This window comes from Saimiri boliviensis, chromosome 8 (genome assembly GCF_048565385.1).
Source record: "Saimiri boliviensis isolate mSaiBol1 chromosome 8, mSaiBol1.pri, whole genome shotgun sequence".
Classification (NCBI taxonomy): domain Eukaryota; kingdom Metazoa; phylum Chordata; class Mammalia; order Primates; family Cebidae; genus Saimiri; species Saimiri boliviensis.
The window spans coordinates 124079667-124223845 of record NC_133456.1 but is presented as its reverse complement, the minus strand read 5'-3'; the positions used below and the strand labels follow the sequence as shown (position 1 = coordinate 124223845).

General features: G+C 41.7%; 2 protein-coding genes and 1 pseudogene across 5 annotated transcripts; 1 reads left to right on the top strand and 2 right to left on the bottom strand.

The window, feature by feature from the left end:
• Nucleotides 1-63483: 63483 nt before the first annotated feature.
• On the bottom strand, nt 63484-95408 carry LOC120367569 (patched domain-containing protein 3-like). Of its 3 annotated transcripts, XM_039478635.2 has the most exons (6): nt 94986-95408; nt 94348-94470; nt 89208-89314; nt 77761-77875; nt 68263-71288; nt 63484-66552 (listed from the first exon to the last, which is right to left on the bottom strand). In XM_039478635.2, the coding sequence occupies exons 5-6, from the start codon at nt 68652-68654 to the stop codon at nt 66204-66206; spliced, it is 741 nt and encodes a 246-aa protein (XP_039334569.1). In that variant the 5' UTR covers nt 68655-71288; nt 77761-77875; nt 89208-89314; nt 94348-94470; nt 94986-95408; the 3' UTR covers nt 63484-66203. The 3 variants fall into 3 exon arrangements, with proteins under 3 accessions (XP_039334569.1, XP_074261350.1, XP_074261352.1); XM_074405249.1 differs by having other exon boundaries at nt 68263-77875; XM_074405251.1 differs by lacking the exon at nt 94348-94470 and having other exon boundaries at nt 68263-77875.
• A 90-nt stretch (nt 95409-95498) lies between these two features.
• KIF5B (kinesin family member 5B) lies at nt 95499-143381 on the top strand. Of its 2 annotated transcripts, none has more exons than XM_003938378.4 (26): nt 95499-96067; nt 104027-104114; nt 112840-112913; nt 113743-113847; nt 114359-114407; nt 115270-115325; nt 115408-115495; nt 115640-115764; nt 117174-117278; nt 117582-117727; nt 118427-118575; nt 119218-119411; nt 120903-120971; nt 122135-122341; nt 124556-124699; nt 130105-130293; nt 130893-131010; nt 131544-131605; nt 131699-131808; nt 132884-132985; nt 134277-134337; nt 134438-134509; nt 134669-134773; nt 135721-135937; nt 137064-137214; nt 140857-143381. In XM_003938378.4, exons 1-25 carry the CDS (start codon nt 95942-95944, stop codon nt 137192-137194), a joined length of 2892 nt encoding a protein of 963 aa, XP_003938427.3. In that variant the 5' UTR covers nt 95499-95941; the 3' UTR covers nt 137195-137214; nt 140857-143381. The 2 variants fall into 2 exon arrangements, with proteins under 2 accessions (XP_003938427.3, XP_010347355.3); XM_010349053.3 differs by lacking the exon at nt 140857-143381 and adding an exon at nt 138695-138873.
• On the bottom strand, nt 107069-107795 carry LOC120367574 (ubiquitin-ribosomal protein eS31 fusion protein-like; annotated as a pseudogene).
• Nucleotides 143382-144179: the final 798 nt, after the last annotated feature.

Genomic DNA, 144179 nt, shown 5'->3' with positions numbered 1-144179 from the left:
TACTTTAAAAAAATACAAAATTAGCCAGGCGTGGTGACACATGCCTGTAATCCCAGCTACTAGGGAGGCTGAGGCAGAAGGATCGCTTGAACCCTGGGAGTGGAAGTTGCAGTGAGCCAAGATCATGCCATTGCACTTCAGCCTGGGCAAGAAGAGCAAAGTTCCATCTCAAAAAAGAAAAAGAAAAAGAAAAAAAAAGAAAGAAAGAAAAGAAATTAAAGTGTCCGTTCATATCCTTTGCCCAGTTTTTAATGGGGTTGTTTTTTTCCTGCTTATTGCTTTGTTTAAGCTACCAAGGAAAGCAATTGAACAGAAATGCGAAGGGTAAGTAAAGGAAACCACAGAGTTCCCTAATACCAAGGGTGAAGCTTGTGGAAGGAAACACAGGCCTGTGAGGTTTCACAGGAAGGCTGGGGCAATGCTGAGGGCTTTTGTATACCAACCCCAGAAGTTTAGATTGTATTGTGTGATTTAGCAGGGAGTCACTGAGTAACTTTGTTTTGGGAAGTAAAATACAGATTAAGTATCTCTTATTCAAAATGCTTGATATGAGCAGAATTTCAGATTTTGGATTTTTTTTTTCAGATTTTGAAATATTTACATGTACTTCATGAGATATCTTGGTGTTAGGATCCATGGCTAAACATGAAACTCATTAATGTTTTAATGAAACCTTCTGAAGGTAATTTTATACATTATTCTTACCTTTTATACAATTCATACAATTTACACATTAACATTAACATTATTCATTAATGTTTCATATACACCTTATATGCAGAGTCTGAGGGTAATTTTATATAATATTGTAAATAATTTTGTGCATGAAACCAAGTTTGTTTTAAATACTTAACGTGTGGAATTTTCTACTTTTGGTGTCATGTCAACGCTCAGAAAGATTTTGATTTTAGAGCATTTCAGATTTCAGATTTTCGTATTAGGGACCCTCACCTGTAATCAGATTTGTATGTTGGGAAAAAATTACTCAAACAGGAGCAATGTGAAGGACCATTGGAGAAGAAAAGGTGAGAGGCAGGGAGGATGGCGTGAGAGCCACCAAGACCTACTCGGGCAGAACCCATGGAGAGGAGGGATGAGCAGGTAGAAGAGTTGGCTGGACTTGGGGATGAATGAGATGCGGAGGGGAAGACGGACCCCGAACCTACCAGATTTCTAGACACCCCGCAGTAGGTTCCACTCTCTTTCAGTCAAACCAGAACAGCATCCTTTGCAGCCATACTGACACTATCATGCAAATTGACAGGAACTATTTGGTTTCCAAATCAGGCAATTGTTGAATGCCTTGTCTTTGGAAATCAGTATTCCATTCACAGTACTGCATATGCCTGCTAATGAGTGTGACTTGAGCAGATGTTAAAATAATGTTTTGGGTAACTAGGGTGCTCTATGAACAAGGTTAGAATCTTCCCATTACAATTTTCCACCACCGCACACCTGGCGTCTTTGCTGATTGAAACTGTTTGATATCATTCACCATAAATCCTCCTTATATGGCTAATGCAGCATGAAATTATGTCAATTGAAGCAAAACATAATACACAATAAACATTGGCAAAACCTGTGACTATGACAGTAGCTTTGCATATGGAGTACAAAACAGGTTTTTGGTGGGTTTTTTTTCTTTCTTTCTTTCTTGGAACATGTGGCCAATTCTTCTTTTCTTAAGTGAAAAGCACAAAACAAAATAAGTAACATTTACTAAATGAGCATTGTAAAGTAAATATTCACTGGTGATGGAAATAGCACTAAGGTGCACAGAAAGGATCATGGATAAAGTTTTCTCTGATTTCCAGAAGGTGGTTTTGACAACCTGGTGTCTTGCAAGTCTATGAAGATCCACTACACCAAATACTCAAGACAAACCTGGGTGCTTCCGGAGCAGTCACCAAAGACACACAACTCTCCCATCCTCTGCAGACCTTCTTACTTCTTTGCTCTTACTGAATTTTTGAGTAATCCTTAACAATAACATTTATTGGGCAGGCACATTGGCTCACACCTATAATCCCAGCACTTTGGGAGGCTGAGGCAGGCAGATTACTTGAGGCCAGGAGTTTGAGACCAGCCTGAGCAACATAGCAAGACCTCTTAATATAAAAAATATAAAAAAATTAGTCAGGTGGTGTGTGCCTGTAGTCTCAACTACTCCGGAGGTTGAGGTGAGAGGTTCACTTGAGCCCAGGAGTCTGAGGTTGCAGTGACTTGCGATGACACCACTGCAATCCAGCCTGGATGACAGTGCAAGACCCTGTCTCAAAAATAAACAACAAAACAAAAAATCCACTTATTGAATACTTACTAGCAGTCTAAAAGCTGTGCACATATTACCTGAATCTTCTTAACAATATTATAAGGCAAGTATTATTATTAATTTCTTTTTTTTTTTTTTCCTGAGGAAATCAAGCCACAGAGAGTTCTATAAAGGATTCTAAAGTCAGACAGCTAGGAAGTAGCAGAGCGAGGATTCAGACTTCGAGAATCTTACGTGCAAGGTGACTCCACTACCTGTAAGTGGGGAAAGAAGCTTGATGACCACAGGGCCTGGAGTCGTATTTTGGGTTTATGCTTGAAATTGGGTCTCTAAAACCAGAAAACCTACCATGTTCTTCATATCACTGTAATACAGCTAGAAAAATAATTAGAAAGTGATATTTCATTTGCAAAAAATTTTAAAAATAGCTGGGCATGGTGGTATGTGCCTGTAAGTCCCAGCTACTTGGGACGCCAAGACCGGAAAATCACTTGAGCCCAGAAGTTTGAGGCTGCAGCGAGCCGTGATCATGCCAGTGTACTACACTCACCTGAGTGACCATGCAAGACCCTGTTTCCAAATGCATACATCTCAGAATCAGCGTTTTTGGGTGCTTATGTAGTATTGTTAAATTAATATGCATAGATAAGTATCCAATTCCAAAGAGGCTGGAAATGGCTAGAGCCATGTTGTGGAAGCTCTGGATGTCAGGTTGTGGAATTTAAACTTGAGCTGCAGAACGTCTTCCAAGAAAAGAATCAGCATGATGGGTGGGGCACAGTGGCCCACGCCTGTAATCCCAGCACTTTGGGAGGCCGAGGCAAGCAGATTACTTGAGGTCAGGAGCTTGAGACCAGCCTTGCCAACGTGGCAAAGCTCCATCTCTACTAACAATCAAAAAAAATTAGCAGAGCATGGTGTTAGGTACCTGCCATTCCGGCTACTCAGGAGGCTGAGGCAGGAGAATCGCTTGAACCCAAGAGACAGAGGCTGCAGGAAGTAGCTGTGATTATTTGGAGAAAAGTTAATGTGGGATAAAGATGGCGTCAGTACCCCTGGTCTTGAAAGCTGGCAGACGATTAGGAGTGAAAGATTCTTCGTTTATACAATGCAGAGGAGAGCTTGACTGTAAGTGTAGGAAAAAGCCTGATATTGATTCTTATTCTGTAGAGCTGGCTTACAAATTTCTAATTAATTTGCTCTGTTACCCAGCGTGGAGCGCAGTGGTGCAATCGTAGCTCACTGCAGCCTCCAATTCCTGGGCTCCAACATCTCAGCCTGTCGAGTATCTGGGACCACAGGTACGCACCACCGCACCTGGATGTTTTTACTTTTTTATTTTTGTAGAGACAAGGTCTTGCCATGTTGCCCAGGCTGGTTTCGAACTTCTGGCTTCAAGCGATTACTACCTCTGCCTCCCAAAGTGCTAGGATTGCATGCGTGAGCCACTGTGCCTGCCTGTAATAGTCTTAATTTTCTAAAAAGTCCCAGCGGACCCCGTTCCCTGTGAAGCTAGAAAAACCCTGAATTTCCACGGCCTTATCACTAGAGGGCAACCTAATCATACCCGCTCCGAGCGTAGTTCTCAGATTCGCAGCGTCGGTGCGTTTGCGGGGTTTATTAGGTATGCAGGCCCTGGGACTCCCCCTGAGACCTGCAGAGTCAGAATCTGCATTTATTTTTATTTTTATTTTTTTTTTTTTTGAGACGGAGTTTCGCTCTTGTTGCCCAGGCTGGAGTGCAATGGCGCGATCTCGGCTCACCGCAACCTCCGCCTCCTGGGTTCAGGCAATTCTCCTGCCTCAGCCTCCCGAGTAGCTGGGATTACAGGCGTGCGCCACCATGCCCAGCTAATTTTTTGTATTTTTAGTAGAGACGGGGTTTCACCATGTTGACCAGGATGGTCTCGATCTCTTGACCTCGTGATCCACCCGCCTCGGCCTCCCAAAGTGCTGGGATTACAGGCTTGAGCCACCGCGCCCGGCCCAGAATCTGCATTTTAACAAGATTCTCAGTGACTGGCTGGACTCCAGCTCCTGGGCTCCAGCGATCCTCCGGCCTCAGCCTCCCCAGTAGCTGGAACTACAGGTAGCGCCATGACGCCCAGCAGAAGTCACATCTTAAATAAGATTCAGCTCTGGCAATCGGTCCGCCTGGGAAACCAAAGGGCACCAACCCACCCCTCACAGCACGGTAGGAAAGGGGAGAAAGGGAGGGAAGGAAGCGGGGCTGTCTGTCGTCTGTGGGCAGGGCCTGGTGCTCCAGCCCGACTGGATCTGGTGGAGAGGAGCCGCGCGTGGGAACGGCCCCGTGCGTCTTCGCAGCGGTTCCTCAGCACGAGGGCGCCGGCGGGCTCGGGGCCGTGATCACTCCTGGCTCCGTGTCCGCTTTGGATGCTGCTGGAATCTCGCCAACGCACATGGCGTTTCCCCGGAGTTTCACTGCTCTCAAAGCGCAAGGCTGGGCTTGCCCTGGACGCCAGGAGATAAGATTGTGCAGAGGATACTTCCGGAACGGAAAACGCACATTCCCAGGGGAGTGACCAGAACCTGGACCATCTGCAGTGACGGTTCAACCATTCTCAGAAATCTAACGCAACGGTTCTCAATTTGCCAGCGCTTCAGAATGCCCTGGAGGGTTTCTTGAAACCTAGATTGCTGCGCCACCCTTGCAGTGTCGGATTCAGTGGGTCTGAGGTGGCACGGGAGAGTTCGTTTCTCCGGCTTCCCAGGGATGGCGATGCCGCTGATTGGGGACCACACTTTGAGAACAATTAACATGTCTTTCTATAGACATGAGTCAGTTCCCTCTCCCCTCTGCCCCCTCCCCTCCCCTCCCCTCCCCTCCCCTCCCTCCCCTCTCGGTGTGGTGGTGCGCACCTGTAATCCCAGCTACTGAGGGGGCTGAAGCAGGAACATGGCTTGAACCCGGGAGGCGGAGGTTGCTATGAACCGAGATCATACCAGTGCACTCCACCCTGGGCGACTCAGCGAGCTACGTCTCAAAAAAAACAAAACAAAACAAAACCCAACCTCTTGCCTCTACCTCCATAACCCCTGGGGAAATCTCCATGCCGTCAGGGCACCCACAATGCTTTCAAGGGTGCCAAGAGCACCGTAGCTTCAGCCTAAAGAATGTAAATCTTTCAGGTTACCCATAACCAGTAGCACAGTGTGCCGCCCCTGGGTCCTCCCACCTGAGCGGGATGTTATTGATTTTGATGATGTTAATTTCTCCTTACCTCCTTACATCAAGGTTTACAATTAACTTTTTTAAGGTAAGGTGTTGTGTTCCATTAAAATGCAAATAGTCTCGAGGGTGATGTCTTAGTCTGTTTGGGCTACTCTCACTAAATTGAGTGGCTTATCAACACCAGAAATTATTTCTGTTCAGGAGGCTGGAAATCCAAGATCAAGGTGCCAGCACACCAGGATATGATGAGGGTCCTCTTCCGGATTGCAGACTGCTGACTTCTTGTATCCTCACATTGTGGGAAGTGAAAGAGCTCTCTAGGATTTTTGTTTTTGTTTTTGTTTTTGTTTTTAGACACAGTCTCGCACTGTTGCCCGGACTGGTTGACTTACTGCAACCTCCGCCTCCAGGGTTCAAGCGATTCTCCTAACCCAGCCTCCTGAGTAGCTGGGATTACAGGCATCTGTCCCCACGCCTGGCTAGTTTTTGTATTTTTAGTAGATATGTGGTTTTGCTACGTTGGTCAGGCTGGTCTCAAACTCCTGACCTTGTGATCCACCACCTTGGCCTCCCAAAGCATTGGGATTACAGGCGTGAGCCAGGCACCTGGCCAGGGACTCTTTTATAAAGGCGCCAATCCCATTTGTGAGGGCTCCACCCTCATGACCTAATTACTTCCCAAAGGCTCTGCTTTCTAATACCATCATACTGGGTGGTTAGGATTTTAACATCGGAATCTGAGGGAGTCACAGACATTCACTCCACGTCAGGGGATAAGCCATTGCCAATCACTAAAGTTTGAATTAGGACTTAGAGTATTTTATAGTTTGGTTACATGGAAATCTGCGTCTCTATGAAGGGCTCACTATAACTTACAGTCAGAATGAGGACAAGAAACATCTGGGGAAGGACAAGGCCGAAAAGCAGATGGCAAAGGACACGCACCTTCATTCTTATGGTCCCTGGGGTATCCCTAGATGCGCAGTGAGACAGACCGGCATAATGTTTAAACCCTTTCCTCTTCCCGAAATCAGAGAATCCTGTTTAATTTTGTAAGAATATAAACTTGATCTTACGTATGTTTTAAGAATGATGGCATTTTAAAATCAGGAGAAGGGCACAAAAAAGAAAAAGAACAAAAAGAATTATGGGGCCGGGCGCGGTGGCTCACGCCTGTAATCCCAGCATTTTGGGAGGCCGAGGCGGGTGGATCAAGAGGTCAAGAGATCGAGACCAACCTGGTCAACATGGTGAAACCCCATCTCTGCTAAAAATACAAAAAATTAGCTGCGCATAGTGGCGCGTGCCTGTAATCCCAGCTACTCAGGAGGCTGAGGCAGGAGAATTGCCTGAACCCGGGAGGCGGAGGTTGCGGTGAGCCGAGATCGCGCCATTGCACTCCAGCCTGGGTAACAAGAGCGAAACTCCGTCTCAAAAAAAAAAAAAAAAAAAAAAAAAAAAAAAGAATTATGGCATTTCATGGTTACACTCAGCAGTCTTTTAAGGCCTCCTAAGAAATCACCACTTAAGACTAGAGTAGTCTGGCTTTGTCACCACTGAGAGTAGATTTCTTCATTTTATTTTATGATGTTTTTCTTCCTTTTTTTTTTTTTTTTTTTTTTTTGAGACAGAGTTTCATTCTTCTTGCCCAGGCTGGAGTGCAATGGCATGATCTGAGCTCACCGCAACCTCCGCCTCCTAGGTTCAAGTAATTCTCCTGCCTCAGCCTCCTGAGTAGCTGGGATTACAGGCATGCGCCACCACACCCGGCTAATTTTTGTATTTTTAGTAGAGACAGGGTTACTCCATGTTGGTCAGTCTGGTCTCAAACTCCGGACCTCAGATTATCCACCTCCCTCGGCCTCCCAGAGTGCTGGGATTACAGGTTTGAGCCTCCACGACACCCTGCCAGGAACCCTAATCTTTTATCATGAGAAGTAAACCTTCCTAACTGACCTTTGCCCCGGAGGGAAACATTACCATTATTATACAAGACAGTAAAGAAACCTATTCCTTGCTATGTCTTCGAAAAGAGTCAGGAACAAAGATAGTCACTGCCTCTCTTCACAAAATGTACAGAAACACAAAAGACCAATGGACTTTCAACACACCAGAGAAAATAAACACAGGTAACAAACACAAAAATACTGCAACGTCATTTCTTAAATACTGTGAACATTTTGATACATAGTCTTTACAGACTTATCCTATGCTATACTGATTACATGCTTTTACCCTCTCTAAATATATACTACTTTTGCATGTCATTACTTATTATTTTAAAACATAAACAGTTGCCTGTCAGTCCATTGCATGAATGTACCACAACTTCTTGACTAGTACTCTGACAGTAGATACTTAGAGAATATTTAAAGAGTTTAAATACAATTTACAGAGTTTCAAATATGAAAATAAAATGTGACATTTTAATGTTTTCTTTACATTTCAAGTCAACCAGTCTTTATTTGGGGAGAAAAAAAGAAAATGTGGCCTCTGCCTTAGGAAAGCTAGAAAAAATATAATTGAGTAAAAGACTAGCTTTTTATCACAAATTCCATCAAATATGACTAATTTAATGTAACATAACAGGAAGGCAATTTAAAACAGAAGAAATAACATGCCCAGAGCTGATTCCTGAGCCGTAAGTTTTATGAGTAAGCCAGGCCTCCTGAAAAACACAAAGATAAGAAAAAATATATATATATATATATATTTCCAAGTCCCACTTAATGGATTCCTTTCATAAAACTTAGAATAAAATTCATAGTTTAATTGTTCCTGCAGGCTAACAGATGCTAAACTGCTCTCATGCAATCCAGTCTGAGTATGGAGCTGACTACCGTTTCCAGCACAGTGTAGCGCCAGTAGTCTGGAACATAAAGTTAAGAACTTTACGGAAAAGTTCAAAATGCTATGAATTGTTAAGAACACATATTTCAAAGTATTTTGGGGAGTTGTGTGAGTGTGCATGCATCCACCAAAACAGTGCACAAGGCAACAATTCCTCCCTTCTTGTAAGGTATCAAACTCCCACAATTGAAAAAGACTGCAACCAACATGTTCAGCTGGAGGTCAGTGGCCAGGTCTTCTGTTTCTGTGTATTTTCATTCTCAGGTGTGGAGTTACCCCAGCGCACTCTGCAGACCATTAGCTGCATGCAAAAACAGATGTCCAAGGTCAAAACAGATTTCCAAGGTCAAAATGTTTTTTCATAGACTGGATTAAATAATCTTAAATTTCCTTCCTGCAGGACTTTTCAGAGCCATTAATAAGTTGTGTTGTTTGAGACATTCCAATACAGAATGCAGCCTTTCTAAACTTTCCTAAATTTTTTGAATATGGAATGCTTCTTTCATGGAGCATAGTGCAAGACAGAACCTGAGCTTGAGAAACACTGGCTAGGTACAATAGGGTGGAAATGGGATGATATTATGATGGTATTCAATGGTATTCCTCTGGGAACTTCTGTTTTGTTACGTTTTTGAGACAGAGTCTCACTCTGTCACCCAGGCTGGAGTACAGTGGCGCAATCTCGGCTCACTGTCACCTCCACCTCCTGGATTCAAACAATTCTCCTGCCTCAGCCTCCTGAGTAGCTGGGACTACAGGTGCTCACCACCACACCTGCCTAATTTTTTGTTTTTGTTTTTTTAGTAGAGACGGGGTCTCACCAGGTTGGCCAGGCCAGTCTCGAACTCCTGACCTCAACTGATCCACCCGCCTTGGCCTCCCAAAGTACTGGTATTACAGGCAATTAGACATCCCGCCCAGCCCTGAGCATCTTAATCATGTTCTTGAAAAGCCACCTTTCCCTATAAAGTCCAATAAGGGAAATACATGCCCAGAGGACAACAATGATTGAGATTTGACCTCAACCCAAACATAGTGAAAGATAATAGACCATGTAAAGAATGCTTTGTGCTAGATTAGGTCAAGTCTAGAGGCTAGTTAAAGGGCCTCCTCTCTCCTTTGCCTCATCTTTGATCTTCCCACTCTGCAGATGAGAAAATGTTGACCCAAAGAGCAGAAGAAAAGGGGGAAACAAGAAAGGTAATGCGTGTCCCATGCAAGGCTGTCTCAGGCACTGGCAGTTGCAGTGTGGAACTAACTGCATCCTTGGCCCTTCTGATCACACTTGCCAAGGAAGTTCAAAGAGGCAGTGAAGAAGAGTATCAGGGCAAAGAGAAGTGCTACCTAACCTGCCTCCTGGATGTGGGGCATTGCAAGCACTGGGCTTTCAGAAAGGAAGCCTCTCGCCAATCCATTAATCTATTCTGTCATTAACGTATATGGCATTCCTCCTGTATGCCAGGCCCTTGTCCAGGTGGGAGGGACACCACAGATGAAGTCTCTGTCTCCAGAGCTTCTGGGGCATAATGAAGGGTATCAAAGAGAAAAATTTCAAATTGAGTTTCAAAGATCAAATTGGCTTTTATCAGTGATTCATGAACTGGGCATCATCCAGACAAACAGAAAGGAGCTCCAGTGAGCTAAACAGAATGGGTGAGTTTTAGAGGCAGAAAAAAGTAGAAGGAAGTGGGAACAAGGAACAAAGAGTACAGTGGAGGCCAGGCGCAGGGCTCACACCTGTAATCCCAGCACTTTGGGAGGCCGAGGCAGGCAGATCCCCTGAGGTCAGAGAGTTTGAGACTAGCCTGGCCAAAATGGTGAAACCCCGTCTCTACTAAAAAGTACAAAAAGTAGCTGGATGAGGTGATAGGCACCTGTAATCCCAGCTATCTGGGAGGCTAAGGCAGGAGAATCACTTGAACCTGGGAGGTGGAGGTTGCAGTGAGCCGAGATTGCACCACTGTACTCCAGCCTGGGCAACAGAGCGAGACTCCGTCTCAAAAAATAATAATAATAAAGAGTGCATTGGTCATTTCAAGGTTACTTTCCTTTTAGGGATGTAAGCAAAATCTTGTTGGCTTAGTGAGATTTAGCTATTGTCGCTCTCCTGATTTCTTGGAAGGCCAGATCTTACATATAAATAACTTACGTTTCAATTTGGCAATGTGGAAATTCAGCACTGACTCCGCTTTGGGCTAGCTGTTTTTTTCTTTAACAAGGTGGGAGACAGACACTAATCAAATCAACAAATAAATATATGTTGAGGATATTAAGTGTTACAAGGAAAAAGAAAGCAGGAAAGTTTGTTTACTGTATCCTCAGTGACTGGTAAATAGTAGATGTTCAATAAATGTTGTTAAATCAGTCTAGAAAGAGGAGGAGGAAGGGAGAGATAGTAAGAGTCTCATTAAAGGGTACAAAATTATAGCTAGATAGAAAAAGTAAGTAGTTCTAGTATTTTATGTCATTGCAGTGACTATAGTTAATAATGTATTACATAGTTTCAAGTAGCTAGAAGGAGGATATTGAAAGTTCCCAACACAAATAACTGATAAATGTTTGAGATGATGGATATGCTAATTACCCTAATCTGCTCACTATAAATTATATGTATGGAAACATCACTACATACTCCATAAATATGTGCAATTATCATTTGTTTAATTAAAATGATAAAGTTAACAAATACAAAAGGGTTGTTAATGAATTACTCTTACTAGAATTTTTTTTCTATTTTTTGTAAGACAGAGTCTTTTTTCTGTCACCCTGTCACCCAGGCTGCAGTGCAGTAGTGCAATCTCGGCTCACTGCAAACTCTGCCTCCTGGGTTCAAGCAATTCTCCTAGCCTCCCGAGAAGCTGGGATTACAGACGTGCACCACCATGCCCAGCTAATTTGTGTATTTTTAGTAGGAACAGGGTTTCATCATGTTAGCCAGGCTGGTCTCAAACTCCTGACCTTAGGTGATCCGCCCACCTCAGCCTCCCAAAGTGCTGGGATTATAGGTGTGAGCCACCACGCCCAGCCTACCCTTACTAGAATCTTTTTGTCTTTTGAGACGGGGTCTCACTCTGTCACCAGACTGGAGTGCAATGGCATGATGGCAAGAGCCTCTGTGCCCAGCCCTTACTAGAATCTTAAAAGGTAACTATTATTATCTTTATTTTATATATTTAAAAATTGAGATTGAAGAAGGATTAAGTAACTTACCTAAAGTCACAGCTGATTGACAGAAGGCGCATAACTCAACCCAAATCTTCTTTCTCCAGAGCCCAAGATCAGAGCCACTATGTTATTATTTATACCACATCTCCCTGTCCTTATGAAGTTTACGATCTAACTAAGGTTTAAAGTGTAGGTTTGGGCTGGGCATGGTTGCTCACACCTGTAATCCTAGCACTTTGGATGGCTGAGGCAATTTGATTGCTTGAGCTCAGGAGTTCAAGACCAGCCTGGGAAACATGATAAACCCCATCTCTACTAAAAATACAAAAATTAGCAGGGCATGGTGGCATACACTTGTAATCCTAGCTACTTGGGTGGCCATGGCAGGAGAATCCCTTGAACCCCAGAGGTGGAGGCTGCAGTAAGCCAAGATTGTGCCACTGCGCTCAAGCCTGGCTGACAGAGTGAGATACTGTCGCACACACAAAAATAAATAAATGAAAATTTTTTAAATGTAGGTTTGTTTTGATAGAAAATAATAATGGAACCAGGCCAGGCACAATAGCTCATGCCTGAAATCTCAGCACATTGGGAGGCTGAAGTGGATGGATCACTTAAGGTCAGGAGTTGGAGACCAGCCTGGTCAACATGGTAAAACTCTGTCTCTACGAAAAATACAAAAATTAGTCAGGCGTGATGGCAGGCGCCTGTAATTCCAGCTCCTCAGGATAATACCTTGAACCTGGTAGGCAGAGATTGCAGTGAGCCGAGATGGTGCCACTGCACTCCAGACTGGGCAACAGAGTGAGACTCAATCTAAAAAAATTAATAATAATAATAATAATGGAACCATCTTTACAGGCTTATAGAGCAAAGATTCAATCATGTCTGTACACTGTCTATTGGTGGGATGGAGATGGGGCAGTAGCCTTCAGAGATTTGAAGTTGCAAAATTGGACAGATTAATGTTATGTGGCAATACCTCCAAAATTATTCAAAGGTGTTGTTACCAATCATAACTGGCATTTTTTTGACATAATAAAACCTAAGTTTTCACCAGTTTGTGAGCTTCAAGCTCAACCTTCCAAACATGAAACTTTCACCTTCATGTAAAAGATGAGAATGTGAGTATAAAAGGATGATCGTATCCAACTCCACACCAAGAACAAAGCTGTGCTCTACTTGTTAATTCACAGATTGTAAAATGCCATTTCCTCTACTGGGGTTCATTTCACATGTGAGTTTAGTTTTTCCTGAAGTGACATCTCATTTTTCCTCCTTACCGGGAAAAATATGTCCCTCATCCTCTCCTCTTCTCTGTCCTTAGACCCTCTCCCACCTATGAAATTCCATTAAATATGCAAAGATTTCCAACCCAGTGAGCTATGAGGAACTTGCCCACACAAGCTCCCGCAGGCATATTTTGTCCTTAGTCTTGCCTCACAGCCACAGGATAGGGTGCAAAGGGTGGAAATCAAACTAAAGTGAACAGCTCACAGAAGCTCATGTTCTTGCAGCAACAAGAGCCAGTATGACAACTGCAAAGAAAGAGAGACAGAGACCGGCGTGACGGTTCGCACCTGTAATCCCAGCACATTGGGAGGCTGAGGCGGGTGGATGACGAGGTCAGGAGTTTGAAACCAGCCTGACCAACTGGCGAAACCTCATCTCTACTAAAAATACAAAAATTAGCCAGGTCTGGTGGTACATGCCTGTAGTCCCAGCTACTCAGGAGGCTGAAGCAAGAGAATTGCTTGAACCCAGGAAAAGGAGGTTGCAGTAGCTGAGATCATGCCACTGCACTCCAGTCTTGGTGACAGAGTGAGACTCCATCTGAAAAAAAGAGAGAGAGAGAGAGAGAGAAAGACAGAGTGAGAGGTGGCCCATGTGCCACCTCCCAATATGGCAGTGGTGTGAGTGAAAGGAGCCAATAGTGTGTGAAGGCGAATGTGAGTTATTACTAATAAGTACCTGAAAAACTAGCCTGAGCATAGCACCATGTGACTCTTACTTTCACTAAAAGCCGAATTTAAATGGCCATGTCGGTCAGATTTTAAACATTTCTTGATTTAGACACCAGTGAAATAGCTATAAATGTTGAAACCCTGTAACATACACTTTCAAGAGATGTTTCTGCTTCTTGGCAAGTAGAACTAAGCAGTTTCATGCCCCAGGCATTCAGGGGTACCTGAGTGATTGCCCAAGGAATGAGAAAATGGTCCCTGCTGGGTGGGGCTCGCTCCCTGGGTCCTGGGTCTGTTTGTTTTTTTCTTGTTGTACTTCTTCTCCAGCAGGGCTAATTAATCTTTCATTTTTCTGTAGCTGATGGTCAATAGTAAGTTCCCCACGCAAAAAGCACAAGGTCCTTAGCAAAAGGAAATCTTTCACCAAAATGCCATCAATGCTCTTTTTTTTTTTTTTTTTTTTTTTTGAGACAGCGTTTCACTCTTGTTGCCCAGGCTGGAGTACAATGGCACGATCTCAGCTCACTGCAACCTCTGCCTCCCAGGTTCAAGTGATTCTTCTGCCTCAGCCTCTCAAGTAGCTGGGACTACAGGCTCCTGCCACCATGCCCGGCTAATTTTTTTATTTCTAGTAGAGGCGGGGTTTCATCATGTTGGCAGCCTGGTCTCAAACTCCTGACCTCAAGTGATCTGCCCTCCTGAGCCTCCCAAAGTGCTGGGGTTACAGGCATGAGCCACTGCACCCAGCTTTGCACTTTGAGATGTTAACTATCTCTCCTAACATCCTGTAACTTGATTTCATTGAATTTGCTCAATTTTTGAGTAACATATTTTGTGAGTTTTCAGGTTCTAGAGACTTGTATAGCTATCTATCTATCTATCTATCATCTATCTATCTATCTATTTGGTAGAGACAGGGTCTCACTATGTTGCTCTGCCTATCTATCTATCTATCTGTCTATCTATCTATCTATCTATCTATCTATCTGGTAGAGACAGGGTCTCACTATGTTGCCTGGGCTGGTCTTGAATTCCTGGCCTCAAGCAATCCTCCCTCCTCAGCCTGAGCCTCCCGAAGTGCTGGAATAACAGGCACGAGGTACTGTGCCCAGCAGGACTTGTATATTTTATAGATACAAGTCTCTAAAATATTTAGAGGGCTCGTATATTTAAAGAGCTTTATTTTGAGAGCTTGTATATTTTGCCTCCACTGGTGGATAATTGCTGTGCCTAAAATGAAGCCCATTAAATGTTGAGTTAGGTACTGAGAGGTGATCCAACTCCCTTATTATTATTATTTTGAGGTTCTTGTTGCCTAGGCTGGAGTGCAATGGTGCAATCTCGATTCCACCTGGGTTCAATCCATTCTCCTGCCTCAGACTCCTGAGTAGCTGGGATTACAGGTGTGCCACCACACCCAGCTAATTTTTGTATTTTGAGTAGAGATGGGGTTTTTCCATATTGGTCAGGCTGGTCTCGAACTCCTGACCTCAGGTGATCCACCCGACTCGGCCTCCGAAGGTGCTGGGATTATCGGCATGAGCCAATGCGCCCAGCCAGAAGTTTCCTTCTGTCACAGTTTGCTATTAGTTTTTATTTCGATTTTGTCGAAGACTTTCCTGTATCTACTGAGTAAATTACACAATTTTCCTTCTTTATTCTCTTAGTAGAGAAGTTACACTGTTTGCGTTTCAAATATTGAACCAACTTCACAATTTTGGAATAAACATAAATTGGAAAAAATAATACCACCAACTAATTATAGGATTATTATATAATATGCAGCATAATAACTGTCAGTACAGTAAGTGCTCAGTAAATGTTTTCAGCCATTTTTAAAATCACGAACTTGAGAGAAAAGGCTGAAATGTTACTTTCAAGTCTCCTGCAAGAGTTTACTGAGCAAATATATACAACTCCTGCATAGCAATAAAAATAAATAATTTTTTTAAAAATGCTTGCTGAAGATTCTGTCCTTTGAATTCTTGGGGAAGAGCATCTGAGTGACCTGTGGCCACTGAACTCTCCAACAGAGTTATTTCTAAGAATAGATTGCTGCAAATATGGGGAGCTCTTAAATATGAAACAAACATTGTCATCAGAGAGAATGCTGAGAACACTGCAAGATAAATAGAAATTTAATACTCAGGTGCTTAAGTAGTAGTGACAATAATTAATTTTCTTACTTTGTTACATTAAAAGTCACTGTGAGATAACAGAGAGAATTGAAGAAGTATTTTAAGATTTGAACGTGATCGCCTGGGTAGTTTTTAGAACAAAAGTTGCCATCTAGTGGCACTAATTATTAGTGCGGACACAGTCAAACAGGAAAGAAAAAAAAAAAAAGGGAAGTACTGTAGTATTTCTCTAGAGACTATTCTGTGCCAAGCATTGCGATAAGTACTTAGCCTTCTCCAATCTTCTTTATGATGAATGTGTCACTTCTGTCATGCCTCCTCACAAGCAGATCATGAGGAGCAAATGAGATTGTTTCTGTTAACATTTCATGGATAGAATAGGAGAAGCCAGAAAGAAATAGTCTAGAAGCGGAAGCTTCATTAAAAGACAGAGAGCAGTACAGAATGAGGAGTTCTAGGACTCATATATCAAGCGCCTTCTTCCCTGACCATGTGAGTTACATGAATCAGTGGAGTTCCACATTGTCTTGGACATAAGAAAGAACTTCATAGAACGCAGTGAGAACAGGGACCATAATGCTGATCATTCTTTTTTTTTAGGACAGAGACCACATCACATACTGTGTGCATTCTCTGTGGTCCATGAAGCCTCTTCTCTAAGAGCATTCATCCTGTTCACGAGGACTCCATCCTTATACCTAGTCACCTCCCAAAGGTGATTAGGTCCAATCACCTCCACACCTACAAATATGATCGAATTCGGAATTAAGTGTCAACATGTGATTTTTTTTTTTTTTATGATGGTGTCTCACTCTGTTGCCCAGGCTGGAGTGCAGTGGTGCAATCTTGGCTGACCACAACCTCTGCCCACCACAACCTCCGCCTCCCAGGTTCAAGCTATTCTCCTGCCTCAGCCTCCTGAGTAACTGGGACTATAGGCGTGCACCACCATGCATGCCCAGCTAATTTTTGTATTTTTAATTGAGCTGGGGTTTCACCGTGTTGGCCAGGCTGGTTTCGAACTCCTGACCTTGTGATCCGCCTGCCTTGGCCACCCAAAGTGCTGGGATTACAGCTGTAAACCACTGTGCCCAGCCTCAGCATGTGAGTTTTGAGGAGACTTAAACATTCAGTTCACAGAAGAAACTAAATGTCCCCTCTCCTCTGAGGGCAAGAGGAAGAAAAACATGCTGAGAAAGGTTTTGGGTCTGCCTCCTGCTCTGTCCACGAGCCTGTGTCCAGTTCGCTGGGAAAGGAACCCTGAAGACTTTACTAAGTAGTCACTTAAAGTCCACTTCTCCATCAATAACAGATGCCCCAGCCACCTTCGGAGAAATGGCCTCTTGCCCAGCAGGAGTGCAGCATGAGCACTTTTACAGGAATCACTGACTGGAGGAGGTGATGAACACTTGCAGTTATTTCAAACGCTAGAGCCTATTCAGACAAGTCAGTTACACTCACACCTCCTTTTCTGACTTGCTTTCAGAATCTTGTCAAAGGCTAGTAGTGTTGGGTGCCTTTTTTTTTTTTTTTTTTTTTTTGGTTCATTTACTTAGACTATTCAAGTATACTCTTTTCCTGGTAGAGCTTTTTCTGCTTTCTAGATAAAGATACCCAACGTCGAAAAAGTGAACAGCATGAGAATGTGGAGACTTAGGAGATGGAGCTTTGACCCCCGAAGAGGCCTTGCTGCTGTGTGTTGTGTGTCTTTTCTTCCTTGTCTGTTTAGTGATTTCCTTTTTTTTTTTTTTTTTTTTTTTTTTTTTTTTTTGAGACGGAGTCTAGCTCTGTTGCCCAGGCTGGAGTGCAATGGCGTCTCGGCGTACTGCAATCTTCTCCTACTGGGTTCAGGCAATTCTCCTGCCTCAGCCTCCTTGAGAAGCTGGGATTTTAGGCGCCGGCCACCGCACCCAGCTAATTTTAGTATTTTTAGTAGAGAAGAAGTTTCCTCGTGTTGGCCAGGCTGGTTTCCAACTCCTGATGATCCGCCCGCCTCGGCCTCCCAAAGTGATTACAGGCATCAGCCACCACACCCGGCTTTTCTTTTTTTTTTTTTTTTTTTCTTTTTTTTTTTTTAAGACAAAGTCTCGCTCTGTCGCCCAGGCTGCAGTACAGTGGCACAATCTCGGCTCACTGCAAACTTTGCCTCCCGGGTTCAAGTGATTCTCCTGCCTCTGCCTATGGAGTAGCGCCCACCACCATGCTTAGCCTTTTTTTTTTTTTAAGTAGAGATGGAGTTTCACTATGCTGGCCAGGCTGGTCCACAACTTCCGACTTCCAGTGATTCATCCCCCTCGGCCTCCCAAAATGCTGAGATTACAGGCATGAGCCACTAGGCTTGGCCTATTTTGTAATTTCTTATTTTCATTTATTTGGTTCTTTTTATCTAGCAGTGTTGTAGGAGTTATTAAGAAATTAGTGGCCGGGCGCGGTGGCTCACGCCTGTAATCCAGCACTTTGGAAGGCCGAGGCGGTGGATCACCTGAGGCCAGGAATTCCAGAGCAGCCTAACCAATAAAGTGAAAACCCGTCTCTACTAAAAAATCCAAAAATTAGCCGGGCATCATCGTGGCAGGCGCCTGTAATCGCAGCTACTCAGGAGGCTGAGACAGAAGAATTGCTTGAACCTGGAAGGCGGAGGTTGCAGTGATCTGAGATCGCGCCACTGCAGTCTGGGCGACGCAGCAAGACTCCGTCATTTATTTAAGGCAGATAGAGAGGAAAAGCGGTCCTTCGGAAGTTTGCTTCTTTAAAGCATCTCTGGAAAAGTTTATTGTAAAGCCCCAGTTCTTAGAGCCAGGCCGGCAACCTTCGATATGCAAACAACTGCCATTAGAAAGTGGGTCTGCCCAAACGGGGCGGTTCCTGGGCCTTGCTGCCCTTGCCCCACGTGTTCCTGGCAACATGGCGGCCCCTACATATCCCCATGTGCGTACAAGGTCCTGGTGCCCTGCATTTGCATATTAAAAGCTAGGGTGGGAGGACCAGCTTTTCCACCAGCTATGTGGATGACGTGCCTTGTCAAACCAATGCCCTGAGCCCTATGCAAACCAGATACCGCCTCCTCCGGCCTCTGTATATACCTGGCTGGTGCCAGGGGCAGGTGGGATTTCCTTTCTGGGCTCTGGAGCCCACTCCCACTGTCTCTGTATGGAGAAACTTCTTCCTTCTGTCTTCTCCTTTTCTTCTTGCGTATTAAACTATCCGCTCATTAAAACTACTCCATGTAGTCCGTTCTGTTTGTTTTTGTTTGTTTCCTAATTCGACTGGGGAGGAAGAACCTGGTGTTCCTCCATTCATCGGAGCTGTATCAGTAGCTCCACTTAACTGTAATCTCAAATGGCTAAAGATGTTGCCTTAAAATTTTGTTTTAAAGAGCAAGTTTATAGAAATTAGTGGTCTTGGCCGGAAGCGGTGTCTCACGCCTGTAATCCCAGCACTTTGGGAGGCCCAGGAGGACGGATCACGAGGTCAGGAGATGGAGACCATCCTGGCTAACATGGTGAAACCCCATCTCTACTAAATATACAAAAAAATTAGTCGGTCATGGTAACGTGGGCCTGTAGTCCCAGCTACTCGGTATGCTGAGGCAGGAGAATTACTTGAACCCGAGAGGCAGAGGTTGCAGTTAGCTGAGATCACACCACTGCACTCCAGCCTGAGTGACAGAGGAAGACTGTCTCAAAAAGGAAAAGAAGAAAAGAAATTAGTGGCATCATAACTGAAGTAGGAACTTGATTTTTGTCAAGTTAGGGCTGTAGGAGAAAGGAGAAAAAGTGTCCTCTCTACAGCCAAGACAAAGGTTCAGGGGGGTATGTTGGAGGCACACAACTTCCCTAAATTTAGGAACTTGTCAGAGAGCTCCAGGACTCAATAGGAAGTTACACTTGTAAGGGCCGTTGCCTGGCCGGGAGGCCGGACACACCCATCCCTGCACTCAGCACCTGACTCTGCACCCGGCACCAGGCTCTGCACTGGGCACCTAGCTCTGCCGCATGGCTCCCCTGGAAGGCTCCGGGTAATGCAACCCTGGCCAGCTCTGGCACCGGAAAACCCGACCAACAACCCGCCAACCAATAGTGGCCTTCCCCGTCTCAATCCCGCTCCCCTGGACCCAATCAGGGCGTCCTGCTGTTGCTTGGTCCTCTTAGCCATAACCCCCACCCCCCACCCCAGGAAGTCAGAGACTTCTCTGGCCCCTTTCTCTGGACCATAGAACCTCGCCAGGCAGCTGAATAAATTGGCATTTAACTTTCTTGTTTTTTTTTTTTTTTTTTTTTTTTTTGAGACGGAGTCTCGCTCTTGCTACCCAGGCTGGAGTGCAATGGCGCGATCTCGGCTCACCGCAACCTCCGCCTCCTGGGTTCAGGCAATTCTCCTGCCTCAGCCTCCTGAGTAGCTGGGATTACAGGCACGTGCCACCATGCCCAGCTAATTTTTTTTTTCTTTTTTTTTTTTGAGACGGAGTTTCGCTCTTGTTACCCAGGCTGGAGTGCAATGGCACGATCTCGGCTCACCGCAACCTCCACCTCCTGGGTTCAGGCAATTCTCCTGTCTCAGCCTCCCGAGTAGCTGGGATTACAGGCACACGCCACCACGCCCAGCCAATTTTTTTTGTATTTTTAGTAGAGACGGGGTTTCACCATGTTGACCAGGTTGGTCTCGATCTCTCGACCTCGTGATCCACCCGCCTCGGCCTCCCAAAGTGCTGGGATTACAGGCTTGAGCCACCACACCCGGCAAGGCATTTAACTTTCTTATACTGGCCTCAGTTTCTTCATTTTAAACTCGGCAATAACCCTTACAATACTCATAGCTCAGATTTATTACAGCCAATAATACAGAATAAAAGCAAGCGGTAAATAGACATGTAGTGGCAGAGTCCAGCGAGGTCCCACACAAGTTTCAGATGTCCTTCCTTGCCTGAGACCACAGGAGTGCTTTCTCTTTCTGGCAGCAAACTGAAGGAACATGTGTGGAATGTCTCTGTCCAGGGAAACCCATTGGAGTATTAGGTCCAAGGTTTATATGGAAAGGAAGATCCCATAGGCATATTCTCTCTCTCTCTCTCTCTCTCTCTCTCTCTCTCTCTCTCTCTTTTTTTTTTTTTTGAGATGGAGTTTTGCTCTTTTGCCCAGGCTGGAGTGCAGTGGCGTAATCTCAACTCACTACAACCTTCACCTCCCAGGTTCAAGTGATTCTCCTGCCTCAGACTCCTGAGTAACTGGGATTATAGGTGCCCACCACCATGCCCAGCTAATTTTTGTATTTTTAGCAGAGATGGGGTTTCACCATGTTGGCCAGGCTGGTCTCAAACTCCGGACCTCGTGATCTCCCCACTTCCACCTCCCAAAGTGCTGGGATTAAAGGTGTGAGCCACCCTGCCCGGCACATAGGGATATTCTCTTAGCAACCAGCCATGGCAACCAAGATTGAGAACCTAATACAGAATCTAGCTGCCCATCCTCAAATCTTGATTTTATATATATATATATATATATAAAATCAAAACAAAAACAAAAAAAACATATATATGTTGAGGAGTCTCACTCTGTCACTCAGGCTAAAGTGCAGTGGCATGATCTCAGCTCACTGTAACCTCTGCCTCAGCCTCCCCAGTAGCTGGCATTATAGTCATGCACCGGATAATTTTGTATTTTTAGTAGAGACGGGTTTCTCCATGTTGGTCAGTCTGGTCTTGAACTCCTGACCTCAGGTGATCTGCCCACTTCCGCCTCCCAAAGTGCTGGGATTATAGGCATGAGCCACCATGTCTGGCCGGTATTTATATATGTAAATAAATATTTATGTTTTATATATGTGTGTGTGCGTGTGTGTGTGTGTGTGTGTGTGTGTGTGTGTATTTAAAATGAAGGCTGGGCACAGTGGCTCATACTTGTAATTCAGTGCTTTGGGAGGCCGAGGTGGGAAGGTACGTTGAGGCCAGAAGTTCAAGACCAGACTGGCCAATGTAGTGAGACCCTATCTCCATAAAACATTTTAAGAATAGCCAGGCATGGTGGCTGCATGCCTGTAGTTCTAGCTACTCGAAAGGCTGAGGTGGGACCATCACTTGAGCCCAGGAGTTTTGTAGCCCAGCTGCAATGAGCTACGACTGCACCACTGTTCCAGCATGGGTGACACTGTGAGACCCTGTCTATAAAACAAAAGATGAAATTTTTTAAAGAATTAAGAAACTCGCCAGGCGCGGTGGCTCAAGCCTGTAATCCCAGCACTTTGGGAGGCCGAGGCGGGTGGATCACGAGGTCGAGAGATCGAGACCATCCTGGTCAACATGGTGAAACCCCGTCTCTACTAAAAATACAAAAAATTAGCCGGGCATGGTGGCGCGTGCCTGTAATCCCAGCTACTCAGGAGGCTGAGGCAGGAGAATTGCCTGAACCCAGGAGGTGGAGGTTGCGGTGAGCCGAGTTCGCGCCATTGCACTCCAGCCTGGGTAACAAGAGCAAAACTCCGTCTCAAAAAAAAAAAAAAAAAAAAAGAATTAAGAAACTCAAGAAATTTCTGTGGAACAAAATGCCCATTCGCCCTTGATACCTCAAGTTCTACTCTGCTCTCTAATAAGGGTAACAAACAAAACCCAGACCTAAAACCACTTGTCAGTAGGACAGTTTCTTGTGTTCTGTTTTCCATTTCTTCTGTGTTACAACCTGAAGCTTCTAACACTATGCGCACGTTCAGGTTCCCTGTTCCTGCCTGGCTCTTGTTCTTTTCAGATCGTCAGTTAGCAGTTGTGTTGCTAAGTACAAATCGCTTTCATTCCCCTTATTAGTCCTGGACCCCAGAGAGGTGGCCTTTCCCCTGAGGTGGGATGTGTGGCTAGGCAACTGTTCAGTGTGTGTACATCACAGGAGAGGCCCTGGGGCTTGGGACTGTGCTGAGGTTCCAGACGGGGCCTCTAAGGAGATGATGCCCTTGACTCTGTGTTTGCCTAAACAAACTTTCCCTTCCCTCTCTGTTTCCTGGACACTCACCAGTCACAGTGACTCCTGAATACACCCCTGCTTGGACAAGTGGGCTTCTGTCGCCTGCATGGCTTGGACTATCTCTAACCTGCAAAGGAATCACTGTCTTCTCTCTGCATCCGTTCCACTGACAATAAAAACTTTCAGTTTTCTTTTCTTTTTTCTTTTTGACAGGGTCTTTCTCCATAATGAGACGAGATTTCACTGTGTTGCATAGACTGGTCTTGAACTCCTGGTCTCAAGTGACCCTCCTGCCTCAGTCTCCCAGAGTGTTGAAATTACAGCTGAGAGCCACCATGCCCAGCCCATGTAATGTTAAAAAGTGGGGAGGCAGAGATTGCCGGCAGTCATCAATATATGGAGACTATGCATTGGTTTGACCTAAAAAGGCAGTATATCTTGAAGCAGGGGTTTACAGACCACCAGCAGATTCAAAGGTTTTCCAATTTGCTATTGGTTAAGGAAAGGAAGCTTTGTCTAAAGTCTTGGGATCAGCATGAAAGAATGTTAGCTCTAACCTGTGGACATGACTTCCTCCAGGACCATCAGGAAGAAATTTAGAACAAAGAACAGTGGACAGAGTTCAGCCCTCAGTTTCCCCTCCTCTGAGGTCTGTGTGCCGCTGGATTCATCTGGTGGAGGACTGGGATTCTTAAAAACTGAGAACTCAGGGCCATATGTTAAGGCGGTATCTTTAGAGGGAACCAAACATCCTATAGTCTAACTTCCTTGCCTGTCGTTTTAAGCTACTATTACCTTCTTCCTTATCAAGTTGCTCACTTACTTCTGAGAGCTAGCTAGTGTCTGGAACTTCCCTCGGAGAAACCCAAGATGTTCCCTTATTTCTGTGTTGTAGGGGGTTGGGCACAGCAGGTCAGAGGGGTCCCCGTTCCATGTCAGGCAAAGCCCTGCTTTCCTTTCCTTCACATCCTTTGCGGGAGGGAAAAAAAAAAAAAAATTTTTTTTTTTTGAGATGGAGTCTCGCTATGTCGCCCAGCCTGGAGTGCAGCGGTGTAACCTCGGCTCACAGCAACCTCCACCTCCTGGATTCAAGCTATTCTTCTGCCTCAGCTTCCTGAGTAGCTGGGACCACAGGGGCACACCACCACACCCAGATGATAATTTCTGTTTTTTACAGAGACGGGGTTTCACCATATTGACCAGGCTGGTCTTAAACTCCTGACCTCGTGATCCACCCGCCTCAGCCTCCCAAAGTGCTGGGATTACAGTCGTGAGCCACCGCACCCAGCCCACAAAGTTCTTCTAGAACTCCAGTTTCCCCCTGGGAAGTGACTTCCAGACATCACTTCTACTCTCATCTGGAAAGGAAGAGCGAACACTTCCCAGGCCCCCAGCTACCAAGGGAAGAGGCTCTCCTCCCCACACCACGCTAGCCGCACGAAACACACAGCAGAAGAGAACAGGACACACACCTGTCGGTTTCATCAATAGCGGGGACCCAGCCATACCCTCATCACCATGAACTCACATGCTGCAAACACCCCAGACACAGGCTGCAGAGCAGTTTCTATGCTGGCTTTGCTGATGGGACTCTCCAAGGACTTCAGCTTCTTTCAGCCCTCCATGCATCTGAAGTTATTAGTTTTTCTAGAAACAGTAGTTGAGAGTTTGGGTTCCAGCATCCGAGGTCTGAGGGTTTTGTTTTGTTTTGGTTTTTTTTTTTTTTTTTTTTTTTGAGACAAGAAGATCTTGCTCTGTATCCCAGGCTCACTGTGGCCTCAACCTCCTGGGCTCAAGTGATTCTTCTGACTCAGACTCCTGAGGAGCCCGGACTGCAGGTGTGCATCACCATGCCCAGCTAATTTTTTGTATTTTCAGTAGAAACAGAGTCTCACTTTGCCCAGGCTGGTCTTGAACTCCTGTCCTCAAGCTATCCTACTGCCTCAGCTTCCCACAATGCTGGGATTACAGGTGAAAGCCACCCCACCCAGACAGTTTGAGTCTCTTATTCCTCCACTTACTGTCTCTGTGCCTTGGGCAAGTGACTTACTCAGTTTCCTCCTCCATTAAAGGAATAATAATACATACCTCACTCATTTGTTGAGAGGATTTATTAAATCATCTATTTAAAGTGCTTGGCACAGTTCCTGACACACAGCAAACACACAAAATTTCTCAATAATTATATTATTTAATTAAGTAGGTTGACCCACATTTTTCTTACTTTTCATGAGGCCATATTCATTTTACCATCCCTCCACCCATCCAAGCCCCTGGCCCCACTGCACCAACTCAGCTCAGGTATTGCTTTTGAGTTCACTTGAGGTCCCTTGACCTCCTCCTATGTCACGGAAGTATAATGTGGGACAGTTTTGAAGTTTTGTTCCAGTTTCTGCCTTTTTTTTTTTTGTTCTCTGTATGCATAGGCAGCCTCAAATTCCGCCCTAACAAGCTCAGGGTCAGGTGATTATGGATTTAGGTTCTTAGGGTGGGGAGTGGGTGGGCTGATGCCCCCTGAAGGAAGCTGCTTTTTCCCAGGAAGTTCCCTCAGAGCAGATCCAGCTCTGCGGAAGGATGGGCAGGTCTAAGAAGACACATTTTTGAGATCATCTATGTCGCAGCCCACCTAAACCAATTTGGTCATTCACATTTATTAGTCCCTTTGAAAAATGGAAGCTGGGCACAGTGGCTCACATCTGTAATCCTAGCACTTTGGGAGGCTGAAGCAGGAGGATCGTCTGAGGTCAGGAGTTCGAGACCAGCCTGGTTAACGTGGTGAAACCCCATCTCTACTAAAAGAATATGAAAATTAGCCAGGGGTGGTGGTGTGTGCCTGCAGTCCCAGATACTCAGGAGGCTGAGGCAAGAGAATTACTTGAACCCAGGAGGCAGAGGCTACAGTGAGCTGAGATCACACCACTGTACTCCAGCCTGGGCAACAGAGCAAGTCTCTGTCTAAAAAAAAAAAAAAAAAAAAAAAAAAAAAAAAAAAAAATTAATTAATTGAAAACTGCTCACCACAAAAAGTAGGTGATTATGATTTAGTTTGTTACTGAAACCGATTTGCAGTTTGTTACAATGAAAGCAAGTCTTGGAGACTAGAGCTCTGTCCCACCTACAAATATTTACCAGCAAGCTGGCAAGCAACAGCTGCAGAGCCTGTTCTGTAAGTTCTATTGAATGGCAGCTCTCTGTTCTTTCAGGACCTTGCAAAAAGATATTTACCTAAGGCCGATTCAACAATATCCCAGCAGCTGGACCGCACAGAATGACTGAGGACCAGGTGGGGGAAGCCTCTGAAAGCCCAGGACACAGGGCTGTGCCCAAAACCTTGGGCACCAAGCAAAGTATAAGGGTTACTAGGCTTGCAGTGGCAGGAGGATCACCAGAGAACAATGTCTGAAGCCAGTCCACAGAGCTTAACCCCAGCCATCCCACCAGTATAGTCACATATAAATCCACCACTCAATTAACAAAGCTAACCAAAGGGCTTAGGGTTTCCTCTCTGAATAGGGGCTCCTGATTAACCTTTCAGATGCTAACTAAACATCCCCAAACTGTGTGTTTCCAACTGAGAACTGTGAAGATCAAACCTAAAACACAGGCACACACGCACATGCACGCACGCACACACACACATACACACAACCTTTGCTGAAGTACAGTACTTAAAAGTAAATCAGACAATATAAAAGCTTACAGCTCTTCAAATTCTTTTTTGTGCTAAGTCAGAAAAAAATGGCACAACTTATACCTAACCACGAATTTTGAAAACAAGCCACAAGTTCACATCTGGGCTCTGTCCTCTGACTTGTACCAGTAACATAGACAGCCACCTCCCCGACCCCCATCCGTCAGTTGGCTTCCCTGACACCCTGCCTCCAGGTTTATCCTCTGATTGGGGACTCAGGGCATTTAGGAGTCCCTAGAAGGACTTCATATGAAGATGCAGGTAACTAGAAGACCCTTAAAAATTAGCGCTTCAGCCGGGTGTGGTGGCTCACACCTGTAAACCCAGCACTTTGGGAGACCGAGGCAGGAGAATCACCTGAGGTCGGGAGTTTGAGACCATCATGGCCAAAATAGAGAAACCATGTCTCTACTAGAAATACAAAATTAGCCAGGTGTGGTGACACATGCCTGTAATCCCAGCTACTCAGGAGTCTGAGGCAGGAGAATCGACTGAACCCGGGAAGCGGAGGTTGCAGTGAGCCGAGATTGCACCGTTGTGCACCAGCCTAGGCAACAAGAGTGAAACTCCATCTGAAAGAAAGAAAGGAAAAGAAAAAAGTGTCCCTGAAGGTGGCCCTGGGAGAGGAGCCCAGGCGGAGACGGTCCCAGATCATGCAGGAGCCAGGAGTGAAGAGAGGAGGCATGGACGCCCGGATATGGGAGGAAGCAGAGGAAACCAGAAGTCAGGAAGGAGCCGTGCAAGATTCTGTTGAGCTCACAAGACCTTGAACATGCTCACAGATTAAATGTTCATCAGCTGCTTTAGCTGTTCACAGCTTTTCAGATTAGCTGCCCCGAGTGTGGGCGGCTTTTCAATAAGCACTGCTGATTAATCATCCTGGAGAAGCTCTGGCAGTGCCTCTCCTACGTTCAGTGCCAGTTAGAATTGCCCCAGGTGCTGATTTGTATGCAGATTCCAGGTCCCCATGCCCAGAGGCTCTCATTCAGGACACCTGGGGTGGGACACAAGAATTCGGATTTTTAAGAAGAACCACAGGTGACTCTATCGTACTTTGACCCCTACATAGCACCCTCTAGGTGTGGAGCACTTCTTTTCCCAACAGGAATATAGCTTTATTAATTAGTAAATTTATTAAATACTATATATTCAATGTAACATTTGAACAATTCTTGTTTTTTGTTTGTTTGTTTGTTTGTTTTGAGATGAAGTTTCACTCTTGTTGCCTAGGCTGGAGTGCAGTGGCACAATCTCTGCTCACCGCAACCTCTGCCTCCTGGGTTCAAGAGATTCTCCTGCCTCAGCCTCCCGAGTAGCTGGGATTACAGGCCTGTGCCATCATGCCCAACTAATTTTGTATTTTTAACAGAGATGGGGTTTTTTCATGTTGGTCGGGTTGGTCTCAAACTCCTGACCTCAAGTGATCCACCTACCTCGGTCTACAATTTTTAAAAGTGTAAAGAAAATAGGGTACAGTGGCTCACATGTGTAGCCCTATTTACTCAGGAGGCTGAGGCAGGAGGATCACTTGAGCTCAGGCTTTGGAGGCTGCAGAGAGCTAAGATCATACCAGTACACTCCAGTCTGGGTGACAGAGCAAGAATCTGCCAAAAAAAGAAAAAAAATAAGAGTAAAGAGTAACTGAAATCCTATCACCTGAGATGTTTGATTATCTTATTAACAGTTTAGATACTGTAATTTTAGGAAATGTTTGGGCGTTGTTGAAAAAACCTGCACTTTGAATGAAGAGACCTTCCAAACAGGCTTTGTGTGAGCAACATGGCTGTTTATCCACCTGGGTGCAGGTGGGCTAAGGCTGAAAACGGCACTAGCAAAGGGCAGTGGGATAGGAGTTGGTTTTACAAGTTTGGGTAGTTTTTGGGGGGCAGGGCTGTTGCAGAGTAAGTTCAGTTACAGTGGTGGGGGTAGGGGCAAGGAGTATACATGACCGCAAGTTCAGTTACAATGGCAGGGTTGGGTGAGAGGTATTTACATTATCCTAAGAACATTAAGATGGCAGGGTTGGATGAGGGGCTTGTCCAGGGAAGCTCCGCCCGGCGAGCAGGGACCATGGCGAACGCAGGCAGGGGTGGGAGACTTTGGCCGAATCAAGCAGCACTTCGGACTCTCAGGCTCCAGGCTTGCATATGGAGACCTGACAGGCATGAATACATATGCGTGTGTTTGCAGAAGCAGGAGCGTACGTTTCATGGGATTTTGTTTGTTTGGGACAACAGGGTTGTCCAGGCTGGTCTTGAGCTCCTGGCCTCAAGTGAGCCTCTTGCTTCTGCCTCCCAAAGTGCTGCCTACCAAATGAGGATACTTAAACACTGTCTTTTCTTTCTTTTGGCTCCCCAGCCCTTGCTTTTATTCTCCCCCACCCCTACCAGCATCTCCACCACTCTCTGGTGTGTGTTCTTCCATATTTTTCTCCTAGCTTGCATAAGCAAACATATCTGTATTGGACTCTGTCACTGTTTGACAAAAATGGATTCTTTTTTTAAAAAATAGAGATGGGGGGGGGCCTCCCTATATTGCCCAGGCTGATCTCAAACTCCTAAACTCAATCAATCCTTCCACCTTGGCCTCCCAAAGTGTGGGGATCACAGGCACGACCCACCGCTCCCAGCCAAAAAAAAATGTTTTTTGGGGGGGAAGGGGTTTATTTTTTGAGACAGAGTTTCACTCTTGTTGCCCAGGCTGGAGTGCAATGGCATGGTCTCAGTTTACTGCAACCTCTGCCTCCTGGATTCAAGAGATTCTCCTGCCTCAGCTTCCCAAGTGGCTGGGATTACAGGGGTGTACCACTATGCCCGGCCAATTTTGTATTTTTGGTAGAGATGAGGTTTCCCTAGGTTGGTCAGGCTGGTCTTGAACACCTGACCTCAGGTGATCCACCCATCCTGGCCTCCCAAAGTGTTGGGATTACAGGCGTGAGCCACTGCTCCCAGCTGAAAAAAAATAGGTTCTTTTTTTTTTGAGACAGAGTCTCACTCTATCGCCCAGGCTGGAATGCAGTGGCATGATCTTGGCTCATTGCAATCTCCACTTCCCAGGTGTAAGTGATTCTCCTGCCTCAGCCTCCTGAATAACTGGGACTACAGGCACATACCACCACACCCGACTAATTTTTTTGTATTTTTAACAGAGACGGGGTTTCACTGTGTTAGCCAGGTCAGTTTTGATCTCATGACCTTGTGATCCACCCACCTTGGCCTCCCAAGGTGCTGTGATTACAGGTGTGAGCCACTGTGCCAGGTCAAAAAAAAAAAAAAAAAAAAAAAAAGGGTTCCTATTTTATATTCACTACTCTGTGATTTTGCCTTTTTTCACTTACCGTTACCTCTCTGAAACCTCTTTAAATCTGGGTGCAGATTTAATGGTTCCTTCCAATGGCTACATGATATCCCACGGCAGGGCACAACTCAGGTGTTCACTATTTCTATTATTCTGCCAACAAAACAGTGCTACAAGACATGCCTGGCTGACAAGGAGTTTATAATATTTCAGGCTAACCTGTCCTGTTGAATATATTAGCTCTGACTGTATAATAAACCACATCAAAACTTAGTGGCTTAAACCAATAATCATTTGACTTAGCTGAGGATCAGCTGGGTGGTATCATTAAGGTCTGGGCCAGCTCTGCTGATCTTGGCTGGGTGCCCGTGTGTGTTTTTGATCAGCTGGCAGTTGGCCAAAATGTGGGTTGGCAGGCTGGGTGGCCTGGGGGCAGGAGGGTCTCCTCTGCTCCGCAGGGGCTCTCATCCTCCAGTAGGCTGACCCCAGCCTTTCACATGGTGCTCCCAGGATTCCAAAGAACAGCAAGAGAGGCAAGCCCAGGTGTGCATCTCTGCTTGTGGCGTGGTCGTTTTTGTCCCACTGACCAAGACAAGCCATGTGGGCATTCCCGGAGTTAGCATGAGAGATAGTGACTAGTCAAAAACGTGGGGCCAGTGCAGTGGCTGACACCTATAATCTCAGCACTTTGGGAGGCCAAGGCAGGAGAATCACTTAAGGCCAGGAGTTTGAGACCAGCCTGGGCACCATAGCAATACCTTATATCATTAAAAAAAAAAAAAAAAAAAAAAAAAAAAAAAAAAAAAAGGAATATAAGTACAGGTGGAGAGGAATTATGTTAGACATTCTTTTTTTCTTCTTCTTTTTTTGAGATGGTGTCTCACTCTGTCACAAAAGCTGGAATGCAGTGGCACCATCTCTTCTCACTTCAACCTCTGCCTCCAGGGTTCAAGCAATTCTCCTGTCTCAGCCTCCCGAGTAGCTGGGAATACAGGCACATGCCACCATGCCTGGCTAATTTTTGTATTTTTGTTAGAGACAGGGTTTCACCATGTTGGCCAGGCTGGTCTTGAACTCCTGACCTCAGATGATCCTCCTGCTCCGCCTCCCAAAGTGCTATGATTACAGGTGTGAGCCATCGTGCCCAGCCGTGTTGACCATCCTTGTACGCGATCTACCCTATCTGCTAAGGGGCTCTAAATGTTTAATAGGAAATGAAAATCTTGGGAAATTTGTGAATCAGAGGATAGGAGCTTGTCTTTTCCTGCCCAAAGATTGGTTCCAGTGATGTGAAAAGGTTAGCGCATTTCTAATGATCCAAGTGTTGCAGAACTTACTCTGGGACTCCCGGGACGTGGGCTCTGGAAGAACTGACACCGTCTGGCCTGTCTTCCCTCCTTCCACAAAAGCTCCCAGTGGAGACCGCTCCCAGCAGCTGCTCTTCACACCTGCTCCTGTGAGGCCTCAGGAAATTTCCTCTTTCTCTGGCTCTCATATATCCAGGAGTTTTATATATATATATATATATATATATATATATATGTATATATATATATATATATATATACATATATATATATATATACATATATATATATATATATATATATATATATATATATACACAAACATACCGCCTGTTGGCCAGGCATGGTGGCTGACGCCTATAATCCCAGCAGTTTGGGAGGCCAAGTGATGCAGATCATTTGAGGCCAGGAGTTCACAACCAGTCTGGCCAACATGGTGAAACATTGTCTCTACTAAAAATACAAAAATTAGCTGGGTATGGTGGCATGCACCTGTAATTCCAGCTACTCGGGAGGCTGAGGCAGGAGAACAGCTTGAATCCGGGAGGCGGAGGCTGCAGTGAGCTGAGATCGCACCACTGCACTCCAGCCTGGGTGAGACAGAAAGAGACTCTATCTCAGGACAGAAAAACAAACAAATGTAGCACCTATGGAATAGCCTGGTTAAAGAAATTGCTCTTCATAGAACCCCAGCCTCCCGCAAGTATTCCTTTCTGACTCTGACTCTTCACTGCTGCCTCTAAGGGTCATCCCAGGTCTCCAGCTTGTGACATCACTGTAGGCAATGCCAAAAGCATTAGACTTGGAGGACTTGGGTTCTGGTCCTGTGTATTCTCAGGCCAGTTGCTTTTTTTATTTTGAAAGCAGATTTTAAATCATGCATAATGCAAACATCCAAAAGGCATCACAGTTCCAATGTTGGTCAATTATGTCTCTGGATTTCCCTCTCTAAATCTGTTAAGTAAAGGAATTGTTGAGGAGAATGCTTCTCAAAGTTTAATGTACCTGTGAATCACCTGGAGATCTTGTTAGACGCGCAAAATTTCAGACCTCACCTGAGAGAACTGACTCAGCATCTGTGTATTAACACATGTTCCTGTTCTGCCGGGCATGGTGGCTCACACCTATAATCCCAGCACTTTGGGAAGCTGAGGTGAGTGGATCACCTGAGGTCGGGAGTTTGAGACCAGCCTGACCAACATGAAGAAAATCCATCTTTACTAAAAATACAAAATTAGCCGACGTGGTGGCACATGCCTGTAATCCCAGCTACTCTGGAGACTGAGGCAGGAGAATTGCTTGAACTCGGGAGGCGGAGGTTGCAGTGAACTGAGATCATGCCATTGTACTCCAGCCTGAGCAACAAGAGTGAAACTCCATCTAAAAAGAAAACCACAACAACGAGAAACCAAACCAAACCAAACCAAACCAAAAGCTCTTGTTCTAGAGCTGTTTTTTTCAACCTAGACTGTCCAGTAGAATCTCCTGGGGAAGCTTTAAAGTATGAGTGCTGGGTGCCCCTGCCTAGAGATTCTGATTCACTTGGTCTTGGGTGTACCTTGGGCATTGGGCACCGCTAGGCTTGAAGGGCTGGGGAAATGGAGGCTAGAGGGACCTGGAGGGCGTGGTGTTAGAAGAGGACTTGGCCACTGCTAACCTGCAGCCTGGCCGGGTAATGGCAAGGGGGAGTTAATATCCCAATCTCCCTCTCCTCCTACTCTCTCATTTGCTGCCGGAGTGTCTCATGCACTAGACCCAGCTGGATTCCAGAGCACAGGGAAGCACGGTTGAAGCAATCCATAAACGTCATCTCCTGGGGCACGAGATGGAATAAAGAAGGATGGAGAATGGGTCTGAAAAGGCAAATGGAAATGATCCAGCTGAGCGCACTGACACACACCTGTAATCCCAGCACTTCGGGAGGTCGAGGTGGGCAGATCACCTGAAGTCAGAAGTTCGAGACTGGAGAGAAACTCCTGGTGACACCCCCATCTCTACTAAAAATACGAAAACTAGCCAGGAGTGGTAGCACACACCTGTAATCCAAGCTACTTGGGAGACTGAGATATGCTTGAACTCAGGAGGTGGAGGTTGCAGTGAGCCAAGATCACGCTGCTGCACTCCATCCTGGGCAACAGAGTGAGACTCTGTCTCAAAAAAAAAAAAAAAAAAAAAAAAAAAGAGCAATCAGACAAACAAGAAAAACACAAAATTCTCCAGCAGAGGATGCTTGTTTTAAAATGCAGATTTAAGGGGGCTGGGCATGGTGGTTCAAACCTACAATCCCAGCATTTTGGGAGGCTGAAGTGGGTGGATCACCTGTGGTCAGGAGTTCAAGACCAGCCTGGCTAACACGAGGAAACCCCATCTCTACTAAAAATATAAAACTTAGCTGGGCATCGTGGCACATGCCTATAATCCCAGCTACTTGGGAGGCTGATCGCTTGAATCCAGGAGGCAGAGGTTGCAGTGAGCCAAGGCTGTGCCACTGCACTCCAGCCTGGGTGACAGAGTGAGAATCTGTCTCAAAAAAAAAAAAAAAAATGCAGATTTAAAATCATGCATAATCCAAACATCCAAAAAGCAGCACAGTTTCCATGTTGGTCAATTTTTCTCTGCCATTTTCTGTATTCATGATGATTGGTTTGTGAGTGTTTGTGATCACACTGTATTTAAAATTGTATATTGTAATTTAACATTACACCATGACAACTCTCCATGCCTTAATTCGGTCTCTGTAAGCCTTACTTTAAATTTAAGGCTGTGTAAATTGCATTAAGCTTATTTATTTAAAGGCAATAGATTGTTTTGTTCTTTTAAATAAAATTACATTGAACTCTTTGTGCAACAAAAAACATAAAATGCAGATTTCTGAACCCTGTAACTTTTCTATTTGTTTTAACACATGATATTAAGAATGTTGTTTAGGCTGGGCATGGTGCCTGTTATCCCAGCACTTAGGGAGGCCGAGGCAGGTGGATCACCTGAGGTCAGGACTTCAAGACCAACCTGGCCAACATGGCCAACATGTGGTGGCATGTGCCTGTAGTCCCAGCCGCTCTGGAGGCTGAGGTGGGAAAATCGCTTGAACCTGGGAGGTGGAGATTGCAGTGAGAGCCACTGCACTCCAGCCTGGGCAACAGTAAGACTCCATCTTAAAAAAAAAAAAAAAAAAAAAAAGAACGGTGTTTAACACCAGTTGTGGTGGCTCCCACACCCAGAGTGTGGGTAATCCCAGCACTCTGAAGGCCGAGGCAGGCAGATCACTTGAAGCCAGGAGTGGCCAACATAGCAAAACCCTGTCTTTACTAAAAATACAAAGAATTAGCCAGGCATGCTGGCACATACCTGTAATCCCAGCTACTTGGCGGGCTGAGGCACAAGAATCACTTGAACCTGGGAGGTGGAAGTTGCAGTGAGCAGATATTGGACCATTGTACTCCAGCCTGGGTGACAGATTGATTCTGTCTAAAAAAAAAAAAAAAAAAAAAAAAAAAAAAAAAAAAAGCATTTAAGCAGGGTGCAGTGGTGCACGCCGATAGTCCCCTCTACTTGAGAGGCTGAGGCGGGAGTTCTGCCCTGGAGTTCAAGACCAGCCTGGGCAAGACATATTAATAGCAAGACCCCATCCCAAGGGAAAAAACAAAAAGAATGGTCTTTAAATATTTACCAGAGGAAAATGGAATGTATTCTTGATAAGGACTCTACATGACATTAAAAATTCCTCTGAGGATTGAGGCAGGTCCCAAAGGCAGCATCCTGGAACAGCTCATGGCTTTCTTGGGAAGGCAGGGGTCGTGGTGAGGCTTCTGCCAGAAATGGTGTAGGCGGCAGCCGTGGACCTAAGGGAACCAAGAAGGGAAGGAGACAGCAAATGCTTTGTAGCAACTGCAGCTAAGAGAGTGTGGGCACCCGGGAAGCACTGTGGTCCCTAGAATCCTGCAGAAGGCTGGGAGAATCTGAGGCAAAATCATTTCTTATGATCAAGCCAGTGGAGAGTTGTGACATTGGACGTTGAGCATCAAAATAAAGTATAACCTCCCCTGTGGCCACAGGTGGTGGGATGTCAGACATTTATGTTACATAAAGCATTTTTCAAGTTCTGAAAGTAAAGAATTGTGAAGCCAGAATTCTATATCCAGTGAACATAATCTTCAGAAATGAAAGGGAAATCAAGACATCCTCATATGAAACAAAACTAAGAGAATTTGTCACCAGTAGACCTGCTTTAAAAGAATGGCTAAAGAAGGTTCTCTTGGCTGGGTGCAGTGGCTCATGCCTGTGATCCCAGCACTTTGGGAGGCCAAGGCAGGTGAATCACCTGAGGTCAGGAGTTTGAGACCAGCCTGACCAACATAGAGAAACCCCTGTCTCTACTAAAAATACAAAACGATTAGCTGGGCATGGTGGCACATGCCTGTATTCCCAGATACTGGGGAGGCTGAGGCAGGAGAATCACTTAAACCCAGCAGGCGGAGGTTGCAGTGAACCCAGATTGTGCTACTCCAGACTGGGCAACAAGAGCAAAACTCTGTATCAAAAAAAAAAAAAAAAAAAGAAAGAAAGAAAGAAAGAAAAGAAAAGAAAAGAAATAAAGAAAAACGAAAGTTCACTTAACAGAAAAGAAGTAATAAAAGAACAAATATTGGAATATCAGAAAAGAAAATAATAACATAACAAAAGTAAAAATAAGAGTAAATACAGTAGATTTTCCTTTTCTTCTGGAGTTTCCTAAATTGTATTTGACAGTTAAGGCAAAAATTATAACAGTGTCAGATGTGGTTCCAATGCGTGAAGAGGAAATAGTTAAGACAATTATCCTACAGTGGGGAGGTGAAAGGAATGTAAATGAAGGCAAGGTTTGTACGCTTCACTCAAACTAGTAAAATGTTGACACTAGTAGACTGTGATAATGAGTAGTACAGTGACATTTGTAGCAATGTAATAGTTCAATGTTTTGATTGTTACATGAATATCAATGCTAGTTATATGACTCTGATGTGGTAAAATAATATAGAAACACACACACACACACACACACACACACACACACACACACACACACTGTCCCAGTGTTAATTTCCTGTTTTTGATATTGTACTATAGTTACAAAAGATGTAGCTATTGAAGGAAATTAGGTGATGGCTACACAGACTTCCCTGTACTATCTTTACAACTTCCTGTAAATTTATAATTACTTTAAAATAAGGATTTTTAAAAATAAAGTGAATGTAGTACAACCATGTTAAAATATGAATGGAAGGCAGGAGATGTTCCTTAAAATGTGGTATATCTTAATCAGGACTTTCTTAGTTACAAGTGGCAGAAACCCGAATTCAACCAGTTCAACCACAAATTTATTAACACACATAACTTCATCACTTAGTTTTGCTTCTATCTGTGGATTGGTCTCTTCTCTTTTCTTTTTTCTTTTCTTTTCTTTTCTTTTCTTTTCTTTCTTTTCTTTTCTTTTCTTTTCTTTTCTTCTTTTCTTTTCTTGAGACAGAGTCTAGCTCTGTCACCCAAGCTGGAGTGCAGTGGTGTGATCTCAGTTCACTACAACCTCCACCTCCTGGGTTCAAGGGATTCTCCTGCCTCAGCCTCCCAAGTAGCTGGGATTACAGAGGCCTGTCATCACACCCAGCTAATTTTTGTATTTTTAGTAGAGACAAGGTTTCACTGTGTTGGCCAAGCTGGTCTCAAACTCCTGACCTCATGATCCCCTGCCTCGGACTTTCAAAGTGCTAGGATTACAAGCATGAGCCACTCGCTGGACCAGGACTGGTTTCATTTGATCCTGCAGCAGTCAAGCCTCCTCCGAGGAACATGACTAAGGATTAGCAATCTTAGAGCTTAAGATCCAAGAACAAGAGACTCTCTTCTCTATCTCTCCTAGCATCCAAATGTAACACTGGAGACAGCCAAATATCTCCACAAACTGGAGAACACTCCAATTTGCCTGGCTTGGTCACAGGCCTATCCCTGGGCCGGTCACGATGGCCTGGAGGTGGAGTGTTGAATGACAGTCCTTCTCCTTACCCCATCCACCAAATGGAATATCGAAGAAAACGCTGTAATAGAAAAAGGAAGGGATGTCGGCCAGCAAATTCACTAGGAGTCCACTCCAGAGCATCTGGTGTCCTGCAGGGATTACAGAAGTGAGAGAATGGTGAGAGTTTCTCATACAAGTGGAATCATACAGCATTCGTTTATCTGGCTTATTTCACTTAACGTAGTGTCCTCCAACTTCATTCATGGGGTAGCATGTGACAGAGTTTCCTTCCTTTTCAAGGCTGAATGATATTTCGTTGTGTGGATACATCACATTTTGCTTAGCCATTCGTCCGTGGAGGGACACTTGGGTGGCTTCCACATTTTATCTATGTCAATAATGCTGCTATGAACATGGTTGTACAAAAATGTTAGCATTTTAAAAGGAGAGAAAGACCACAAGAGAATATAAAACATCACATAAGGCCATGAGCAGCAGCTCACACCTGTACCTTCCCGGCACTTTGGAAGGCTAAGGTGGAAGGACTGCTTGAGGCCAGGAGTTTGGTACCAGCCTGGCCAACATGGCGAAACCCCTTCTCTACAAGAAATATAAAAATTAGCCTGGCATGGTGGCACATGCCTATAGTCCCAGCTACTTGCAGGGTTGAGACAAAAGGGTCTCTTGAGTCCGAGAGATTGAGGCTGCAGTGAACCTGCCCTGCACCACTACACTGCAGCCTGGGTGACAAAGTGAGACCCTGCCTCAAAAAACAGAGAGGGAGAGAGAATGAGAGATAGGAGGGTAAATAAGAGAAATGAGAGAGGTAGCAGCAGGGCTGGCCAATCGTATCTCCCGGGCAAAGCCATTCCAGGTCCTGTGGGTGAACCAACACAGCTTCCAGGATGTATTTGAAATAAAAGTCAAAAGAGCTTCCGAAACTTCAAAAAGCTTTTGTGAAAATTCAGATTTCTGTGTTGAATTCAGAATCCCTAGCAGGTTGTAGGCAGATGGTAAACATGAGTGATTTAACTTCTAGTTAGAAGGAAAACAAGGTAAAAACCACAGGACATTGCTTTTACTTCATGGACCCATTTTCAGATAAGACAAGGCTGAATGAGGCTGTCAGAAAAACAACAGGAAAAACCGAAGGGAAGGACATGATGTCATGCGAGCCTTCTGTCATTTAAGAGAACATTTTGAAGGCCATCATCTGGTGATAGTTAAGAGTTTAATTTTTGCTTCTCACAGCAACTTGTGTCAGAGAAAGAAAATGCTTCTGCATGCAGATCCCACAGTTCTCGGAGAGAAGGCTGTGCAATACTTCTGTTAAGTGACTTGGTAAGGTGGGCGCAGTGGCGTGTGCCTATAGTTCCAGCTACTTGGGAGGCGGAGGCAGGAGGAACACTTGATCCCAGGAGTTTGATTCCAGCTTGGGTACATAGTGAGACTCTGTCTCTAAAAAACAACAGCCAGGTGTGGTGGCTCATGCCTATAATCCCAGCACTTTGGGAGGCCGAGGCCAGTGGATCATTTGAGGGCAGGAGTTTGAGACCAGCTGGCCAACATGGTGAAACCTCATCTCTAATTTTAAAAAATACCAAAATTTGCTGGGCGCGGTGGCTCAAGCCTGTAATCCCAGCACTTTGGGAGGCCGAGGCGGATGAATCACGAGGTCAAGAGATCAAGACCATCCTGGTCAACATGGTGAAACCCCGTCTCTACTAAAAATACAAAAAATTAGCTGGGCATGGTGGCATGTGCCTGTAATCCCAGCTACTCAGGAGGCTGAGGCAGGAGAATTGCCTGAACCCAGGAGGTGGAGGTTGCGGTGAGCCGAGATCGCGCCATTGCACTCCAGCCTGGGCAACAAGAGCAAAACTCCATCTCAAAAAAAAAAAAACAAAATTAGCCGGACGTGGTGGTGCACACCTGTAATCCCAGCTGCTTGGGAAGCTGAGCCAGGAGAATTGCCTGAACCTGGGAGGTGGAGGTTGTGATGAGCCAAGATTATGCTTCTATACTCCAGCCTGGGCAACAGAGTGAGACCCCGTCTCAAAAAATAAATAAATAAATAAAATGAAAATAAAGCAACAATGAAACACACACAAAAAAAGTGTAGTAGAATGGTTCTGCGTGCTTCCTCAAATCTCTCAGGTGTCCTGGGTGTTACTGTTGACAGGTAGCTATTAAGCACCTCATCTATAAGAAATAAAAACTAACGAGGCCAGGCACAGTGGCTCACGCCTGTAATTCCAGCACTTTGGGAGGCCGATACAGGCGGATCACAAGGTCAGGAGATCGAGACCATCCTGGCCAACATGGTGAAACCCTGTCTCTATTAAAAACACAAAAAGTTAGCAGGGTGTAGTGGCACGTGCCTGTAGTCCCAGCTACTCTGGAGGTTGAAGCAGGAGAATCATTTGAACCTGAGAGGCGGAGGTTGCAGTGAGCCGAGATTGCACCACTGCATTCCAGGGTGGGCAACGGAGCGAGACTCTCTCAAAAACAAAAGCAGAAACAACAACAACAAAAAACAATACTAAGCAGGACCGAGGTCTTTTCATTTTTGTGTTTTTGTTTTGTTTCGCTCTGACCCTCTGTGTTTACAAATACAAGCATACATCAAAATGCCAGCATTTGTTGTGCAGCTACAGGACATCCTGCTAAAACGTTTTATCTCATTGTATCACCACAACAATCCTAGGAAGTGAGTGATATTATTATTGCCACTTACAGAGGAGGACGGTAGGGTGTAGATTCCTGTGCAAGCACAGGCCTGACTCCAAAGGCTGCATTCTTCACCTCTTCCCCACGGCTTTCTGCTGAAGAGGAAGCTTCGCTATTGTCTCCAAATACAAGGGAATCTGCTTTCTTGCCTGTACACAATTGGCACTTTCTTGGGGTGGAAGGATAAGTCAAAGAGGACTTTGCATGATGCTGTGATGTTCCCTACCAAATATAAATTAAAGCTCCCAGTGACTTGCTGTTGGTTGTCAAAACAGAGATTAACAGTCTGAGTCATGGAGTCATTTATTTCAAATTTGGCTTCTGCGCCCATTGTGAAGTAATTTCAAAAATGGGCCACAGGTGTGGGAACGGCTTGAGTGACGTCACGATTAGGCAACACGATCCCACCCTGCGAGGCTGAGACCTAGATTCAAATGGAGTGCTTGTCTGTTCGTCCCTTCTTCGCTACAGTTCAGGTTAGATGAACTGCTTCCCGATGGTGGTTTTTATCTCTTAGCTGCGCAGCTGCCTGTAGCACTCTCATCTTTCAGGATGAGTTGCCAACTTTCTATTCTGGCCTTCAGAATTAAGACAAAGAATCATCCTCCAAAGTCATGCCAGGCCTGTTATTTTTTCTCTCTCTCTCCCTTTTGGCATTAGTGTTTTAAATGGAAACCTGATTCACGTGTCACCAAAACACACAAGAGAGTGCTGTATCAGAGGAGCTGGACAAAGCTTGTCTCCTGGTATCCTGTTTCAGGAGTGAGCACCCCACCTGCTGAAAAGGGAGCCTCAGAGAGAGGCCAGAGAGGCAGCTCCTTGGCAGGGGGTGGGTGGTGGGTGGAATTTCTCTGAGACCCCAAGGGAACATTTTTTATTTTTTCGAGACAGCGTCTTGCTTTGTTGCCCACACTGGAGTGCAGTGGTGTGATTGGAACTCACACTGCAACCTCACCCTCCCAGAGACAAGTGATCTCCCACTTCATCCTCCCGAGTAGCTGGCACTACAGGCATGTACCACCAGCTAATTTATTTTTTGTTTCTTTGTAGATTCGACATCTACAAAGATGCCCAGGCTGGCCTCAGGGTGGCCTCAAACTCCTGGCCTCAAGCGATCTTCCCTTGTTGGCCACTCAAAGTGCTAGGATTACGGGCATGAGCCACCATACCTGGCCAAAGGGGACATTGTTGACCAGACAACGTCCTGAAGAACCAGAGTGCCGGGCCATGACAGTTCTGTGAGGTTTGTCCTCTCTAGAATGAAACTGACAGGATTGAGTGATATTAAATATAACAATATTAAGATTCAAAAAGTCTTTACCATTGTTTCAACAATCCCACTACTAGGTATCTACTGAAAAGTAAAGAAATCATTGCATCGAAAAGAATCTCCCACACTCATATGCTTATGGCAGCACTATTCACAGCAGCCAAAATAAAAAATCAACCTAAGTGACCATCAACACAGGATAAAGAAAATATGGTATGTAGGCTGGGCATGGTGGCTCACGCCTGTAATCCCAACACTTTGGGAGGCCAAGGCGGGCAGAGCACCTGAGGTCAAGAGTTCAAGATCAGCCTGACCAACACGGGGAAACTCCATCTCTACTAAAAATACAAAATTAGCTGGGCATGGTGGCGTATGCCCGTAATCCTAGCTACTCAGGAGGCTGAGGCAGGAGAAGTGCGTGAATTCGGGAGGCAGAGGTTACGGCAAGCTGAGATCACGCCATTGCATTCCAGCCTTCGCAACAAGAGCAAAACTTCATCTAAAAAAGAAAAGAAAAGAAAATGTGGTATGTATACACTATGGAATACTACTCAGACTTAAAAAGGAATGAACTCATGACATTTGCAGCACCGTGGATGAAACTGGAGGCCATTATCCTAAGTAAAATCACTTAGAAAATAGAAAGTCAAATATCGCACGTTCTCACTTAGAATTGGAAGCTAAGCAATGGGTATGTGTGGACATACAGGTGGAATATTACACTGCAAACTCCAAAGGATGGGAAGGTGGGAAAGGGTGAGGGTCAGAAAATTACCTACTGGGTACGATGTTCACAATTCAGGTAATGGGTTCACTGAAAACCCAGACTTCACCACTATGCAATATATGCTTCTAAGAAATCTGCACTTGTATCCCCTAACCTTTAAAAAAAAAAAAAAAAAAAGGCTGGGTGTGGTGGCTCACACTTGTAATCCCAGCACTTTGGGAGGCCGAGGCAGTTGGAGGGAAATTACTTGAGGTCAGGATTTCGAGACTAGCCTGGCCAATGTGGTGCAACTCTGTCTCACAAAAATATAAAAATTAGCCAGGTGTGGTGGCAGGCACCTGTAATCCCAGCTACTCCAAAGGCTGAGGCAGGAGAATAGCTTGAACCTGGGAGTCGGAGGTTGCAGTGAGCCGAGATCGTGCCATTGCACTCCAGCCGGGCTGGCAGAGCAAGTCTCCATCTCAAAAAAAAAAGAAGACTATAGGTTGAATCATTGGATGCACATGGACACATAGTATGGAATAATAGACACTGGAGACTATAAAACATGGAAGGATGGGAGGGGGCGAGGGCTGAAAATAACCTATTCAGGCACAATGTTTGTTGTTTGAGTGATAGGTACCTGGAAAGGCCTGGCTTCACCACTATGCAATAGATGCATGTAAGAAACCTGCACATGTAGGCCCTAAGACTATAAAAATAAGCAAAAAAGAATATAGATTTAAAGGTGCAGGCACCGCCTCCTACAAAAAAAATCCTCACTAATGTATAAGCATCTGACCTAAGATCCTTTTCTGAGATCAGATTTGGTTGTGGCAGGAACAAAAGGTCACCGATCCCAGAAACGAGAGGCTAGATCAAATTTAGGTCACAACTTACTACTTACCTGGTAAGTTTTTTTTTTTTTTTTTTTTTTTTTTTGAGATGGAGTTTTTCTCTTGTTGCGCCCAGCCTGGAGTGCAATGGCGCAATCTTGGCTCGTTGCAACTTCCGCCTCCCAGGTTCAAGCGATTCTCCTGCCTCAGCCTCCTTAGTAGTTGAGTAGTTGGCCACCATGCCCAGCTAATTTTTTGTATTTTTAGTAGAGACAGGATTTCACTGTGTTGGCCAGGTTGGTCTTGAACTCCTGAACTGACCTCAGGCGATCCACCCACCTCAGCCTCCCAAAATGTTGGGATTACAGGCGTGAGCCACTGCTCCCAGCTCCTGGCAAGTCTTACTTGCTCTGGAATACTCTAATTCTAATGTCTGCTCCCTTTAGGGTTATCGGTCTTGGGAAAAAAAAAAAAAAAAAAGAAACATTTTTTAGTGTATGTCCTATGCAATATTTGGGATACACTAAGATATCATTTGTTTTTCCATCAGCATTTTTATTTTTATTTTTTTGAGACAGTCTCACTCTGTTGCCCAGGCTGGATTGCCATGGCGCAATCTCAGCGCACTGCAACTTCTGCTTTCTGGGTTCAAGCGATTCTCCTGCCTCACCTCCTGAGTAGCTGGGATTGCAGGCACCTACCACCATGCCCAGCAAATTTTGTTATTTTAGTAGAGATGGGGTTTCACTATGTTAGCCAGGCTGGTCTCAAACTCTTGACCTCAGGTGATCCACCCACCTGAGCCTCCCAAAGTGCTGGTGTGAGCCACTGTACTTGGCCTGAGGTTCATATTAACTGGGCATCTGTGTCTTACCTGACAACTCTAGTTTCTTGACCTGAAAGTTTTCTACGGAGTATCTCACAGACAGAAGGGATGAGATTCCATCACCAAGCATCCTGACGTCAGAGAATGGGCCCAAGGCCTCCCTAACCCAGCAGCTTAATATGAACTTGGAGCTGCACTCAGGAATGTCTGAGCAGGGCATAAAAAGAACACTTTTCACAGAGAACCCAAAAGGGCCAATCGATGTTGGGAGTGGTCACCAGGTCTGAGAGTGACTGTGACAGGATGGTGAGAAGGAGGAGGCAGGATGGAGCTTATGCTACACTTTGGGACATGTATATTTTTGGTCTATACAAAAAAAGTTTTTTTTGATTAGCTGGGCAAGGTGGCACATGCCTCTGGTCCCAGCTGTTCAGGAGGCTAAGGTGGGAGGATTGCTTGAGCCCAGGAGTTCAAGGTTGTAGTAAGCAATGATTGTGCTTACTACTCTATTGCACTCTGGTCTGGGCAATAGAGCAAGACCCTGTCCCCCCAAAAATAAATTTAAAATAAATAAATAAATAGTCTCTGGCTACTTTATCTGTCAGGCGTAGCATCCTGGACAAGGAATCTGGCTCCTGGTCAAATACTTACGTGTGTGTGTCTGCGTGTGTGTGTGTCTGTGTGTGTGTCTGTGTGTGTGTTTGGCCCAACCCCAGGCAGTTACATAGGCTTTACCTGGCAGGCCTCCCTGGGAAAAGCTGTCCTCCGCACACCAGGTGTGGTGCACAGTCAGGGGATTACAGTCTTCGAAGGGAGCTGCAGTTGAGGACTCAGACCCCGCGTGCCAACCGTGCTCCTACACAGAGCAGCATTCCTGACCCAGGTGCCCCTTCCTCATGCGAGGAAGACCTCTTATCAGGGGAGACAAGCAAAAATGTGAAGCACTTTTTGTCTACCCTGATGGTATTCAGCACTTTTCCACTCCTCGTCTTTGTCCCAGACTCCCTATGCCCATTCCAGTCCACCAGGTCCATAAAACTGCAGGAGCCCTTTGCTCCAAGTCCCTCAGTAGCGAGACACCTTCCCTGTGTGCTGTCTCTGCACTGATACAGTGCACCAGCCAATGCTCTATCTAAGCTGCACATCCACAAGGGAGATGGAACCAGGGGCACTGGTGTTTTCCTCCATTCAGCATCTTGCGTACCCTATCGCAGTAAGTGAATAGAGGGTGGATTCTTTCTTTATTTGGTTTATATATTTATTTATTTGACAAGGTCTTGCTCTGTCACCCAGGCTGGAGTGCAGTGGCACAATCACAGCTCACTGCAACCTCAACCAGCCTGGCTCAAGTGATCCTCTTGTCTCAGCCTCCTGAGTAGCTAGGACTACAGGTACATGTCACCACACCTGGCTATTTTTTAGATTTTTTTTTTTTTTTTTTTACAGAGTCTTGCTATGGTGCCCAGGCTGGTCTTGAACTCCTGGCCTCAGGCCATCTTCTTGCCTCATACTCCCAAAGTCCTGGGATTACAGGTATGAGTCATCACACCCAGTCAAAAGGAATATCCTTGACCAGGCGAGGTCCTGAAGAACAGGAGTGCCAAGGCCTGTTACCACCATACCCAGCTAATTTATTTATTTATTTTTATTTTCAGTAGAGATGAAGTCTCACTGTTTTGCCCAGGCTGGTCTAAAACCCCTGACCTCCAGCTGCCCTCCCACCGTGGCCTCTCAAAAGGCTGGGATTTCTAGGCATGAGCCACCATACTCGGCTTAATGTCCTGAAGCATGAGGGCATAATGACTCCCTAAATGCAACGACTCTCAAAAACGCTGGTTCTTTAATGAGGCCATTTAAGAATCAGAGTTCTAGCCTGGCACAGTGACTCACACCTGTAATCCCAACACTTTGGGAGGCCAAGGCAGGAGAATCACCAGAAGTTCAAGATCAGCAACATAATGAGACTCCATCACTATAAAAAAATACAAAAATTAGCCAGGTGTGGTGGTGCATTTCTATAGCTCCAGCTACTTGGGAGGCCGAGAAGGACGGATCACTTGAGCCCAAGAGTTCAAGTTTGCGGGTGAGCCACTGCACCTGGCCGAGACTCTCACTTTCATTTTAGTTTGTTGTCTCAATCAGCTACCCTGACCCCTGGCAATTCAGTCCTCTCCAGCTCAGCAGTGCTCTTGACGACACTGCCCAGACTAGTTGCCCTAGTAGTGTCATAAGTTACAAGGCTCATTCATTCATTTATGCAATAACATTTAATTCAGCACCCATTATGGGTTGGGCACTTGCTGGGTGCCAGGGACACAAAGATGAGTAAGTCCTGTTCCATCACCGGCATGAAGCCAGTTCCAGTTGCGGCATGTTGATTGATTCATTAGGATACAATGTAATTCCTTCTTCCATCAAGCATTTATTGAAAGCCTGGCTTCTTGCTTGCGACCTCATATAATCCTTGCAATGATACTTTGAGATAAATGTTATGATTATCTTCATTTTACAGATTAGAAAACCAAGGTTCAGAGAATAAAATACTTTGAGTGAATATTTTAGGCCCTCTAACTAATAAGTGATAGATCAGGATTCAAACTCAGGACTTGTGGTTTAAATTTAGTATGCTCTGTCTCTTTCATGCCACCTAGAGATAAGCTCTAAATAATGACACAAAGGAAGGAATAGATTCTTCCTGGGTTAAAGAAGGGCAATGTTGCAATATCTTAGGACTTCAAAAAAGTAAAATGCTACATACAATTACCATTTTTACTATCATAATTTAAACTCTTACTGCTTTTAATTAATAAAGATAAAAGTTGTGTGTCATCCATAAGCCATTGTGCAAAGCCCTGACTTCTCCCTGGGATGGAAAGTTCCCTTGTCATGAGCTTTATTCACAGGTGGTCCCTCTGGGTTATGTGCTGATGACACCACTGGTCAAGGCCATCGTGTGAGTGGCCTTCTGCAGGTGGGTTCTGGAAAAATCTGTGCAAAATGACCCGCTAAACAATGACTTTCCAAAAACGCAGATTCACTAATATGGCCATTTAAGAATCGGAGTCCTAGCTTGGCGCAGTGGCTCACACCTGTAGTCTCAGCATTTTGGGAGGCCAAGGCAAGAGGATGACCAGGAGTTCAGGGCCAGCCTGGGAAACAATGAGAGACCCCTTCTTCACCAAAAAAATGCAAAAATGATCTGGATATGGTAGTGCATGCCTGTGGTCCCAGCTACTTAGAGGCTAAGGCAGTGAGCTACGGACTTTGAGCCCAGGAGTTTGAGGCTGTAGTGAGCTGTGATTGTGTCACTGCTTTCCAGCCCAGGTGACAGAGTGAGATTCTGTCTCACTCTGTCAAGAAAAGAGAATCAGGTCAGGTGTGGTGGTTGATGCCTGTAATCCCAGCACTTTGGGAGGCTGAGGCTGGTGGATCATCTAAGGTCAGGAGTTTGAGACCAGCCCGGCCCAACATGGCAAAACCCCGTCTCTACCAAAATTACAAAAAAATTAGCCAGGCATGATGGCAGGTGCCTGTAATCCCAGCTACTTGGGAGGCTGAGGCAGTAGAATCGCTTGAACCTGGGACGTGAGGTTGCAGTGAGCTGAGATTGTGCCATTGCACTCCAGCCTGGGCGACAGAGAGAGATGTCTTCTTAGGAAAAAGAGAGAGAGAAAAGAAAGAGAGAGAATCAGTCCAGGCATGGTGGCTCACACTTGTAATCCTAGCACTTTGGGAGGCCAAGGCAGGAGGATCTCTTAAGTCCAGGAGTTTGAGACCAGCCTGGGCGACGCAGCCAGTGTGGTGATGCCGCCTGTAGTTCCAGCTACTCAGGAGGCTGAGGTGGAAGGATGGCTTGAGCCTGGGAAGGCTGCAGTGAACCATGATGGAGCCACTGCACTCCAGCCCAGGTGACAGAGTGAGATTCTGTGTCAAAAAAAAAAAAAAAGAAAGAAAGAAAAGAAAAGACAGAGAGATCGAGAATCAGAGTCCTATCTGGACATAGAGGAATCTGCCTACTCCACCTCCCTGGGTTGAAGGGAAAAGCTAAGCGTGGGAGTTTGCAGACTGACAATAAAGGGTGCAGCACAACTCGGAGCTACATGCTAAAGTGAGCATGATGTCATCGTCTCCTCCTTGAAACATTTCCTCTGTTTCCATGAGTGTGAAGGTATTGGGAAATATTTAAAATAAGTGCTCTTGTCTGGGGCTCCGGGACGTATCTGATTCCCGACAGAGACAAACGCATAGAGGCCAGCCCAGCACATGCCCATCACAGGGTGGCTTCCTACTTTTGTTTGTTCATTTCACCCCACTTCCCAGCCTTCTTCCTTTCCGGGCTTCTCATGAAAAACAGCCTTCCCTAAGGACCCCAGAGGCCCTGCCCCTGTGCATCTGCCCCTGAAAAAATTCTGCAGCCACAGAACAAATGCAATTTTCTTATCTCAGGTCACCTTCAAATAAACTTGAATCAGCCACCGGTTATGACATTTGTTTCCCTCTTAGATCTCTGCTCCTCCTAAACAATAAAGCTTCAAGGTGCCAACAAGGAAGAGTGAATTTTATTCTGTCAGATTGAGTGGTAGCCAACTCGTGACCTCATTCAATTTCAGCCTTCCCAGTCATCAAACTGGACTTGTATAAGCTCTGATGATCTGAAATTAAGTTTACTGGAGAAGGAGTACAAAGACCTACTAAGTATCATGAAGCTCTTGTTAGCTATTGAGTAGTAATAGTAATCATTAGAATCGCCATTTATTTGTATCTCTTCTCTTTATAAGCATCAATTAAGCACCTACTGCATTCGGAGCCCTCTGCTGGTCACCCATGGGGGTACACAGACAAATCTCTTTCCTTCCAGAATTTAGCACGTTAAAACAAGCAAGCCAAGCAGAGTACTAGAGAGGAGAGGCAAAAGGTGTCCTCAGTGGTGTCCATGTTAGTTCTGAACAAGGTGTCACAGAACCTTGCAAACCAAAAATAAAATTCTAAGGCCCACCCACCATCTGAATGGACCCCTCCTTTCAGCCAATTGTATTTGTAAGTTAACCCAAAAACACTAGTTCAGGCCATGATGGAAAGGGGCATCGGACATGCCTCCTGATCCCCTCCTCTCTTTGGAATTCAGGAAAAACCAACCAGCATTAACAACAACACAGACCTTAAGTCTGAAAAGAAACATTTGCAGTCTTTTCTCTTTGAAGCCTACTACCTGGAGGCTTCATCTGCATGATAAAACCTTGGGCCACAACCCCTTATCATAACCCAAACATTGCTTTCTATTGATAACTTTTTCAACCAATTGCCAAACAGAACATTTTTAAATCTACCTGTGACCTGGAAGCCGCCCCACCTTTAAGTTGTCCCGTCCTTCCAGATCAAACCAATGCGTATCTTACACATATTGATTAATGTCTCATGTCTCTGTCAAATGGATAAAAGCAAGCTAGACCCCGACCATGTTGGGCACATGTCACCAGGATCCCCTGAGGCTGTGTGATGGGTACATCCTTAACCTTGGCAAGATAAACTTTCTAAATTGGCTGAGTCCTGTCTCAGATGCTTCTGGGTTAGCAACAGACACCCCATACTTACATTTTGAATAGACCAGCAAGACCAATGCTGGCTGGGTGTGGCGACTCACGCCTGTAATTCAAGCAATTTGGGAGGCTGAGGTAGGCAGATCACTTGAGGCCAGGAGTTAAAGACCAGACTGGCCAACATGGTGAAACCTCATCTCTTCAAAAAAATATACAAAAATTAGCTGAGCATGGTGGTGCGTGCCGGTAGTCCCAACTACTCGGGAGGCTGAGATGGGAGGACTGTTTCAGCCCAAGAGACAGAGGTTGCAATGAGCCCTGCTTGTGCCTTCGTACTCCAGCCTGGGCAGCAGAGTGAGATCTCATCTCAAAAAAAGACTGATATTGACCACAGCTGGCTTCGCTCATGTCTCTTCAGTCATCAGAGAGGCCAGGCCCTGGCCAGTCCCCAGCCACCATGCTGGACTTAAGGCATGTGGGCAATTTGCTTTTTGCCAAAGGCCAACAGGGTTTATTCCAGGTCTGTCAATGGCACTTTGGAGCTTTAAGTGCAGTCATTTTTAATTCATGAAATTCAGAGGAGACACTGAATGGGTTGGCTCTCCAGCCCTTAACAGGCTGGCCTGAGCATTTGGGGGTGGAGCATTTTGTAAGGAATTGGAGGAGCCACGCCTGGGAGCTGCCTGGGCAGGGAAAAGAATGACTCAGCTTGAGCCACTGAGATTAGACAGGAAACAGCTGATTCTCCTGCTGTGGTGCTAGGCGGGACTGCCTTGCAGGGGGGTGGGAGGGTGAGAGGGACGACACGTCGCCTTGGGAATTTGGCATGACTTTTACTGGCAGCTCTTTTTCTTCTCTTCCTTGGGTTCTTCCTGGGGATTTGGGGAAAGAGTTGAGCAACAGGCTGAGTTAAAGGAGACAAAATACGAAGGAAATGAGGAGCTCTGCCAGGCTCTCTCTCAAAATAGGCCAGCAAATTCATCCCACGGAGGCTCTTAGGCAGTCAGGCGGAACCAGGAGGAGCACATGGCACAGGAGAGATCCTTACCACACTGTAAAACGTGAATGTGCTTTTCTTGCACCTGGTGAGAAGCCCCCAAAGCTGTGGTGTTCCAGGAACTGCCGGCAGCCTTCAGAGATGCTCTTGCATGGCTTCTGTCAATCAAGGAAAATGATAAGACAAGTCTCTATCATTTCAGGAGGTTTATTTGCCAAAGTTAAGGACACGCCCATCACACAGCCTCAGGATGTCCCCATGACGTGTGCCTAAAAGGTGATTGTGGCACAGCTTGGTTGTAAACATTTAGGGAGACATGACATCAATATGTGTAAGAAGTACATTGGTTTGTCCAGAAAGGTGGGGACAACTCAAAGCAGGGAGGGGGCTTCCAGGTCAGAGGCAGGTCTCTCGCCTGAGAGACAAATGGTTGCAGTCTTTGAGTTTCTGATAAGTCGTTCCAAAGGAGGCCATCTGAATATGCTTTTGTTTCAATGAGCAGAGGGATGACTTTGAATAGAATGGGAGGCAGGTTTGTCCTGAACAGTTCCCAGGTTGACTTTTCCCTTATCTTAGTAATTTTGGGGACCCAAGATTTTCCTTTCACACTTCTCTAGGGTCCAGGCACCGCTGAGTTGGAGTCTTGCCTCAGCCATTGTGACTCTTTTCTTTTTTCTTATAGACATGGAGTCTCACTGCTGGGCCCAGGCTAGTCTCGAACTCCTGGCCTCAAGCCATTCTTCTGCCTCAGCCTCCCAAAGTGCTGGAATTACAGGTGTGAACCACTGTGCTCTGTCTCCATTATGACTTTAGCTTATTTCCATTCTTTGTGTCTCAGAATCCTCATGTGTAAAATAAAGTTAACAATAGAAGCACCTATAAGGCTGTTTGTGAGAATTGATGAATCAAAATGAATAAGGCATCTAGAACAATTCATGGCTCAGGGTAAAGGCTTCATAAATGTTTATTTCTTTATATATTTTCTGAGACAGAATCTCACTTTGTTGCTCAGGCTAGAGTGCAGTGGTACAATCTCAACTCACTGTAACCTCTGCCTCCTGGGTTCAAGCAATTCTCCTGCCTCAGCCTCCTGAGTAGCTGGGACTACAGGGGCATGCCACTACACTGAGCTAATTTTTGTATTTTTTGTAGAGACAGGGTTTCATTATGTTGGTCAGGCTGGTCTCAAACTCCTGACCTTGTGATCCACCCACCTCAGCCTACTGGAATTATATGCTCGGGCCACTGCTCCCAGCCTGGCAAGTGGATTTTTAAAGGCAAAAAGAGGGAGACAGGGAGTGGGCTAAGACAAAGTTGTTTGTCAGAAATTTCCATTGGTTTACAGAAATAACACTGATTAGATATACACTGTGAAGCTTTAGGGTATGGGTTATGGTGTCCCATGTGGCATTATTAGATTAACTTATAGTTACCTGTGGCAACAGCAAGCCATTTTAAGAGATGAATACACAGCTCAAAGCAGGGAGCAGGGCATGATTGTAAGACAGCCAAATGCCCAGGCAGATAAAAAGGGGTCCCGGGAGAATCTTCGACCTGCCCCACAAGCGTTTACATCAGATGCTTTTTGTGCAGATGAGGGAACCTGCCCCGGGCCTTGTCTGAACCTGCCCATATGTGCACTGGGGAAGGGGCGGAGCCACAGGCAGTAGAAGGAGCCTGGCCTCTTCAGTTCCTGTGTAGTGGCCTGAGTTTCAATCTGTGAGGTGGGGGGCCTGTTATCAGGACTCCATCTCACTTTGCTGATTTCTTTTTTCTCTTTTCACCCAAAAAAATCCTGCTCCACTCACCCTTCAATGTGTCTGCATGCCTAAATTTTCCTGGTTGTGGGACAAGAACCCAGTTATAACTGAACTAAGGAGCCAAATTCTGCAACAATTGCTGCCTCGTTTTAATGTGTCTCTGGGCCCAATAATTAAAAGAACTTGCATTCCTCAGAGAAAAGTTCTTCTCTTTCCTCTTAATATTTTTCTTAGTTTTAAGAAGGCATAGGAAAGATGCATTTCTGTAGGAAATGACTGTACCTATAGCCCAATCTAGATGCAGCTCTTTCCTTCTTCTAAGCCTTAAGGTATTTGGGGGTTCAGTGAGGGTGGTAGGAAGAACTGTAAGAGAAATTATAAAGATAGTTATAGGAAATAGTCACAAACCTTGTTGGAAGGCTGGGGCGGGGGGGTGCGGTTGCATAGTTTCAGTAAAAGGTCTGGCTGAAGGCAACTTAATCCTCTTTACCTTGAGTTAATAGCAGAAAAGCAAATAGCATAGGAATGCAAGGGAGTTTATCTAAATAGCTTGTTTACTTATGTGGTTCTAAGACTAACCTTTGACCATCCAAGGGTGCATGATTGCTTTCTACTCAGGGGTAGGCATTGTTAATTACCTTCTAATGGTGTTTACTCACAACCTTTGTTATTTAATCTGTACTAAATAAATGTGACCTTCACTGGCTGACTGAGGCAATCCTGCAGACTGAGGCAGCAAAGCCCCTTAGGCAGACTGACAGGAAAGAGATCTGTGTGAGTGTACTTTATTCATCTGTCGTACAAGCCTGGGTCTGCAGGACAGACCCAGGCAGGGGTACGTTTCCTCTGTTGATGAAAAGAGTCAAACTTTGTAAAATATTTGAGGAGATTTATGCTGAGCCAAATAGGAGTAACCATGGCCTGTGATGCAGCCCTCAGGAGGCCCTGAGAACATGTGCCCAAGGTGGTAGGGTGCAGCTTGGTTCCATACATTTTAGGGAGGCATGAGACTTCAATCTAATACATTAAAGAAATAAAAGGTTTAGTTCGGAAAGGCAGGACAACTGGAAGCAAAGGGTCTGAGTGGGGGAGCCTCCAGGCTGTAGGTAGATTTAAAAATTTTCTGGTTAACAATTGGTTGAGTTTCTCTAAAGACCTGGGATCGATAGAAAGGAAATGTCTGGGTTAAGATAAAGAACTGTGGAGACCAAAGTTCTTATTTGCAGAGGAAGCCTTCAGGTAGCAGATTTCAGAGAAAATAGGTTATAAAATGTTTCTTATCAGACTTAAAGTCTGTGTTCATGTTAATGCCAGAGGGGCATAATGAGGCACATCTGATACCCACTTCCTGTCATGGCCTGAACCAGTTTCTCAGGCTAAATTTTAAGAGTCTTCTGGCCAAGGAGGAAGTCTGTTCAGATGGTTGGGGGGGGCCTTAGAATTTTATTTTTGATTTACACCTCGGTTGTATAGAGCAGTACTTCTTACACTGGAATGGTACATAAATCACCTGGGATTGTCATAAAAAGCAGATTCTCTCTCAATAGGTCTGGACAGAGCTGAGATTCTGCATTTCTTCCAAGCTCCCAGGTGGGGTTCCTGCTGCTAGTTCACAAACACGGTCCCAGGGATCCATCCAGCACAGTCCACAGAACTTCCAGTGATGATGGAAATCTCTACCTGAGCCACTAATCATATGTGACTATGGAACAACTGAGATGTGGCTATTGAAAACTGAAGTTTTTATTGCATTTAAATGAAATGTAAATAATTACATATGGAGTGGCTACCTTACTGGACAACACAGCTCTAGACTTATGCCTGGAAGATTCAGGTTATGATCTAAATTCTTGTTAGAGTCACAGACCAAACCATGATCAGGACCACATATTACATCTTAGACAACAATGAGGACTCAGCAAAAAAAAAAACCTGTACAGCTCAGCCGGGCACGGTGGCTCAAGCCTGTAATCTCAGCACTTTGGGAGGCCGAGGCGGGTGGATCACGAGGTCGAGAGATCGAGACCATCCTGGTCAACATGGTGAAACCCCATCTCTACTAAAAATACAAAAAATTAGCTGGGCATGGTGGCGCATGCCTGTAATCCCAGCTACTCAGGAGGCTGAGGCAAGAGAATTGCCTGAGCCCAGGAGGCGGAGGTTGCAGTGAGCCGAGATCACGCCATTGCACTCCAGCCTGGGTAACAAGAGCGAAACTCAGTCTCAAAAAAAAAAAAAAAAAAAACCTGTACAGGTCTACCCAGACCATCTACACGCCCATAGCATACAGTCAACACATGGGCTCTAATATCTGTAAATGTCAGTTAAATAACCAGATAAACATCCTGGGAGAGCTGTCTAACTGAGTTCCTTCCCTCACCTCTGGACTTGGGACACGAACCACTGTTGTTAGTCTGTGTGTTAGTAAAAAAATAAAATAACAGCAAGGTATTTAATTAACATTATTTCTGTAATCTCCTCAGCTCCATAATTTTTACTTTTCAATAGTTTCCTTTGTATGCCTTTAGGGCATGCCCTTGATATCTATGAACAACATAAAAACAGGCATTATCTGCACTTAAAAAATGGAAAGTTTGTAAAAATTGAGACACATTAAAAGATCTTTATCTGACTACATTGTGAAATAATAATAACTTGGAATGTTTGATACACAGGAATTTTTCTCAGTTTGAAAATTATTTCTAAGTGTTTCACTTTCTTCTGGGTTGTTCCAAATAATCATTGTGCTTTCTTTTTGTTTGTTTGTTTTATGTTTTTGTTTTTGTTTTTGTTTCTGAGATGGAATCTTGCTCTGTCACCTAGGCTAGAGTGCAGTGGCATTATCCTGGCTCACTGCAACCTCTGCCTCTGAGGTTCAAGCGATTCTCCTGCCTCAGCCTCCCAGTAGCTGGGACTATAGGCATGTGCCACCAGGCCCAGCTAATTTTTTTTGTATTTTTAGTAGAGACAGGGTTTCGCCATGTTGGCCAGACTAGTTTCAAACTCCCCATCCCAGGTAATTCTGCCCACCTCCACCTCCCAAATTTCTGGGATTACAGGCATGAGCCACCATGCCTGGCCCCAGATAATCTTTGATTTCTGCCAGTGCATTCTTGAATGAGTTGGATGTGTCAAACATTCTGGATAAATGGTGACAAGCCTTACACCCATATCGGTGACAAATAACTGACTCTGATCCAGAGCACGCAGCCAGGTTCTGAGCAGATGCCAGGGACCGGTGCTTCAGAATTGATAGGAAGAGGAAACCAGCCCTGTTTTTCACTACCTCTTGCTGAGAAATGTATCTATGCTTTTACTTGCTTTTGGTGTTACATGGAGGAGATCAGTTTCTTTTTTCTTTTTTTTTTTTTTTTTTGAGAAGGAGTCTTGCTCTGTCACCCAGACTACAGTGCAATGGCATGATCTCAGCTCACCACAACCTCCGCCTTCCGAGTTTAAGCAATGGAGATCAATTTCAATTGTCTAAGTTACTGTACTGATTTTATAAATGACTCTGCATTTAACAGGACACCTTGCATTTTAGCATATGAATGGTTGAAACCATAATAGACAACACTTGATATGTAGGGACAAAATGAAGAGCTATTACATTAGTTATGAGAACTCTCTACTGCACCATAGACTGTCAAATTGAATTTAATAGCAAGGAGTTGATAGCAATCATAAAATAATAGCAATGAGTGTCTACTTTTTATTTCATGATAGGGGAAAGTATTTTCTATATCCTTATTGCTTTTATTAAAATTATTCTAGGGTCTGGGTATAGCGGTCATGCCTGTAGTCCCAACACTTTAGGAGGCCAAAGCAGGTGGATTGCTTGAGCCCTGGAGTTCAAGACCAGCCTGGGACACATAGCAAAACTCTGTCTGTACAAAAATTTAAAAAATTAGCTGGGCATGGTGGCACACACCTGTAGTCCCAGCCACTCAGTAGGCTGAGGTGGGAGATCACCTGAGCACAAGAGGTGGAGGCTACAGTGAGCTGAGATCATGCTACTGCACGCCAGCCTGGGTGACAGAAAATGATGCTGTCTCAAAAAAAAAAAGAAAGAAAGAAAGAAAGAAAGAAAAAGAAGTTTATGGAAATGAGATATACTGAGGAACTATCCAATAAATGCCCCCATGCCATACTGTTTTGAAAATAACATGTGTTGAATAAGAATGATTCCATTCTTATTCAAGGACAACACTGAGTTTCGTGCCATAGTGAAAAGGGGGACCTTTGAGTCAACATTCACATAGAAATCACAGTGGGATTAAACATTAAATGCCTTTGATGATGGACTATGAAATACACACACCTTGGACGTTTTATTATGACACAGCACTTAGCAGATTCAACATTAACTCTCAGATGAGAAAGAATGCTAACAGCCCAAGGAACAAAGGAGTATTCTTCTCTTTTCTTTTTGTTATTGTTTCCTCCCCTTTCCTAATCTCCCTTTCTAGCTCTCTCTGCTTTTTAACCATTAGAAAACTTTTTTTCTTTTTTGTCACCCAGGCTGGAGTGCAATGGTGCGATCTCAACTCACTGCAACCTTTGCCTTCTTGGTTCAAGCAATTCTCCTGCCTCAGCCTCCTGAGTAGCTGGGATTGCAAGTGATCACCACCATGTCTGGCTAATTATTTTTATTTTTATTTTTAGTAGAGACAGGGTTTCACCATGTTTGCCCGGCTAGTCTTGAACTCCTGACCTCAAGTGATCTGCCAGCCTTGGCATCCCAAAGTATCAGGATTACAGGCATGAGCCACCGCACCTGGCCTAGGAAACTTTTATTTCATACTTTATCTATCCCATATCTTCTTCTACTGGAAAGACATGTCCCCTTCACTGGGCATCAAATGTATGCAGTGCTGTGCAAGATGCAATAGAAAGGTATAAAGGACACATACGACGTTCCTTCTCATAAGCGACTTAGAATGTATCTGGGGAGACAACCCTGCAAATATGAAGTGATATGTTTATAAGGACAATAAGTGATTGAAAACTACTCACCCATCACATAGGAAGACCTGGGTGGTTGACTACAAGGAGGAGAAGGGGAAAAAAATTCCTTGAGGATTCATGATATAAGGCCGATGGCCTGGAAGTAACTGCAATAAACCAGGCCAATATAGTGAGTGTCTGGGAGGGGCTCAACTCACCTCTAAGGCTATCTTGCAATGATAGCTCTTTTAGGCAAGCAGTCTGGGCAGACAAGGCTGCACAGGTGACGGATCCTAAAAAATTGTTCTTTTTTTTTTTGAGACGGAGTTTCGCTCTTGTTACCCAGGCTGGAGTGCAATGGCACGATCTCGGCTCACCGCAACCTCCACCTCCTGGGTTCAGGCAATTCTCCTGCCTCAGCCTCCTGAGTAGCTGGAATTACAGGCACGTGCCACCACGCCCAGCTAATTTTTTGTATTTTTAGTAGAGATGGGGTTTCACCATGTTGACCAGGATGGTCTCGATCTCTCGACCTTGTGATCCACCCGCCTCGGCCTCCCAAAGTGCTGGGATTACAGGCTTGAGCCACCGCACCCAGCCGAAAAATTGTTCTTAAGGAAGAAGGCTGGATTGAAACCTGCTAGGAATGGCCAGGCTAGCTTCAGCTCTTCAGCCATACGTGGGCCCACTGAGATCTGAGAGATCAAAACAGACACCCTTTCATCACTAAACTGGATTCTAAGGTTAAGGAAACAAAGTTACCTATGAGTCGAGGGTTTGGGCTGGCTGGCATGGCAAATTTCTAAATTCCTACAGCTCTAGGCTTCCTAGCAATAGGAGCTCGGACTCCTGCTAACTGATTTACAACCCGGACCAGTACAACTCTGTCGGACAGAAGACCGGCCTTACCAACATTCCTTTCTGACAATTGCAGATCTTAAACCAGTTTTAGCAACTTATAATAGAGACTGCATACAAACTGTCTTTGTGTCCTACAGTTCACCTTTTGATATAAAGAGTCAAATTCTACCTCATTTTATTTATTTTTATTTATTTACGTATTTACTTTGAGATGGCGTTTTGCACTGAACCCAGGCTGGAGTTCAGTGGCACAATCTTGGCTCACTACAACCTCCACCTCCTGGGTTCAAGTGACTCTCCTACCTCAGCCTCCCCAGTAGCTGGGATTACAGGCGTGTGCCATCATGTCTGGCTGAGTTTTGTATTTTTAAAGAGACAGGGTTTCACCATATTGGCCAGGCTGGTCTCGAACTCCTGACCTCATGATCCGCCCACCTTGGCCTCCCAAAGTGCTGGGATTACAGGCATGAGCCACTGTGCCCAGCCAATTCCATCTCTTTTTAATATTAAAAGCCTGCCCCAAAGTGAACACGAGATGTATGTTACAGACATATTTGCTCATTGCACACACATTCAGCTCCCCTCATAAATATGTATGGTTTTCCCCCCAAAATTACTGAATATGTATGTCCCGTGAAGCAAAAAATCCCACCTGCCCTTCCGTTTTTAAAGAGTCATCTTTGCCTTCTGATGTGATGTCACACATCAGAGATTGTCTCTTCTCATTTTGCAAACTGATACTGACAATAAAGCTCTCCTTTCTACTACTGAGCCATGCTGGTGGTCTTTTGGACAATACCCTGAGCTGGGTCTCTTCTGCTAAGAAGAAACAAAGAACTACATATATGGGTCACAAACCCAAGAGTAATGCAGGGATCTGTGATTGGACCTGCCTGAATCAGGCCGATGCGCCCATGAGGACCTCAAGCAAACACTTCTGGGTCCTGGGAAACTGCAAGTATTTTCATTTTATTAGCTGCCTTTCAGAGAACATGCTGGGCCACGTGTGGTCATGTCTAAGCCTAGGGAAAAATGGTGGGCTACTCTTATGGTAGTTCTCTATAGCACCTCTTGGAGTTATATCTTTGCATTGCGAATTGCATTCTTTTCTTTTCCTTTGAGCATATCAACTATTTCCTTTTTTAATTTTATTTTTTAATTGACAAACAGTAATTGTACATTTCATAGGTTATGTAGTGATATTGCCATACATATAAGGTATGGTGATCAGATTAGCATAATTAGCATATCCAACATCTGTGAGTTGCATTATTTTTAAATTTTATTTTACCATTATTTATTTATTTTATTTTTATTTTTAGAGGCAGGGTCTTTGCCTTGCCAAAGTTTTGGGAAATACAATAACTAAGGAATAAAAAACGAGTGTGGCCTTGATGAATAATAAAATCTTAGAGAATAAAAAAAAATTACGATGATTTAGGCATTTTTATAAATTCACTGCTTTAAATTAGTGGGATCAAGTTGAAAATGACAGATGTTGAAATGTACAGTAACAGAGGGTGAAAATATAAAAGCATGTTGCTTCTTAAATCCTTCCAGTTTGAGAACTAAGGGATGCCAGTGAGATTTTCTGTGTGGCAACACAGACTTGAAATGTTAAAAATTCACACAAACAATTGTTTCCTTTGCAAATGTCTAGATTGCTCTCTGTTCCACTCCACTGGTGAATAGACCTTTGTCCCAATGTCCTTGACACACGGCCTTTGTTGAGATCCCTGAAGGGTTGAGAGGAAGGGAGAAGGGTGGCATAATGTAGAGTAGTTTCGAGGACAGAACCCTTCTCAACTCAACTCAATGCCTTTTGTTAGAATCCCAGGACAAGCCGGGGGCGGTGGCTCACTCCTGTAATCCCAGCACTTTGAGAGGCCGAGGCAAGTGGATCGCAAGGTCAGGAGTTCAATACCAGCCTCCAGCCTGGCCAGCATGGTGAAACTGTCTTTACTAAAAATACAAAAATTAGCCAGCTGTGGTGGCATGCACCTGTAATCCCAGCTACTCGGGAGGCTGAGGCAGGAGAATTGCTTGAACCCGGGAGACAGAGGTTGCAGTGAGCCGAGATTGAATCACTGCACTCCAGCTTTGGTGACAGAGCAAGACTCATCTCAGGAAAAAAAAAAAAAAAAAAAAAAAAAAAATCCCAGGACAAGTACCAAATGACGGGACTGGTGTGAAAACTCATGCCTGTAATCCCAGCATTTTGGGAGGCCAAAGCAGGAGGATTGCTTGAGACCAGAAGTTAGATACCAGCCTGGGCATCATAGTGAGACCTCCATCTCTACTAAAAATACAAAAATTAAAAAAAATTTTTTTTGTATTTTTAGTAGAGATGGGGTTTCTCCACATTGGTCTGGCTGGTCTCAAACTCCTAACCTCAGGTGATCCACCTGCCCTGGCCTCCCAAAGTGCAGGGATTACAGGCACGAGCCACTGTTTTTTAAAAGCATTTAAGCATCAGCTTTTGCCCTTCCAAGCCCTGCACGGGCTCCTAACTTGGCAACTTCAAGGCACAGTTTGATCCCAACTTTATCTGGGGCCACCTCCCTCTTTGTCAAACTTCAAAGAGTAGGATGTAGGGAAAAGCAAACATTCTTTTTTTTGTTTTTGCCAAAATTCTTTTTTTGAAATTTGTTTTTCTGTGATGTCTGGGAGTTTCTAGTGAGAACCGATAAAGTAAAATAAGACAATCTCACTCCAGCTTTTACCTTCAAAATCCCCCTTTGTCACCTGTGCTTCTGCTCACCATCAAGCAGCTAGTGTTGTGTTCCGACGTCTTCTTTCTCCGCATTCCTACCCTGGCACCAGCTGCAAGCACGGTCAGACATTGCCCCTATAGGCCTTAAAGACTGATGAACAAAGATAGCCAGATACTCTCTTCTCTTGTGGGGAAATGAGGTTGGGGCCCGTCTCCCTGGCAGAGACTCCCTAGTATGCTGCCTTCCACTTTGAGCCACAATCACCATTGTTCCCGCTACTGAAAGTGGCAGCTCCTCCCACACGAAGTCACTATGCTGCAAGGACCCTTTCTTCCTTAATGCTGCAAGCCAGTAGCCTATGTCTGTTAGCTCCTAGGGACCCCTGGCTTCAAATGTCTTACCCAGGGACATCGTACCCTGTGGTGGGAGCAAAAGTTATCATTTTTTTAAATTATTATTTTTATTTTACTTTAAGCTCTGGGATACATGTGCAGAACATGCAGGTTTGTTGCATAGGTATACACATGCCATGGTGGTTTGCTGCCCCTATCAACCTGCCATCTAGGTTTTAAGCCCCACATGCATTAGGTATTTGTTCCAATGCTCTCTCTTCTCTTGCCCATCAACCCCTGACAGGCCCCAGTGTGTGATGTTCCCCTCCCTGCGTCCATGTGTTCTCACTGTTCAACTACCACATATGTGTGAGAACATGCAGTGTTTGGTTTTCTGTTCTTGTGTTAGTTTACTGAGAATGATGGCTTCCAGCTTCATCCATGTCCCTGCAAAGGACATGAACTCATTCTTTTTTATGGCTGCATAGTATTCCATGGTGTATATGTGCCACATTTTCTTTATCCAGTCTATCATTGATGGGCAAAAAGTCACCTCTTTGCTCCTAGCAAGCTTTGCCCAGAGCATTCTGTTTTGTCTTTGTGTCTAACAACTCACATGAAATTGCTTTCTGTCCTGAGATAGCACTTTCAACACGATGCTGCTTTGTAGTTATTAAGTAAGCACAACATAAACAGAACTGCTGAGGACAGTCCACATTTATGTTTTAATTTGGTGGAGTATTATTGTTTCTTTGTCATTTGCTTGAATCACCATCTTTGGCTATTTTAGGAAAGTGCCGAAAGGGAGCAGTTTCCTGATCCACCTGATAAAGTCTGGGCCTGCACTCTCTCTTGGAGTCCACAGGATTGAATTTAAAGAGCTGGAAGGCTCGGTTTCAACAGAAAAGGATATATTGAAAAAAGGCAAAGTGAGACTCTGTCTTTTAAAACAAAACCTGAAAACTTACCTTGAAAAAGGTTTCATGAGTAAAGCCACCTAAGGGAGTTTATTAAATTTTTATTCTTTGTTTTATTTTTGTTTTGGGTAAGAGCAATCCAGATTTCTCTTCAGAATATAATTTCTTTTTTCTTTTTTTTTTTTTTTTGACGGGGTCTCCCTCTGTCATCCAGGCTGGAGTGCAGTAGCATGATCTTGGCTCACTGTAATCTCCACCTCCCAGGTTCAAGTTACTCTTTTGGCTCAGCCTCCTGAGTAGCTGGGATTACAAGCGCCCACCACCAGGCCCAGCTAATTTTGTATTTTTACTAGAGACAGGGTTCCACCATGTTGACCAGGCTGGTCTCAAACTCCTGACCTCAAGTGATCCACCCACCTCAGCCTCCCAAAATACTGGAAGTACAGGGGTGAGCCATTGCATCCAGCCAGAATATGCCTTTTGGTACCATTATTGGCCAGACTTCATATTCTCTTTTACCATCAGCAAGCAATTTTGTTTTCTAGTTATAATTTATTTATAAGCAGAAGGTGTTTTGTGGAGACCTCTGGTTATTAAGCATAGCTCGAGAGTATATTGTATTTCTGGAATTGTCTCATCTTTCTTTTAAAACCTACCTAAAAAGCTACAATGATTGATGTCTGAAAGACTTCAAGCTTCTTAATATGGCTCATTACTTTAATGAGAAAAAAAGATTATTATAAACTTAGTTAAAGCAAGAAAAAGAGCTTTCTATTGGAGTGGTTATTTCACAGTTTTATATCAAAATTATTTTATTTTAAAGGGAATTACAGATAAACCTCACAAGGCCAGGCACAGTGGGTCATGTCTGTAATCCCAGCACATTGGGAGGCTGAGGTCAGAGCATCACTTGAGGCCAGGAGTTTGAAGCCAGACTGGGGAACATAGCAAGACCTGTCTCTACAAAAAATTAAAAAATTAGCTGGGCATGGTGGTGCATACCTGTAATCCCAGCTAATCTGGTGGCTGAGGCAGGAGGACCACTTGATCCAGGCATCTTGGACTGGAGTGAACTATAATTGTGCCACTGTAGTCCAGACAAGACAACAGAGACCTGTCTCTGAAATACAGAACAAAATACAACAAAACAACAACAAAAAAATTATGCTAACATGGGATTTTCTTTGTGAACGCTTACTGCCTTGGTTTCTAAAGGGCAGTGGAGTCATTCGTATCTGATCCACTAATATTCATCTTTAAAATTCCTGAAGATCCAATTAAAATGCCCCTCATTCCCTCCTGAAGCCTCTTCACCTTCTAGTCACCCCTGCCACACACATAGATATTAAACATCTGTGTGACATATGTGACATCCCCCAGCACAACAGCATGTGCCCCCAATCTGTTCCAATCTGTCATAATCCTTTATGCACAGTCTCAAGTCACCTAGTAGACTATTTGTTCTTTGAGTTCAGGGACTGTGTTGTACTCTTCTTTTTTTTTTTTTTTTTTTGAGACAGAGTTTCTCCTTTGTAGCCTAGGCTGGAGTTCGACGGTACCATCTTGGGTCACTGCAACCTCCACCTCCCAGATTCAAGTGATTCTCCTGTCTCAGCCTCCCAAGTACCTGGCATTACGGGCATGCACCACCACGCCCAGCTAACTTTTGTACTTTTAGTAGAGATGGGGTTTCGCCATGTTGGTCAGGCTGGTCTCGAACTCCTGACCTCGGGTAATCCACCCACCTTGGCCTCGAAAAGTGCTGGGATTACAGGCATGAGTAACCATGCCCAGCCAAATGTTGGGCATCTTTTATTTTGCATCTTCCACTGTACCTATGACTGTGGCTGGCACATCCAAAAAGAAATTAAATACTTGCTGGATTTAACTTAATTCAGTGTCTCCATGAAATTCCATTACCCTCATAGCATTCTTTAGAAGGTTCTATTTTTACTCCAGAGTGACAGTGCCCTGTAACTGTCACTCTGGAATTATTGCAAAAAGGAGAGAAGTTTAGAAGGGACACAGTAACACACATGACATTTGCCTTTGTTGTCTTCCTGCTATTTTTAATAAACATTTTCCCTAGGTGCCCAATTCTGCCATGGAACACCTACCTTGGCACCTCATAAGGGTCCGCTCAGGGCCATCAGTGCCTGTGACTTTTGTATTCATTTGTTTCAAATATCTTTTATACTGACTTTTTTTTTTTTTTTTTTTTTTGAGACAGGGTCTTGCTCTGTTGCCCAGGCTGGAGTGCCATGGCAATTGGCTGGACATGGTGGCAGGTGCCTATAGTCCCAGCTACTCAGGAGGCTGAGACAGGAGAATCACTTGAACCTGGGAAGTGAAGGTTGTGGTGAGCCGAGATCGTGCCACTGCACTCTAAGCTGGGCAACAGAGTGAGACTCCATCTCAAAGAAAATAAGGTACAGGAAGGAGGAAAGAGCAAGAAGAATTGCTGAATTTTCTTACCTGAACTCTGACCTAGAGTCCAGTAAGTTCTGAAAGTTCTCCCAGGCCCCAAACCCCTGAAATTTTCCTAGCTGCTGCCATATGCCATTGGCTTGGTAACAGTTGCAGCCTCTTCTCAGTCACAAGGGTTTTTTGTTTTTTGGGTTTTTTTTTTGCTTTTGCTTTTTCACTTTTGCTAACATTTAAAAACTTTTAAAATAAAGATTTCCAAACACAAACAGAAGTAGAAAGAATGGTGCAATGAACTCCCATGTACCCGTCACTCAGTGTCAAGAATTATCAGTGAGGTTCCATCTGTACCACCATCCACTCCAACAATTATTTTGAAGCAAATCCCAGACATCGTATATATTCATCTTAAAACCAAGGATTCTTTTTTCTTTAACATAAACACAATACACAATACTATTAACACCTAAAAAGTCAACAATCATCTCTTAATATAAAATATGTAGTCCAAGTTCAGCTTCCTTCAATTGTCTTTTTTTTGAGACAGTCACCAAGCTGGAGTGCAGTGGCATATTCTCAGCTCACTGCAACTTCCTACTCCCTGGTTCAAGCGATTCTCCTTCCTCAACCTCCCAAGTAGCTGGGACTACAAGCGTGCACCACCACACCCAGCTAATTTTTGTATTTTTAGTAGAGACGTGGTTTGACCATGTTGGCCAGGATGGTCTCGATCTCCTAACCTCGTGAACCACCTGTGTCGGCCTCCCAAAGTGCTGGGATTTCAGGCATGAGCTGCCACACCCGGCTCCAATTGTCTTATAAATGTTTTTTCTAATAGCTTCAAGTTTCATATGCTGATAGTGTGTTAGAATATTTTGTTTCTATCTTTAAATATCCACCAATAAGCAGGGTGTGATGTATGCCCGCAGTCCCAGCTACTTGGAAGGCTGAGATGGGCGGATTGCTCGAGACCAGAAGTTTGAGGCTGCAGTGACCTATGGTTATACCTGTGAGTAGTCACTGCACTCCAGCCTGTGCAAAATAGCAAGACTCCATCTCTTAAAAACAAAAAAACTCATCAATAAGTATCCATATATTTACTATGTGGTCAGCACTGTTTTAAGCACATTAAGGAGCTAAGTGCCCATGCTGGGGAGTGGTGAAAAATGGAATCAGATAGACAGGATACGGCTAAAGAGGATATTTACAAACAGCAGAGGAGTTTCAACTTGATTTGGTAGAGAATGGAGAACCTCTGAATATTTTTGAGCTTGGCGTGACAAGAGGAACTTCAGCTTCTCCAGTGAATGACACATTACTGTGACAATTCCCTTCACCTTTCACAATGCCTGACTCCTTGAAGAGTTGAAAGAGCAAGGGAGGTTATGAGCCTTCTATACAAACCTCAGTTCTGATGATGAGAGTATAAAGATAGAAACTTGCCTTTATAGTCAAATGTCTGCAAAGCAAGGGATATACATAAAAATATAAATGGAAATGAAATATAAATTGTATTTAATAAGATATTTTGATGAAAAGTTTTAAAATAGTAAAATAAACCTTATGCATAGCATTAGTGTAAACAAAGAGCATTCATTTTTTTGAGATGAGTCTTGCTCTGTTGCCCAGGCTGGAGTGCGATGATGCAATCACCTTTCACTGCGGCCTCAACCTCCTAGGCTCAAGGGATCCTCCCACCTCAGCCTCCTGAGTAGCTGGGACTCCTGGTGTGTGCCACCACACCTGGCTAATTTTTTATATTTTTTGTAGAGACGAGGTTTCACCGTGTTGTCCAGGCTGGTCTCAAACTCCTGGGCTCAAGTGATCCTCCCCGCCTGGACTCCCAAGTTGCTTGGGATTACAAGTGTGAGCCATCGTGCCTAGCCTCAAGAGCATTCTCAATGGTCAGGAAAAACAACATCATAGAAAATAGCTTTGAAGACCTAGAAAGTGAGTGTTTTCTGACATCTTCTAAATATGCATCTTAAGATTTTTAATTGTATAAATCCTAACCAACAGCCTAAGAGCTAAATATACAGATGAATACCATATAAAGGCAATCTAAGTCTAGTTATTTTTAACTAAGTGGATTATAAAATGAACCTAAGACCTCATTAGAGGTCAAGTTTTTGCAAAGATATAAAAATTGAGCTAGAGTTGGCAGGGACATATGTGGTAGAATTTTGAAACACTTTGTAATCCATGAGTCAGTGCCTCTGGAATGTTGGAGAAGAAAGAATGGCAGTAATCAATCCAAGAGGACCCAAAGGCATGCACTCTGTAGGCTGTTCCAAGCCTATTTTAGCAAGTGCACATGTCTCCAAAATAAAAGGTACTCTCCAAGTGGTGAGATGGCATCTGGATCATACAGGGTTTTGTGTTTTTTTTTTTTTTTTAACTCATTTAAAATCATTGAAATTCAACTAGACCCTCCAAAATCTTCAGAAGAAAAGAATGAATTTCAAATTTTAGAAAGCAGTTTAAGAAAAAGACATAATAGGACTGAAGTTTATCATTATACATATTTATGATCAGTCTTTGGTATTATTAAATGAAACTGACAGATGTTTTATAAAAACACATGTATTCTGGGCAGCTTTCCCTGCTGAAGGGCTGAGAGATGGACCCCGGGGCAGACAGCTGGGCTCAGAGCCGAGCAGGGTGGGGATGGATGAGGATGTGCGACCATCCAGAAGATCCTCATCATCGTTGAGAGTGGGGCAGGCAAGTCCAGCCTGCTCTTGAGGTTCACAGATTATACTCTCGACCCAGAACTTGCAGCAGCAATAGCACGATGTGACTGCAAACAGTATGTGGAGAACGGATGCCAGGTGAAACGCAGGGCTCACTGTCACAGAAGTTGCCTCAAATTCCAGGTGTCTGGAAAGAAATGTAAAGTGGACCCCCTGCTACAAATATATAATCAGTAAAATGAAGTCTATGATACATCAAATGTGCCAAGGGAAGATAACGGTAAACATATGTCTCTTTCCTGCTGTCTAAACTGGTAATTCAATGCTCTGTTCTGTATTTGCTTCTTCCAGGCAATCCAGGAATCACATGAATTGTCTATTCACAGATGAAGGGGTAAAGAAACTGCTGTGCAGTTGCACAATGGAATACTCTTCAGCCATAAAGCTTCAGGAAATCCTGTCATCCGCAGCCATGTGGAGAACCCTGTCCATCCACAGAAGGGATCAGAAAATTCTAGTATATATACTAATGGGAATAGCCTTCAGCCATCAAAATAATAAAATTATGTCATTTGGGCTGGGCGAGGGGGCTCACACCTGTAATCCCAGAACTTTGGGAGGCCGAGACAGGTGGATCAAGAGATCAAGAGATCGAGATCATCCTGGCCAACGTGGTGAAACCCTGTCTCTACTAAAAATACAAAAATTAGCTGGGTGTGGTGGCACATGCCTGTAGTCCCAGCTACTTGGGAGGCTGAGGCAGGAGAATCACTTGAACCCAGGAGGTGGAGGTTGCAGTGAGCTGAGATCGCACCACTGCACTCCAGCCTGACAACAGAGTGAGACTCCATCTTGGAAAAAAAAAATTATGTCGTTTGGAGCAATACAGATGAACCTGTCCATCTGCAAAAGAAGAGATCAAGAAACTCTAGTATGCACACAAGGCAAAACCCTTCAGCCACCAAAATTGTGAGATATGCCACTTAGAGCAACACAGTTGAACCTCTGAGGATGCCTCCTCCTCCACAGGCAGATGAAGGCCGTGGCTGCTGCTCCTGCCTGGGTCGTGCCCTGACATCCCCACCGCTTCTCTATTTATACATCTTAATAGGGTTGCTGACCCAGCAATAGCTGAACAGCTGCTATGTATCTCACACTAAGCCAAGTGCTTCCTATGTCTCTAACTTGAAAATTGCTGAGGTAGTTACCTTCTTAATACCATGGAACTTTTACTTAAAAGTTTGTTATTTTATTTCAGAGAGCTTCAAGCAAGTTATAGGGGGATACCCAAAACCAGTGAGGACTTTAATAGGTAAAGTAGAATTTCAGAGTACTATGATTTTAGGAGAAACCAAACCCCAAAATTAAACATGAAGATCAGTGTTTGAATTGAACCGGTCCGTCTGGTGGACACAGGATTTGTGTTATCAACTAGAGTGTTACTGAGGATTCACAATTTCTGGCATCCATTGGTGTTAAGAAAATTGAGTTGAATACCAAATACAGTAGAGCACACCCAGCCTAGAGGCAAGAACTCCATCAAGCAGTCAGGTAGTGCTTTTGTTAGGGTTCTGGGTGCAAGTCTTCCTCATCCCTCCCACCTTCTCCTGGCCTCCCTGTAGACCCGAACCGCCAGGCACCTCAATTTTCTTAAGGCCAGGCTCTTCTTAATGTTGTTAAATTGGTCGAGAAAATGGATGATCCACTGTTTGCTCTGCACTAGTACCACAGCCCGGTGGCTTTAACCTGCAGGAGTAACTGACCCATTTCTAGGCTGTCTCCGCTGTAATCCCAGCACTTTGGGAGGCCGAGGCGGGTGGATCACGAGGTCAAGAGATCGAGACCATCCTGGTCAACATGGTGAAACCCCATCTCTACTAAAAATACAAAAAATTACCTGGGCATGGTGGTGCGTGCCTGTAATCCCAGTCCTCCAAAGAAGCCGGTCAGGTAGAGGAGGTGTCCACTGTGGTTGGAGATGGGGAAAGAGATGCTGCTCAGGTTGAGCGTTTTGTCCACCTGCCAGGCGTACAGGAGCAGGTTGGGGGCCACGCAGAGCGCCCTGTACCTCTCACAGGCCTGCTGGTACTGGATCTGGCTTCCGTTTTCCTGCACCACGTGCAGATCCTGCACCACAGGCGGATCCTGCACCACGCGCAAATCCTGCACCACAGGCAGATCCTGCACCACGCCATCTAGTTTGCTGACTTCTGCAAAGGTGGCCGAGTCCAGCAGTGAGTGGCTGTGGGAGACCACCAGAAGCGAGGTAAAATTGGCTTTCGTGCTCATTCTGGAGAGGGAGAAGCCGCAGGAATCATTGTTGGTGAAACGGCCCTGCAGGAAGCATGCGGACCTTGGCAGGTGAAAAAGAAGCCGCGGGCCAGATCTCCCCCGACTCAACCATTTCCTGGAGAAATTCTAGGGAAGTCTATTTGAGCTTGCCCCGAGCTGCAGGCAGAGGCGACGTTTGGAGCACGTGGTTCGCTCCTGTTGCCCAACTAATCTGGAATGTGTTTGTGGCCTGCCTGGCCTCTCAAGGGTTCAGCAAATACGAGGATCGCTTCTTCAAGGCCATCAAATGCGTGCCTATCCTACAGACTCGCAATTTATCGGGAGAATTTGGGGGTTTCTCCTACACACACGAATAGCACAGAAATTCCACGTGTCCTGAGAAACAGAAATTCCATGTGTACCTTTCCTGGGGTTCACCCAGTAGCAGTTTCAGGTAAGGCTTTTGTGAACCTGATGCACTTGGCTTAGCTATTATTTTTATTCTCTGTCCACAAATGTAACATGAATATAGATTCTCCTGGTAAAAACAAGTAAACACAGAGAATGAAAAGTGGAAAAAAGTCTAAACCTTTCTATCCCATTTCTCTTAAAGGAAGTGTTAAAAAGTGGGTCTATAGCTGGGCGCGGTGGCTCAAGCCTGTAATCCCAGCACTTTGGGAGGCGGGTGGATCACGAGGTCAAAAGATCGAGACCATCCTGGTCAACATGGTGAAACCCCGTCTCTACTAAAAATACAAAAAATTAGCTGGGCATGGTGGCGCGTGCCTGTAATCCCAGCTACTCAGGAGGCTGAGGCAGGAGAATTGCCTGAACCCAGGAGGCGGAGGTTGCGGTGAGCCGAGATCGCGCCATTGCACTCCAGCCTGGGTAACAAGAGCGAAATTCCGTCTCAAAAAAAAAAAAAAAAAAACAGTGGGTCTACATCCTTGCAAACCCTTTCTATGCACATACATGCATATCAAAGCTATAGCAAATATACCTTTTTCGTAATTATTATTGTACTATTTGTATTATGCAGATTACATTTTTCATCTACGTGGCAGAGGACTTGAACATGTCAGTGCGTATAGATTTATTTATTTATTTTTGACCAGGGTCTCACTCTGTAGCCCAGGCTGGAGTGCAGCGGTGCAATCTTGGGTCACTGCCACCTCCACCTCTCTGGTTGAAGCGATTCTCCTACCTTGGTTTCCCGAGTAGCTGGAATTACAGGCATGTGCCACCACGCCTGGCTAATTTTTGTATTTTTAATAGAAATGGGGGTTTCTCCGTGTTGGTCAGGCTGGTCTCAAACTCCTGACCTCAAGTAATCCACCCACCTTGGCCTCCCAAAGTGCTGAGATTACAGGTGTGACCACACTGCACCCGGACTTTTTTTTTTTTTTAACTGCTCTATACTTTTTCAATGTATTAATGAAACATAATCCAGCCAGAATTTTAATGATGGAACCATAGATTGTTTAGACAATTGCTTTTATAAACAGCATTCAGTGAGCAAATGTCTTTTATTTAGCCTATACTCAGGAACCATATCTGTGAAATAATTTTTTAGAGTGGATTCACTTAGGCCAAAGGATAGGTTATTTTAAATTTTTAGAACTATTGAGAAATTAAAACTCAAAGAAGTGGTATTAATTTGTATCCTCATAAGCAACATATGAATTTGCCATAGCTTATCCCACAATGTCAGCAAAGCATTTGGTCCATGCCACTGGTATCTTACTTTGGTTTAATTTTAAATTTATTGCTTAGTATCCTTATCTTTCTTTTTTGGGTGAACTATCATATCTTTTGTGGGCCTAATCCATTCAATAGTTTTCCTGTTGGATTGCTGAGATTTTCTTCTTGGTTTACAGGGACGATTCATATGCGAAAGAAGTGACCACTTTACTTGTGATCAGAGTCACAGGTGCCCTCCCCTCCACCTCCATTTTGCTCACTGTCTAGGGCTTAGTTGTGCAGTTCATTAATGAATACTTTTCTTTCATGAGTTCCAAGTTTTTTGTCATAATACATTTTTCTTTTTTTGTGATTGAAAATACACCACATGGATTCTGATCACGAAAAATGCAGACAATAGCACAAGGACTATTTCCGAAGACCTCATCTTGTTTTTGGTGATTTTCCAGATGGATGCACAAGACTCAGTGACAGGGCCTTAAGATTCATTGCAGCAAAGCATACTGAACAAAAATAGCAAGGAATGTGCAATCAGAGGAGTCCAGGGAGGATCCTGGGAGGCCCAGCACAGGCCTCTGATTTTCTTCCTCATTCACAGCCACACAGGAGCACTTTCTCTCTGGTAGAGCTGTCTGGTATGTATGAGTCACAGAATCCAAGGGCTTTGCAGCAGGTGAGTCACAGAGGTACCTCCTGCTATACAACCAGTCATGACAATCAACACTCAAGCTCCCAGTAAAAAAACCCAAGTGCCTTTATACCTGTGCAAAGCAACTCAACAAACCAGTACAGTGTGGCCCATTGCTCCAAGTATATGTAGCAAAACCATCAATCACAGCCAGATGCAGTGACTCTCACCTGTAATTCTAAAATTTTGGGAGTCTGAGGCAGGAAGATCACTTGAGCCCAGGAGTTTAAGACTAGCCTGGTCACCATAGCGAGACCCTGTCTCTATGAAAACAAAATTAAAAATTAGCTGGGCATGGTATTGCGTGCTGGTAGTTCCAACTACTCAGGAGACTGAGGGGCAAGAATTACTTGAGCCCAAGAGTTCAAGGCTGCAGTGAGCTATGATCGCACCACTGCACTCCAGCCTGGGTGATAGAGTGAGACTCTGTCCTAAAAAGAAACAAAAACTATTAGTCACTATCATAAAGAATATTTCAGAAGCCATATTTTCAGTTGTTAGCCAAGAGTCGATCATGGGGTCCTTAGAGACGTGTAAGGACTAAAAATACAGACCTGATGTGATATTAGTTTGTTGCAAAAGTAAATTGCAGTCTTTGCCATTACTTTCAATAACTCCTTCATCAGAGATATTCTGGAATGAACCAAAGGCAGCAAGCTTGTAAGATGGTATTACTCCTTAGAGTGTGCCCAGCATGCTCTACCTCCCTGCTTTTCCCATGTTTCTCCCTGTGCCTACTTCTTCTCCTGTCCTTGTTTCCAGATCCCATATACCTTTCAAGCTTCCAAAACCTTTGGGACAAACTCCCAAGACTCTCATGCTCAGCTGGTAGCCATCACTTGTATAGTCAGGACTAGCTGTGCAATTTGTAGGATCTGGTACAAAATGGAAATACCCAGTCCCTTGTTAAAAATTTATTAAAGAATTTCAGGACAGTGACAGTAAAGCATTAAACCAAGAGCAAGGCCCTCCCTGGTGCAGGTCCCTGTGCAGCTACACAGGTTGCAAAAGCCTGAAGCCAGCCCCGATTCTTTCTTTCATACGGGGTCCCAGTCGGTCGCCGAGGCTGGAGTACAGTGGCTCCATCGCTGCTCACTGCAACCTCGACCTCCCAGGCTCCAGCAATCCTTGGGACTTGGAGAAGCTGAAATACCACCATACCTGGCTAATTTTTGTACTTTTTGTAGAGACAGGGTCTCACTATGTTATCCAGGCTGGTCTCTAATTCCTAGGCTCAAGTGATCCTCCCTCCTTGGTCTCCCTAAGTGCTGGGATTACAGGTGTGGGCCACCGTGCCTGGTCTTGTGGTGGGTTTTCACTGGCATATATGAGACAGCTACAGGAAAGTGGAAAGTACCCCCACTCACCCTCAACTCCAATCACTCCTACATCCACTCCTCACCTACAAGGTGACCTTGGAAAGTCATTTTGTCTCCAGACTCCATTTCCTCCTCAATAAAACAGGAATGATAATGATACCGTGTTTATGGGGCAATTGTGAATGTTGAAAGAGATATGCACGTGAAAGCGCTTTGTAAAGTAGAGCACTATGCAAATATTAGCCTTCTCTCTGGGGCTATGTCCATCTAGATAACAAACACTGAACTATTATTTTCTCTCCCTTGGACAATACTGGAGGCACACCAGCAGACACTTTGCTTTGTTGTTGTTGTTGTTTTGAGATAGAGCCTTGCTCGGTTGTCCAGGATGGAGTGCAGTTGTGCGATCTCTGCTCACTGCAACCTCCACCTCCCAAGTTCAAGCAATTATCATGCCTCAGCCTCCCCAGTAGCTGGAATTACGGGTGCCTGCCTCCATGCCCAGCTAATTTTTGTATTTTTAGTGGAGACGGGGTTTCGCCATGTTGCCCAGTTTGGTCTTGAACTCCTGAAGTCAGGTGATCTGCCTGCCTTGGCCTCCCAAAGAGCTGGGATTATAGGCATGAACTGCCACGCCCAGCCAATGCTTTTCGTTTTCACCCTTTCTCCCCAGACATGAATACTTTTGTTATTACAGTAGTACAACATATCCTCACGTTATGTTTCTCCAATTACAAAATGTAGTTACATCTACACTTGTTATTATGGAGGAGACCCATTTGTGTCAGCCGGGTTGAGTAACTTCTGTGCATGGCTAATCTTACGCACTTTGTGTTTTATTCCAATTCAGTTTTGGAGAATGTCATTTTCAAAACTTGTCACTTTGTCACACCATAGAATACTTGCAGTCACCTCTCTACAGAATACATTTTAGGCTGGTTAATCTCTCACCTTCCTAACTACTGCTATGTGCACATAAAGATCTTGATAAATATTTGCTAAATAAATGAATTAGCAAAAAAAAAGAAAGAGAGAGGGAAAGAAAGAAGGAAAGAAAGAAAAGAAAGAGAAAGAAAGCAAAAGAAAGAAAAAGAAAGAAAGAAAGAAAGAAAGAGAGAAGGTCATAGTCTGGAGATACAAAAGGATTAAATGCTGAAACTGGTTTATGATCACCAAACATGATTCCTTTAATGTCAGAAATAGTAGTTCTCCTAGTTGCTACTTCAAGACTTCAAACACACAGAAATGCATCCCAGTATTATAGCACTGGATCCCAGAGAAGATGAGGTCCTGGTGGGGCTGACACAGAATAGGGTGGAACTAGGTGAGCCACTGATTGGCCCACGTGCATCATCATTCCCTCAATGGGAACAGTGCTCCAGCCTTAGAGTTCTGGGTTTGCTCCAATACATTCACAGGGGTCATCCCCAGGCCAGATTAGGGACTCAAGGTCAGTTCAGGAAGGGCCAGCCCAGAAGTCTGTGGTCCTTCCACTTCCTGAGTCTCCTCTTTACAGAGCCCTCTTTCTTCTTCCTTCACTACGTAACTAACACACAACGAGGGCCACTGCTGATCCCTCCTGGACCAAATTCAATCCATGGGTCATCTCTAGGACTGACCCCTTTCCCATGCAACACTCAGGAGTTGAGCTGGTCCTCTTAGAAGTACTGACATGTGTCCGTGATTCTGAAAGGCTAGTCCAGCTTTTAGAGGCAGCTTAAAGAAACAAATATTTTTCATTTTCAAGCTTTTATTTCCTATATATAGTTGGGCCAGGTGTGTAAGAGAGACTCACTAAATGTGTATTGACAAGCTGAGTAAAGTTTCCACTCTGATCTACTCAGAAATGAAGAGCTCACAAGTTCAGAATGTGTCTGTGACCCCTAGATAAGTCTCTTGGCCTGTATAGCTGGAAACTACCCAAGAAATTCCAATAAAATAAATTACTTGCCCTAAAAATGGATGCGTTCCATTTTTAATGTTGTAAAAGAAACAAGTAAATGCCTCAGAGCATACAGCCTTTGGGATGACTAAGAAACACAGCATTGTGATGACATTAAGGCTTTAAATGAGAACTGAGACTCCTCTGCAAAGTCTTTGAGCAAGTTAAAATTTGTATTGCTTGTGCTCCTAGGATCCTGAGATAATAGAGTTAAAATAATTAAAGTGTGGTTATGGCAACCCTGACAGCTTTCACGATTTTGGAGATTGCGATTACTTGGGTATGGTTTGAGTTTATTTTCCCCCAAAACTCATGTTGAAATTTGATCCCCAAGGTGGCAGTGTTAGGAGGTGGAGCTAGTGGGAGGTGTTTGGGCCCAGGGGGTGGATCCCTCGTGAATGGCTTGATGCTGTTCTCATCATACTGAGTGAGTTCTTGGATTTGTCTTGGATTAGGTGTCTTAGGAATGGATTAGGTGTCACAAGAGCAGGTTGTTATAAAGCCAGGACATCCCTCAGGTTTTGCCTTTCTTCACACATGTCCACTTTCCCTTTGATCTTTCCACCATGTTTTTGTTTGTTTTGTTTGTTTTTGTTTGTTTTTTTAAAGACAGAGTCTTGCTCTGTTGCCCAGGCTGGAGTGCAGTGCAAAATCTTGGCTTACTGCCACCTCCGACTCCCCAGTTCAGGCGATTCTCCCGTCTCAGCCTCCTGAGTAGCTGGGACTAGAGATGCACGCCACCATGATCAGGTAATTTTTTGTATATTTTTAGTAGAGATGAGATGTCCTCATGTTGGCCAGGGTGGTCTTGAACTCCTGACCTTAAATAACCCACTCACTTCGACCTCCCAGAGTGCCAGATTACAGGTGTGAGCTGCCACATCGGGCCTCTCCATCATGTTTTAACCTACCCTGTGCCCCTCATCAGAAGCCAAACAGATGCTGGAGCCATGCTTCTCATACTTCCCAGCCTGCAGAACCAACTAAACAAACCTCTTTTCTTTAAAAATTACCCAGCCTCAGGATTTCTGTTATTGCAAAACAAATGGATTAAGACATAGGTGATCTTCAGCCTGAGCGCTAAGTCCTCCTGCATCTATGTTCAGAATGCTTCAGTTGTGTACTTGTTTAATTAAATAGGATAGTAAGTCAAAATGTGTTATTTGGGGGGAACTCATATTTCCTAAGAGGAGTTTTGGTGAAATAAATGTTCAATGGTAGACCATCCTGGTCAACATGGTGAAACCCCGTCTCTACTAAAAATACAAAAAATTAGCTGGGCGTGGTGGCGTATGCCTGTAATCCCAGCTACTCAGGAGGCTGAGGCAGGAGAATTGCCTGAACCCAGGAGGCGGAGGTTGCGGTGAGCCGAGATCGCGCCATTGCACTCCAGCCTGGGTAATAAGAGCAAAACTCCATCTCAAAAAAATAAAATAAAAATAAAAATGTTCAATGGTTAGAGATTTTCCTTCTCATTGCAGGGAATGGCTTTTCTCAGTTAGGCAATGATAAAACTTCCTATTATAAGGAAAGTAGAGCATAGTAACATCATGTAGGCTGGGCATGGTGCCTCACGCCTTTAATCCCAGCATTTTGGGAGGCCGAGGCAGGCAGATCACCTGAAGTCGGGAGTTCGAGACCAGCCTGACCAACATGGAGAAACCACTTCTCTACTAAAAATACAAAATTAGCTGGGTGTGGTAGTGCGTGCCTGTAATCCCAGCTACTCAGGAGGCCGAGGCAGGAGAATCACTTGAACCTGGGAGGCGGAGGTTGCAGTGAGCCAAGATTGCACCATTGCACTCCAGCCTGGACAACAAGAATGAAACTCCATCTCAAAAAAAACAAAAAACAAAAAACAAAAAATCATGTATTAAAATGGAAAAATCAGTATAAGCTTTTGATTTTAAAAAAGAAACATATTTTCTAGCTCTATCACTCTTGAATTTGGTCCCACAGCAACAGCAGCACGTTTACATATCACAGCTGTTGGTCTCTAATACTAAAAGATACGGACTCCTAGAGGACAGCTGATTCCTCGTCTTGGGGCAAGAAAAATCAGGATGGTTTTTGGAACTTCATGTCTTGCCAAAAAGCAAGAATGTCTGTAAGGATGCCAGAGCAATGCTAAAGGGCAAAGCAACTTACTTAAATGGTTTCCAGTCATGAACAATAAACGTTATTGTTAATAATTTAATTAGAAAAAAACAAATCTATAAAAGGCCAAGGGTTTATGATACCCAAAAAAAGGAACATTAGCTTAAATTATACAAAAGGTAATGTGCTGCAAAAGAAGTGTGATTCTAAGGAGATATGTTTTATTTGTATTGAGTTTAATAAATAAAAGAGAAAGTATGTTTTCTTTCTTTAAGTTTGTACCTATTTATTGAGTATGGATGTATAATTCTGTGTAAGAAAAATGTTGTTGGATACAACACTGTTAAAAAGACATTGCAGAGACTATACAAAAGACAGGAAGAATTACTGTCTCCAGTGATCACACACAACAGGGAAGGCAGGAGTTTAACAACCACTGCAGCTGGTTACACATAAGATGCAAAAAAGAATTCAATAGCGTTAAATGTGCCAAATGTCTTACAGAGGAAAGCTAACGGTGCAGCTCCCAGGTAATTAAACTTCTTGATGGTCCTACTGGTTATAGTGAAATACAACAAGAAATGAATATGGTTTTCTTATGAAAACAGACCAGGTGAATATATAATAGCAGAACATGTTATCTAACACTAGCCAACCAGGACTATCAAGAAAAGGTAAGCAATTTGGATTTTAGTTTGTTTTTGCGTTTTAGAGACAGAGTCTTGCTCTATTGGCCAGACTGAAGTGCAGTGGGGTGATCCTAGCTCACTGCAGCCTCCAATTCCTGGGCTCAATTGATCCTCCCATCTCAGCATCTCAGAGTTCTGGGATTGCAGTCATGAAAAAGAATGAGTTCATGTCCTTTGCAGGGACATGGATGAAGCTGGAAACCATTATTCTCAGCAAACTAACACAGGAACAGAAAACCAAACACTGTTCTCATTCGTAAGTAGGAGCTGAACAGTGAGAACACATGGACACAGGGAGGGGAACATCACACATCGGGGCCTGTCGGGGTAAGGGACAGGGGGACAGAGAGCATTAGGGCAAATACCTGATACATGTGGGGCTTAAAATCTAGATGATGGGGTGCAGCAAACCACCATGGTACATCTATACCTATGTAACAAACCTGCACGTTCTGCACATGTATCCCAGAACTTAAAGTAAAAAAAAGAAAGAAATAAAAAGTTCTGGGATTACAGATATGATTCTCTGTGCTCTTCGCAAAGTAAACTATTTTGAAGGAAGATAGAAAATTGCAAAAACTGAAACACAGGCTAAAAATGATCTTGAAAATTTTACTGAGATGAAAAGTGGAGCTTTACTGTAAACAAGAGGTTCAGCCCCCATGACCAGGGATCAGATTTGACTTACCTAAGAAGCCCTCTAGTCCTGTGCTCCAATGAATAATCTTTGATTAGCCACATCTTACAACCTTGGCTCATCTATGAAGTATTTTTCTTTTGGATTTGGTAAAATTACTGCAATCCTGGTAATGTATTGAAAAAATTGTTATGAAAACTCAGGATGTTATTAAAATAAAAATAGCTATAATTCAAAAAAGGTATAAAAACAACTACAAACATGATAGAGTTAGTCTGTTATTCTGATGGCTCAAAAATAATTTAAATATAATAATACATTTTATAATCATTTGTGTGTTTTATTTACCATCTGAAGTGTTTGAAATGTCTTAAAAATCAACCATACTAATACATATATTTGTAATTACAGTTTAAAATTGTTTGGGGAAATGTAATTAATTAAATTTAATTCTTAAATGTTCAAGAAAATTTGTTTTCAAATATTAGATATATGAAGTTTAATAATCTGAGCATTAAACAAAGTACAAATAGCTGGGAGTAATCTTCTCCATGTTCCAAAGCTCCTGGTCATTGAAGAATGTACCCAACAGTTCAGAGGAGTGATCGTATGGTTAGCCTTTGTGTCCCCACCCAAATCTCATCTTAAGTTGTAATCCTCATAATCCCCACGTGTCAAGGGCAGGGCCAGGTGGAGGTAATTGGATCATAGGGACGGCTTCCCCTCTGCTGTTCTCATGATAGTGAGTGAGTTTTCATGAGATCTGATGGTTTTATAAATGTCTGACATTTCTCCTGTTTGCACTCACTCTGTCCTGCCACCCTGTGAAGAAGGGGCCTGCTTCTCCTTTGCCATCCACCATGATTGTAAGTTTCCTGAGGCCTCCCAAGCAATGAGGAACTGTGAGTTAATTAAACCCCTTTCCTTTATTAAATTACCCAGTGTCAGATATTTTTTCATAGCAGTGTGAAAATGCACTAAAACAGTAAGTTAGTGGGGCATTGCTATAAAGACACCGAAAAATGTGGAAGCGAATTTGGAACTGGGTAACTGGCAGAGGTTGGAAAAGTTTGGAGGGCTCAGAATAAGACAAGAAGATATGGGAAAATCTGGAACTTCCTAGAGACTTGCTGAATGAATGGTTTTGACTAAAATGCTGATAGTGATATGGACAATGAAGTCCAGGCTGAGTCTGTCTCAGATGTAGATGAGGAACTTATTGGGAACTTGAGGAAAGGTGACTCTTGGTATGCTTTAGCAAAGAGACTGATGGCATTTTGTCCCTGCCCTAGAGCTCTGAGGAACTTTGAACTTCAGAGAGAGGATTTAGAGTATCTGGCAGAAGAAACTTCTAGTCAGCAATGTTAAAGATGTCATTTGGGTGCTGTTAAAGGCATTCAGTTTTATGCATTCCAAAGAGATGATTTGGAATTGTAACTTATGTTTAAAAGGGAAGCCAAGCATAACAGTTTGACAAATTTGCAGCCTGACAATGCAATAGAAAAGAAAAACCCGTTTTCTGAGAAGCAAATCAAACTGGCTGCAGAAATTTGCTTAAGTAACAAGGATCAAACTGTCAATCTCCAAGACAATGGGGAAAGTGTTTCCAGGGCATGTCACAGGTCTTCTTGGCATCCCCTCTCAACACAGTCCCAGAAGCCTGGGAGGAAACAATTGTTTCGTGGGCTGCACCCAGGGCCCTGCTGCTTTGTGTAATCCTGGGACTTGGTGCCCTGCATTTCTGCTATGGCTAAAAGGGGCCAAGGTAAAGCTCAAGATGCTGTTTCCGGGGGTGCAAGCCCCAAGCCTTGGGTGGCTTACATGTGGTGTAGGGCCTCTGGATGTACAGAAGTCAAGAATTGAGGTTGGAGAACCTCTGCCTAGATTTCAGAGGATGTACGGAAAGGCCCATATATCTAGGCAGAAATTCACAGCCAGGGCTGAGCCCTTATGGAGAACCTCTGCTACAGGAGTGTGGAAGGGAAATATGGAGTCAGAGCCCCCCTCCCCCACCGCAGAGTCCCCACTGGGGCACTGCCTCCTTAAGCTATGAGAAGAGGGCCATCCTCCTCCAGAGGCCAGAATGGTAGATCCACCAACAGCTTGCACCATGCACCTGGAAAAGCCACAGACACTCAATGCGTCTGTGAAACCAGCCAGGAGGGAGGCTGTACCCTGCAAAGCCACAGGGGCGGAGCTGCCCAAGACCATGGGAACCCACCTCTTGTATCAGCATGACCTGGATGTGAGGCATGGAGTCAAAGGAGATAATTTTTGAGCTTTAAGATTTGACTGCCCCACTGGATTTTGGACTTGCATGGGCCCTGTAGCCCCTGGTCAAGTGAGAAAATTACATTACAATTCACCTTAACGTTTAATCTTAATGGCACTAACCATTAAATGTATGTTCATCTACTTCATTTCTTTCTTTTTTTTTTTTTTTTTTTTTGAGACGGAGTTTCGCTCTTGTTACCCAGGCTGGAGTGCAATGGCACGATCTCGGCTCACCGCAACCTCCGCCTCCCAGGTTCAGGCAATTCTCCTGCCTCAGCCTCCTGAGTAGCTGGGATTACAGGCACGCACCACCATGCCCAGCTAATTTTTTGTATTTTTAGTAGAGACGGGGTTTCACCATGTTGACCAGATGGTCTTGATCTCTTGACCTCGTGATCCACCCGCCTCAGCCTCCCAAAGTGCTGGGATTACAGGTGTGAGCCACCGCGCCCGGCCAGTATCTATTTCATTTCTTAGATGTTCACGAAACTCTTAATTTCCCAGAAATTAAGTCACCTTGTCTACGGACTTTTGACGTGTGCTGTGCCTTCAAAAACTGTTTATATAAAACATTTACTGTACTAACATATTCCATAAGTTAGGTTAACCAAACAAGTAACCAGTAATAAACTATTTTTACATTAACTTTGGGAAGCAATAGCTACCATGGAAAACAAAAATACAGCAGTAAATAAATAATCTTTCAGTGCATTATAGTGGATTCATATCACAAAGAGAAAAGAAGGCCCAGCACAGTGGCTCAGGCCTGTAATCCCAGCACTTTGGGAGGCTGAGGTGAATGGATCACCTAAGGTCAGGAGTTTGAGACCAGCCTGGTCAACATGGTGAAACCCTGTCTCTAGTAAAAATACAAAAAGATTAGCCAAATGTGGTGACACACACTTGTAATCCCAGCTATTCGGGAGGCGGAGGCAGGAGAATCACTTGAACCTGGGAGGTGGAGGTTGCAGTGAGCCAAGAACGCACCATTGCACTCCAGCCTGGGTGGCTGAGCAAGACTCCATCTCAAAAAAAAAAAAGAAAAAGAAAAGAAAAGAAATATGAAAACATATGTGACTAGTGCTATTCTGTACATTATAGGACTTTGTAGTGGCTATTGCCACCATAATACAGGCTGAGAAGTGTCATCAGTCTAGGTCGTGTACTGGGGTCATTGTCAGCACTGGGAAGTTTGTTACTCAGAGCCACTTAAAACGCATGCTGGTAGATTACTTGAGGTCAGGAGTTTGAGATCAGCCTGGCCAACATGCAAAACACTGTCTCTAACTAAAAACACAAAAATTAGTTTGTCATGATGGCATGTGCAAGTAATCCCAGCTACTGAGGAGGCTGAGGCAGGAAAATCTCTTGAACCTAAGAGGCAGAGGTTGCAGTGAGCCAAGGTCATGTCACTGCACTCCAGCCTGGGGGATAGAGTGAGACTCCATCTCAAAACAAAAACAAAAACAAAACACATTCTTCACAGTAGTCTTCAGAGGGAAGCTCTGTCTAGAGGGTATTGGCAGGGCTCATGTCTGAATTGAGAGCTCAAAATCTCTGGAATTGACCAAGCTAAAAGAAAGATTACTAGTTTTTTACAGATGCTGAATTAGTCTGTTTTCATGCTGCTAATAAAGACATATCTGAGACTGGGCAATTTACAAAAGAAAGGGGTTTAATGGACTCACAGTTCCACCTTCCTGGGGAAGCCCCACAATCATGGTAGAAGGTGAAAGGCATGTCTCACATGGCAGCAGACAAGAGGAGTCAGAACCAAGCGAAAGGCATTTTCTCTTATGAAACCATCACATCCCATGAGACTTATTCACTACCATGAGAACAGCCCCCATGACTCAATTATTTCCCACTGGGTCCCTCCTATAACACAAGGGAATTATGGGAATTACAATTCAATATAAGATTTGGGTGAAGACAGAGCCAAACCATATCAGATGCCACCTGAGATCTGGTGGCAGAGTGGAACCTCCAGGAATTCTCAGATGAAGGACCTGAGTGCCAAAGTGCCCATATATTTACTTATTTCAGTTGTATTGATTCTAAGTAACTATACTTAATGCATGTATACTGACACTGTGAAATAATCATTTCCATGATCAATTCTGTATTCGCTGATTCCACGCTTTCAGAAACTTCAGAAAATGATGTTTGCTATCTGAGTCCAGACTGGTTCTCAAAGATTTCATTTTCTTATTTCTTTCCTTCCTTCCCTCTCTCTCTCTTTCTCTCGTTCTTTCTCTTTTTTTTTTTAAAGATGGGGTTTCACCATGATGGCCAGGCTGGTCTTGAACTCCTGACCTCAGGTGATCCACCCACCTTGGCCTCCCAAAGTGCTAGGATTACAGGCGTGAGCCACCGTGCCCAGCGCTCTCTCTCTCTCTCTCTCTCTCTCTTTCTTTCACAAGGTCTCGCTCTGTCACCCAGGCTGGAGCACAGTGATGCAATCACAGCTCACTGTAGCCTCAAACTTCTGGGCTAAGGTGATCCTCCCACCTCAGTCTCCCAAAGTGCTCAGATTACAGGCATGAGCCACTGTGTCTAGCCCAAGATTTTATTACTTTTGTAATTTGTACGCTTAACTCTCTGCTTGTAATATGACCATTTTTTGTTTGTTTTACTGCTAAACTCAACGCAAGACAATAGGGTTTGGGGACACCTCCGTCTATTGACATAGTCACTATTTGCTAAAAGTGGAAAGCAAGTGAGGAAGACAGCGCAGCACTCACCACTGCAGCCGAGTAACTTCAGCCCTGCAAGGGTGTGGCAGTGGAGAGAGTAGCTGGGATTACAGGCACCCACTACCATGCCTGGCTAATTTTTGTATTTTTAGTACAGATGGGATTTCACCATGTTGTTTAAGCTGGACTTTAACTCCTGACCTCAAGTGATCCATCAACCTCAGCCTCCCAAAGTGCTGGAATTACAGGTGTGAACCACTGCGCCCCGCCTCTTGCCGTCATTTTAATTTTGCAAATATTGCATTAAAATATTTCTCTTGCTTACTGAGTTTTTGGGGATCCCCTTAATTTTATGTCTGAGGCAAGTGCCTCACCCAGCTCACCCTGGTCTGAGTTGCACCATCACCCAAGGCAGAATCCTGGGAATAATCCTAAATTCTTTGTTCTTAACCCCATCCCACGTCCAATCTCCAAGTTTCATAGAATCTAGTCTCCTTCTCTCATTGCTCTCTTGTTCTCTATTCCCATTTGTTTCGTCTCTCATCACTCCTCTGTGAGATGACTGTAAGAGCATTCTAAGTAGTCCATCCTAACTAGTCCACCTGTCTTCCCTCCAATGCATTCTCCAAGTCACTGCCAGCGTGGCCTCTTTCTTTGTCTTTTTTGAGACAGAGTTTCACGCATGCTGCCCAGGCTGGAGTGCAGTCGCTGATCTCGGCTTATCACAGCCTCAGTCTCTCAGGTTCAAGCAATTCTCCTGCCTCAGCCACCCAAGTAGCTGGGATTACAGGCATGTGCCACCACGCCCGGCTACTCTTGTATTTTTAGTAGAGATATGGTTTCTCCATGTTTGTCAGGCAGGTCTCGAACTTCCAACCTCAGGTGATCTATCCACCTCGGCCTCCCAAACTGCTGGGATTACAGGTGTAAGTCACCACACCCATCCCAGTGGGGCCTTTCTTGAGACAGAGTCTAGCTCTGACACCAGGCTGGAGTGCAGTGGCGCAATCTAGGCTCACTGCAACCTCCACCTCCTGGTTCAAGTGATTCTTCCGCCTCAGCCTCCCGAGTAGCTGGGACTATAGGCGCGCGCCTCAACGCCTGGCTAATTTTTGTATTTTTTAGTAGTCAGGAGTTCAAGATCAGCCTGACCAACATTAAATAATCAATAATTTTCAAAGACAGCAAAGAGTAAAGCCATATTTAAGAAAGAAATATCCTAAAAAAAATCAATTTACGGGAATATGACTCCTGCAACAAAGACAAATGTTTGAAATACTATGCAGAACAGCGTAACTCCTCATTTTGTTGAATATTTTTATTACAAAATAGAATCTTTCTAACCAGAAAATCTACCACCATGTTTCCAAAAACCAAGAAAGAAAGAAACAGCTTACCCTCAGAGAAAAATCTAAGACTCCCCTTCTGGCAACATGAAGCAGAGTGTTCGAAATTGTAAGTTTATCTTAATTGTAAGGATCCCAGGATCCCGATAATCAGGGTAGTTATCTGAGCTGCTTTCTCTTCATTTGGCCTGGAATGGAGATCCCAGGCTTGGGAGGAATACCTGCTGCGTTTACCCCTCACCATGCAGCCTCTGAGGTCCTAGTTCTGTGGGTTTTCTTTCACTTTTCATCTTCTTAATCAGAAAGTATTCTAAATAACAATTTTTCTGAGGTATATAATTGAAAAATTCATTTGGAATAACAGTGAAACTATAAACTTACTGTGAAATTATTATATTTTTTAAAGTATAGTGTTATATTTAGGGAAAAGCATATTGATGTCTGCAATTTAATTGGAAATGCACCAAAAAAAAAGTGAATCAATGGATGTATAGAGTGATAAATAGCTGGGTAAATACATGATAAAGAAAGGATAGTGAAATCTTAACTGTAGAATCTAGGCGGGAGGTATACAGGTGATCACTATAAAATTCAACTTTGCTGTAAAATTTTAAATTTATAAGGTGAAGGAATATGTAAATAGATTAATGGACTCTTGGAAGCTTTTGGCTGTGCATGGTGGCTCACACCTGTAATCCCAGCACTTCGGGAGGCCAAGGTAGGTGGATCACAAGGTCAGGAGTTCGAGACCAGCCTGGCTAACATAGTGAAACCCCTTCTCTACTAAAAATACAAAAATTAGCTGGGCATGGTGGCATGCATCTGTAATCCCAGTTACTCAGGAGGCTGAGGCAGGAGAATTGCCTGAGTCCAGGAGGTGGAGGTTGCAGTGAGCTGAGAAAATGCCACTGCACCCCAGCCTGGGTGACAGAGTGAGGCTCCTTCTCCAAAAAAAAAAAAAAAAACAAACTTTCATCTTAGAGAGTCCAGAAACATACCCATGAATATATGGAATCTTGTTGTATGACAGAAGCATCATAAAGTTTTGGGAAATAATGAATTATTTAATAAATGGTGCTGAAGTCTGTTCATTGAGAAAAATTAGATTTCTATCCCAATTAGCCTTACAGTCTAGTCTTTTCCATTGAACTCTAAGCTTCATGAGGGCAGAGTCTAGGTCTGTTTTTCCTCCTATAATCCCAGGGTATGATGCTTAGTAGGAGGCCAATAAATATTTGCCAAATGGTCAAATGAAAAATATACGAATGAAGACCTCAGTCTTGGGACACATGCTGTGGATTGCAGGATCCCTGTGATCTGTGCTGTTGCCGCTAGCATTGAGGAAAGAGCCAAGCAGCTGAGTCCAGAATCTGCCCACTTCCCTGCTCCTCCTTAGCTGAGCTGAAGCAACTGTCATACTGAGATAGGGCCTCACTATGTTGCCCAGGCCAATCTCAAATAAGCAAACTTAATGATGAGTGCTATGAGGTTGTCCTGGACTTTATTCAGGGCTGACGGAGCTCCCTGAAGACTTGTTTATTACTTTGGATTTGCAGGAACAAAGTTTGTAGCTGTTTGACCTCCCTAAGGCTGTAACATATGGAACGGGCGAGCAGGATTTGAGGGAGGGGGGAGAAATAACGATGTAAAAATAAATGATTGATCGGAGTCCATTGTATATACATATAATATACATCACGTATATATGCATTATAGATATGTATAAATATGACACATATATGTTTGCATGAAAGTGTGTGTGTGCCTAAAGTGATAGCAAAAATTTCTACCACATGCTTAGCCAGATCTCCCATACATTTTCCTTACAGCCCTGAAAAAGGAAAGCAAGTTATTTCACAGGGAATCATATTTGGCAACTGATACTTTGAGCTACTTTCACATATTGATTTGATGACTTTGCTGTCAGGACACACACTGTACTTTGATTCTGGAGAGTCTTGTGCTTATTCTAAGTACACCAATCATAAAATGAAAAGGCTGCATTTGAATTATAGATACTGCACTTAGAGTTCCCATTTTGACTGCCAAATCAATCAAAGTGTGTTTGGTTCCATTTTATGATAAACATCAGTACATACTTTTCAGTATAGTCGAACATTTTTTAAGTCTACATGAGTCTAAAAGTCAAAAGGATATGCTGAATAAAAAGTGTTGTACAGATCTTTAGTTTCCTCCAGTATAACAGAAGGTAAAGTGGATACTTCACAAATATTCTCTGTATCACTGTGTATTATAGAGACTGTGTATTACATAGACAACTAATACAAAAATGTATGCTTCCCACAGAGTAGGAGTGCATATTGTTTTTGCTTAGAGAAGCCATATATTCAGCATAACTCTTCCATTTAAGACATAAATTCAAATATTCTTTAGGGTGCATCAAAGAAGATGAAGTGTGACTCATAAAATAACTACTTAATAACAAAGATTCTTCAGAATAAACCATCCTAAAAAAAAAAAGATTCTTCCCACCTAGTATCTTTGCTTTTATTATTGATCTGAATGAAATACGTTTTCCTTTTCATGGTTACCCCATTTATCAATAGTGAACTCAGCTCCTTTATCTCATGAGCATTAGAACTACTAACTGCAAATGTGCTGAGTACAAATCACTTTGAGAAACATCCAACAATCATACTCATTTTAATGTTGCCAATAAAAGATTTGATGCCTAATAGGTTCATCTAGTAAGCAAGCTATTATAACACTATTTTACTGACAGTACTATTCAATTACCACCCGTAAATGATATATTTACAGTTCCAGGATCTTGAAAATGATCAGAGCCATTGTAAAGAGTGTGTTTATACATTCTGCATATTAAATAACTTAATGATTACTTTGAGTATTTGTGCAGCTGAAAGATAGGGGTGAGGCTGCAATTTTCCTGATTAAAGTAGTACATTCCTGCAAAAGACGTAACTGCAATAGACATGTTACAACATGAACACAATTAGGATAAGAGAAACATCAACATCTTGATTTAAAGTGGCTATTTTAATCCTGTCTATAAGATGTCTATAATAAAACATCAGACTATACTTTTACATAACACTTCAAGGACTCCAAAATAAGAGAGAAAATTATATTACCTTTTTCAATAGCTGTATTGATATAATATAAATCAATGCTTTTGTCTTGATTCCTAATCTTGTGGAGTGACCGTAATAAGCAGAACTGAAAAGAGGGTGGACAGTGGTGACACATCTGGGTTCAATATTCCAAAGATTCACCGACGCTAAGAAACACATTTAGGGCAGGGCATATTTGTTCACACCTGTAATCCCAATACTTTGGGAGGCCAAGACAAGAGGGTCACTTGACCCCAGGAGTTCGAGACCAATTCCATCTCTGCAAGAAATCTGGCCAGGCACAGTGACTGACCCTTGTAATCCCAGCACTTTGGGAGGCCAAGGCAGGTGGCTCACCTGAGGTCAGGAGTTAGAGAGCAGCCTGGCCAACATGGCGAAACCCTGTCTCTACTAAAAACACAAAAATTAGCCAGGTATGGTGACAGTGCCTGTAATCCCAGCTACTTGGGAGGCTGAGGCAAGAGAATTGCTTGAACCTGGGAGGCGGAGATTGCAGTGAGCTAAGATCACATTGCTGTACTCCAGCCTGGGCAACACAGCGAGACTCCATTTAAAAAAAAAAAAGATGTTTTTTTAATTAGCCAGATGTGGTGGCATGTGCCTGTAGTTCCAGCTATTCAGGAGGCTGAGGCAGAAGGATTGCTGAAGCCCAGTAGGGCGAGGTTGCAGTGAGCCACAGTCACTCCAATCCAGCCTGTGACAGAGCAAGACCCTGTCTTGCTATTGTCTATTTGCAGAAATAGACAATATGAAGGTTTCCTAAGTGTCCTGCAACATTGGTGTCGTAGATGCTGTGCAGTGCCATGCCAACCAAGCTCCCAAATTCCCCATTTATGACCCAGACAGTGGTGGCTCTCAGTCTCCTGGAGAATTCCCTTCTATAGAAGGGAGCTGCTTCACCTAAAATCATGTCCATTCCCCAGGGACAGCAGCCTGCAAGGCCCAGCCCCTTGCCCCAGTTAGCACAGCCGTCCCTGCTCCACAGATTCCCCCATAAGATCAGCTGAGGCCTCTGTGCCAACTGCATCACAGTCCAACATCCCTGCTTAATCCTGCTATTGACAGCTCTCCCCAGATAACCTTCTGCAAGCAAATTTCTGCCTCAGAGAATTTTCCCCATCAAATTCAACCTAAGACACACAGCAAAATTCTTTGATATGATTAAAGATAATAATTTTTGGCCAGGCACAGTGGCTCATTCTTGTAACCCCAGCACTTTGGGAGGCTGGGGCAGGCAGATCACTTGAGGCTAGAAGTTTGAGACCAGCCTGGTCAACATGATGAAACCCCATCTCTACTAAAAATACAAAAATTAGCCAGGCATGGTGGCATGCGCCTATAATTGCAGCTACTGCAGAGGCCGAGGCACGAGAATCACTTGAATCCACAAGATGGAGGTTGTGGTGAGCTGAGATCACACCACTACACTCCAGCCTGGGCAACAGAGTGACATTCCATCTCAAAATAATAATAAAGATAATTTTTAGGGGGCCGGGCACGGTGGCTCACGCCTGTAATCCCAGCACTTTGGGAGGCTGAGGCGGGTGGATCACGAGGTCGAGAGATCGAGACCATCCTGGTCAACATGGTGAAACCCCGTCTCTACTAAAAATACAAAAAATTAGCTGGGCATGGTGGCGTGTGCCTGTAATCCCAGCTACTCAGGAGGCTGAGGCAGGAGAATTGCCTGAACCCAGAAGGCGGAGGTTGCGGTGAGCCGAGATCGCGCCATTGCACTCCAGCCTGGGTAACAAGAGCGAAACTCTGTCTCAAAAAAAAAAAAGATAATTTTTATGTCATTGTAGATTACTGCTCTGTTAAATGGGTTTAAGTGAATGGACTGGTTGTGATAACATTCCAGTCAGTTTTCTTTTTTTTTCATTTTTTTTTTGGTCCTGCCAGTTTTCTGTAGATCTATCTGCTTAATTCCAGGTGTGTGGATTTGGCTTTACAAATGTTAACTGAAGAAGGAGTCTGTAGGCTGACCATGGTGGCTTACGCCTATAATCCCAGCACCTTGGGAGGCTGAGGCAATGGATCACCTTAGGTTAAGAGTTTGAGCTACTCACAAGGCTGAGGCAGCAGAATTGGTTGAACCCAGCAGCCGAGATCACGCCCCTTCACTCCAGCCTGGGCTACAGAGCGAGATTCCATCTCAAAAAAAAGAAAAAGGAGTCTGAAAAAAACATAAAATATATATAAGTCTTGCTTTTAGAAAAATAGAATTAATAAGCTTGTCAAATCACAGTAAAAACATGAATAAATAGGAGAGACTCTCCAATTTCTTCCTCAATTATGTCCATTCTCCTTATAATTATTAACATTGGGTGACTTGCTGAGTGAGAATGAAACCTTGGTCACTGAAGACATGAGGAGGCAGGGAGCGGTGGCTCACACCTGTCATCCCAGCACTTTGGGAGGCCGAGGGGAGAGGACGACATAGCAAGACTCTTTCACTACAAAATGGGCTACAGAGTGAGACTCTGTCACTACAAAATATTTCAAAATTAGCTAAGTATAGTGGCACATGCCTGTAGTTCCAGCTACTCAGGAGGTTGAGGCAGAAGGATCACTTGAACCTAGGAGCCTGAGGCTGTAGTACACTATGATTGAGCCAGTACACTCCAGCCTGAGCAACACAGTAAGACCCTATCTCTAAAAAAAACACAAAATACAAAAATATATGAGAGAAGCTGCTACGCCCAGTCAACCAATGGTACATTTAACCTAATGTTCTGCATATGAGAGGCAGATTTTATTAAACATCTTGACAGTCATCCCTGATATCAACTTCAAATTGTCAGGAAAGTTTTCCAAAATATCCATTCTTCGTGTTCTCATGGCCCTGCTTTTATAGAAACTATCCCTATGGTTTCTACTATCCTAGAATCCTGGTCCTTTTCAATGGGAACCTGTTCACATTTGTATCCCACCCCTTTTGAGCAGAGCGTATTAATTAATAGGCACTCATTGAATTCCAATCTCAATGAGTACAGAGGACTTATTAGCCTTTGTGAGATCCTGAACATTGAGCTAAACATTATTGAAGGAGATGACCCACTGTCACTGCTCTCCAGTAACTTATATTCTTGGGGTGACAACATACGTAAACAACTAGAGAACCAGACACAAACTGAGGCACATTAAATATGGGAGATTGAATATTCACATTTCTCTTCAATCCTCCTGAAGTGCCACTAAAATGATAGTAAAGAAATACCAGGCCAGGAGTGGTGGCTCAAGCCTGTAATCCCAGCACTTTGGAAAGCTGAGATGGCCAGCCTGGCCAACACAAGGAAACCCTGTCTCTACTAAAAATATGAAAATTAGCCAGCCACGGTGGCATATGCCTATAATCCCAGCTACTCAGGAGGCTGAGGCAGGAGAATCGCTTGAGCCTGGGAGGCAGAGGTTGCAGTGAGCTGAGATAGCACCACTGTACTCCAGCATGGGTTACACTGCAAGACTCTGTCTCAAAAAACAAACAAACGAACAAACAAACAAAAAAAACAGCCAAAAACCAAAAAACAAAGTACCAAAGTCCTAAAGCCACGATGTAAAGAAAACTTGAAAGAAGACCATACGCACACAGGATTTCAACAAAATGTTGGAAATGTTTAACTACCTAAATAGCCCAGAAAAAGCTAAAAACCTAAGCTTGCAGGCAGAGTGTCAAGAAGTAAGCTCATTCTCTGTATAGAACACCAGAAAGCCTGGGGAAATGTAGACTCCAGGAGGCTGAGGTGCAGGGTAGAGCTGAAAATAGGAGGGTTTAGTCAAAAATGTATATAAAGAAAAAAAATTGTATATAAAGATCTGTTGAAATGCAATTACCCCCACCAAAAGTGCCAGAAGATTGTCCCTTCCCCCAGCACAACAGAAAGAAGGAAGCTCACTCCCTAGGGAAGTTGAACCAGGGAGGCTGTGAACTCGGGGACAGGGACGCCACACACATGAAGACAGGGTGAGCCGCCTTACTGAAAACAGGGAAACAAAACCTACAAACTGAATGCTGACATTGCCTAACCTCATTCACTCTGAGAAAACTGGCAGCCAGACTTACGTTAATCTGGCAAAAAATTAGAGAATTCTTCTCTGGGGAAACCAACCAATTCAAAAGAAAGTTATGAAATCTCACTGGGTCTATACTACCCAAAAAGATCTATAGATTCAATGCAGTCCCTATCAAAATACCAATGACTTTCTTTACTTTAAAAGAAATTTTTAAATATTCAGAAATTCATATGGAACTACAAAATAATTCAAAATAATCTTGAGCAAAGAGAACCAAGCTGGAGGCATAACACTACCTGACTTCAAAATATACTGCAAAGTTATAGCAACCAAAACAGCACGGGACTGGCATAAAAGTAGACACATAGACCAGTGGAACAGAATAAAAAGCTCATAAATAAATCCACACATTTATAGTCAACTGATTTTTGACAACAGTGCCAAGAACACGCAATGGGGAAAAGACAGCTTTTCAATAAAAGGTATTGGGAAAACTGAATATCCACATGCCAAAGAATGAATTAGACCTTTATCTCATACTATATTCATAAATCAACTAAAAATGGATTAAAGATTTAAATTTAAGACCCAAAACTATGAAACTAATAGAAGAAAATAGAGGGAAAGCTCTATGACATTGGTAGGGGCGATAATTCTTTTGGATATGGCCCCAAAAGCCCAAGCAACAAAAGCAAAAATATTTTTAGATAAATGGGATTATGTCAAACTAAAAAAGTTCTGTACTGTCAACAGAGAGGCGGGGCACGGTGGCTCACACCTATAATCCCAGCACTTTGGGGGGCTGAGGCCAGCAGATCACTTGAGGTCAGGAGTTCGAGACCAGCCTGGCCAACATGGCAAAACCCTGTCTCTTCTAAACATAACAAAAATTAACAGGCCTGGTAGCACCTGTAATCCCAGCTACTTGGGAGGCTGAGGCAGGAGAATCATTTGAATCCGGGAGGAGGAGGTTGCAAGGAGTAGAGATCATGTCACTGCACTCCAGCCTGGATGATGGAGTGAGACTTTGTCTCGAAATGGAAATAAAAATAAAAAATACATTTAGAATTTTCCTAATGAAATGACTAATTCCTGCCCAATCACACATTGGTGAAACCCATTAATCTCTAAACCCTACCAACATGCACAAGGTTTCCAATACATGTTTTAGTTTCTCACTCAAATTGTTAGAATACCAAGGCTCAACACTCACAGGAGGAAATTCTCTGACATGAGTGACAGATTCTAGAGAAAATCTGGGACACTGGATCAAAATAAAAAAAAAAAAAACATATCCTCTGAATAATAAGAGAAGATCTTGCTCTGTGAATAGAAACATTTCATTAGAAACATCCATTTGGAAAATTAAAATTCAGAGTTTCACACACACACAGACACACAGACACACACACACACACACACACATACATACACACACACCCTACGGGGTAAGATCAGCACTTCAAAGACATTTTTTCATTTATTTCAGACGGGATCTTGCTCTGTTGCCCAGGCTGGAGTGCAGTTGCACAATCACTGCTCACTGTAGACTCAACCTCCCCAGGCTCAGGCAATTCTCCCACCTCAGCCTCCCAAGTAGCTAGGACCAGGTGCATATCACCATGCCCAGCTAGTTTTTTGTATTTTTTGTAGAGATGGGGGTCTTGCTATGTTGCCCAGGCTAGTCTTAAACTCCTAAGCTGAAGTGATCCTTCTGGCTTGACCTGTCAAAGTTCTGGGATCACAGTTGTGAGCCACCATGCCCAGCCCATCCAAGATATTTTGTCCTCCTAATTATACATACACACACACACACACACACACACACACACACACACACACACCGCCAATAGAAAAGAGTTGGAAATAAAGTTAAGAGAATATCTCAAAAAGGAGAACAAGAAAACAAAGAAATGAAAAATAGGAAAGAAAAGAGAAATGTAGACAAAAAGATACTAAAAGCTGCCTGGAAGAAAAATTCAGATCACGGCCAGGCGCGGTGGCTCACGCCTGTAATCCCAGGCGCGGTGGCTCACGCCTGTAATCCCAGCACTTTGGGAGGCCGAGGCAGGCGGATCACGAGGTCAAGAGATTGAGACCATCCTGCCAACATGGTGAAATCCCATCTCTACTAAATATACAAAAATTAGCTGGGCATGGTGGCACGCTCCTATAGTCCCAGCTACTCAGGAGGCTGAGGCAGGAGAATTGATTGAACCCCAGAGGCAGAGGTTGCAGTGAGCCAAGATCAAACCATTGCACTCCAGGCTGGTAACAGAGCGAGACTCTGTCTCAAAAAAAAAAAAAAGAAAAGAAAAATTCAGATCACATACAAATGATTAGGATGTGGAATCAAACCTAACAAAAGGACCAATACCTTCAAAATATCAAGAGTATCTTTATACTGCTGGTGGCTATTTGGAATGTGTTAAGAGTAAACTGAGAGAAAAAAGTTAGGCAATTTTTAAATCCAGAAAAAAACAAAGTTGCACAAGGTAGGCAATGTAATCATAGTGCACTATATGGCTGGTCTGGGAATAATAGTTACGTAGCATGTAAATGCTGTGTACTAAGTTAGCTATTAATAGTGACAGAAATATATGCTGAGAAGATAAAGAGAAGAAAATGTGTTGATTCAGATGAGGGCTAGTGTAAAGGCACTATAATTTCATTTAATAATAATAATTCATAAATCAAGAAGCAGAATAAAATCATGTTGTTTAGAAACTTGTAGTAGATAAATACTAGAAGAAATTGCTAAGAGATTTAAAGTGGTTGCCCTGGAGAACAGAAATGGATTGAGTGGAGCCAGAACTTCTATTTTTCAGGATTGTAGCGTAGTTTTCACTTTTGAAACTGTGAATGTGTTTCCTTGATAAAAATAGAAAAAATATATAGGTTCTAAAGAATTAAATGAAGCTGGATACAATAGTGTGTGCCTTTAATCCTATCTATTTGGGAGACTGAGACAGGGGGATCCCTTGAGCCCAGGAGTTTGAGACCAGTCTGGGCAACATAAAGAGACCTGGTCTCAAAAAATAAAAAATAAGGCCGGGTGCAGGGGCTCCCAAGAACTTTGGGAGGCTGAGGTGGGTGGATCACCTGAGGTCAAGAGTTTGAGACCAGCCTGACTAACATGGTAAAACCCCGTCTCTACTAAAAACACAAAAATTAGCTAGACATGGTGGCAGGTACCTGCAGTCCCAGCTACTCGCGAGGCTGAGAAAGGAGCATCACTTGAACCCGGGAGGTGGAGGTTGCAGCGAGCTGAGATAGCGCCACTGCAACTCCAGCCTGGTCGACAGAGCAAGACTTTGTCTAAAAAAAAAAAAAAAGATTAAATGCCATGTATGTATCTATGCAACAATCCTGCATGTTCTCCTTCTGCAGCATCTCAGAGCCACTTCCCAAGGAATCGTATGGTACTCATATTCTACAACTAGAAGGAAAATCAGCTATGGAGTGGTTTTCCCTGGATATGTAATGCACAAATTTACTCAAGCTTTTTATAAAGACTGTCTTTATGCTCCAGGTCAGTCATTTCTCCAGTATTGGGATTGACGAGTTCCGTATGTTCACTGCCGGGGAAGCGGCGGGAATTCGCTGAACCGCGTGGGAGAGGCCAGGCTGCGGGGCTGGGACGCAGGGTCCTGGGCGGCTGGAGCGACGGAGGCGCTGCGAGGGGCTGACGGCGCTTCCCCTCTTCACCCTCCTGTTCCACATTTCTTTGCAACTTTACTCATTCCTTAGGGAAAACCTCCTTTTTCTTTCTTATTCCTGTCTCCGCACATCCCATTCTCTCAGGAAAGAGCCACCCTTCATCGAAATCCTACCTTTTTCTGGCAACGTGCTCTAAAAAGGTTGGCCAGGAACGATTTTGTCCCCGAAACAAAAACGAAAGCAACACTTCCTTATAGGAATGTAGTACTTCAAATTTTAATTTTAAAGCCAGTCCAGTGACACAGTGGGAGTGGAAAAGGAAGACCTCTCCGGCTGTGAGCGATTAGCTGCCAACGCCATCGCCCTCGGACCCGCCTCGTGGTTTCTTTAAACGAACGACACGAGGCAGCTAAAGCAAACCCCTGCTCCCACAAAGAAAAGAAAGCGAAGTGCGTCCGCCTCGGCTCTGGGGACTTCGGCAGCCGGAGATGCGGGGGGGAGCGGCCGCACGGCGTCCCCGCGCACTTCTCCGAGAGGGGCAGTGCCACCAAATTTGAATCTGCGACCCCGGGCCGGGAGTGGAGGCGGCGCCGGCGGCGCGGCCGCAGCGGCCGGGTGCGGACGCGGGCAGCGATTGGCTGCCGGGCCGCCCGGCCCGTCGCGCCTGCGCAGTCCTCCTCCCGCGCCGCCCAGTCGCCCGTCTGCGGCCTCTGGAGTGATCCGGCAGCCGCCGGCCAGCGGACCGCAGAGCGCGCAGCCGGGTGCGCCTGGCCCGTTCTCTGCGAGGAGGAAGGAGTGGGCCGCTCTCCCGGCCCCCAGAACCTCCGCAGCCCCCGCAGCCCGTCCGGGCCGGCGAAGGGGACGCTGAAGAGCCGCGACGCTCTCCCGGTGCCGCCGCCGCCTTGGCTGCCATGATGGATCGGAAGTGAGCCTCAGGGCGACGGCTGCCGGCGCCGGCGCTTCGAGTCCCGGCTCCCCGGCCGCCTCCGCCCGGGGAAGCGCAGCGCGGAGCGGCTGACTGCTGCCCCTCACTGCCCTTGCGACTCCGAGGCCCTCAGCCCCGGCGCGCTCCCTCCGAGACTGAGCGGCGAGGAGCGGCTCCCGGCCGCCGGCCCCGGCTGCGAGAAAGATGGCGGACCCGGCCGAGTGCAACATCAAAGTGATGTGTCGCTTCAGACCTCTCAACGAGTCTGAGGTGAACCGCGGCGACAAGTACGTCGCCAAGTTTCAGGGAGAAGACACGGTCGTGATCGCGGTGAGTGACCCTCTCCGCCACCCTTCTTCCCGCCTCTTCGGCCCGGGCGGCGCGCGGAGTTCAGGGAAGTGGCCGGGTGCAGAATTGAAAGGGAGCGGCGCTGTCCCCAGCCCTTTCGGCGGGGTTGGCCGGTGGAGATAACCCGGGGGAGGGAGGCTGCGCGGCGCCGCGGGCGTTCCTGGATCGCCCCCTCCCCAGTCTTGGGCGCCGGGAGACGGAAGGCGCCCAGCTTCAGCCCGGGACACTCCCCCACCTGGGGCAATGGAGGAACGTCCGGGGAGCAAGTCCGCGTAGCCGTGTGTGCAGTGGCGGATGCTGTCGGTGTTTTGGGCTGACCCTAAATTTACCATTCAAAAAATATGTGATGCTAATACAACGTGGAGCTGGGGCATTGAGCTCTGAGACAAGCGGTGGTATACTTTAGTACAGGTACTCGGTTTTATGGAAACACATAACCAGTACTTGAACCGTATCGTTTCCCCCTGGGAGAAGGAAAAAGCACCAAACAGCTACAAATATTATCTACACCTGAGACGTTCACCACCTTTTGAGTGATGAATGACTTTTCGTGTTAATTATGAATGGCGAATCGAGGATTGTAGAAAGAAATAGTTGAGTTTTTTTTTTTTTTTTTAAATCAGAATGATCAATTTTGTTCAATCTAACAGACCTAGCCGACTTTGGTTGTGTCAAATAAGTGCTCCGAAAGACAAATCCCACTCTTGCTGGGTTTTGTGGGATAGCAGCCTGGGAGAAAGTATTAACTTTTTGTTTTTATATCAGACAGAAAGCAATATAAAAAGCTGTTTAAAAAAAAAAAGTGTTAGATTCATACATCTGCAATTAAGGTCTATTTTGAAGAAAATTGATCTTTAATAATCCCAAGAATAGTGAGAGACTGTTTTTTTGTAATGTAAAACATAATTAGAGTTGAGTGACCGTTGTCAGTGAGACCAGAATGTGAGGATTTTTTGAGGTCTGATCTCTGGCATTGAAAGGTCTGGCATTGAAAATAGCACTGATCTCTGGCATTGAAAATAACACTCCGAGTTGAAGGAGATTAAAAATTAATTGTATGGCATACAAAACAGTGAACTGTGACTAAATTATGTTGATCTTTGTTGGTATTGCTATGTAGTAGAAATTTCTACATTGTTATGGTATGAAATTTTAATGTTAAGTTTTCCTCTAATGTCTTTTTTTTTTTTTTTTTTTTTTTTTTTTGAGACGGAGTTTTGCTCTTGTTGCCCAAGCTGGAGTGCAATGGCACGATCTCGGTTCACTGCAACCTCTGTCTCCTGGGTTCAAGCGATTCTCCTGCCTCAAGCCTCCTGAGTAGCTGGGGTTACAGGCCTGCGCCACCACGCCCTGCTAATTTTTTTTGTATTTTTAGTAGAAACGAGGTTCATCATGTTAGCCAGGCTGGTCTCGAACTCCTGACCTCAGGTGACCTGCCCGACTTGGCCTCCCAAAGTGCTGGGATTACAGGCATGAACCACTGCGCCTACCGCGCCCGGCATAATGCCATTCTGTAATACTGTGTTTGGGCTATTTAATTTGGAAGTAGGGCAGAGGTCACAGGAGATGGGACAAGGATGATTGAAAGCATTGACATTGAAGACAGACTGAAGTTCTTTAGGGTTTCCATGTGAAAGTTTCTCCAAAGTTCAGCTCCAAAAAATGAATGTCTCAGCTCCTTGGTAGGCCTTTGGCAAACAAGTCATTAGGCCACTAACAACTGCCAACTATTACTGTGTAAAGACTGTCAAGCCGGTTCTTTGTTAACAAGTCCACAAGAAAAACTCTTGTGTAAATGACATCATAGCCCAGCAGAGGAGGAGAAGTTAAGTGCAGTAATCTTTTTCCTTTTGGATGGTATATTTTACATGTAGTCAGGAGGCTTGCAAGAATTATCAAACTTGAGGCTACTAGTTGCTTAAGAGTTTGTGTGATTTATAGTACTCAGCTTCAGCAATGGTTGGCACATCAAAGCTAGTTTGTCTTTTACACTTGTCTTAATGTCTTATTTCTTCAGATTTTGTGTTTACACAAATCTGTAATTATCACTATGATTCTTTTTGTTGGAATGCTAAAATTTAGGATTCATAAAATATATTAAGATTAGAATGTAACCTTTGATGAGGCCCAAATATGACATAAACTATGAAGAAAAAGCTAACAGAAAATGAGTAAAGGAAACATACATTTATTCTAGGTTTCCATTTGGAAAAAGTTGCTTTTAAGTTCTGTTTCAAAACTTCAGCACTCTATATATGATAATATTAGGAATAATGGATAGTATGTTGGTTTGTGAATCAGTAATGAACAGCTAACCTTTAGATAAATTGATAAGCATGTTAGTTGTTTTTTGTTTGTTTGTTTTGTTTTTTTCTTTTCAGACTCAGTTTTGCTCTTGTTGCCCAGGCTGTAGTTCAGCGGTGGGATCTTGGCTCACTGCAGCCTCTGCCTCCCAGGTTCAGGTGATTCTCCTGCTGCAGCCTCCCTAGTAGCTGGGATTACAGGCATGCCCCACCACGCCCAGCTAATTTTTGTATTTTTAGTAGAGATGAGGTTTCACCGTGTTGGCCAGGGTAGTCTCAAACTACTGACCTCAGGTGACCCATCTGCCTTGACCTCCCAATGTGCTGGGATTATAAGCTTGAGCCACAGTGCCTGGTCCCTGGTTTTTTTATTTTGTTCTGTTTTTTTTGTTTTTAAATGTAAGCAAAAATTCGTTACAACTGAATGACAGCCTTAAAAAATGAAAGGCAAGATGTTTGGTTCATTGTTTTCAGGAACTAGTTTCGTGAACATAGTAACAACATAAATTACTCTGAGGTCTCATTTTTTGTTCAGTTTTTAAAATGAATTGTTTCATTTTGTGAAAGGTATAAGAACAGCCAGAAGGAGCAGAATTAGAAAATCTCTGGGTAAAATCTCGGTTTGTGTTTTTCATTTTACTAGTTCCTAATCCCGATTGTTAATGAACAGACTGGGAGAGAATTGCTGCAATGCAGCATTTAAAACTAAATTTTTAAAAACATGATTTAAGAACATTTAGTACACAGTCTTCAATTTAGATTTTTAGTTTATGATGTTAGAAGCATAATGATGTTAGAAGCATTATCAGTGCTCATAGAGAAAGTAATTTTTAAGGATTCTGATTTTCTTCAAACTTCAGTTTTTAATACTTTGTCCAAACTGTTTTCCTGCTACTCATGTAATCAGTGATAACACCATGGCAGGCAAATCTTTTAATTTCATGGTGTTTCTCTGTATGTTGTGCAACCCTTAATACAGAATTCATTTTTATTTAAGTGCTTGGTGAAGTGCTATAAAAAGTGAATGAAATGAATTATGAAAGTCTTTATGTGATACAAATATAAGCTATTTGCTTTAAATTAGAGAACTTGTTACCCACAAAACAGAACAAGGGAAACAGTTTATGCCTTTGAAATGAGCTTGCTGAACACACCAGAAAAAAATCAACAGAAAAAATTAGGAGCTTGCTGAAAATGCCAGGAAAATCAATAAAAAATTAACATCTATTTGCGAATCATGAAAGTAGAACATGATTATTTGCATCCTTAAGTATCTTTATAAATCATTATTCCTTATATGGTATACTGTAAAAGGCCTTGAGAACCAGAAACAAGCTGTGGTAGTTCATAGAAATTAGAAGAGAATAAAACTAATTAGATAATCTTGCCCAGTTACTTGCCTAAAGCAAAAGAAGATTCTCTTTTCAAGTGAGTAATTTGGTGTTTGAACCTTCTTGATTACCTTAAGAGGGAAAAATTGAAAGAAAAGAGGGAACCATCATCACATACCTTTACAGTTGTGGGATGTTAGCCCACAATAGTTTCTAACTAAGGAAAATCTAATATAATACACTCCCAAGTGATCTGAAATGATCGGCTGTTCAGAATTCCAGAGAAACACAAATCCCTGCCAGAACGGTGTCCTTCATAACCAAATTTGGTGTTCAGCCTGGTCAGTGCAGGCTCAGACAGGAATCACTTCCCTTAAGAAACCTAAGGTATGATTGCAGTTCACATCAACTTATGCCTTTTTTATTTGTCCCTTTAAAGTGTCAGTCAGATCCTTGTGACTTGGAGTTATTAGTAAAATTGAAATCTGAAACTTTGAGGATCTTTGAAGATACATGGGATTAAAAGCTGCATAATATACATTTCGAGGCTAAGAACCAGGTTTGAAAAGTACAGATGTCCAGATGAGTTTATCTTTGTTTGTTTAATTTATTTGAAAGATAGAGATACGCCTTAATTATAGACTATTAGAAATAATTTTTTTTTTTTTTTTTTTTTTGAGACAGAGTTTCACTCTTGTTACCCAGGCTGGAGTGCAATGGCGCGATCTTGGCTCACCACAACCTCTGCCTCCTGGGTTCAGGCAATTCTCCTGCCTCAGCCTCCTGAGTAGCTGGGATTACAGGCACACGCCACAATGCCCAGCTAATTTTTTGTATTTTTAGTAGAGACGGGGTTTCACCATGTTGACCAGGATGGTCTCGATCTCTTGACCTCGTGATCCACCCGCCTCGGCCTCCCAAAGTGCTGGGATTACAGGCGTGAGCCATCGCACCCAGCCTAGAAGTAATTTTTATGTTTCACAGTCTTGATTTTCATTCCAGGAAGCCATAGTTATAGTTATTTATGGCTAGATCTTTAATTAAAACATTTGCCTTACTTAGTATTATAAAATCAAATTTCGTTTTGCAATCAAGATAAGACTATTTTGTCAACTTAATGCTGAACATTTGAGTTAATTTTTAACAATGATAACTTTTAGAAAGATAATCACTCAGTCTCAATTATTTTTATGTTTGTATGTTACCTTTTAATAGTTGCCATTTATTTTAGTAAGGTTGTAGAGGGAGTTTGTATATTTGATTTGAATTGATACTAGATTAAGCAGCTTCATAAAGTACTTTTGATGCTAGCTTGACTATTAAAGGTGTTTACTGTTACGAAACTGTTTACATTATTTCTGGCATATTTCTTGGTAAATGGTTTAGGAGCACTATTTTCTGTTGATGCAAAAATTGAGGCCAGGCATGGTGGCTCAGGCCTGTAATCTCAGCACTTTGGGAGGCTGAGACAGGTGGATCACTTGAGGTCAGGAGTTTGAGACCACACTGGCCAACATGGTGATACCCTGTCTCTACTAAAAATACAGAAATTAGCCAGGCGTGGTGGCGTGTGCCTGTGGTCCCAGCTACTCAGGAGACTGAGGCAGGAGAATCGCTTGAACCAAGGAAGCAGAGGTTGCAGTTAGCTGAGATTGCACCACTGCTCTCCAGCCTGGGTGACAGAGCGAGACTGTACATACACACACACACACACACACACACACACACACACACACACTGAGAAAGAGAGGATTTAAAGCTCAGTAGTTCTAAAATTGTGTTACTCATCTACAATATCTGATATCTTTATAGTCACTAAATTAATATCTGCTGGATAAATGAGGAGGGAAAATTACTTTCTTTTTGCATAGAGGAACTATTTGTATGGTTCATTTCTGGTTAGTGATTGTTATTTTGATTGTACTTAACATTTGTTTTCAGAATTGTTCACCATAAATATATCTTGTGTCAGCAGTAAAATAAGAGATTTCTTTTAGCCACACCTGTAGAATTGAATGTTACTGTTTCAGTAGCATCTGAGAAAAGGATACATTCACGTATGTCATAACTAAAGAATAATCAGACATTGATGCCTATTTTAAATCGATGCCAGAGTGAGGTCATCTTATTATAACTGTCAGTAATCCTTTCAGCTTTAGAGGGAAAACCAACAGCTAATAGTGGCTTAAATAAATAAGAGGTTATTTTTCTCACATAAAAAGCCTGGAGAATAGGCCCTTACTTTAAGGTTCCTCACTCTTGTTATACTTTTTCATCCTTAGCTGTTGCTTTTCATCATCCTATTTGTTGTATTTGCAAGATGGATGCTGCAGCTCCAGGCATTCATTCCAGGAAGAAGAAGAAAGGGCAGTTTCAGCTGAGATAGTCCTTTTTATCAGGATGACAATACCCTTCTCAGAGACCTCCTAGCAGACTATTTTATAATGTTAAGGGCTTTTTCTGGGGTCATAATTGTTTTGTATTTTAGGACCCAGCTTCCTTCCTTTCTTTAGAAGAAACTAGAGAGCAGGCAGATACTTGCAAATACCTAGAACCCCTTGCCTCTTATTTTCGGATCCCCACTCTTTCTCCTAGATTATTAAATTGTTCCTGCAAGCATTTAAACTTGCTAATCTTTTTTAAAAAAATATTCTTTCTTACACAGCTAGATTTTCTGCTCCACTTCATTATCTCCTGTTCTTTTTCAAACCATTCCATTCTGATCTTTGTCATTGAGTACTCTTTAGTTTTGTCTTGACCTCACAGCTATGTTTTACATAGTCACTTCCTCCTCGAAAATTATTTTTTTGACTTGCATGGACACCGATTTTTTTCATTCAATACCACTGACTCCTTCTTAGACTATATTAATGGTTTTCCAAGAGTGGTCCATGGAGTTCCCAATATTATTTCTGGCGTCCAGAAGGTCAAAGCTGTTTCCAGAATAAGGTGTCTTTTTAACCGTTTTGGTATTTGCATTTGATCCTTGCTCCTTGTACTTCAACTTAACAACTTCCATTGGTTTCTGGATGTTACGCTATCCTTTCTGCCTTAGGATCTTTAAGCATCCTCCCAATGCCTAGACTACTTTCCTACATGTTTTTTTTTTTTTTTTTTTTTTGAGATGGAGTTTCACTCTTGTTACCCAGGCTGGAGTGCAATGGTGCGATCTCGGCTCACCGCAACCTCCGCCTCCTGGGCTCAGGCAATTCTCCTGCCTCAGCCTCCTGAGTAGCTGGGATTACAGGCACACGCCACCATGCCCAGCTAATTTTTGTATTTTTAGTAGAGACAGGGTTTCACCATGTTGACCAGGATGGTCTCGATCTCTTGACCTTTTGATCCACCCGCCTCGGCCTCCCAAAGTGCTGGGATTACAGGCTTGAGCCACTGCGCCCAGCCAACATGAGATTTTTTTCACCCTTCATGACTAATGCTGAAGAAAGTGATGATGAGTTAGTTGCTGCTTATTCTTCAGTTCTTAAATATTCTTTAGGGTGTTTCCCTGATACTCTGCTTTCCCATAGACTTAGCTTCTCCTCTTATATGCTCTCATTGCACTTTCATGGCACTCAATTGCATGAGTCAGAATTCTGGTCACTTAATTGTTTAATGTCTACCCCACTGTTACTTATGTTCCATTAAGGCAGAGAAGGAATTTGTCTAGGTTATCATTCTAGCATGCCTACCTCACATTTCATTAAGTATGTGTTAAATGAAAGAGTGGTTGAAAAGCTGTTGCAGGATATATACGGTGGTTCACAGCTACAATCTTAGCACTTTGGGAGACTGAGGCAGGAGGATCTCTTGAGCCTAGGAGTTCAAGACCAGCCTGGGCAACATAGCATGGTGGCACATGCCTCTAGTCCCAGCTGCTCAGGAGGCTAAGGAGGGTTTCAGCCTAGGGGGTTGAGGCTGTAGTAAGCAGTGATTGTTGCCACTGCACTCCAGCCCGAGTGACAGAATGGACCCAGTCTCAAAAGTAAATAAATAGATATTTAAAAAAATAAAAATCACTCAGCAATATTTGACTGGCTGCCATAGTAGTGCTAATTATAATTATTGGTAATTATAATTGTAACTACTAGGCTCTGGGAATATAGAAAAGACTAAAGACCATTCTTGTTTTTCTGGAATTTATTCTAATGGGTTTACACATGGTGATCCCTGAGATCAATTCAAAAATTATGCATACTAGGTGTACTATTTTGAAGAGTAAATATATTATGTGATGGCATCTGTAAAGAAACTTAGAAGTATTCATTTACCTTTAATTTCTATAGTTGAAATATTTTTTTGTTTTTCAGTCCAAGCCTTATGCATTTGATCGGGTGTTCCAGTCAAGCACATCTCAAGAGCAAGTGTATAATGACTGTGCAAAGAAGATTGTTAAAGGTAAATGTACCTAACCTGCTGAGTTTTCTCAGCAGTAACTAAAGTTTTGTTTGTGATCTTTTCTATTTACTCAACTTTCTCTTTTTCATTTTAATGCCCCTTCTAAGTTGGTTGCAGAAAAAAACTTGTTTAATAAAAAGATCAAATACAATTAATAAACATTCTGCTGCTCAAATTCCATGATCTAATTACATACGGTACCTAATTAAGGGTATTATGAAAACTATGTTACACACTTATTCATAAGAGATGCATTTCTTTTTTTTTTTTTTTTTTTTTTTTTTTTTTTTTTTTTTTTTTTTTTGAGACGAATCTCCCTTTGTCACCCAGGCTGGTGCAGTGATCTTGGCTCATTGCAACCTCCGCCACCTGGGTTCAAGCAATTCTTCTACCTCAGCTTCCTGAGTAGCTGGGGTTACAGGTGCCTGCCACCATGCCTGGGTAATTTTTTTTTTTTTTTTTTTTGAGACAGAGTCTTGCTCTGTCGCCAGGTGCCAGACTGGAGTGCAGTGGCACAATCTGGGCTCATTGCAACCTCCACCTCTTGGGTTTAAGCAGTTCTCCTGCCTCAGCCTCCAGGATATCTGGGACTACAGGCTTGCACCACCACGCCCAGCTAATTTTTGTATTTTTAGTAGGGACGGATTTTCACCATGTTGGCCAAGGATGGTCTCAATCTCTTGACCTTGTGATTCACCTGCATTGGCCTCCCAAAGTGCTTTGATTACAGGCGTGAGCCACCGCGCCTGGCTTAATTTTTGTATTTTCAGTAGAGACAGGGTTTCACCATCTCGGCCAGGCTGGCCTTATAGTCCTGACCTCATGATCCACCCGCCTCAGCCTCCCAAAGTGCTGGGATTACAGGCGTGAGCCACCACATCTGGCCACTGAGAGATGCATTTCTATGAGATATTCCCAGGAGTTTCCAGGGTGGCAGTTCTAGAAAAAGAGCAGCATGAGAATGAAAACAAAATGGCAAGACACATTTCTAAAAGGTAGTAGAAAATGGCAGTCTGTCTGTCTTCCATTCCATTGTTTTTCCTTTCCCAAAGATTTTTCTTGTAGTCAGTGAGAATTCCTTGAGGAATTTAACAAGGGTTGCCAAGGGTGAGAAAAGTATGTGCATTCCAGATAATAATGTAACTTATACTAGAATATTTATCATTTTATATTTTCTAAAACCATTGAATTTTAAAGCTGAGAGAATGCTCATTGTTTATCTGGAGTTACTTCCAGTTACTATAGAAATCCATTTAATCAAAGGAATGGTGATATGATTTATTTCATTTTTTTGACAGCTGTAGTTGTTAAAAAGTGCTTCTTAGATTGAGGCAAAAATCTGTGTTGTGGGATTCACCACATTAGAGGAGTTGAGATTCAGTATAAAACTAGACAGATTAGGATAGCATAGGAGCACAGACAATTTGTCCTAGTAACAGGAGATAAAAGTGGAGTTATAGAAGATTTGTAGATATGAGAGAGGGAAAGTGTGGATGTACTCATTATGTCAATTCCATATTGTATGAAACAGGAAGCAAAGTCATCATGAAGGTGAGGAACGGGGAAGAGGTTCTAGGAAAAGACATGAAATGAATGGATTCAGGAAGTGTGAGAGTATTGCCAGGCAGTATTAAGGGCACACTCGAGGTTAGCTGCTGAGAGAGTTGAATTTGCCCATTTGGAGTTTTGCCAGGTGAGTAAGAAAGAGGGAAGAGGAACAAAAGAGAATTGAGGATATAGTCAAAAGAGTGATTGATTATAATGGTGGACCATGGGATCTAAGGTGTGTAAGTTACAGAAAGAAGGATATGAGGGAAGCTGAAGGGCAGTGAAAGCTTTAAAAGCTTTAAAGGTGGTAAAATTAGTGGGTTGTAGATCTCAGTGGGGTTAAAGGTTTTTTGGAATCAGGGTACTGGATGGAGTAATAGAAGGTGAATACAGATAGTCCCTGACTTAGAACAACTTAAAATTTTTCAACTTTACGATGGTGCAAAAGCAGTATACATTCAGTAGAAACAATATTTCTAGTACCTGTGCAACCGTTCTGTTTTACACTTTCAGTATAGTATTCAGTAAATTCTGTTAACTATTTAACACTTAACTATAAAATAGGCTTAGTGTTAGATGGTTTTGCCAAACTGTAGGTCAACATATGTGTTCTCAGCACATTTAAAATAGGCTAGGCTAAGCCGAGACACCATGACTTAGATGGTAAGTTACATGTATTTGATGCATTTTCAGCTTAGGGTATTTTCAACTTACAGTACATTTATCAGGAAGTAGTCCCATCATTAGTTGAGTAGTATCTGTACTTAAAATTGAGATTATGGAAGCAACGCAGTTAGTAATGAAAAAGTGAAGATGTTGTCATGGAGTTGGCTTCTGAAGTAGTAAAGAAAGGATAAGGCTAGACATGTGGATCACACCTGTAATTCCAGCACTTTGGGTAGCTGAGGTGGGAGGATTGCTTGAGGCCAGGAGTTTGAAACCAGCCTAGGCAACAGCGAGACCCCATCTCTATTCTTAAAATAAAAATGAAGAAAGGGTAAGATTGCAGAAAATTTGGTCAAGGAGCTGAGAGGCCAGGGTATTTTAGTGGGATTGTCTGCTGTGGACTTTGAAACCACCAAGTATTACAACAGTAAGGGTATTGGTGAGAGAGAGCGAACTGGGTACTGAACTCTTCATAAAATGAAGGGGAATTAATACGTGTAATTCTGTAAATGACTGCAACAAAGAGGAACAGGCAGTGCCATCATGTTGTAAGCATCACATGGTTTTCCAGAGGGATCTGTCATAAAACAATTTTTTTTTTACATTCTTTGATTGAGACATCTGTCTCATCAGTACAGTTTAATATTACATTAGCTTTTTAACTAACAGAAAGTTGCTGATTGATGAAGTTATGGGCAATTTGAATGTACTGGTCTTTTTTGTATCTGTTGCCACCAGCGTTAAACCCTATTCCATACTTGGACTTTGGAGGGCAAACCTTTAAAGTACAGATTCCATTTTGTTCGTTTTAGCTCTTAATCATGTTTTGAGTTTTATTTATTTATTTTTTTAGTTCATGTCTTTTATTAGCTCATACAGTTACTTGTCTTCTGGTTTGTTGAAGCAGTCAGACACCATTTGCCACAATAATGTCTGTCAAAGTGGCTTGCCATAAATACTCCAGCACCGCAGTTATCAGAAGGGCACTCTCGATGAAGGTGACTAATTTTGCCATTCTCACCCACCTTACAATATGTCAGGACAGCTAGCTTAACCTTCTTTCTCTTGTGTTTATTCTTTGGGAGTGGTGTAAGACTTCTTCCTTTTCTTAGCACCACTGTGAAGTCTCAACACAAGATGAAGAGTAGACTCCTTTTGAATGTTATAGTCAGACAAAGTACAACAATCTTCCAGTTGCTTGCCAGCAAAGATCAGTCTTTGCTGATCAGGAGGAATTCCTTCTTTATCCTGGATCTTGGCCTTTACATTTTCTGTCATATCTGAGAGTTCATCCTCGAGGGTGATAGTCTTCCCCATAAGGGTTTTCATGAAAATCTGCATTTTGGTGGTGGCTCCACTGCAGATGGCGGATTGAAAAGCTGAGTTTTATTTTTGTAATTATCTCACTGGGGATCTAGTAAGTTGGTTGTTAGCATATTTAATAAGTCTATTAAAGTGTCAAAGACATTGAAGTTTGAAAAATATGATTTGAAATCATTTATAAAATGCTTAGTGGGCCATGGTCCCTAGCTTAATCTTCTAAAATGAATAAGATTGTTGGCAGTTATTTAAATCACATTGTTGGGGTATTCAACCGACTTCAGACCCTCTTACCTATACAGTTGGCTAGTCCTTAGTTTGCCAACATACTCACAAGAAAATGATGAACAACTTGAATCCTTCTATCAAGCAATGGTGCATGACTCTAGTATTTGCCCAGAGTACCAGTTGAATAACCGTTTCTAAAAAGGAAATGAGGTTAGTTTAACCATAATCTTTCCTTAATGAAATTTTGGTATACTTATTTCCATAATCTATCATTTTTCACATTTTGAAATTGTTTATAACATTTGTATCTTCTGTTATCTTTGTTTTCTTTGGCTTTTAAAACTAACCTACAGTAGCTATGAGATTTTTATCCCTGGAATGTAATCCTCCTTAGTAACTAGAAACTTGGGTTCATGTGAAGCCATTCTTTTGGTGTCATCCTATCCACATCAGCCTTAAAATCTCTCTCAAGAATGTTTATTCTGTTCTGTTTTGAGGATCATATTTGTGGAAGGTGGTAATAAATAGAAGTACCTCTGTTTTAATGTCATCATTTAATATTTTATGATCTTTCCTAAGAAGTGCAGGTTCATTCATTCATTATTCTTTTTCTGAATATGACTTTAAAAGTTATTTTTAGGGCCTTAGTTTTTATTTTGTTTAGGTTTTCTAAGAGTTACTTATTTTGGACTTTTACCTTATTCATGCTGTTCTAGTGAGTTCTCTGTCTTGTACATCCTTAGTTACATAGTCTCTTAATAATAGACTCATACTCAGAGTTTTTTGAAATCTGTTGTCCTTTAAGTAGTATCTAACCTAAAAGAAAAAAAAAGATGAAGTCTATTGTCCTGACGTCTAGGGTACATGCATCTATTACTTTTGTTCTGTTTTATTACTATTTACAGTAATAGTTATAATAGTATTACTTATTATTTACAGTAAGATGAAATCGTTTGCTTCCTGAAATTTCTTTTCTGAAAATTTTAGTCCTTCCTTCATCCTGTTTTACTGTTTGGAACTGCATTCAGGATAATAGTTCCCTTCTTCATAATATGGTAAGAGTATAATCTTTGGAATCGGACAGACTTCGATTGAATTCCAGGCTTTGCCACTTTCTTGCTTTGTGATTTTTGGCAAGTTACTTAACCTTTCCAGGTCTCCATTTCTTCTGCAAAATAGGAACTAGAAGTTACACACACAACAGGTATCAGCTGCCAGTTGTGTCCTCTGTCTTCTTAGAGGAAATTATTAATTCAATCAGTCATGGTTGTACTTGGGATAAACTCATAGTCTCAGCTATTTTACTGTGCAAAATTAGACTTCCAGCAAGTGTTAGAATACAAGGTTTCTATCATTATCTCTTTGTTTTTCTATGCCACCTTTGTACTTTTTCTCAGTATCACGTGGCCATGACTTTTTCCTTTTATCTTCACCCAAGTGAAGATACCATTTTGGGTGAGACTGTATGTAGTAGCCAGTGGGACTTGTCCTGGACAAGAATATAAATGTGATAGTTACCAATAAATACATATATTTAAGGAGAAAGATGGTGTGGGGTAGGTAGTGGGTGCCTAGGGAGGTATGAGAACAGGAAACCAATTAAATACATAGTAGGTTGTATTTGGGACAGTCATTGGTAAACAGATTGAATGGTTAGAAATTGTTTGTAGGCAGAGATCAGCAGAGTGATGGGCCAGCTGGGATTTCTTTTGCGATAGGATTTGATGAGCAAGTTGCCAGTAATGACCTGAAAGCAGATAGTACTCTGGGTCCCTGACAAGTTCATTGAGGTTGCATTGGCTCATAATTGTCTGGACAAGTTTATAATTTGATTATGTGTAGGCCATTTCCCTATTTGCAGATTTCTTAGATACAATTGTTTCTTTCGAGTAAGGTTTATCCACTTGTATTCTGTTTAATTCTGAATCTGAGTGATTTGTTTCTCCTGTGTTAAGTAGGTATTTATTCAGTGCCCACTATATGATAAGCATCTTATCAGGTCTTTGTAGATTTCCTATTTTTTCCACCATGGCTTCCTGACCTGAAGTCCCTGCCACTGTATTCACCTTTGGTTTTTCCAGATGTAGCCTGCCTTGGGTTTATTTTGGTTCCTCTGCTCCTTGAACATATAGTACGGTGGTTAAGGGCAGGTCTCTGGAGCCAAAACTATTTGCATTTGCATCTCAGCTTCATCTTACTAGCTGTGGAGATACAGGAAAGTTATTTAACCTCTCTGCGTTTCGGTTTTCTCATCTATAAAATGGGACTAATAATACAGTGCAGATGGTTTTGTGATGATTAAATACAATAATATATAAAAAACGGTTAGAGCCTGACTCACTGTAAGTTTTCAGATGTTAATAGTAACTTCATATAGTGACTTCTAATTCTCAGAGCTTTTTCTTAAGTAGTCATTTTGTTGGGGAGGCTAAAGTTCAGAGAGATTAAGTGACTTTCCTAAAAAGTGATGTGCTGTTATCTCGCTAGCTAAATATTTTTTTCTCTTGATAAAGTATGAAAGAAGTAATACTTGTTCAGTGTTGTCCACCTTTCTGTTTCTCATAGGAATGACAAAAGTATATTTTAAAAGGGGAGAGAGGCTTTAGAAAGATGCTGTAGATTGGCGATGGTAATAAATAGTTAGCAAGCATTTGAGTTCCTCTAGATTGCCAGGCAGCTGTGTTAGGAGTTAAACACAACTGACCTTGAGGAGTTGACAGGCTGGTGAGTAAAGCAGATAGGTAAATTGACAGAATACTCAGTGGTAAGCATTGTGATTAAATGCAGATATTGTAAGAACACATAGGATGAGACCCGTACCCAGATCTTGGGTTTGAGGAAGAAGTAAATGTGATTCATGAAATAATTTTGCTTCCCTTCTCAAAAATGAAAAGATTTTGAAGGAAAGTTTCAAATGTTTAGAGTCTCTTAAAATCTTGGGAAGTAGGTAATATTTTTTTCTCAATGTTTCTGTAGGAAATCTGCTATCTAGTTAGTTGTGCTATCTAGTTAGTTATTATTTTCTTTTTAAAATAATCAATAAAAACAAGGATTGGCTTGCTTACTGGTTTGCTTTTCACTGTTGTATGCTGTTTCCAACAGAGGCTTGTCTTTTTATTTTGGCTTCCTCTAGAATAGAATGTAATTTCATAGTACCTTTCTTATTAACCAAAGACAAACAACAAACAAAATCCTCAAAAGCTAGAAATCAAAAGATTGCCTTTTTCCACCCCTTTGACCTAATCAAAGAATATATTTTAATGTTAATGGCAGATCTTAGGGTTATCAAAGGCTAGAAAAAATTAACAAAAAAACAAAACCAATTTCATAGGAGGGTCAAGTGCAGGGGCTTACTTAGGCCTCTATTCCTAGCACCTTGTGAGGCTTGAGGCAGGAGAGCTGTTTGAGCCCAGGAGTTTGAGACTGGCCTGGGCAACATAGTAAGACCCTGTCTCTACAGATTTTTTTTTTAGAATTAGCCAGGTGTGGTGGCATGTGTCTCTAGTCCTTGCTAACTGAAGCTGAGGCAGGCAGCTTTCTATACCCAGGACGTTGAGGCTGCAGTGACCAGTGAGCTATCATTGCGCTACTGCACTGAACAGAGGGGAGACCCTGTCTCAAAACATTTTTTTTTCAATAGGAACTTTTTGGTAATTGATATTGAGGTAGGACTGAGTGGTATACTTTGTGGGTAGGATAAAGAAGAAGGTAAGGGTTTGTGAGGTTTAGCTACTAATTAACCATCAATTAGTCCTATTTCTAAAATCTCATCTGTATGTAAATTGGCAGAGGATTTTTTTTCTTTTTTGTCAAATAAAGCTTTGGAATGTGGATTTAGTGATATTTGGGATGTACACTGATAGACAGAATTCTTTATCATAAGCAATGGAATTTAAAATTTATTTCTTAATTGACCACAGAAAGCAGTCTGGGTCCAGAGAAAGTAATTGTTTAGATGGGTCATCACTAAGAAAATCACTATTGTTACATATTTCCTTTAATATCTTTATAAATCCTTTATGTACTAAACTTTAATGGAGTCTTTCATATTAGCATGAAGAACATCTGAATCTTTGTTGGCATTCTTTCCACAAAGATTTTTTTTTTTTGAGGCAAAGTCTCACTCTGTTACCCAGGCTAAAGTGCAGTATCTTGATCTCAGCTCACTGCAACCTCCTTTTCCTGGGTTCAGGCGATCTCAGTCTCTCAAGTAGCTGAAATTATAGGCATGCACCACCGTGTCCAGCTAATTTTTGTATTTTTAGTAGAGACAGAATTTGGCCCATGTTGTCCAGGCTTGTCTCAAACTCCTCACATCAAGTGATCCACTCTCTTCGGCCTCCCAAAGTGCTGGGATTACAGGAGTGAGCTACCGCACCCAACCAGTTAATATCCCACAAATATTTTATTATACTGAATTTAGTATGCATGGGTTAGGAAGAGGGGTGTGTGTGTGTGTTTATCTTTTAGGTGTTTTTACCTCACTAAGAATAAACACCTGACATTTTCCTGTAACGTTCTTTAAGTAATTCCTTTTTTTTTTTTTTTTTTTTTTTTTTGAGACAGAGTTTCGCTCTTGTTACCCAGGCTGGAGTGCAATGGCGCGATCTCGGCTCACCGCAACCTCCGCCTCCTGGGTTCAGGCAATTCTCCTGCCTCAGCCTCCTGAGTAGCTGGGATTACAGGCACACGCCACCATGCCCAGCTAATTTTTTGTATTTTTAGTAGAGACGGGGTTTCACCATGTTGACCAGGATGGTCTTGATCTCTCGACCTCGTGATTCACCCGCCTCGGCCTCCCAAAGTGCTGGGATTACAGGCTTGAGCCACCGCGCCCGGCCAGTAATTCCTTTTTAAAAAAAATCCTTTTCTCTGCTTATCATCTTTTAGTTTAAGTAATTTCTTACTAATCTTGCTTAAGGAAAAAATCCCCTGAATTATAAAATCTCTTATTTTCTCATAGATGTACTTGAAGGATATAATGGAACAATATTTGCATATGGACAAACATCCTCTGGGAAGACACACACAATGGAGGTAACATTTTATAATCTGTACTTAGATGTAGTTTGCAATGCATACAGCAGTCATTCATTATTTGTTATATTATTTTACGATGCATAAACATTTTAATTTACTCTTTATTGCCCTTTCTCCTGCAAATAATGAACATTTTAGATAAGAATTTTCTGTCACCCTGTATGGGAAATCTTGAATGCTTATGTGCTATTGATTGTATTTAGTATAAATAACTTTTTCCTGTTCTCCTTGGCCCCTCCTTCCTCAAATACCTGTCACTCTTTGATAAGAATGTTGCCATAATTATCAGTGCTGCTGTTAATAATAGATACGGACCTACTATAGCTTTACTTCTAGAAAACAGCCTGTGATCTTCTGCCACTGCTAAAGAGCATCCGTTTTTATCATTTATCTGAGTGTAGTACATTAAGTAAATCACTGCTTATTTTAGTGTGATTCATATTACTGATTTTCATAAACTTATAGAGAATGACATCTTATTATTTGCGTGAATTTACCTTGAAGTAGAAGGAATAATGCAGAATTTTATGGAAATAAATTAAAATCTTTTTGATTATGTTCATTTTACAATGAACATTTTACAAGCATGGATAATCTAAATCTAATTAATTAAAGGGTTAAGATATGTTGGTAACCTACGTGGTTGATGTACAGTACTATATGTAATAGTTGAATTGGATTTTTAGGTATTTACAGAACCATATCTACAAAAATGAACAATTATAGTTTCTGTCCTTTCTTGACTATAAGTTGTAGATTGAAACTCTTTGTTTTTACTTCATATTTTATAATTTGTTTAAGAAGTCTAGTTTTGTTTTTTGTTTAGGGTAAACTTCATGATCCAGAAGGCATGGGAATTATTCCAAGAATAGTGCAAGATATTTTTAATTATATTTACTCCATGGATGAAAATTTGGAATTTCATATTAAGGTAATTTTCTTGGGGAACGATTGTATTTTACTTTACAGCAAGAATAATGTTCTAAAAAAAATAGTAAATTCTAGTTTAAAGTAATTTTAAAAATTATTTTTATGGAAAGGCATAGTTGAAAGATCATTCAGGTTAGTAAACTTGGATTCTTGTTCATCTGCCATTAGATGAACAAGAATGTTAATTAACTTAAATAATTAAGTCTTTGTTTAGCCTCCTCCATAAAGTAAAGGGGTTTGCTTTACTGTAGAACTCAAAGGTTTCTACTACTCAAAACTATTCAGATTCATTTTAGATGAAGATTTGTAATTTATGTCCAGTTGGAAGACTGCATAAATAAGCTAATTTAGCTAATTTATGTCTTCCCATTAGAATGTGAGCTATGGCTGGTATGTTGATAACTGTCCTAGTCTAAACAGTGTCTAGTACTCAGACCTCAATATTAGTAAGTGAATAAGTTATTATATAATTTTAGTTAATTGATCTTTTTTAAAATTTGTTTGCCCTTTAGGTTTCATATTTTGAAATATATTTGGATAAGATAAGGGACCTATTAGATGGTAAGTTAAATTCTTGCTAGTTGATCAGTTTTAAATAACATCTGTTAATCCCTTTTTAATAGTAGATGTGAGACCATTTCTTTGTAACCTATATGAAATTGTCTTAAGTTACTGGAAAAAGACATTTAAAATTTTTTTCTTTTAAAGTTTTAGTTGAATACCTTTAAATAGAATAACTTGTTTATGGGTACTTTTTTTTTTTTTTTTTTTTTTGAGATAGAGTCTTGCTCTGTTGCCCAGGCTAGAGTGCAGTGGCGTAATCTCGGCTCACCACAACCTCAACCTCCCGAGTTCAAGCAGTACTCCTACCTCAGACTCCTGAGTATCTGGGACTACAGGCACACACCACCATGCCTGGCTGATTTTTGTATTTTTAGTACAGACAGGGTTTCACTGTGTCAGCCAGGCTGGTCTTGAACTCCTGACCTTGTGATCCGCCTGCCTTAGCCTCCCAAAGTGCTGGGATTATAGGCATGAGCCACTGCACCCAGCCTATGGTAGTAATTAGAGCATTGGACTGGGAGTTACAGAACCTAAGCCCTGAGTTCTAGTCTTCCATCAGCTATCAACTAAATACATTGTCCTTAGGCAAATCATTGAACCACTCACACTTAATGTTCTTGTTTATAAAATGTGGGTGGTGTGGGTTGGAGTGGCCCTGAAATTCTATATTGTTGCACTGGTTTCTATTTAGATCTCCTTCTATGTCTATAAGGTCTGCTTTAGAGCAATGTTTTAACTATTTTTTTAAGAGTTCAGCTATTGCTGTTAGGCTACTCAGGGAAGCCTATCGATTGAATTATTTCATATCTAATATTAGAGTTTTAGGAGAATGTTGCTGACATTTATTTCTCTTTTTCAGTTTCAAAGACCAACCTTTCAGTTCATGAAGACAAAAACCGAGTTCCCTATGTAAAGGTATTTATGGTACAGTTGTCTAGAAAGTCCCTGTAACATATTTTTAAAGGGTATGAACATATTTTAAAAAATTATTTCACAGGGGTGCACAGAACGTTTTGTATGTAGTCCAGATGAAGTTATGGATACCATAGATGAAGGAAAATCCAACAGACATGTAGCAGTTACAAGTAAGTAGAAAATAACACCAGTTAGAGTTTAAAACTGGCTTAAAATATCCTTATCCAGGTGATTAATTGTGAGATTGCTTTAAGGAAATTGTTAACAAGGGGAAATCATGTTTATTTATATTTGTTTGTGTAATTTCATTGCAGATATGAATGAACATAGCTCTAGGAGTCACAGTATATTTCTTATTAATGTAAAACAAGAGAACACACAAACGGAACAAAAGCTGAGTGGAAAACTTTATCTGGTTGATTTAGCTGGTAGTGAAAAGGTAAAGTCTTCGTGTATTTTGATAAATATTTAAGCATTTTCATAAACTTTAGTTTGAATTGGGAGTTATGCAGGATTCCTTGTTGCATCTTGAAAACTTAACCAAATTGGAATTGGTAACCTGAGATTTATAACTGCTGATGCCATTGCTTCATGATGATATCAACTGAATAATCAGTTCCAAGTTACTGTTTGATCGTAGTATAGTTCAACCCACAGGTGCTCCCTGTGACTTAAGATGTATTCGTATTGTGAACTTGTTTGGCATATGTTGTTATAGACGTTATTAGGTGTCCCTTTTCTAATTTTTGATACATACTTTATTCATACTGGCAGTGGGGTCCCTATTAAATCTGGTTACTATCCATTAGTCTTTTCTGGTTTGGTTGGACTCATTTTCTTCCTTTGGATGATTGTTTCATTATTAGAGTTCTATACAGTCTGATTCTAGTCTATATCAAAATAAGTTTGAATATTACAATAGGGACCTCTGTGACCATTTCTGCTGTTGTGCCGATTTTGTTTCTTGTGCTTAATGGTATATCTATTCCATTCTACTCTGAGGTATTATACACATCTTTCAAAGATTATCTAATCTTGAGAATTCTCATAGCTTCTTCAGCCAACGTTGCTAACTTACTGTTCTAACCTACCTTTAACATAGATACTTAAATATTTCATTTTTTTTTTTAAAGAAGCAGCTTTGCTTATATAATGTGTTTAAACTCAGTCTCTGTTTTCTAACAGTTAAAACATCAACATTATGCATTAGCCAATGTTAGAAAATTCCTCTGGGCTGGGTGTGGTGGCTCATGCCTGTAATTCCAGCACTTTGGGAGGCCAAGGTGGGCGGAACACAAGGTCAGGAGTTCAAGACCAGCCTGGCCAACATGATGAAACCCCATATCTACTAAAGATAAAAAAATTAGCTGGGCTTGCTGTTGGACACCTGTAATCCCAGCTGCTTGGGAGGCTGAGGCAGGAGAATTGCTTGAACCTGGGAGGCAGAGGTTGCAGTGAGCCGAGATTGCGCCATTGCACTCCAGTCTGGGCAACAGTGTGAGACTTCATCTCAAAAAAAAAAAAGAAGAAGGTTCCTCTATTCTAATGTAGCAAAGGGCACTAACAAATTAATGAACTACGAATTTATTCTCAAATTGGTTATTTTCAACAGTACCTACAAACTACAGATAAAATTTGGTGTCACTCTTAATCAAACTCTTAAAAGTAGTACTCAAGAACTGGTGATACCTAAGAGTAAATGCTTGGCAAATAAGATCATGAAGCTTTTCATATTCTTTTTTTTTCTTTTTTACTGGATATTGATGACCTATGAACCTTTTAGAAAATTTAAAGAAAATTATCATAAACTTGTAATTTTGTTTCATTCTTTTGAAATCTTATGCATAGGTTAGTAAAACTGGAGCTGAAGGTGCTGTGCTAGATGAAGCTAAAAACATCAACAAGTCACTTTCTGCTCTTGGAAATGTCATTTCTGCTTTGGCTGAGGGTAGTGTGAGTATACATGTCTTCTATCTCCCTGTTACCCTATGTAGTATTATTTAAATATAGGTGTTTATGTGTGCATGAGTGTGTATGTGTGAGAGAGGTTGATTCACTGTGTTTGAATCAGTATGTGTAAGTTAGTTGTCTTTTGGGAATTTATTTTACAATATTGTATATATATCCTAGTTTACATCTTAATATCAAACAGTTAACCGAAATAACCTTGTAATTTTTAAAGTAGCATATTTATATAACATCTTATTATACAGAAACCCACTGATCTATGTTTTCTTTCTTTGTTTTTGTAAGCAGACGTATGTTCCGTATCGAGATAGTAAAATGACAAGAATCCTTCAAGATTCATTAGGTGGCAACTGTAGAACCACTATTGTAATATGCTGCTCTCCATCATCATACAATGAGTCTGAAACAAAATCTACACTCTTATTTGGCCAAAGGTTTGTTGTTAAGAAAGTACAAAGCCTAAATGTAGATAGACATTTTGTTTACAAAATGTAGGAAAATGTCAGATAGCTATTATTCCAACCTATACATACTGTTTTGTGCTAGACAAACTCATTTTGAATTGATGGCAGATAGTACAGCGTAGGTCTGTTTTTTAGACTGCTTGGTTTAAGTTTGAGTACACTTTAAAGTCAAATGAAATTTTAGTCACATTTAAGTGACAAGCTGTAATTTGGCATTAAAGAAAATAAGCATTTGAATCAAATAATGATGTCGAAGCCTGGCAAACATAATCCTCTGTTAAGCCTGTAGACATACATGACAGGTTAATATAATCTATATGAGATGATTAGGAAAAATCAATAATAATGATTCAGTTTTTGACTTCCGACAGTAATTTTTTAATTCGGCCTTGCAAACAAATTGGAAAAATATAGGCCTTTGTCTTTTATTTTTAGTGGGTTGATTTTTTTTTAATTTTTATTTTTAGCTATTCACAGATTTTGGAGCAGACTCAAATTTGGGTTTTGAATAAGCTCATTATGTTGCAGCTCTTAATATTTAGTTTAAGAGATTACTGGACAAAAATAAATTCCTTAGTCGTATATACATATATTCCATATAGTTAAAATTAAAAATAATTTCAGTCTCATCCTTTTTTTTTTTTTTTTTTTTTCAATTACATCTCTTAGGGCCAAAACAATTAAGAACACAGTCTGTGTCAATGTAGAGTTAACTGCCGAACAGTGGAAAAAGAAGTATGAAAAAGAAAAAGAAAAAAATAAGACCCTGCGGAACACTATTCAGTGGCTTGAAAATGAACTCAACAGATGGCGTAATGGTAATAACTTAAGAATTTGTCATCTTAAATTTGTTAAATACAGATTTAGAGCATAGAAACAGTTGAGTAAAATCAGTAAGTGATTAGATCAAGAAATTTAACAGACATTGAAATAATTTTTAAAAAGTCAAACAAATCCTGGAGTTGAAAAATAAAATGAGCAAAATGCAGTAGAGAGCATCACTAGTAGAATTAATTAAGCAGAAGAAAGAATTTAAACTTGAAGACAAATTATTTGAAAATACATGGTCAGAGAAGAAAAAGTTTACAAGAATGAGGCTGAGTACAGTGGTTCACACCTATAATCCCAGCACTTTGGGAGGCCAAGATTGGCAGATTATTTGAGGTCAGGAGTTAGAGACCAGTCTGGCTAACCTGGTGAAACCCTGTCTCTACTAAAAGCACAAAAATTAACCTGGTGTGGTGTAGGACGCCTGTAGTCCCAGATATTCAGGAGGCTGAAGCAGGAGAATTGTTTGAACACTGGAGGTGGAGGTTGCAGTGAACCTACATTGTGCCACTGTAATCCAGCCTGGGGGACAGAGTGAGACTTTGTCTCATTTTTAGGAATGAAATTGAATAAAATTGAAATCAGTTTTAGACATGTCGCTTTTTATTACCCATTTTATCGTCTGATTTTAGGGGAGACTGTGCCTATTGATGAACAGTTTGACAAAGAGAAAGCCAACTTGGAAGCTTTCACAGTGGATAAAGATATTGCTATTACCAATGATAAACCAACAACCACAATTGGAGTTACAGGAAATTTTACTGATGCTGAAAGAAGAAAGTGTGAAGAAGAAATTGCCAAATTATACAAACAGCTTGATGACAAGGTAGATACTGTTTGTTTAGGTCTGTTTTATATTAGGTACTATTTTTTTTTTTTTTTTTTTTTTTGAGACGGAGTTTCGCCCTTGTTACCCAGGCTGGAGTGCAATGGCACGATCTCGGCTCACCGCAACCTCCGCCTCCTGGGCTCAGGCAATTCTCCTGCCTCAGCCTCCTGAGTAGCTGGGATTACAGGCACGTGCCACCATGCCCAGCTAATTTTTTGCACTTTTAGTAGAGACGGGGTTTCACCATGTTGACCAGGATGGTCTCAATCTCTTGACCTCGTGATCCACCCGCCTCGGCCTCCCAAAGTGCTGGGATTACAGGCTTGAGCCACCGCGCCTGGCTATATTAGGTACTATTGACATGGGTGTTCTTATTTTCTAATTTTTCTAATTTCAGTATTATGGGCACTTAGGATCTTATATATCTTCCTTGATTTCTGTTAATTTGTAAAAAATAATGTGTTAACAAAATAAAAAATCTCTCAGCTACTTGGGAGGCTGACGCGGGAATCACTTGAACCTGGGAGGCAGAGGTTGCAGTGAGCCAAGATCACGCCACTGCTCTTCAGCCTGGCGATAGACCTAGACTCTGTCTCAAAAAGAAAAATGTCATAATTTCAGTTTCTGTGTGGAAACTATATGAGGGTATATCTTTTTTCTCCCCTCTTTTGAAGCTAAAATAACTTTATAAGGCAGCAGTTCCCAACCTTTTTGGCACCAGAGATTGGTTTCAGGGAAGATAATTTTTCCCTGGACCAGGATGGGGGAGATGGTTTTGGGATGGAACTTCCACCTTGGATTGTCAGGCATTAGATTCTCATAAGGATCCTGTAACCTAGATCTCTTGCATGCACGAGTTTGCACTCTCAAGAGAATCTAATGCCGCTGATCTAACAGAGGGCGGAGCTCAAGTGGTAATGCCTGCTGCTTACCTGTTGTACCTCCTGGTTCCTAACAGGCCTTGAGTACCACTCTGTGGCCTGGGGGCTTGGGACCCCCGTTCTAACAAAAATTTGGCATTCGGTCATTGGGAATCTTAATGATACCAACCTGTAGAATCAGGGCTCTGAAGACTCCAATAAAAAATGATGTAAGAGATTGAGGGAATCAAAAGAGTGGAAATATCTTCCTGCTTTGCATATAGAAGTCATATCAGTAGTATGAATAATAGCAAATTAAGAACTTAACAGAATAAAGGCAAAAGCAAGAGCAGTAAAGAGATTAGAAGAAAATATTTAAATTTTTTTTTAATGTATTTTAAGCAGGGATGGCAGGTTTGCAGTACTTGACCATTATTAAGTATTGATAATTGAAAGAAGTTCCTTTTGTTTTGCCATTTGCCTAAAAGAGATTAAAATAAACAATGTTGAATTTGGAGAAATGGTTTTGAAATATTTCTAGGGGAGTACTAATTTTATAACCTGTATTGGGAAATAGCTAGAATCAGGTTGTTAGCTACTTGGTTAACTGGATACTTCAAAATTCTAGGATGAAGAAATTAACCAGCAAAGTCAACTAGTAGAGAAACTGAAGACACAGATGTTGGATCAGGAAGAGGTGAGTTGAATAACTTGTATTCCTTCCAGAAAAGCTTTATAGTTTTGGTTTCTGAATCCCATTGACTTTGTTTTTAATAGTTGTGTAATTCTGGGTATGACTCTCTTTATGGAATAAGTATGTCACATGGATAAAATGCATTTTACTCATTCATCCTATCTACCCACATACAATCTGTTGTTTATTTCTGCTATTTTTTTTTTCATCTTGGTTCTTGACATTTTTCTTCTTGTCACCTAGTTTGGACTCTCATTTTATTCTCACCCAGCACAGCAGGGGGATAATTGAAAAGTAGTCCTTTAACTTTTTTTTTGGCGGTGGGGTATGGGCAGGGTGAAGACAAAGACTGCTTCAGTAAGCAAGAGATACTCTTCATCAGTGAACCTAATCCTGGTTAGATCATCTTCGTACATATTTCACCTGTAGCATTATTCCTCAAAGGGGCACTGTTGACATTTTACATTGGATAATTTATGTTATTCTGTCCTTTGCATTATAGGACATTAAATATTCCTGGTCCCTACTCCTAAATGCCATTTGCATTCTACCCAATTATTAACACTTCCACAGATTTCCAGATATCCCTACTGGAGAGCTACTAATCTGGATGATTGTGGTATTCTCTTAACCAGTCTTTTGGCTTCCCTGCAGTTCAGATTTTATGTGCTGATAACCAGGTTTTTCTGAGGCACAGCACAGATGTCATCACGTGTTGCTCAAAGCAAATCTAAATTTTTAAGCAACCCTTGTAGAATGCCATTTTCTTTTATTACATTAACTTGCATGTGACTACAGTCGACCCATCCTAGCCAACTTCTCCATTAATAATACCCTTTCCTGTATTACTAAGCACTTTATCTGTCCTGTCCCTCTTTTATGGTTCTTACCTTCTATCTTATATTGCACTTATTCATGTACCTATCTTCTCTTCTACTGTGTTCCTTAAACACAGTCTTTGATTTTCTCTCTGCCTTGCTGCAACCAGCACAGGACCTGCACATGCAGATAGTTGACATTTAGTAAATTTGTTTAGTGAGTAAATGTTGCCACACTGAGTAGCATTCATATTTCACTCCATTTGTTCTTGGCAAATGGTGAAGCTTCATGGGTGTTTTTTAAAACCTGTATATGTTGGGGAAAATAAATGATTTTCTTTCCTGTAGCTTTTGGCATCTACCAGAAGGGATCAAGACAATATGCAAGCTGAGCTGAATCGCCTTCAAGCAGAAAATGATGCCTCTAAAGAAGAAGTGAAAGAAGTTTTACAGGCCCTAGAAGAACTTGCTGTCAATTATGATCAGAAGTCTCAGGAAGTTGAAGACAAAACTAAGGAATATGAATTGCTTAGTGACGAACTGAATCAGAAATCAGTAAGATATAGTTTTGTTTTGTTTTTTTAAATTCTTTAGTACAGGTATTCCTAACCTAAAAACTACTTAAGTAATTTATTTCTATAAAAGTCAAATATCAGTAACATCAATTTTCAAGGACTCTGGTTTCAACTTCATTTTTTTCCGTATATGAAGCCTTAGAGATGGAGGAAGACAGTTATCTTAGTTCAGATCTATTAATACCTAATTTAAATGCTTTTTAAAAGGATGTTGGTTACTCCTAATGTTACTTTATTTTTTTAATTTAGTATACAGCCTGTAGAATCTAATGTTATTATTAATGTTAAAGGAAAGAATTTAAAGTTCCTAGTTGCTCAATAAAGCTATTAGATGATTGTTCAAACAATAAAGAAATATGCAATACAAATTAAAATGCTGTTTAATCCACTCTGTGAATTATTTAGAATAGTTGTAAGGATATGTAACTTAATATAATTTATGTTTTATTTATTGTTATATTTCTACCACCTGGAACAGTGCCTTCCTGTCACAGTGTAGTTGTGGTTCTCTAATAGATGGAGATTTTTAGTTGCTGAAAATTGCGGTAGGACAGGGATAGCCACCCTCCAACAGTGATACCAGAAATAATACATAGCTATGATTGTTTCAACATCATCTTGGATGAGCTATCTTGTGGTTTTGTTGTGGTTAATGCTAGCTTCTTATTTAGAAATCAGCACCTATAGTTGAACTCAGGACCCTTGCTCACCACTTACTTTCCTGTCCACATTGACTTGTCTATGAGAAAGCAGTCGAAGGTACAAAATAACTCTTTTTAAGAGTTCCTGCCCCTGATTCCTTTTCTCTTTTTAATCTACAAAGTTACAGTTAGCTTGAAGTTAACATTCAGTATTGTATAGATCCAAGACACCATTATAACTGAATCTTACTGAGTTGCATTATTAACAAAGCTAATTGCTGTTTGAAAGAATAACAGGAGTTTCTTACAACTCAGAAAAGTGGTCCTTGGCCACTGATTTTAGTCTTTAAGACAGGTATGTTTATGTTTCACTTGTGGAGCTGAAATCTATCAGCATTACATTGGTAATAGGAGTTAGAAATCCCTAGCGTTTAGTATCTTTTATATGCTTAGACAGTGTAACTCTTCAGTTGTTATAGAAAATGTCTGGTAATTTAAACAATTATAGTAGAAGCATGCTGTATTATGAGACTTGCAAGATAACTGGTATGATATTGTAGATTAACCTGGGTGAATACACACTCTGCTAATACTCAGAAACTTAAGGAAATGACCAACACCAGAAGAGATAAGCAGTTGGAATGATGGCATCTTTACTGAAAGATATTGATGAAAAGTCAATAAATGGCATTGAAAATACAGTACAGGTTGAGTTTCCCTAATCTGAAATTTTTGAATCTAGAAGCCCCAAGCATTAGGGATATTCAATCTGTAAGTATACTAGTAAGTATAATGGAATGCTTGCATTATACTTACTAGCAGAGCTTTTATAATTGGCATGTCCAGAATGCTTCAGTGTGCATCTTCTTTGAGCATCATGTAAGCATTCAGAAAGTTCCAGATTTTGGAACATTTCAGTTGGGGATGCTCACCTTCCATCTGATCTGTGATACGAGTTCTTTTAAAGTGGGCCAAACTGGGTTGGACTTCTCAAAATTTGGTGATTTTGTAGCTGGTAAGCCAGCTATGATTTGAAATTTATAATTATAGTAATTAAACTCAGATAATACTACTTCATCACTAGCTCCTGGATAATTGCTTGTATCATAGTATTGTCACATGAATTCTTCCCAGTGAGTAAATATATAGAAAGTAGATGAAGAAATCATACTAACCATTTAGAAAATTGTCATTATAACATTAATTTGCTGACTTGGTTTCTGAAAATAAGATACAGTAATAAATGATAAACAAATCTAGTTAAATTTGAAGCTTCCCATTTTTAGACAGCATTATTTAATCTCAGGAATTTAGTGAAATAACACAAACTTGCCTGCTTTTAATGGAAAACAATGTGGCTACTTTTACCATAGGTCTAAATTACTTTTTTTAAGTTTGAGCTAGGAGCCTAGAACTTCGTAGACAGTTCAAGAAAATGAAAGCAGAAAATGCATGGTTTTTTAAGGGCTAGGTGAAAAACCTGAAACACCTGTGTGAAAATTTGAGTTTTCATGTAATAGATTTAATTATACTTTTTGTTTGGGTTCTCTTAGGCAACTTTAGCGAGTATAGATGCTGAGCTTCAGAAACTTAAGGAAATGACCAACCATCAGAAAAAACGGGCAGCTGAGATGATGGCATCTTTACTAAAAGACCTTGCAGAAATAGGAATTGCTGTGGGAAATAATGACGTAAAGGTAAATATAACAACTAAATATTAAGGATAATTATCTGTATATACTAATACTTTTGTTTACTACTAATTTTTTATAAAGTTCTTTTTGTATTCATGATCCCATCCTTACAACCAGTCATGCGTAATAGACGGTATTAACTGTGTTTTAAATACATCAGGAGTCAGCAAAAGAATAAGGGCACCCAAATCTATCAATTCAGTAGGTGGTATGTATTGGACCTCGTGTTTGATTCTTTACTCTAAGATTTTCCCCAATCTGGGCAACGTGGAGAAGCCCTGTCTCTGCGAAAAATACAAAAATTAGCCTGGCATGGTGGTGGTTGCCTGTAGTTCCAGCTACTGAGGTGAGAGGATTGCTTGAGCCCAGAAGGTTGTGGCTGCAATGAGCTGTGATCACACCACTGCACTCCGGCTTGGGCTGCAGAGCAAGACGCTGTCTCAAGAAAAAAGAAAAAAAGATTTTGCACTTAGAAATTGTGTTAATAAATTTTCATAAGTGAAATGGTTGGAGGCTGGGCACGGTGGCTCATGCCTGTAATCGTAGCACATTGGGAGGCTGAGGTGGGTAGATCACTAGGTCAGGAGTTTGAGACCAGCCTGGCCAACATGGTGAAACCCCATCTCTTCTAGAAATACAAAAATCAGCCAGGCTTAGTGGTGCATATCTGTAATCCCAGATACTCAGGAAGCTGAGGCAGGAGAATTGCTTGAACCCAGAAGGCGGAGGTTGCAGTGAGCTGAGATTATGCCACTGCACCCCAGCCTGGGTGACAGAGCAAGACACTGTCTCATAAAAACAAAGTGAAATGATTGGAACAACAATAAGATGAGTTCGGGCTGGGCACAGTGGCTCACACCTGTAATCCCAGCACTTTGGTAGGCCAAAGTGGATGGATCCACGAAGTCAGGAGATCAAGACCATTCTGGCTAACAGTAAAACCTCATCTCTACTAAAAGAAAAAATTAGCCAGGGGTTGTGGCACATGCCTGTAGTCCCAGCTACTTGGGAGGCTGAGGCAGGAGAATTGCTTGAACCCAGGAGGCGGAGGTTGCAGTGAGCCGAGATCCCGCCATTGCACTGCAGCCTGGGCAACAAGAGCAAGACTCTGCCTCCAAAGAAAAAAAGTTCAGGGACCAGATATAGTGGCCGAAGCCTGTAATCCCAGCACTTTGGGAGGCCAAGGCAGGAGGACCACTTGAGCCCAGGAGTTCGAGACCAACTTGGGCAACATGGTGAGACCCCTTTCTACAAAGAATTTTAAAAATTAGCTGGGCATATAGGCACGGTGATAGGTACCTGTAGTCCCAGCTATTTAGGAGACTGAGGCAGGAGGTTAAGGATGCCATGAACCATGTTTGTGGCACAGCACTGCAGCCTGAGCAACAGAATGAGACCCTGTCTCAAAAAAAAAAAAAAAAAAGATTAGCTCAGGGAGTAAATGTACAATGAATGGGCTTGTAATTGCTTTAAATATTTAAAGAAAAGTAAAAGATGAGCATTGCTTTCTTTTTTTCTTTTTTTTTTTTTTTTTTAATTTTAATGGGAAAATTTCAAACATAAAATAGTAGAATAATGTAATGAACTCCAGAATTTTCAGTTTTCAAAATCTTGCCACTTTCTTTATGCCTCTTTGTCCTAATCTTTTTGCTACTAATATTGGTTGTTAGCATTAGGCATGTGGCTTGGTGGTAGATTTAAAAACTAAGACCAAAGAACCAAACTAAGACTCTTAAACTGAAAAATCATGCATGTCACATATATAACATGAAAAATTTGCATATCACAGTAGCTGTTTAGACTTTATCCTTTTTGATTAAAGCCTATACAGAAACAAAGAGAGCACACTTGGGTTTATATTGAGAGCCTACTAAAAAGCCCAGTTTATTAACCAGAGTTGGAACTGAAATAAAAGTTTTCAATATGGAGTATATATTTCTGTCTGTTACATTGTTTAATGTTGCTGTTTGCCTTAACTGATTCTTCAGTTTAAAAATGAAGAAAATATTTAAAAAGTAGAAAAAGAATAAAAGATAAAATAAAAATGAAAGTTACTGTTTGTTGATGGAGGCAAGGATTCTCATGACTCTTATTTTCATATGTTATTTCTTCAGTGGACTCACCTCACTGAAACAGAGGAAAAGTGTTATTTTTAAATATTGGGCTACTTGACTTGCTTTCTCTTCACCATCAGTCTGGACATTCTGCTCTATCCTGTTTATGGTGGAGTAATATGAGACGTAGAGTATTGTGAGATGTGGAGAAATCTCTAGGATAGAAAAGTACATTTATTTCACACTGCGAAACACTAGAAGGATGTTCAATATTTGCTTTGTAGATTTGCAGCTTTTTAGAAAAATCTTAACATTTCATATTCACATAATTATGATTTAAGTCAAAAAGTATAGAGAGAGAGTGGAAATGGCTTATGTATAGTGGCAGAGGGATGAAATCTAGGTTCCCTGACTACTAGATTCTTTTTTTCACTATTCTATATAGAATTTTGAAAATAAGTCATCCTTGTAAATAGCTATTTTAATTAAAAAAGAAAACAGCAAGGATTCTCAGTATTTTTGTCCTTAACAAGCAATTCTTCTTATCATCTATAATATAGCTCTACTTTTGTTGTTTTTAAGTTACAGTTTACAGTTTTATGTTATAGTTTGCAATGATTATTGTAATCATTGTATTCTATAGTTGTATAGATTTTAAGGAGTACATAATATTATAGGTCCAGTGTTCTAGTATTTAGAATAGTTTCCACACAACCCTAACAAATTCCCAGTGTTTTCGCTATTTACCTCTACTTGTTGAACCTCTGGCAACCACTGATATTTTTAAAACATCTCTATACTAATGCTGTTTCCAAAAATGTTATATTGTTGGAATCATATGGTACATATATGTGCCCTTTTGGCTTGCTTCTTTCTCTTAACAATATGCATTTAAGGTTCTTCCATGTCTTTTCATGGCTTGATCGTTTCTTTTTCACAAAATTATATTCCATGATATGAATGTACCACAGTTTTTTTTATCCATTCACCCATGTGGTTACTTTGAGCTTTTGACAATTATGAATAAAGCGACTATAAACATTCATGTGTATGTTGGGTGCAGTGGCTCACACTGTAATCCCACTGCTTTGGGAGACCGAGGCGGGCAGATCACTTGAGGCCAGGAGTTTGAGACCAGCCTGGCCAACATGGGTGAAGTCGTCTTGTCTTTACTAAAAATACAGAAACTAGTCCCAACCATTGGGAGGCTGAGGCATGAGAATTGCTTGAGCCCAGGAAATGGAGGTTGAAATGAGCCAAGATTGCATCACTGCACTCCTGCTGGGGTGACAGAGTGAGATTTTGTTTCCAAAAAAAAAAAAAAAAATTTATGTGTAAGTAATCCTGTGGACATAAGTTTTCAGTTTAGTTGAGTAAAAATAATCTAGAGATGCTAGGTTTTATGTTATGACTATGTGAGCTTTGTAAGGAACTCCCAAATGGTCTTCCAGAGTGGTGGAAACATTTTAAATTCCTATCAGCCATGAATGAGAGTACCTACTGTTCCACATCCTTGCCGGTGTTTGCTGTTGTCAGTTTTTTGAGATTTTACTAATGTATGGTGTTATTTCAGTGTTGCTTTAATTTGCAGTTGCATTTTTTCTTACTGAGTGGGTGGTGGTGGTGGTGGTGGTGGTGGTGGTGGTGGTGGTGGTGGTGGTTGTTTTGGTGGAGGTGGAGTCTGGCTTTGTTGCTCACTGCAACCTCCGCCTCCCAGGTTCAAATAATTCTTCTGCCTCAGCTTCCCGAGTAGCTGGGACTATAGGTGCGTACCACCATGCCTGGCTAATTTTTGTATTTGTAGTAGAGATGGGGTTTCACCCTATTGGCCAGACTGGTCTTGAACTCCTGACCTCATGATCTACCCGCTTTAGCCTCCCCACCCTATTGTTAAGTTTTAAGAGTTCTTCATATGTTTTGGATGTAAGTATTTTATCAGATAGTGTTTTGCATTATTTCACAGTTTGTGGCTTGCTTCTTTACTCTCAACATCATCTTTTACAGACTAAACATTTTAATGCGGTCCAACTTACCCATTTTTTCTTTAATGGATTATGGTTTTGGTATTATATTTAAAATCTTATCACCAAACCCATTGTCACCTAGATTTTCTCCTATGTTAAAGTTTTTTTTAGTTTTGCCTTTACATTTAGGTCTGTGATCCATTTGGAGTTAATTTTTCTGAAAGGAGTAAGGTCTGTACCAGGATTCATTGTTTTACATCTGAATGTCCAGTTGTTACAGCACCATTTGTTGAAAAGGTTATCCTTTCTCCATTAAATTGCCTTTGTACGTTTGTCAGAGATCAGTTGACTATATTTTGTGGGTCTATTCCTGGACTCTTTGTTCTGTTAACCTATTTTATCTATTCTTTTTTGTTTGTTTGTTTTTCGAGACAGAGTCTCACTCTGTTGCCCAGGCTGGAGTGCAGTGGTGTGATCTCAGTTCACTGTAACTTCTGCCTTCCAGGTTCACGCAGTTCTCCTGTCTCAGCTTCCCGAGTAGCTGGGATTATAGGTGCCAGCCACCATGCCTGGCTAATTTTTGTATTTTTAGTAGAGAAGGGGTTTCACTATGCTGGCCAGGCTGGTCTCGAACTCCTGGCCTCAGGCAATCCGCCCACCTCAGCCTCCCAGAGTGCTGGGAGGCTTAAGCCAGCATGCCTGGCCTATTTATTTATTCTTTTGCCAATACTATACTGTCTTGATTATTAAAGCTTTATAGTAAGTTCCATAGTTTCAAGTCCTGTGATTTTGTTCTTTTTTAGTATTATGCTAGCTCTTCAGGGTCTTTTGACTCTACATACAAACTTTATCAATCATACCATCTGCAAAGACAGGTTTTTTTCTTCCTTCCCAAGCTCCGTTTAGTTTTGGCACTCATTATTGTACTGGAGTTTGGTAATGAAACTTTTAACAGTTAAGGAATATACAGTGAAGACAGTTCCTTCTGGTTGAGCTTAAAGGTCATCCTTTCCCTGCCAACTAAACCTGCTCTTGTTAAATTTTAAGCTGAACATGTACATGATTAACAATGAATTTACTGAAGAGGCCCTATAAAGAGGAAATTTAAAAATTGAAAGAGGCAGAATTTATCAGTTTCGTTGTATTTTTGTGTTTTCTTTAGGTTTACATTTATTTCTTTTTCTTATTGGCATGTATTAACGTTATTTTCAGTTTTTAACAAAAGGAAAGCAAAAAGTAAGCACAGTAATAAAAGATAAAATAAGATCCAGACTTTGTATGAATATTGAGTAATATTAAAATATATTTTATAAAAAGATTTTACAGCCTAAGTGAGAAAACACATTGAACATTTTTGGCTTTAATTTTTTATTTTACTTTTTCCTCACAGCAGCCTGAGGGAACTGGCATGATAGATGAAGAGTTCACTGTTGCAAGGCTCTACATTAGCAAAATGAAGTCAGAAGTAAAAACCATGGTGAAACGCTGCAAGCAGTTAGAAAGCACACAAACTGAGAGCAACAAAAAAATGGAAGAAAATGAAAAGGAGTTAGCTGCATGTCAGCTTCGTATCTCTCAAGTATGTTATAGAAAAAAGCTTCTTTGTTTTTTGAACCAGCCACATAGAAATTTTATTTATTATACAAGTTTCCAGAAAAACATGTGTCTATAGGTGAAATTTAGTTTTTGTTTTGTTTTGTTTTTTTCCTAGTCTACCTGTAGTAAATTTGAATGATTTAACTGAGTTATATTTGCCTAACATATGTATGGGTTATGTATAGAAATTTACCAGAAAAATGTGACTAGTGGTAACTTGTTAAAGATCCAGAATTACAGGGTGGGCAAAACTGCAGGGAACCAGTTTCCTGGCTTGTCAAGTGAATGAGATTCCATGATTGGAATTTCACAAGGAGGGAAGAGGGTAGCATTAAATGGCGATATCTGTAAAACTAGTATTTCATATTTGAGTCTTCAGTGCCTTAGTTTGCAAGTTACGATCACCATTTAATTAATTGATTAAATTCTTTAAAATTTTAAATTTGGCTGCTGAGCATTTTAGGTTTAAATGATCCCAAATGTATTATATATAGAGATAATAAAATGTTTACTTTCAAATATTCTTAATGTACATGCAGGAGATATGTTTTCTACTTCATATCCATATATTTTTTCCAAAAGCATGAAGCCAAAATCAAGTCATTGACTGAATACCTTCAAAATGTGGAACAAAAGAAAAGACAGCTGGAGGAATCTGTTGATTCTCTCAATGAAGAACTAGTCCAGCTTCGAGCACAAGGTATAGCTTCTAACTGTTTATGAGCTACATCTGTGTTCTTACGTTAGTATAATTGTAGTAAACTTATATTTACACTGACAGAGAATAGTAGGACTGTAGCTAACTTGGAATGGTAAATCATACATATTGATGTTGCTTTGAAACATTTTTTAAAGATTTTGTTTGAATATGGAAATAGCCAATCTGGGGATTTCCCACAGTTATAAAGGATGTGTGTGTGTGTGTCTGTGTCTATATGTCTGTCTGTCTTAACATAGGGGACTGAAGAGTTATTTCTTTACCATTCCCTTAACTAATCTGTTCTGGATTATGCAGGAGAAAAAAAAAACCATAAAATAATATATAATATCAACACAATGGATATAACCTGTGTACTAGTCTACATGTCATAGAACCTGGAGAGTAGTTGATATTTGGGTAATTTAAAGTCGAATATTGTTAAGGAACATGCTTATTGTAAAATTCATTTGCTCCTTGATTTATATGAGGAATCTTAAAGGCTTATTTCACTATTCGATTTTTTCTCTACTCAGAGAAAGTCCATGAAATGGAAAAGGAGCACTTAAATAAGGTTCAGACTGCAAATGAAGTTAAGGTGAGTTTGATGTCACCTTTCTATTGGCTTTAATTCATCAGTATTAATTTTGATTAGTCTGACTTTAACTTCCTTTTTCCCTCAAAATTTTAGCAAGCTGTTGAACAGCAGATCCAAAGCCACAGAGAAACTCATCAAAAACAAATCAGTAGTTTGAGAGATGAAGTAGAAGCAAAAGAAAAACTTATTACTGATCTTCAAGAGTAAGTATTATACATCTAGTGAGGAAAGAGTCAGTTACTGATGGACACAGTATATTCTTTTTAGAATTTTCTTCGAAATTACATTTTTGAATTGGAAAATAAAGAATTTTCTCATTTATGAGTAAAACTTCTAAATTCCAGGTGAAATTTTTGAGGCTTTTTTTAGGTCTTTTGATTTAAATTATTCCATAAAAAGGAAGAAAAGAATCCTCAACCTAAATCCATTATTGCCAAATAGATACCACAGTCTCCTCCAAATCCTTTCTTTTCTTTTCTTTTTTTAAAAAATTCCTGGCTGGGTGCAGTAGGTGATGGCCTGTGACCCCAGAGCTTTAGGAGGCCAGGCTGGAGGATCACTAGAGGCCAGGAGTTCAAGACCAGCCTGGGTAACATAGTGAGACTCCCTCTCTACAAAAACCAGTTTTTTTTAAATTAGCTGAGCATAGTGGCACATGCCTGTAGTCCCAGTGATCCAGGAGGATGTGGCACGAGGATTGCTTGAGTGCTGGAGTTTGAGGCTGCAGTGAGCTATGATTGTACTCCAGCCTGGGTGACACAGCTAGACCCTGACTCAAAAAAAGAAAATTCTTAACTGGGAAAAACTTTTCTGGAAATTATATGGATTCTTAAAGTTTTCTGGTTTTGTTTTTATTTTTAAGTTGTCATCTTAGTTTATCTAGAAGACGTTTTTCCTACTTCCATAACCATGTGCATACATAGAGTTTAGAGAAGTCAAAGTGCAACAGTTTGAGTTAGGAACCAGAAGAGATTAACACAACAAAATGATGATGATTGTTGGAGCATAGGTCTTGTTATTAATACCTAATGGAAGTAGGCATAGGGACTCAGCAAGATGAAAGACATAGCAGAACAAAATGGTGATTTCAAACCAAAATATGAAAAATTTTGTATGTCCAGAAGTAGCCAGGTCCCTTCCGTCTTTTCCTCCACGGGGGATAGGATAACATAAAAGTCCTTGATGAGATTATAGAATTTTAAAGTTCGGAAATTTGAATGATGACATTGAGAAAACTATGATATTGAAACTGTGTGGTTTTTTTTTTTTTTCGGTCAGCCAAAACCAGAAAATGATGTTAGAGCAGGAACGTCTAAGAGTAGAACATGAGAAGTTGAAAGCTACAGATCAGGAAAAGAGCAGAAAACTACATGAGCTTACGTGAGTAATTGTTTTTAATTAAAGTTTAAAAATAAAGCTAAATTAAAGGATTATGGGCATTACCCTTGGATATAGCCAGTGGATACATATTTTACTTTGTATGGGCTAAAGGATGTTTTTCTTAACTCCATTGAGTTGGTATGATTTATATCTAAAAACTTGGAATATACATTTGTATTTTAGTGAAAGCAAGGTCTTATATTTTAGTGGTGGTTAAGATTTAGATTTCTGTTTATTAGTCTGCTTGCTGTTTCCTTATATCCATATTACTTTAGGACACAGCATAAAAATTAACCTAAAACAAGATATTAAGTAACTTAAAAGATTTTAAGATCTATCACAAAAACAGTATTTGTTAAGTTTTTCTCTTGCATAAAAGAGCATTGTGGTTTTAGCCTTGCCATTTTGAACAGAGGTTTTCATGGTTTACTTTTTCTCATTTTCTCAAAACTCAGTTTTGTAGAGTCTTCAAGTAGAAAATTCATGATTATAATTTTTCACATACCTTGAGTTTGTGAGATAATTTGCAAATGAACTGCTATTATTAGGATAGTTAGAACATCAGGACAAGTTCATAGTGGATTTTATAAAGATTCTGCTAACTTGCAGCTGTAATTATGTTTAGAATAATTTTAATGTAAAATATTTTAGTCTTTGATAGTTTACAATCTCTATAATTAGTTAATCATTATCACTTTGGATAAATAGGAGTATAATAATGTGGCATATTTTAAAATACAAATTAGAACCATTCCTTATTCTTCGAATTCTGCCACATTTTATTTCATCTCTTTTGTTGGTGTATATGGAATTTATAACAATGAACTGTTGTTATAGAAGGCATATGAAATTTCTTGAAATTGGCCAGGTGCAGTGGCTCACACCCATAATCTCAGCACTTTGGTAGGCCAAGGTGGGAGAATCACTTGAGCCTAGAGTTTGAGAATCAGCCTAGGCAGCATAGTGAGACCCCCGTCTCTACAAAAAACTCCTTAGACAGGCCTGGTTGTACATGCCTGTAGTCCCAGCTACTTGGGAAACAAGCAGGGAGGATCATTTGAGCCCAGGTGGTCAAAGGCCACAGTGAGCAGTGTTCGGTACAGAAATCCTGTTTCCAAAAAAAAGAATTGGAATACAACATGGATAAATAGTTTAAAATAAGCATCATGTATTTATTTAAATTTAATAATTGATCCTTTCAGATACAAAATATTTTACTCAACTCTCATGCTAAGTACAACTAGAATTTTATGGAATAAAATTTGAAAATTTATGTTTGTTCTTCTGTTAGGGTTATACAAGATAGAAGAGAACAAGCAAAACAAGACTTGAAGGGTTTGGAAGAGACAGTGGTAAGAAAAGGATTGGGGAATATTTTGTGGGTTTTTTTCTCCCATGATTATTCTAAATTTAAAGTCTGAACTCCAAAAATATGGCTGTTCTTAATCCAAGGCAAAAGAACTTCAGACTTTACACAATCTGCGCAAGCTCTTTGTTCAGGACCTGGCTACCAGAGTTAAAAAGGTAATAACTACGCCGAGGTGGGTATTTGTGTAATGCTGCTTACTTCTAGGTAATTCTTTTATTCAAAGTGAAATAACTTTACAGTTACGTCAGTTTTTGTATAGTTAAGCTTAGATTTTTAAATTTTTTCATAATACTCAACTGACCTTCTTTTCTCAGAGTGCTGAGATTGATTCTGATGACACCGGAGGCAGCGCTGCTCAGAAGCAAAAAATCTCCTTTCTTGAAAATAATCTTGAACAGCTCACTAAAGTGCACAAACAGGTACTAAAGAGTATATTTTCTGGTAGCTGAAAGGGTAGTAACAAATCAAAAATTGAGGATTGGCAAGTAAGTATTTCAGTCTTTCAGAGTCCTCAGGAATTTCTATACCCTGAGCCATTTTATCAGAAATTATATAAACCACAAGTAACTTTTAGAGGAGTTAATAATTTTAACAACCTTATTATCAAAAGAGATAGTGAAAACATGTATTCTTATTTTCTCTTTAGGATTTTAAGACTGCATTTTCATAATTTATTGTAATTTTGAAATCTCTACTACACAAGACTTTGCAGTTAAAATACAGTCTTCTGGAGAGAGTGGTCTTTTTATACCTAATACACCACCCAGTGTGTCAAATATAATTAAGGAGTTTGTCATTTTTTTAAAAAGTAATGCATACTTTGGAAGTTTTTTAGGTTGTTCTTTGCTTATTTTTGGTTAGGACTTGATAAACGATTTACTTTGCTAATTTTAAAAAGTTTCTCTACTCTTAATTGTTGTGTATCTTTGTTACTGTAAACCTGATGTTTGCACCAGTGTATGGTTAAAGATATTTTAGCTTTTCTTGTCTTCAGCACTTACTAAGGGGCTTGCTAAGTTTATGTTTCTTATGTGCTTAATATATCTAAAGGGATTTTCATTTCACCAGATTAGTTGTCTTACTGAAGAAACATAGCACTGTCTTGTAATGTCTTTGCCTACTAGAGGGAAATAACAGTCCTCCCCCTAAAAAATTAGAGGAAACTATACCTTTGTGAATAAATAGATGTGTGTATGATATGTACAGATGGATGTATTCTCTGCATGTTTCTGCCTAAATTAGATAAATGGAAAACAACATAAAATGTAGTTTTACTTCTTTTCTAAAGAGCAATTATGAAATGCTTGTACTTTCTAAAATCATTTTGTTAAACCTAGAATCCTTGTTTTCTTTTTGAACCCCTTAGTTGGTACGTGATAATGCAGATCTCCGCTGCGAACTTCCTAAGTTGGAAAAGCGACTTCGAGCTACAGCTGAGAGAGTGAAAGCTTTGGAATCAGCGTTGAAAGAAGCCAAAGAAAATGCATCTCGTGATCGCAAACGCTATCAGCAAGAAGTAGATCGCATAAAAGAAGCAGTCAGGTCAAAGAATATGGCCAGAAGAGGGCATTCTGCTCAGATTGGTTAGTAGAACACATTAAAACCTTGCTCAGTTTGAATGCTTTTAGCTGAAAACATAATCTGAATTTTATAACGTGTTTTCATGGTGCATCTGTCTTTATTTTCTAACTTAGCAAAGAGTGGCACTGGTGGGAAAGAGGAATAACTGCATTAGCAGGACATGAAGATAAATGAGAACTAGAGAAGCAAGCAAGAATTGTCATGGAATGGAGAAACTATATAGAGCAATATTACTAAAGCCAAGAGAATTGCAAGAAAATAAGCCATCAGCAGTGATTTCATGTTTAAGAATGAACATTGGTGGCTGAGCTCAATGGCTCACGCCTGTAATCCCAGCACCTTGGGAGGCCGAGGTAGTTGGATCATCTAAGGTCAGGAGTTTGAGACCAACCTGACTAACATGGTGAAACTGCCTCTCTTACTAAATACAGAAAATGAGCTGGGCATGGTGGTTAACCCCTGTAATCCCAGCTACTTGGGAGGCTGGGGCAGGAAAATCCTTTGAAGCTGGGAGGTGGAGGTTGCAGCGAGTCAAGATTGCGCCATTGCACTCCAGCCTGGGTGACGAGAGAGACTCCATCTCAAATAATAAAAATCATTGGTGCAGGAAGTTTTTGTTTTTTATTTTGTTTCTTTGTATTTATTTAAATGACACAGAGTCTTACACTGTCACCTGTGCTGGACTGCAGTGGTGCATTATGGCTCTCTGCAGCCCTGAGCTCATGCAATCCTCCCACCTCAGCCTCCCGAGTAGCCAGGACTACAGGCGTATACCACCACATCTGGCTGATTTTTGTATTTTCTGTAGAGACCAGGTTTTGCCTTACTACTCTGTCTGGTCTTGAAATCCTGGACTCAAGTGATCCACCCACCTCAGCCTCTTGAAGTGCCAGCATTACACAGGCATGGGCCACTGCACCTGGCCAGGAAGAAGATTTTTAAAGGCTCAGAATTGTACAGGTCCTAGAGAAAAGAATGGAACAGAAAAGAAAAAGTGATAGAGAAACAAAAAGGCAAAGAAAAACAAAACATTTGGAAATTTGTTGTGAATAAGAGAAGATACCTTAACAGTCATTGCTGTCACATCTTAAGCTTTATTCTAAAGCCAGTCTTTATTTTTCATATTAGCTAAACCTATTCGTCCCGGGCAACATCCAGCAGCTTCTCCAACTCATCCAAGTGCAATTCGTGGAGGAGGTGCATTTGTTCAGAACAGCCAGCCAGTGGCAGTTCGAGGTGGAGGAGGCAAACAAGTGTAAACATTTATACATACCCACAGGTTTGTAATTTATATCTGGCTTTTCATAGCTATATATGGAAAATCGGTTGTTAAATAGGTTTTTGGATTTCTTAAAATTCTCACATTAGTGCTATAATTTTGTTTAACTTAAGCAATTATAAAAGTTATTTAGCTTGATCTTTTTTTATAGTTTAGATCATACTATATTCAAATTTGTGATCTTGATTGTTTTGAAATCTAGCATTGGACCATCTGTAATAGCTCTTAATGTTTTGTCTAATGGATGTACCATGGTTTATAAACATCCCTTTTTGCTAGACATGTAATTATATTAATTTGTTCCATAATTGAAATTTACAGAAACCAAAATTTTCATATATGAAATTTGAAACATCTTTTTTTTTGAGATGGAGTCTCACTCTTGTTGCCCAGCCTGTAGTGCAGTGGCGTAATCTTGGCTCACTGCAACCTCCGCCTCCTGGGTTCAAGCAATTCTCCTGCCTCAGCCTCCTGAGTAGCTGGGATTACAAGTGCCCATCACCACACCCGGCTAGATTTTTGTATTTTTAGTAGAGACAGGGTTTTACCTTGTTGGCTAGGCTGGTGTCGAGCACCTGACTTCATGTGATGTGCCCGCCTCAGCCTCCCAAAGTGCTGGGATTACAGGCGTGAGCCATTGGGCCTGGCCTAAAACATCTTTTTGTACTCCCTAACCTGTTAGAGATTATTTCCAGAAGGTTCCCAGAAATGGAATTACAAGGAAATGTGAACATTTTTAAGGCTCTTGGTTCATATTTACATGTTGGTTTCTAGAAAGACTGCACTGAATCGCATATGAGCCCAGGTTACTGACAGATTTCTGAGCTTTATTTATTTATAATTACATACTGCATAAAACAATCACTAATTAGAAAAAAATCCAGAGATACTACTATATATACATTTCTTTCTAGAGCTTTCTGTACTAGCTTTTAAATTTAAAAGTTTAAACTGTTGATAACTCTACATATTCACTACATACGCTGCTTCATACCTTGCTTTTTCTTTTCTTTTTTTTTTTTTTAATAAAGACGGGATTTCACCATGTTGGTCAGGCTGGTCTTGAACTCCCAACCTCAGGTGATCTGCCCAGCTTGGCCTCCAAAGTGCTTGGATTACAGTTGTGAGCCACCACGCCCGGCCCATAGCCTGCTTTTTAAACTTAGCAATATATTCTGAACACTTTCTTGTACAACGTGATTGATAGGTTAGTAGTTGCCTAATAATTCATCATATAGCAGGAACTATGATTGTAACTCTTCAGGAAGTCCGTGATGTGTATATGCTTTGGAAATAAAAAATACTAGATAATTATGAAATAACTGTTTCTGACAAATACTAGAGCTAGCTTATTTTCATGTTGCTTGTTTTTACATTGACATTTTGCATACTATACTGGCTCTAAATTTGGGTAGAGAACTAAATATTCTGAAGGATTCACATTTCTAACAATTTTGAACATTTTGTTCACACAATGTAGGATTTAACACAGCGGCAGAGTGAAAAGAACATGGATTATGGAGTTCCATCCAAGTTGGAATCCTGACTTGACTTTTATAAACTTCAGCAGATAAACCCTTTAGTAGTTTTTTTCTAATTCTGTCTTATTTTACAATGCTTCAATGTAAAAATAAATTATGGATTTATTGCTTAACTGTTTACTGAGTCTCTAAAACAACATTTTTCTACATAGTCACAGTATTATCACACCCAATAAAATTGTATTTTCAAATTATTTAATACCAGTTCATATTCAGATTTTTCCAGTTTTTTTACTATCCTGTACAGCTGGTTTGATTAAACCAGGGTGCAATTCAGGGCTCCTGTTTGCATTTGTTTTTATCCCTTAAATCTCTTGTAATCTTGAAAGACCAACCCTTTTTAGTGATACTAACTTACTGAAGAGTGGGGCAGTTATCCTGAGGGTTTACACCTTCTGGATCTTGTGTCTGATTGGTTTTATGTGTAGTCACCTTGTTCTGTCTCCCCCTCTATTTCTGTGCAAAAGCATTGATTAGACTCAGCATAAACATTTTTGACAAGGTTATGTCATAGATAATATGTACTTAGTAGACCTATAATAGCTAGTTTTCCTGATAATTAGAGATAGCCTGTTTTTCCCCTTTGGACTAATAGCTCTGTTGTATTAGTAAAATGGAAATCATTTCATAAGAATTACATGAGTTGGCTGGGTGTGGTGGCTCATGCCTGTAATTTTAGCACTTTAGGAGGCTGAGGCTGGTGTATTACTTGAGGTCAGGAGTTCAAGACCAGCCTGACAAACATGGAGAAACCCTGTCTCTACTACTAAAAATACAGGAAAAAAAAAAAAAATAGCTGGGCGTGGTGGTCCATACCTGTAATTGCAGCTACTCGGGAGGCTAGAGCAGGAGAATCACTTGAACCTGGGAGGCAGAGGTTGCGGGTGAGCCGAGATCACACCATGGCACTTCAGCCTGGGCAACAAGAGTGAAACTCCATCTCAAAAAAAAAAAAAAAAGAATTATATGAGTTAAGATGTTACCCAGTACACGGTATTCAATAGATGCAAGCCTTTTTTTCCCTACGTTTCTGGAAGTGGGAGCTGGGCAGGGGGATTTTCAAAGCATAGATAGAAAGTTTACCTTTTTTGGATATTGTCTTCATATTAAAATTCATGTATCAACTTTAAACTTATATCTCGGTGTACAGAGGACAGACCATGCTTTTGTTAAATATAGCTGATCCCAGTATAGTGACACCAAGCTAGCACATAAGGGAGGGAGACAGCTAACCCAGCCAAACTAAGTTTTCAAGATTTGAAAGTTATGCTATAAAAATATAATTATTTACAGGTTTGTTTCAATGCTAGTCCAAAGATTGTGGTTCCTTTCACACTCTTGTATCAATCTGTCTTAAAACATTGGGGAGTATATGATCTACTTAAGTAATAAATTGTTTAAATGTTAAATAATTTGCAGAGAAATTTTTTTAATGTTAAGAAAATCATTTCAAGTCACTTTATTTTTGGAAAGGATGATAGTGTATAAATAATACTGATACTTTTAGTTCCCAGTTTTACATGGTTAGTCTGCCTTGCATTGTACTTTAAACAGGTTTTTTTCTAAATGCATAAGGTAAGTAGGCAGTTTAATACCAAGACATTTAATCCTACTAGAACTGTTGACTTCGCTGTTACTTTTCCTACTGTATTCACTTCTTGTTTATCCTTATTCCTCTACATCTCTCCCCCTCTTTTTTTAAATTTTCCATGTATATAACTTTGTTGCTGGTTAGTGGTCCTTGGTTTAAGAATGTCACTGACCACTGTCTGCTGATTAAAAGATAACCATCTTTTTCTTTTTTAAACAAATATAATTCATAAATCAGCTTACCCATAGCTTTACTGGGGAGAATAAAAATTAAAGGAGGGCTGAACTCCTTTTAAACATTGTACTTCTTCTAAACACTTGTACTTAGGCGGTAAATAAAAGGAAACCAAATCATTTAACATTGCCCTCTTTCCAATTTTGGGGAAAGCAGCCACAGCTGTTGGCTAAAATGTTTATAAATTATTGGCATGTTTTATTCTTCATGTTTATCTCAAACATGAATTTGGTAAAACTAAACATATTTACTCTGTATGCTTTCTCCCCTTTTCAGGTGTTAAAAAGTAATTGAAGTATGAAGAGGACATGGTATCAAGCAGTCATTCAATGACTATAACCTCTACTCCCTTGGGATTGTAGAATTATAACTTTTTTAAAAAATGTATAAATCATATCTGGCCTGTACAGCTGTTTCCTATCTACTCTTCTTGTAAACTCTGCTGCTTCCCAACACATCTAGAGTGCAATTTTGGCATCTTAGGAGGGAAAAAGGACAGTTTACAACTGTGGCCCTATTTATTACACAGTTTGTCTATTGTGTCTTAAATTTAGTCTTTACTGTGCCAAGCCAACTGTACCCTGTAGGACTGTACTTTTTGTATTTGTTTTTTATGTATGTTTATTTTTTAATCTCAGTTTAAATTACCTAGCTGCTGCTGCTTGTTTCTCTTTTCCAATTAAAATGTCTTCCTTTTTTTTTCTTTTCCTTTTTTTTTTTTTTTTAAAGAGAAAATGGAACATTTAGGTTAAATGTCTTAAATTTTACCACTTACAACACTACATGCCCATAAAATGTATCAGGTCAGTACTGTATTTTAAAATCCCTTGAATTGATATTATCAGGGTTAAAATTACTTGTATTGTTTCTGAAGTTTGCTCCTGAAAACTACTGTTTGAGCACTGAAACCTTACATATGTCTAACTAGGCATTTAAGACTGAGCAAGGCTACTTATTATCTCATGAAATGCCTGTTGCTGAGTTATTTTGAATAGAAATATTTTAAAGTATCAAAAGCAGATCTTAGTTTAAGAGAGTTTGGGAAAGGAATTATATTTCTCTTTTTCCTGATTCTGTACTCAGCAAAGCTTGATGGAATGAAAATACCCTGCTTCATTCTGGTGAGCCTGCTAGCTAATATGAGAACTGAACAGATATTAATTTGTCATCTTTAATATTAGTAAAATAAGATATAGGAGTAAACATAATTTTATATTGTTAGTACTTTATTGGCTGATCTAAATTTATAGCCTGTGGAAATTGAGTAAAATGAAGAAACAGTACAGATACATGATGAATTAAAAATATATAGGGGTCAATTTTGGTCTGAAATCCCTGAGGTGTTTTTAACCTGCTACACTAATTTGTACACTAATTTATTTCTTGTTTAGTCTAGAAATAGTAAATTGTTTGCAAGTCACTAATAATCATCAAATAAATTATTTCATTGGCCATAGCCCAAAATTTTGTAATCAGTACTAAGTGTATACGTATTTTTGTGACTTTTTCCTCAGATGATTAAAGTAAATCAACAGCTTATTTTAGGAAACTATAAAAATAATAGGGAAAGATATTTCAATATTTGCTTCATCAGTGGTAGGGGGGCATTGACTACAACTATGATAGCAGAAATTCACAGAGAGTGGGGATTTAAGGTTATTCAGTCATTAGAGAAACTTGGAAAGTTCTGTGTTAGGACCTGGCTGGCAGAATTAACTTTTTGAAAAAGTTTTATACACAAATATTTGTATTGAATTTGGAGCCATAGTCAGAAGACTCAGATCATAATTGGCTTATTTTTCTATTTCCTTAACTGTTGTAATTTCCACTTTTATAATAATTTTGATTTAAAATATAAATTTATTTATTTTTTTAATAGTCGAAAATCTTTGCTGTTGTAGTCTGCAACCTCTAAAATGATTGTGTTGCTTTTAGGATTGATCAGAAGAAACACTCCAAAAATTGAGATGAAACGTTGGTGCAGCCAGATATAAGTAATACAGTTAACAAACAAAAAAAGTGCTGCCACCTCTTTATGATCATTTTCTAAATGGAGAAACATTTGGCTACATTCACATAGACCTTTATGTTTTGTTTTCAGTTACAAACTTGCCTCCTTTGGCACTATTCATAAATGAAGCAGAATTTTTTTTCTCTTTTTTCTGCATATGTTAGTTTTATTCTTGTAAGATGCATCATGGGTATTGGTGCTGTGTAACGAACAACGAATTATAATTAGCATGTGGTTCAGAATATACAATGTTAGGTTTTTAAAAAATACCTTGATGGTCTTTTCTGTTTATAATATCAGACTTTCATAGAAAGGGTACCAAGAATTTCATATATTTGTTTTCAGTGAACTCCTTTTTGCTATAGTAGGTCATTAAACACAGCACTTACTCTTGAAAACTAAAATTTCTGATCATCTAGGACATTGACACATTTCAATTTGCAGTGTCTTTTTGATTGGATATATTATCGTTCCTCTGAATGGCATTGATAGATGGTTCAGAAGAGAAACTCAGTGAAACAAGAGAATAATATTTATTCATGGTGGTTAATTAAATTATTTGCCTAACTTAAGAAAACTAACTACTGTGCATAACTCTGTTTGTGCTTAACTCCATTTTACATGAGGTGACAGTCTGAGTCTACCTGTGGAATATGTTGGTTTATTTTCAGTGCTTGAAGATACGTTCAGAAATACTTGGTTTGGGAAGACACCATTTAATTTTGAGTTAACTTGCATGCTGTAAATGCGTTTTATGTTTAAATAAAGAGGAAAATTTTTTGAAATGTAATGACTTTCTTGAAACTTAAGTGTCAGGTTGATTTTACACGACTGAGTTCAGGCCTTCTGTCATACCAGAATAGTGACTGATATGTCATTATATTCATGTACATTTTGTTTCCTAAATATGTTGCAGCCTTTGGAGAGCAGGTATTAAATGTGTAAAGAGCTAGAAATGAATGACCAGTCTCACATGTATTATAAAACTTTTTTTTTTTTTTTTTTTTTTTTTGAGATGGAGTCTTGCCCTGTTGCCCAGGCTGGAGTGCAGTGGCACAATCTTGGCTCACTGCAGCCTCCACCTCCTGGATTCAGGTGATTCTCCTGCCTCAGCTTCCGGAGTAGCTGCAATTATAGGCGTGTGCCACCACGCCTGGCTAATTTTTGTATTTGTAGTAGAGATGGGGTTTCACCATGTTGGCCAGGCTGGTCTTGAACTCCTGACCTCAAGTGATCCACCCGCCTCGGCCTCCCAAAGTGCTGGGATTACAAGTGTGAGCCACTGCGCCTGGCCAGCCTCACCTACAGTTTATTTTGTATCGTCCCCATTGTTCTTCTAAGTCTGGTGGTTTTATTAACCAGGATAAGAATTAACACCTGTTAAAGTTTGTTTTTTAGATAATTACTCAATGATCATTCAGATTTAGCTGGAAAGTAACTTTTAAAAGACTGTTCCTAAATTCAAGTGGGGATTTGTTTTTTTCTTGTTTGGGAGGGCATTGGGCTTTATATGTTTTTACACTATTGTGGAAAACTTTAATCAGACATGAAATCAGAATAATAATAAAACCCCAAGTACCAGTTACTG

Bases quoted from the DNA above. Each gene is read 5' to 3' on its own strand.
- LOC120367569 (XM_074405249.1), bottom strand. From the start codon at position 68,654: ATGAGCACGAAAGCCAATTTTACCTCGCTTCTGGTGGTCTCCCACAGC. The intron at 66,553-68,262 runs GTAATTTTTTGT...ATTTCTTTCCAG, and splicing joins GCACGCACCACCATGCCCAG to ACACCTGGAATTTGAGGCAA.
- KIF5B (XM_003938378.4), top strand. From the start codon at position 95,942: ATGGCGGACCCGGCCGAGTGCAACATCAAAGTGATGTGTCGCTTCAGA. The intron at 117,279-117,581 runs GTGAGTATACAT...TTTTGTAAGCAG, and splicing joins CTGCTTTGGCTGAGGGTAGT to ACGTATGTTCCGTATCGAGA. The intron at 130,294-130,892 runs GTATGTTATAGA...TTTTTCCAAAAG, and splicing joins GTCAGCTTCGTATCTCTCAA to CATGAAGCCAAAATCAAGTC.